This window comes from Myotis yumanensis, unplaced genomic scaffold, assembly GCF_028538775.1.
Source record: "Myotis yumanensis isolate MYYU_CA2020_CCGP unplaced genomic scaffold, mMyoYum1.0.hap1 SCAF_8, whole genome shotgun sequence".
NCBI lineage: Eukaryota > Metazoa > Chordata > Mammalia > Chiroptera > Vespertilionidae > Myotis > Myotis yumanensis.
In genome coordinates this window covers 22,748,575-22,892,753 of record NW_027223759.1, presented here as the reverse complement: position 1 = coordinate 22,892,753, position 144,179 = coordinate 22,748,575, and positions in this window count along the sequence as shown.

Below are 144,179 nucleotides of genomic sequence, written 5' to 3'. Positions count from 1 at the left end.
ACAACCCAAACACATACATCATGCACATACAACACACACCATGCACACACATACCACATATCCTATACACACAATAAACACTAAATTAGTACAACACACACACACACACACACACACACACACACACACACCACAGAGGCACACTCATGTGCCTTCATTTCCATGTGCATTTCACATAGGTATCAATTGACGTAAGAGTCTTTTGTCAGGGAGCCTGCTTAGCCGGGGAGCCGGGATACCTCTCTCTTTTGCCCTCAGGGCGAAGCTTGCTCTCCAAGCAGAGCATGCCATGAGCCAAATGGGAGCCCTAAACCAGTCCCCATCTGCAGAATCTTGAGAGCAATTCCTGGATGTGCCAACAGACAGACAAGTGGTGAGAAACCTGATGGAGACCTCCTGGACAGCCACATCCTTTGTTTGGGAAAGCGCAGGCCTTGTCCATGCCATATAGAAACTCCCTCTCGTTTCTCTGGCACAGACCTGGCTCCCGCAGCTTTATTTGCTCCAAGGTGTGCTGATACATGTGAAGCCTGCTCATAACGGTCCTTCTCATTTACGATGCTGGTATCAGCCTCACTGGGTCTTCCAGCATTCAACATTAGGCACGGTACATCGCATGGATATAAATCAAATTAACATACACTGCCACTGCCTGGGTGAGCAGCTGTATTCTCTGTGTTAATTTCATAGCTAAAATGAAATACTTTTCCATCACTAAACTGCAGCTCCAACGGGCGACTGTGATGGTTACCTGCCAGAATTAAGCCAGATGACACCAGCCCTGTCTCAAAATGGCAAATGCAAGCTGGATTGACAGAGTGACTGAGCAGCGGCTAATTGACACCAAAATATAAAACACTGGTGTTGATTCACATCTTTGAATTAAAAGTTCCTATAAACTCAGCATCGTCAGTAAGTCTCTGCCTGGCCCAATGATCAGAGCAGGGTGCGCTAACAACGTGTGGCCTGGCTGATTTGCTCGCTCACGGCCAAGGAGTCTCCACTGTCTCATATGTGCCGACCACACTGACACGCGTGGAGTACCCACTGCACACAGTACACTTCACAGACCTTCTACATGTCCCTTTTCCAAAACAGTCATCATCAGCATTATGAGCCCCCCATCCAGACTCAGGAAGACTGTGACCTAGTGACACAATTAACAAGTGACATGGCCAGGACTGAAACCAGGACCCGACTTACTCCCACATCTCTGCCCCTGCCTCTCTGCCCAGCTGGTGCTGGACGGCACAGGGCAGACCCACAACTGCTGGAAACAGCAAAGCCACCGAGAGCACTGGCCTTGCTGCTGATGGATTAATAGTGGCATCTCCCCGCAGAACATGCATCATGGTTATTCTTAGCACACTGAGTGCCTGCCCTTAGGACCCCAGACGTCCTTTTCCCTGTCACGTGTGGTATAGATGGTCCATGTACAAGACCCAAGGTTACGAAGTAGCAAAGCTTCCACTCCACTGCCCTGTCAGCCCAGACGTCAGCAGCATCCATTGCCTTCCACGAGCCTTAACACTTCACAGGCTGGTCCCACTTGTATGTACCCCCCTCAATTCTTGGTGGGCTTTAGGGGGGCTCCCAGACCTGTGTAAGCAGCTTCCACCCCAGTGCCAGTCAGAATTGGCTTTAATCTGTGTTCCATAGCTGGTGTGCTTTCTGTCTCCTCACTGGGCCTGCCTGCTATACCCATCACATTTCACAGCTCCTTGAATCTGCCTAATACCTGGGCTTTATCTCATGTGGCAATAGCACATAGAATCCTGTGCTGCTAACGAGTGTTGACACAGCGAAAGCAAGGAAAGGCAATCAAATATACACTGAGCCTGAAGACTATTCTTACGAGGGCAGCACACATTTCAGTTTCCTGGGCCAAGGACTGTAAATCTCTCTATATGCACGCAGAGCCTATGCAGCCACAGAAAAACCACTGTGGGTTGGGACGCCTCCGATTGGATGGCCCTCGCTAGAGTGATTATCCAAATATTTTGGTAGACCACAGAATAAAAGAATTATGAGTTTAGGACCGGAGATTCTTTTCTCTGCCAAACTGCCATCTCACCGCAGGGTGGTAGCACATACTTTCCACTCCAGATAGATCAATGTTGCAATTAGGATGCTTAGCAGAGCGGGCCATTTCAAGTGCGGCCTCAATGGGTGTCTGCACCTTTGGGGGAGGGTGGGTGTTGTTCGGGCTCCGGGTCTGACCCTCAGCAGGATGAGTTCCTAGGGCGCTCAGGCCCTGAACTTTGACTCGATGTGTCTGTATGCCAGCTATTTGTGAAACTGGATTAATAAACTTGATGTTGAGTTTTATCTCAGCAGAAAAAGCACAAGCTTAGGGAACAGAGCGATCTGGGATGAACCACGTGATAGATGTGCCACGATGGGCAAGTCACTTCCTTCAAGCAGTTAACATTTATGAATGGTGTCAGTGTCGAGTGGTGGCAAAGACCAGATACCAGAAGTCCAAGTGTGTCCTAGTCCCAAACCTGCCATTACTCTCTGTCTGACCACCTGAGTTTCTCTATATGCAAAATGGATTTAAAAGCAGTACCCATGTTTCCTTTCGGGGTGTTGAAAATGCCTTGGAATTAGATAGAGGTGGTGGTTGGACAACATTGCAAACGCACTAAATGCCACTGAATTGTTCACTTTAAAATGGTTAATTTCATGCCATGTCCATTTCACCACAATTAAAAGAAATTAAGTACCACCCACATCATAAGGTTGTGGTAAGGATTTAAAGTTAACATATGGCCGAAACCGGTTTGGCTCAGTAGATAGAGCGTAGGCCTGCGGACTGAAGGGTCCCAGGTTCGATTCAGGTCAAGGGCATGTACCTTGGTTGCGGGCATATCCCCAGTGGGAGATGTGCAGGAGGCAGCTGGTCAATGTTTCTCTCTCATCGATGTTTCTAACTCTCTATCTCTCTCCCTTCCTCTCTGTGAAAAATCAACAAAATATATTTAAAAAATAATAATAATAAAATAAAGTCAACATATGTAAGTTCTGAGGACCATGCTGGCCCCCAGTAAGTGCCTTGTAAGCTTTCGTTATTATGCCCCAGGAAGTGTGCTGAGCAATTCACAGCCACCCATGAGATAGGCACTGCTATTATTCCCATTTTGTAGATAAGAAAACTGACATTTGCAGGGTTACAGTGCTTTTCCAATTACTCTGGCTCTATAGGAAATTCCCCCAGATGTGCAATGGAAAGAAGCCTGTAGATTCTTTGCTCAAGATGCAGACAGAGCACAGCAGGGACCATCCATCTCTGCTCCACAATGGCTGGGTCTCCCCTGGATGACTCAAAGGCTGCGGGCTGGGATCATCTGAAACCTTGTTCATGCCCACGTCTGGCATTTGGTGCTGGCAGTCAACTGGGAGCCTCTGTCCCCCTCCACGGGGCCTCTCCATGTGGTTGCTCTGTGAAGGCTTCTACATAGCATGGTGGCTGGGTTCCCTGGGGGAAGATCCCAGGAAGGGAGGACCTGGTGAGAGTTGTAACATCTTCACAGCCTACCCTCAGAAGTCACGCAGCCTCACTTCTGGCACATGGGATCCCGAGAGTCAGACCTAAAGTCTTTCCCAGGTTTGAGAGGAGGGAACGGCGGGATTCTACCAGAGCACGTGGGACCAGAAATGCTGCTGTGGCTATTTTGGAACAATACAATCTGCCACCAGGACCTTCTTGCAGCCACCTCAGCAGACGGCGAAGGAGCTTGGGATTCAAGACTGTGAGGCCAGAGCCCAGTTCTTATCTACCGTGTGCTGAACTGCGGTGTTTTCATCTATGGAACAGAAACAATAAAGTCTTCCGCTCCAGAAGGCTGTAAAGATAAGTTAACATACCGGGGCCTTCATTTCCTAAACTTCAAAATGGGGTTAATAAAAGTCCCTATCTCTTTGGGTTGTTAGGAGGATTAACATATTGTTAATAATTAAAAGCAATACGCAGACTGAAACATTCATCTCAGCTGGTCAATACAGCTTCTCCCCAATATAACAGTCGACTGGAAACCCAAATTAAGATCAGAAGTTTCTTTGCATAGGATAATCTGTAAGGACTGCGCCTGCTCACTCAGATGTAGACCTACCAAGAGGAACAGAACTTTTATCTTTGCCACTGCGCTGTAGGCAGGACATTGACAAATGACTACTCTCTCACTCTTTATCTTTTCCCTCCTTTTTTTTTCAACTTTGTTGTTGCAATTCACCTCGTGTGGTAATTAAGTAGATTACTGTTTATCTTATATTAATTATTGTACTATGGTGTCTCCCCAGTGAGATTTTCAGAAAAACCCTAGCCGGCAGCAAATTTTAAAACCTCTCTTAGGGAAGATGAATTTCTAGGAAGATTTTCACATAAGAGCTCATCTCTCCCATTTTAGGTTAACGCTTGTCAGTTTCCCTTCCAACCAGGAATGCTTCCGGTCTTGATTCTCAATTCCGGGGTCGTACTTCGTTTGGGTCCTGCAGCTCGTGTGCAGGCGACATTCCGCTTGAGTCAAATCATTAAATGAAGCAATTGAGTCACTGCCACCCGCAGTAATAACACATTCTGACACAAACTTGAAAGATAGTGTATCTCCGCCTTAACTCATGCGAGGATCAGTAGAGGGGAAGAGAGTAAATTCTTTTAAAATACAGAGAGAATCTTTTATCAATGAAAACCTGTCATCCGGTCTCTCTTATCTCTGTGTGCAGTGACAGCGGGATTTATCTTTCTTAGAAGCAAGGCTCCCAATGAATATCATGCTTGTTTTGCCAAGGTGAGCAGTTTGTCATTGTTGGGCAAGCAGACATGTTGTACATGGATGTTGTGGGGCACGCACGCCATCTGTCACCGATCCCCATGCCCTCTAAGGTGTCCAGAAGCCCTTAGCGTAGCCTGGTGCACTCACAAACAGGAGAGCCCTGTGTGCTCACAGCCTGTTCGGCAGAACCCAGGGGAGCAAAATTCTCAGGACACAATCTCTGCGTGCAGCATATCAGCTCTAGTGTGGCTGTCTCCCTGACAGTGAGGGAAAGCTTGACTAGAAACTTCTCCAATGGTGGACGGAACAGCCCGGGTTGGAGTCAACATTATGAAGAAATCTTTCCTCCAGCAAAGAGCACTCTGCCGTGAGCACATCTCCCTAGGCACCTGCACGTAGCAGTTTCTTCTTTTCATTCTTTGGTTTTTAAAAATGTTTTTGTGTTTCTGTAAGCCCAGCTTTGGGTTTTCTCCTCTGGGTTTGTTTCCTCAGTAGTAACGGAGGAGTGATCAATATCAGGATAATAACAATAATAGCTAACATTTACTGAGCACATACTTTGTGCCAAGCACCACTTGAACATGCGTCTTCACTCGTCCATCTTTATAACAGCCTGTGACATAGGACTGTGATTATCCCCATTTTACAAAGAAATGAAGACACTGTGGCCTGAGACCAAGAGGTCACACAGGTTGTAAGTCACAGAGCATGGGAAGCCAGGTCAACTGGTTCCGGAACCTGCAATCTCAACCGTGTCTGTCCTGCAGGTTCGGAAGCTGCAACATGGCTGAGCTGCACAGTGGTTATTTGCTCAACATCCCAGAAACGTTATAAGCTGATACCAAGGACTTCTCGAGAGGCCCCCACTAGGTATCATCTCCTTTGCTCAAGGTGGAAGATATCATTCCTATTAACACTTGGGTTGCGGGAAACGAGTTAAGTCGGCTCGTGTGAATTGCGCGTACTCGGCGGGAGCCGTCTTAACTCGGTTCATATAGATTTGCGGTGGAGTGCGGGAAACGTGTAAATTCGGGCCGATTGTAACTGCGTATTACCAAATATTTGTTTCAAAGATACCTACCTGCGTATGCGAACCGTTTCATACCCATTTCAATCGAACCCATACTTCAAAAGATATAGGCATTTTAAACTAACTCTGATTTTGCGCGGGAAACCTAAATAATTGCCCGCGCCAGTTTATATTTTGGCGGGAAATTCACCCGACACCAGAGTGTTTAAGACCAAACTGAGACCAAACCCGGGGTCACAGGAAAAACTTCCCCCACGCAGGCTAAGTCACAAGGGTAAAATCTTTCTAGCTGAGAAAGCTTGGAAGTTCCCTCAGTCAAGATTTGGGGCTCACTTATACTAAAAAGGAAATTCATTTAAATAATACTGAGAGACTTACAGAAAGAGAGGAAGATGGAACCCCAGGCCTCAGGAAGAACAGGAGCTCAGAGACAGTCTCTACGGGTGACCGAGCTCTCCTGCAATCTGCCCGCACATGGCTCATGAACCAGTGTAAATCCCCAGGACAGAGCATCTTCTTGTCTTACTATGGGCCATGTGCCCAAGCCTGAGTGTCCATGAAAGGAGCCTCGTGGTGAATTCTGATTCAGGGGATCAGCGGCACAAGCTTTGAAAGATACTACTACTCACCTTGTTACTTTTATGTGCATTTTGTAAACTATGAAGCAATTCCGTACAAAGGTGAGCTGCCATTGAAAACTTCCAACTCTGGAAAAGATGTAGGACAAGCATCACTTTATATTCTGCAGGTCAAGACTCTGAGAGATAGGAAGGTTAGTAATTTCTAGGGGACACTCCAGTTAGAGCTGAATCTCAGGTCTTCAGACTCCTGGATACTGCCCTTCTGCCCTAGTGCCCCCTGCAGAGCTGAGTGCCAAACCAGGGTAGTTTTGTTTATTTGTTTGTTTGCTTTCAAACATGTTTTTGTTGATTTTAGAGAGAGAGAAAGGAAGAGGGAGAGAGAAAAACATCAATGTTGAGGGAGAATCATCTATCATCTACCTCCTGCACGCCTCCTACTGGGGATGGAGCCCTCAACTTGGGCATGTTCTCTGAGGGGAATCAAACCAGTAACCTCTTAGTGTATGGGATGATGCTCAACCAACTGAGCCACACTGGCCAAGGGCCAAACCAGGATAGTTTTTATCTCTCTGTGGCTTAGCATCTTATGGCTTTGTTTCTCCTTCTTCCTCTCTCCACTCAACATACAGTCATGCTGGCACACTGGTTCCCTAGCCCACACCCTGTCAGGAAAAAGGCTGAGCTACACAGTGCAAGGACCCCCTCTGTGGAAAAAGAAGAGGACTGAACCACCGAGTATGCATGCTGGAGCTTGGTCAATGGTGACAGACCCAGGCTGCAGGCTTGGTTCTCCCTCTCAGTGGAAATACCAGAGGCACATTCGCCAGCATCTTCTGCACACCCGGAGCCACAGTCAGGCTCTCCTAGTCACTGTTGTGTCTGTTTTCCTAGAGCAGGCTAGGGGAAGGGGGGAGGTTTTATTAGATGCAGCAGGGTGCATGGCTCAAGGAACACTTGAGCAGTTCCCAGTCAGGCATGAACGTGTGCAGCTGAAGGCTCTGGGCTGGGGGCTGGGAGGGAGGGAGGCAGGACTTTCTCCCATTCACATCTGGGAGAACACCTGGCCGCATCCTCCAAAAGGCAGTGCCAAAGGGAGAATCAGCACTGATTTGGACCCCATTGGAGTTAACAAGGTAACATTCGCTTATGCTAATGGACGTCAAGGGTTATTTCATCATCACTCGTAGAGTGGATTGGCCTGAGACAAGCTGAGGTCATAAAACACCCTTAAAATCTCTCTGTCTTGAAATAGGCAAGGGAAGAGAATTTATTATTATTGTTCCTCAGTCACAAGAAAGAGAGAGAGAGAGAGAATAAAAATGAATGAAGGTCACCGTTCCCTTTACAGCTGATCGACTTCCCTTGCTCTCTGTTCCTGGGCCTACATAGTAAATTGAAGGTGGAGACAGAGCAGCATACTAGATGATTCTCTTGGTTACTTTTGTTTTCCCCAGGAAGAGAAGGGGCAGTCCATTGAAAACAATGGAGCTGTTATATCACCGGGCTTCTTGTTCACAATTCAAATGTCACTGAATGATACTCCAGCAGCACTAAACATAACAGGGACTATGAGCACCACATTATTTCAACAATTATAATCCAAATACACATGTAGTTCAGTGCTTTAGAGTTTCTCAAAGTGTATACATATAAGATTTACCATATAATATGTAACTATTCACATAGATATAAAGTAATATGTAATACATATAATATGCATTTATACTATAGATTTGCATGTAAAATAGATTTGCAAAATACTTGACTTTCACACACAGATGGATGAAACTGAGATTTAGTTCAAGTGACTTGCCAGCCAGAATGGCAGAGCCACTCATCTTAGTTTTGTGATTTCAAGACCAGCGCTCATTCCCATGATTCTGTAATTTTCATGCACTAGCCCGAGACATATTAAGAGGCATCAAAACAATTACTCTGTGACTCCTCCAAATAAGGCATGTGTGCCTAAGTGCATGGGTGGTGCTTGTCCCATGGTGTCAATGGGGCAAATGTCTATAATAAAATAGCATGGAAGCAAACCCTGAATTGGTATAGATCCCTCAGGAGCAGGAAGTTCAGGGTCAATTGCCCTGGAAACATGGATAAATATTTAAAACAACAGAGGAATTTTCCCTATGGGAAGGTGCTTAGCATCAAGAGTGGTTAGAAGTGTGAAGGAGTATATGAGAGGAGGTATGTGTGTTTGACGGGCATATTTTTGGGCCCCTCATACAGGCCCAGTCTTCCCACTTACTACACCCAGAACTGTTTTTTTATTTTAAAGAAGTCGAGTCCCTGTGGTCCTCTCTCTAAGGGGAGTGTGAATACAAATGTTGTCTACGTTAGCATTAATGTGCAATGAGTGTGGCTCTGAGACCACATCTGCTCTCATAGCACTGCAGCCTCCCCTCAAAACCTCCGTCAGTATGTCAGGGAGACCCCTGGAGTGTCCCCCATGCTCCAGAATAAGTCTGCAGAGTTTCTTCTTTCCCAGCCCCCCAGGCAGGATCCAGACCACAGCCTGTGGCCCAGCACCCCCAGTGAGGTTCTGCTTGGCTCATCAACCTCTCCAGGGACCCACATGGGGACCCTCAGTGCCAAAGCTCCATGGAGACCTGTGAGGAGTTGGGAGAAAGGAGTCCCTCTCCCCAATTCTGTGTTCCTTTGTCACCTGGGCCCTAAATTGACCCTGTGTGTGCCCTGAATCTTACAAAGTCTTCATGACCCCAGCTCTTTCAGCCCTAAACTCAGAGAGATAGTCAGTGTTCTCACCTCTCAGAGAACTACCTCTCTATGAGAAAATTCCTCCCTCCCCTTTCAGACTAATGTCTGCATGTCCTAATCTATCTATATACTAGTAAAACCCTAATATGCAAGTAGACTAAATGGCAGAACAACCGAACAACCAGTTACTATGACGTGCACTGACCACCAGGGGGCACACAAGGAACATGTCGGGCATCGGCCATGGTAGGATGGTGGAGTAGGTGAGCGGGGGGTGCCAGACCAAGGCAGGGTGCCTGTCACTGTCATGAGGGTGAGCCTCTGGTGGTTACTGAAAATTATTTGCTCCCACGCACCGTGGCCCCACCCAGTGCTTGCACCTGCTTATACCTGCTGCCAGCACCAGAGCCACCACTTGCACCAGCTGCCAGTGCCCGGCGCCAGCCTGGATCACTCAGTACTGTTAGCGGGTGCCAGTGGCAGCTGCCTGCCCCAATAGCCCCTCAGGACTTCTCCACCTCCCCCTGCTCCTGAGGGGCAATCAGGGCAGCAGCCACGACTCACACCCCCTGACAGCACAGGCCCTGCTCACATCCACTGCAGGTGCCAGTCCCAATCGCTCCACACCATCAGCGGGTGCGAGCAGGGCCGGCGCTGTCAGTGCATGGGAGCAGTGGTGGCAGGAGTGGGGCTGCCAGCAGACAGGGGACTGGGTGCCGCGGAGGGAGGGGCTGGGTAGGGGCATGGAGGATGGGCCGAGACCCGCCCCTCCCTGTACCCACCACAGCCTTGCGGCCCACAGTTCCTTTCAAGGTGCACGAATTCGTACACTGGGCCCCTAGTAATAACATCAGTGGACACATGCAAGGGTCACTGGCCCACTAGATCTATAGCCAGAAGTGGGTCAGGTGAAGCTACTCCTCATCATGATTCTCTGGGAGAAAGACAAGACAGGGAAGCCTGGAGCATTCCTAGAGGGCTTCCTGGAAGAGGTAGTACTTTTGATTCTTAAAAAAATGTAAGACTCAGACAAAAAGATAAAATAGAACATTTCAGACCCAAGAATCACTTGATCCTGATCTGTTCACAGGAGATCAATTCAACTCATACCCTAAGGCCATCTCACATGTGAGCAGGCGGAACCAAGACATCTAATTCAGAAGAACTGGACCCTCCCCAGACTGACCAGCTTACCTCATCCATGGCAATTTTTTCTAAGTACAATTCCATTTCCCCTCATAGTTGTTGAATCCAAGACCACCCCCTCTAAGAAAACACCAAATTAAATACTAATTCTGATATCAGATATTCTCATCTCTCCTGTGTACCCAGTTCCCTGCTTTTGATACCAAGCTTGAATGGTAGAGTTAGGGTGGAGGAAAGGTGCCTCAGAACATAAAACTCTAGAAAGCCCACTCTTTTGTGTGTGTGTGTTTGTTTTAATTTCTTGATTTGAGAGAGAGGAAAAAACATCAATTTGTTGTTCAACTTATTTATGCATTCAGTGGTTGATACCTGTGTGTGCCCTGACGGGGGACCGAACCCACACGCTTGGCATATCAGGATGACACTCTAACCAACTGAGTGACCTGACCAAAGCTAGAAAGCTCACTTTTTAAATGGATGCAGATTCCACCCTAAAAACTGGCCTTATCAGCCAATTGAGTACAGGTCCTGTGACTATAAGCAAAAGAATGCATCACAAAACCAATTCTACCATGTGCTAATGAATATAAATAAGACTTAAGTGCCTCAGGCATCTCATCCATGTTATAACAAAACGATGTTATTCAAGGACCTGCTGTATTAACCATCTAGTGCGATAGGAGATTCTGCAGAATCCGGGCATTTTTACTGCAGTGTGGATTGGCACTCCAGAGCCTGAGGTCTCAAAATAGGCCCTTCCTCTGGGCCCCAAACCCACATTCTTACATGTTAAAGCTTCCAATGACTTTAATGTGAGTTCCATGCATGTAAGGCCTGCAGGATTGGACCCTGTGGGAGTGTAAAGTGACAACATAATAGAGAAAAATCACTTTAGCAGGCAACAGTGACAGCTGGGAAGGCATTAGAAAAAAGGGAAAAGGCCTCGCTTTAGACAAATTACTGAATGAAATGATCACATGAAAAGCCCTTTTTACAGCTGCCACTAAGAAATCCAGAAAATATAAAACATGTGAAAAAGTAAATAAAGGAATTTTTGAACCTTTTTCCCCCCATTAAAGGTGTGGTAAATGGTTGAAATGCTCTAAAAAGATCTTCGGTGTTCTGAGTCATAGGCCCAAATGGAAAAATGTGGCTATTTGGGTTTTTCACATCAATTACCTTATAACCAATAAAATATAAACAATGAAAGGGAAACCTGGAAAATTCCAAAGCCTATTTCAGAGTTTCTACAATTGTACTCAGATCCTCTCATCTCAATGACTTTTGACATCTCATTACCCTGCATTATACTCTTACAGATTCATTTTCCAGCTTACATAAAAATGACTTAATGCATCCTCAGAACCATCTCAATGACCTAATTGGTGAGTTCCATCAGCCACTTAAAAATAAAGCAGATATTTCCTTAATAAAATCCTTGGGGTGAGGGGGGCATGGAAGGAAGCTTGTGTTGGCAAAAAGAAATTTAAATAGAATAGGCAGAATGGTGTAGCAGGGTGGGGATACCCAACTGGGAGTTAACAGATCTGGTTTCTGGTATTAATTCTGCCACTAATTTGCTCTGTGATTTGGGACTAATATTAACCCTCCATGGGCCTTGGTTGCCCTGAAATGAAGGAATTTGAAAGGATGTTTTCAAGGCCCCTTCGTGCGCTGACAGGTTATGATTTTAAAAGCTTCCTCAGGGGAACACCTCTTTAGAATATGTACTTATGATCTAGTCATTTTCAAATTTAGAAACAAAAACCATTTTAAATTTTCCGTTTCTTTGTATATGCCGTTACAGAATTGTGAGGGATCAAAAAGACAGCCACCTAACATGCTCTTGAGCAGAACCCCATTTTATAAAGTAATTCCCAAGACCATCTCAGATGAAGTCCAAAGATATTTTTTCAGAAAACTTCCCAGCTGTCTTGGAGAGGATTTTAGGAATTCCTTACTTTGCAGGATGGAGGCACCTGATCCAGGGCCCCCTGTGAGGGGCTCAGCTGCTAAGAGCCAGGCCAACGCTGGCTGAGAAAGGCCCCAGCCAGACTGTGTCTACCAGCAGGGAACACACTTCCAGAAAAGAAGAAATTATGACACGTGATTAACATATGCTTATTCAGGCTGTGATAAAACAGATACATAAGAAATACATTATTCAACAGTGGGGCATTTTTAAAGTTCTTTAAGTAGTCCTTGAGTTTGGCGAGATGGGAGAGGAAGAGGGAAGGACATGCTCAGGTGTAGACACTTTCAGCTTATTAACGTGCCTTTTCCCTCAGGCCTAGACCAGTGATTCTCAACCTTGCTGCACACTGGAATCATGTACAAAGCTGTAAAGAAATACTGATGCCTCGATCCCAACTTCAGAGATTTTGATCTAATAGTTCTGGGTATTTAGATTCCTAAACATGAGAATCACTGCTCTAGTCCCTCAGCCGTGGGTTCTCAAACGTGACCTTGCATCAGGACCACCTGGAGGAGACCATGATTGCTAGATCTCACCCCAGAGTTTCTAACCAAGTAGCTATGGAGTGAGGCTCCAAACTGAATTTCTGCCAGTGAGAGTATCACTCATTGAATGAGTCACCATTAAGAGAGGCTGGACTGGGAAGGGAATTAATTCTAGGCACAAGTTGGCAGGATGGATCTGGGTTTGGAGCAGAGGATGGGAGGTCAGAACTGGAGTTCTTCTCTGAGCTAATGAGATTAACCATTCCTGGATGCTTATCTATCAGGTGGGGAATTGGCAGAGGGGAGAAGGGGTTGGGGAGGAGGGACTGTGAAAGGTGCCAGACTAGTATATATAGGAGTTAGACTTCTTCTGAGACATGTCCACAAATATTGCATCTTAGCTCTAGCATATGTGGATCCATATTCCTTTTCACTTTCTGCTTGGAACTGTCTGGGGAATTTTTCTTAAACAGAGATATTCAACTGGCAGCCAGGAACCAAGAATGGAAAAGTGAGAAGCAAACAGATATTTTGGAGAGTAGTAGAGGGCATAAAGATCTTTGTATCTGTCTTATCTCTACCACTAGAGGCTCGAGGTGGTGGGGAGTAGAGGATTCTCGGGACAGAGGAGCAAGAAGGGAGTGATAGACCATAAAAAAATGGGTGCTAATGATGTGTTGGAAAGGGGCCTGGGGGACGTAACAGGTATCACAACTAATGATATGAGGTCAGGCATGGACTTTCTCAGAGGGTCAGTGATACCCATGAAATTCTTATTAGTCACAATAGAAAAAACAGACTCAATGCAGGGGGACAGGTCACCCATCCTGAGGTGGGTCATTACAGGTTCTGATGCAAGCTTTAGTTCAATGCTCCTCATTCCTGACTTGCCCAGTGAGCCAGCAATCACAGATTCACCCCAGTGGAGCTCTAAAGCAGTCCAACCAAGTACATGGGCCACTGATAAAATATTTCAAAGCATGTCAAACATTTCACAGATTCAATATTGAATATAGCCTGATAGCCAGGACAAGCTTTGTGGGGTCTTGTCTTCCATTCCACCTGACACTTCTACACTTTCCTACCAGCTCGTACCCAGTCTATTCCAGTTATTCTTAGATCGGTCTCTCTGGCTGTACTCTCTCCACATCAGCCCAACCACAACAGGCCAATTAGTGTTCCAAAGCACCTTTTGGACGGTGGCATTTCCAAGTGCCTTTTGAATTATGTAATTTCCAAGTTCTAATAACATTCCCTATTGCAGAGAGAGTAGTAAAAGTGCTAATCTGGCATTTAAAACCTTAGCCTGATTTTCCAGGCTTTTTTATCTTAACTCCCCTTACACAAACCCTATGGTTCACCCTGTAAGAATTAATAAACATATGCCTGACCAGTCAGAGCCCAGCCCATCCGGAGCCATCACCATACTCTTTATCCCAGAGCTCACCTCACGTCTTTATTCCTGAGATGAGTATGGGGAACCCTATTGCCAGGCCTAATTTCCTACCTCAGCCTCATGGTTATAAACTATTTTATCTATAAATAGTTGGGGACCACTTTGTTGTGCCACATCATAGAGATACAAATAAATAAGACAGAGTCCCTGACCACAAGGAGCTGGGCATCCAGTGAGAGAAACATGTAAATAAATAATTATAAAACAATGTAATATCACATTACAGAAGAGGGACGGATGGCTCTCAGGAGTGGGAAGAGGGCAATCAGAGAGGAGAGAACTCTTGATCTAAATCCTGAAAAATGGGGAAGGAATTTTCCAAGTAGACAAGGAGGGAAGGGCATTCCAAGCAGAGAAACAACATAGAATAGAAGGAACCGCATACATTCAAGTAAGCAAACGAGCAAGAAGCCACCAAAAGACAATTATAATCAGCCATTGATTAAGATACAGGAAAAAAAGAACAGGAGAAATTAAAGGGACCTGCTACTAGAGCCACAGTGGGTTATTATCTTTATTGATATGGATATACATGTTTAGTATATAAATAAATATCCATATCAATGAACTGTTTAGTAAATTGTTTATTCCCTGATGGGGATTCAGTTTTTCTTCACTGACCTTTAGGTGGTTGTGCTAAAGCTCCCCCTTCAGGTCCTATAAAGGAGAGGGAGATGAAAACAGTTGGACTAGTTGGACTTTGAAATCAAGACCCTGCTGCCCAGGGAGAACAGTCCAGGGAACGAACTGCATCTCTCCTGTGTGGTTACACACAGTTTCCTCCCTTGGTTCTGAGCTTTTAGGAGCTTCCACACACCTCCTTTCCTTTACTTATCAAATCATCTCACCTGCTAGTTTATATGACTCCCAAAGCTAGCAATTTAGGAGCATAATACCAAAGTGGTGCCCCAAACTCCTGTGACACACACCAGAAGCAGAGGACAGCCAACAATTAGCCAGGGTGGACAAGTCAGACACAAGTCCCCATTAACCACAGCTGGCTGCGTGGTATAGACACAAGTAACCCCCGAGACTCCAAGAACCTTAGAGCCAGGTGAAACTTCTAGCAATGCAGGCAGACCCTCCTCCCTCCTGGGCTGTACAGTCCTGGAGAGGCTTGTATCACACAGAGTAAATGGCAGAGCCGGGGTCAGACTCTGTTCTCCATTTATCCTGACTCCCTTTCCAGTGCTCATGCCTGGGGCTTGAGGATGTGATTGTGTTTTCACACAGTCTACCTACTGATGTGGGCGATGAGGACCAGCTCCTCAAGAGGTAAAACAAGAGACTTGGAGGTGTGTGATATACCTTTGAAATACATTCATTTTGGGTTTTGGGTTTGTTTGTTTGTTTTTTACTTGAAACCCTCTGGTCTTATCAGCTAGTCTCAAAAGTTCTGAACATCCAATACTTTTACTGATAGATACTGGTTATGTGCAATGACTTTCAAAACATATTTCTTGGTTCTACTCTTTTATTCTGACAGTATTGACAACTGGTCAATAAGTATACACACATAAGTAAATGTATAAACCTTCAAGTTTCCACATTTATAAACAGTGCAATCAGGACTGCTTTTTACAGTAATCATTGCCCCATGCTCCCCACCATCCTTATTACTTCTGATGCGGAAAGGGGGAGGGGGGCTTTAAAACGGAAACTCTCTGCTCTTAAGATAACTTACTGGTGACCCCTGCTAAATGACAGCCAAGCAGAACTTCAAGGAACTTGTTACTTAAAGCTTGAATTTCAAGCAAACATCTTCCTGCATTTCTAATGAAAAACGGATCCTTCCCCCTGCTTTTGAAGTGCTCTTTGGGAATTTGAGTGTTCTTTGCAATCTTTTATACCCAGCCTAAGGACTCTGACAAACTCTCTCTTTCCCTTCAAAGGCTTGTTAACTATGTGATGAATACACCTGTCACTTCCAATTCTAACCTGACTTGCTGTTGTGATGGCTGTAGAATTTGGTATCTATGGCAACTTTTCAGTGGCTCAACATCGATTAAAAAATGACTGGCTTATCAGGGTTGCTTGGTTGATTGATGGAAACGATCAGTTGCTCAAAATAATCATGACAGTCTCTTAATTAGCTAGTAGTTGCAAGATTCAGAAATTTTAGATTTCATTACTTTTTTATTATTATTATTTCCATGCAAAAGTAACTGCAATTTAATTCTAATGAGCAGTTTGTTGCAAGTTACTGTGGACTGTCTTAATGATGAAAGCTTGATTCAATTCACACATCTTATTTAGAAGCCAAATAGGACATTTTGTTCTAGAAAATGCACTTCTTGACTTTTTTAATATCCCAAGGTCAGAGCCAAATTCCTGTTTTTTAAAAAAAATCAAGCTTGATACTAAGAAACTTTTTAGTCAGGTTTAGAGCATTTTCAAATCAATTACACAGCTTTTTATTCTAATACTTCCTCAAGTATATAAAGCAAGGAGCAAAAACATTGTGGGGAGAAACATTACCCAGAGCCTGAACTTCCCAGTAAATCTAAGTGCCTTATTTTGGAAAAGAACATTTTACCCTAATGACTTCAAAAGTGTAGCAATTTACCAAGGATAGTATACAAGATAATTTTAGGTAGTTCACACTTCTTGCAATAGCCAGGTATTCATTTTAATGTGAAATTGCTGTTATTTGACCATTTTGAATCTTAAAGATACAAAGGTGATCATTTTATATGGTTTAAGCTAGAATTTTTTTTTTTAAATAACAGTATTCGTTTCCCAGCCATAGCAAAATACCACAAACAGGTTAGCTTCAAACAACGAAAATGTATTGTCTCACAGTTCTGGATGCTAGAAGTTTGACATTAAGGTTTCAGCAGGGCCAGGCTCCCTCTGAAACCTGCAGGAGAAGACTACTTCCTCCTAAATCCTGCCATTTGCTGGCAATCTCTGGCATTCCTTGTCATAACATGCTATTCCTCCACAGTCTGTCTTCACATGGTCACCTTCTTATAAAGACAGCAGTCATAACGGATTAGAGGCCCACCCTACTCCAGCATGGCCTCATCTTAACTAATTACATCCACAAAACATCTATTTCCAAATAAGCCCTGAGATACTGAGGGCTGGAAATGTAATATGTGGATGTTGGAGGGACACCATTAAATCCACAACAATAACTGTGACTTCAAAGATAAGATTGCTTATTAGGAAGCTAAAATAGGTCTGTGTGATATATATTTTATTGATTTCAGAGAGGAAGGGAGAGGGAGAGATAGAAACATCAATGATGAAAGAGAATCATTATCAGTGCCTCCTGCACGCCTCCAACTGTGGATCAAGACCACAACCCGGGCATGGCGTCTTTGACCAGAATCAAACCCTTTAGTCCATAGGCCAATGCTCTAGCCACTGAGCCAAACCAGCTAGGGCTGTTTTTTTTTTAAGTTGAAGTTGAATTTTTTTAAAGGTAATAAGGAAGGTATGTGACTATGGCAAACGTTGTAAGCATTACACAGAGAATGACTAAAATTAGAGGAAGAGGTTACTATAAAACTGGCCACAAATTCTTCTCCTCCCTTTTCCACACCCCTTTACAGCATGTTCTTACAGTAATTCCCATAGGTGTAGAGTCTATTTCTGACCCCTTGATTCTGGCTTGCCATGGGGTTTGCTTTGGCCAATGGGCCATTCACCAGTAAGCCATAAGCAGAGACTTGAGAAGTGCATGCTCTCTGGGCTTGCCCTCTGGCCTGGGCTACCCTGCTGAAATATGAGAGACCACATAAAGTAGAACCAAGGCAACCAGCTGGCCAGCCAGGCCCTAAGCCAGTGACGGCGAACCTTTTGAGCTCGATGTGTCAGCATTTTGAAAAACCCTAACTTAACTCTGGTGCCGTGTCACATATAGAAATTTTTTGATATTTGCAACCATAGTAAAACAAAGACTTATATTTTTGATATTTATTTTATATATTTAAATGCCATTTAACAGAGAAAAATCAACCAAAAAAATGAGTTCGCGTGTCACCTCTGACACGCGTGTCATAGGTTCGCCATCACTGCCCTAAGCTGACCCAGCTGCTGACTGCAAATACATTTGAACCTCAGGCCAAGCTAGCCAATCCCCATGTGTAGATCAACAGAACCACCCAACTGAGCCCAGTCCAAATTGCCAACACACAGAATTGCAAGCTTAAAAAAAAAGGTTGGTGTTTAAAACTATTAATTAAAGGTTCTCATCAGTTGTCTATTTATTATGCCTAGTGATTATAACAGTTTCCCAAACTTTCTAGGGATTTTCTTCTTCGAAATTGCTCTTAGGGTCCCAGTAATATTGTTTCAGGGCTGAAACAAACACATAATTTGGAAGAGGTTAGGAGGTCTGGACAAGGAAGGTATCTTGCAGCATTTCACTTTGAAGTCCATTTATTCATCCCCGCCCCCTTCTTTCATTCATCTGTGATTTCAACCAAAAATACCCTTAGAGTAGAAAGAACAAGGCCACGCCAAACAAGAACACAGTAAATGAGCCACATGCCTACCAAGGTCTGTTGTCTTCCTGCAGGACACTTTCAGGTCAGGAAGAATTGGTTTTTCTCATCAGTTTATCCCAAGCCTACTGCTTAGAATTAAGTAGATACTAAATAAAAGTTTACAGAATGAATGAAGTCTAGCAAAGGCCTTAAGATTCATGGTAACCACACCAGTTACGTGACTTGCAGTTATGGACGTGATTCCTATCTATTCATGTACATAAATGTTTATTCATGCAATAAACACTTATTCAGCACCTAGTGTGTGCTAGATCCTGAGAACACAAAGATAAATAAGATAGGTAGGTGTCATACCAATTTGTCTGCAGGTTGAGTTCTCTTACTGAATCATAGTTTCTGTTCCCCTTATATTCAATCTACATTCCATTTTGGCCTGGGTATAAACAACCTCTGAGATTTTACAAACCATGTGGTATTTATTTAGCATTGTTATTTATATTCATTACACATATATGATTTGATCATCTTAATGTTAGAAATAAAAATCCTTCTATATCATTAAAAGTTGAAAAGGCAATTGTCATACTTTTAGAAATATATTCTGATTATGGTCCCAGGAAAACATCTCTCACTAAATCTTTTATGGTTTCATGGGTAGCTAAAGAGAGAAAAGACAGGTAAGGATTTTAGAATATATAAATAATTGAAAGATACATACTAATTTTAAAAATCATTCCCAGGACTAATGTGACTATTAAATGAGTCACACATATTTTCAGAACATTGTAATATAAACTAAATTAAGAGGAAGTAGAAATAAAGTATATTTATCATATTACACACCAATGCTTCTAAAAGTCCTGCAACACCTAATACATTTTAAAAAGGTGGAGGTTAAGACATTTACTGGCTCCAAAACTTGACTTTGTAAATTCCTTTAAATCTGAAAATTGTAGCTACCATGTGATGTTTGCCTGACATCTGCCAGGCTCGCTGATAGGTGCTTGACAGATATTATTCTAATCCTCCCAATTTTCATGGAGTAGGTATCATCACTCCCATTTTACAAAAGGGAGCATTTCAGCTTAAAAAGCTTAAATAATTAAAAAGTAGCAAAGCCGAGGTTCACACTCCCACCCGTTGGCTCTCACAGCCCATGCTCTTTGCATTATCCCATGCTGCCTCAAAGCCGTCAAGAAATGGGTTCTGGCTGACTCCCTTTGTGGAAACTCTGGGATATAAAGAGGTAAGTTAAATGAATTAAAGTAGGTTTTGCCTCTATTTTGAGACTGGAAATGTGATTCTTAAATGCCTTCCGGAGCTCAGGAGAGAGAAAACAGAAATCTTAAGGTCTTCCATCCGTCTCCATGAAGCAATTTCCCCGGTAAGCATGTTCAGTTCAGACAAGGAGTGATACAAATAGAGCTGCTTGCAAGGCGAAACTTCACCTAAGAGAGCTGGGGACTGAACCATCTCTGATGCGTGTCCAGAAGGGTAAGGTCTTTCCCAGCCTGCAACAGACCCTGGAATCCCCACCACAGGAGAGCTCTTCAATTTGGTTACGTTGCTACCCTAGGAATCCTCGTTTAAAATGCATAGGAACCTGGTAGAATAATTAGACGATTAATACCTTGGCTCATTTGGTTTGTTTGAGAGCAGTTAACTGATCACCTACCAGTCCTTAAGGAAGTAGACCAGAGCAAGAAAGTTCAGGGTGTGAAAACTCTTCCAAGAGAAGGGAGAAGTGTAACTGGCCTTCCCTTCCTTGCAAGGTCGTCAGGGGCCAACCTTAGCTACAGTATAGTAGATCGTCCTCATTTTACTCCTATGAAGACTATGTTTTGATGTTTCCATCTGTAAAATGGGGGTAAAAATAACAACTCCATCATAGGGTTGCTTTAAGATAAAATGACTTGAACAGCACCAGACATTATTCTGAGCAGAAGGCAGAGGCCTGAACCCCTGCCTGACATACAGGAATCATTCATTATGTGTGAGTCTGAACCTCTCTAGACCTTAATTTTCTTATTTGTAAATTTATAAATTGTTAATGCTCTACATTGTAAGTACCTTAATTCATCCAACAAATATTTATTGAGTGCCTCCTCTGTGACAGCCACAAGGATACACTGCTGACTATAATATACAGGTTTCCAACATTCATTGATCTTAAGCTAGAGGGAGAGACAGACTTTATCAACTCTCAGTGACAATATCACACAAACATTTAACTACAAATGTTACAAGTGCATTGAAGGACAAGTACTGGACCAGTGAGACCTCCAGGGGGTTCTTTCTGAGGAAGTGACATTCAAATTGACTTAAAGGTGAACAGGTTGGACAGATGAGTTGGAGAAAGAGCACTCCAGGCAGAGGGAGCGCTGGGTGAAGCAGCTTCAAGATAAGCCTCAGGACAGCTAAAAGCATTAATGCTTCTGAAACAAAGAATTTGCTGGCCTCTGCTGTGGATAGAGGTAACTATAGCCAACTCGTGGTGGGTAGACAGCCTTGGGTCACTCAGCAGAAGGCCACATGGCTTGTGAATGCAGCAGAAGTGAGCCAGCCAAGTGTCTTTGGGAGCATCTGTTCTTGGTGGACTGAATCCAGCCCCTGCACATTCCAGAACAATTCCTCTCACCTTCCCTCCCCTGTTCCCCTGTGACCCTCTGCTCTCTCCTATTACCATAGTAGATAAGTGTGAATAGCAAATTTTAAGATGTTTTTGGCAGAAGTTTAAAAGATGAATAATATCAAATGCTGGAATAGATGCCAAAATGTAACATCATCATTCATGTGGGGAATGTGTAACTTAGTGATGCCTTTTTTGAAAAGAATCAAAATTGTTTTCAAAATTTTCAGTCGACATGCATTTTGACTGAGCAATTCCACTTTTAGGAATTATGCTTTTTAAAAAAACCCTTGCTGCCCTAGCTGGTTTGGCTCAGTTGACAGAGGTGGCCTGCAGACTGAAGGATCCCGGGTTCAATTCCAGTCGAGGGCATATGCCCAGGTTGTGGGCTCGATCCCCGGTAGGGAACATGCCGGAGGCAGCTGATCAATGATTCTTTCTCATTATTGATGTTTCTATCTCCCTCTCCCTTCCTCTCTGAATTCAATAAAAATATATTTAAAAATAAATAAATAAAAATTTAAAAATCCTTGCTCATAAGCACAGAAGGAGGATGTTAAAAGATCTCTATCACAACTTCTCATGGATGAGAGTGAAAAACCTGAAACAACTTAAATGCCCACCAGTTGGGGAGCAGGTTGTATAAATAATAACATATACACTTTATGGTACACTATGAAGTCAATTTAAAAAAAAAAAAAAGAATTAAACCACAAATGATTTCCAAGACATGTTGGTACATGAAAAGGAGCAAATTGCAGGACAGTTAGAACACTGTGTATTCCTTGACATTTTTTAAAAGAAACATGTCTATAAAAGGCATGTAAACATGTGAATACATAGAAAGGAAACTGGGAGGATCATCACACTAAGGACAATGGACAGAAGTGGTGATCATGTGGGGGTGAGAGGAAAGCATTCATGGTCTCCTGACTATATGAGGTCCCTAGAATAGTCAAATTCATAGAGGCCAGATAGTGATCACCAGGGCTGCAGGGAGGAGCAAATGGGGAGTTAATGTTTAATGGGTACAGAGGTTTTGTTTGGGAAGATGAAAATGTTCTAGAGACAGAAGATGGTGATGGTCACCAAACAATGAGAATGTACTTAATGCCACAGATTGTGTACTTAAAAAATGGTTAAAATAGTGAGTTTTATATTATGTAAATGAAAGCACAACTTTTAGATGTGTTAATACAAACAATCCCATCAGATTTGTTTCCATTGTGGTTCATCTGAAGACAAGGGAAGACTCTTTTCTGGAGTAACTGCTCCTAATGCCAGGCCGTCACTGAGGGAGTAACCTATCAACCTCCCACCCATCAGAGTCCATAATGAGAATGTTTACAGGGTATTTACAGGATGTGCTTCAGTCCAAGCTCCCAACTCCAAGACCCTGTGAAATGATCTCCTTAAATGACCCAACCTTCTAAACTCTCAACGTTCAATGGTGTGAATGAGGGACAGACTCATAACTGTCACTTAATGAAAATAAAAAACAAATAAAGGGCAGAAAGGCCACAATTTAGCTCAGTTCTTAAATGCTCCTCCTTGGAACCGATAGCTAAGCCTTTTTATTTTCTTTTTTTTATTGTTGAAAGTATTACAAATAGCAGTCCATATGTCTCCTTTTCCCCTCATTGACCTCCCCCACCCCACCCCCACCCCCCCACACATGCCCTCATCCCCCTAGTGTCTGTGTTCATTGGTTAGAGTGTACATTCACGTGGGCAGTAGGCTGAGCAGGGGCTGGTTTTCTCTGTGAGCTGGCTTCTTGGAGAGAAGGCCCTACTAACAGCAAGTCAGCGGTGCAAATAAGACTAGAATTAAACTACCTTGTGCCCACACACGTCATGTTTTGGCATCTGCACATCATTGCTCGAAGCCCATTGAACAAAGCAGCATTGACTACATCCAGCCAGACCACTTTGCAGAGAAACCAAACAAACACAAACAAACCCCACATCTCGTAATGTTTCATTGCTCTTCTACAGGCATTTGTCAGAAAGAAAGAGAGGAGACGTTTATGCTGGGACAGGAAATCAGGTCAAAGGTGGAGGGAAGAAAGGCTCCAGTACTTATGAAGAACCCAGGGCAGGAAGGCAAATGTCATTGATAGAAAGTCCATCATTGCCATGGGTAACCAAATATGCTCAGTCTTTGATTTTTACAGTCAGGTGATTTATGAATCATGACAAAACAGAAGGAACGTACCTTGAGCAAATGCCCATTTAGATGGAGGGATAAAACCCTGGTGTTTGCTCTCGGTGCTGTTAATATCTCAAATGAACACTAATCAGAGATGTTGATTGAAAACGAGAATGATGCCATTTTTCCGCTGTATCGCGTGTCATCTGAATGACCTTGCACTTGAAAACAGCAAGGCAGGAATTTATTCAGTCTCCAGGAAATTGTGGAAGTTGAAATTAGCAAAGTCAAACTACGCAAGCACCCTTGAAAAATATAAAATAAAATAAAAACCCTGAGGAAGAAGCAAAAACTAACATTTGGCAGGAAAAGCGGGCACAGGCTTAATTTCTTTAAAAGCTTGATATTGCTTTCACACCACGACACAGCAGCAGGAAAATCACATTTTCTGGTGACTGTGACTGCAGGGCTAACTTCCCCCCAGAGCCCAGTCTGGCTGAATCATAGTACTTGGAGTTTGGAGGGCCTTGGTGTGTCCCCTCCCTACCTCCTGCTCACTGCAAGAATGCCCTCAGCCCTGCCAGAGCCTCGGAGCTCAACATACTCTTTCACATGCCGCATCCCTCCCCCGAGAACCCAGGAGCTGAGATGAGATTCTCTCTGACCCCTGGCCCTGCACAGGCCCTGAACCAGCACCGGTCTCTCTGTCGCTGCAACTGCTTTCCAGGACAGCTCTCACTTCCTTCTCAAACTCTCTTCCAGGTGAAACATCTGGTCCTTTGGTGAAGTGACTTTTCCAAACACTTAGACCCTGCCCAATATCCTGGTCAACATTTCCATCCTCTTTAGACCAAGAGTTTCTTTGAAGCAAAAACTTGAAATAGCAAATGCCTCCTACAACCCCACTAATACCACTTTAAGCTGTTAATGATCAATTACCCTGGGTATGTAGGAAAGCAGAGAGACTACAGCAGACTTTGAAGAGAAAGGTTAAAGCGGAAAGGGAGAGAAATAGAGTATTGGACCAGGAGGGATAAACAGTGAGAATAAACACCAAAAAAGCAGAAGGAGGAATGACAGGAAATACTATCTTAGTTTTCATAACAATTCTACCCAAGTGGATGTGGTGCATGCGTGTGCACCAACACACCCATGCATGCACACATGCAGACCCCACACTTATTAAGTAGCTCAGACAAGCAGCCAACTAGCTCAGTGTACCCCCTGATGCCTTCCTTCTGACCATTAATGGGTCCTGTATTTTCTCCATTAAGTTTAATCACTTACCCATCATCTTTTTTTCTAAATGGACTTAGAGACAGTGTTTGGGTAAAGACCTTCAATCTCTTTACAAGCAGCCCAATAAAGATAAGTGGAAATATCAAAATTCTCTGTGAACTAAAACCTCAGACTGCACAGGATCCTCACATAAAATACTTTCTAATGCTGACCAGGAGCCAGATGGAATAACCTAATAAAAGTTAAAACCAGCTCAGGCAGAGCTATAATGCATATGGCAAAGTGAGCTATTCTGATATGGAAATTTCCTTTGTAGAAGTGAATAGGTTCTGTAGGCATTTTCCAGACTTTAATTTCTCTGCTTGATTTTTCAACTCAAAGTCTCCACCATCAACCCCCTCCCTAACCACAAATCTGTCCTTTCACCCATGAAATCAGCTAATTTTTCAAGTCTTTTGTTTTAAGGTTATTAAGAAGAAGCAAAGCCTTCTTCTGACTGCAAATGTCAAACTCAATTCAATCATTTATTTACCTTTTGTCTAATGTAATTAAAACAGGAACCATTTGCCCCTTGCATGCTGATGAGTCCTAAATATTACATCATTTCAACTGGTTCTCTTATATCAAACTAAGGAGCACAATACCCCTTCTCAAGCAGTGGAGATAAGGAGAATGGGAGAGGGAATATTGGAAAGGGTAGTAGAAGAAAGTGAGATATGCATTACTCAGTCATCTCCTTTAGTTAAGAAAATTATGGAAGTTTTAATTGCATATCAACTTTACAAAGCACTTTTATGCAAATGATATTGAGTCTCAGGACACACCACAGAGTAAGCAGGGAAGTAAGTAGTCATTGTCTCCATTTTACACACAGAAAATTGAGGATCAGAGAAGTCAAGGAATTTGTCCCATGTCATGATGACTGACAGACACAAACACATAGTCCAACCTGTATTTGAGTCCCAACTGTCACTCTTTTGAAAGACTAGTCTGCCTGGCTCTGGCTTTCTTGCAAAATTGGAGGTTCTAGGAACTCTGGTTAAGCCAAATCTCCTGGCTGTGTCCCTCTCCTGTCTTTGGATCCCTTGCCTGCCCAATGCCAAAACCAATACTATCGATATCTACCTGATTATGCTTCTCCACTCACCTCTTCAGCCAGCCCACATATGGGCAAGTAACCTGATAAATCAACTCCTAATTAAGCTCAAAGAGCATAACCTGTGGACAAGGTCCACAATAGTTAGTGGTAGCACTAGGATTTGAACCCAAAACAGGGTTTAATCCCAGGTCTTACTAGGCATAGTGAAGTAGACATTCCCAGAAATGCCTCATGACACCACTTGGGAAATTACCTTCTCTTCATGCATCATATGAGATGGGAGTCAGGAAACACACCTTTAAAGATTCCCCAGACAGAAGTCATTTTGCACTTGGAGTGTTCCTATCACAGGTGAAAAGGGCACCCTTTCCAATCATAGCAGATTCCATGTAGACCTCTAGGTTCTGGATTTACCCAGAACCTATCTTAGAGCCTCAACGTGAACCGAGTAACTGACGCGTCTCTTCCCATACCTACTACCCTGCCTCTCAGATCCATAGCCAGCAGGTACAGCCCTGGCATGCCCCTAACTCTGTTTCTGCTCAAATCTTCAAAAATACGCATATAAGGGAAATTAAACTTCACCCAATACTTAGAGCTATACCCTCAACAAAATGGAGAGAAGATTCTAAATTATTCTATGAAAACCTCTGATCTGGTTAACATTTTGTTAAGCACAGATACATGTCAAGCCCTGGTGCCTGGTTACAACTCAGTGATGATAATGATGGTGCCAATCACCCCTTCCTGAGCTTTGTCTCCATGTCACACCCTATGGTTGTCCCTTTAGTAATATTGTTTTCTTCAGTTCTCATTAACCCTGGGAGGTATATGTTATTATTCCCATTGCAGGTGAGAAAACTGGGGCCTACACTGAATAAGAAATGTGCCCATGGTTAAGTACGGGTCCAGCCAGGATTCAATTAAAAGTCCTGAGCTCCTAACTGGGCATGATCATTAACACGGGTCTGGGCACTGAGAAAAACTCAAATGCTTCAGAGTGGCTGGAACAAAGCACAAATATGCAAGTGCTTATTTCCAACACCCACCCAACACCATGATGCTGGATCCTGGCAAACAAACAGACACTGAAAACAAGCCCCTTTTCAGAGTAGTTTCTGTTCTGGGGCCAATTCTAAATACCATATCACCAGACTTTCTCTGTGTATTTTTGGAACTTTCTCAGGCATAACAGGAATGAAAACACATCCACTGTAAGGGGAAATGGAGATGAAGTGTGGAAGAAATGCTTAGCAAGCAGTGCTGGTGTGCAGGTGGGGGGTGGGGGAGGGGAAGCTGGGCTCCTCCTTCCCTGGTTTAGGTAGAGTGGAACCCACCCATCTGACTTGGCCATTTCCCTGAGCTCCTTCTCTAGCTTTTGTGTCTAAACCTTTCTAAATTCATCTCTTTCTGTGTCAATTCATTCTGTGTTCTTTCATCTGTGCTCTTTTCCCCTTGACCAATATAGTCAATGAATTGGAAGGACACACAGATAGGAGGGTACCCAGAAGAAGAAGAGTAGAATGCACAAAGTCAAGTTATGGTACTTTTCCGTTTCTTTCTTCCTCAAATAAGGCAATAGGAGGAGACAATCCACTGGCCTAGGAGTTAGTAGCTCTGGATTCTAATCCTGACCAGCTAAGTGTGTGACCTTGAGCCTCTATATGTTTGACTATAAAATGCGAAGAAACAGAACTCTCAATTGTTCTGTTTCTCAGAAGTTCCTTCTCAATTTTAAACCCTAGAATTTCTGTATCTGGAAACAGCACCACAAAATAATGGTATTACAAAATAATAGTATTACAAAATAATGACAATAATAATAGTATTGCAAAATAATTTATCTACTCGCTGATGAAGTGACTGCTAGGTGAGACTCAAAGCCTCTTAGTTGCCCTCCAAGTGAATTTCTGATTGGTTACTTGTTTGCTGCTCATTGTAAAATCGGGCCGGATAATCGAGACCTTCCAAAGTAGATATTTTTCTCTAAATAACTCACTTAATCAAATGAATCCAATAGTTGCCCAACTTCTGCTTTAAGTGGCAGCGACACACCTAAAGCTGAGGCTCCTTTCTAATCTGAGAAGAGTTTCCAGGCAACAGTGCAAATGATCTTTTCCACTCGGTGTGCTTTGGCTGTACATTAATGTTGACAAAATCACACTAATGTTGATTTTGTCAGACTTCTCAGGCAAAGAGACACCTAAAGACAAATAAGAGTAAATTTTAAATGCTAGACATTTATCTTCTTTTCAATCCATCTTCCAGGTGAATGCTTCTCATTATAGGAAGGACAGGTCTTGTCATTTTAAGAGCTTATCACCAGTCCGGGGCAAAGTTACAATCTGTTAACAAAGAACTATTGTAATCAAAGGAATCTAACAGACGGGTTTCTATTGCTGCTTGCCTGGGAAAGAAAGTTTTTCTTTCCCTAACTAGTTATTAAAGTACTTATGTTTAAATCGTGGATATTTCAGTGACATCAGACTATAGACCAACCCCCCCAGGCCTTTGTGAAAACTTAAATTACTACTTGAAAATGTTCTGTCAACTTTCAATTTTTGTGTTTTCTAGTTTCTTATATACCTTGCAATGTTCTCTTAGTGGCTTGTCTTGATTCAGTTAGCCAAAGGAGCTTTTATTTTCTTTCTCTTTTTTTTTCTTTCTTTTTTTTTTTGTTTGTTTGTTAAAGAAGGAACATAAGAACAATGCTATTCTTTGAACTTAGTTGAAGGTAGCTATTTAAAATTTGCTAAATTAGATAGACTGGCCATTTCAGTTCTATTGAGCACACTCATCTGATAAGTCTTTGATGCATATCTCTACTGGCTTGTGGTAAGAGCAAAAATTAAAGGCAGGTGGGGAAAGCAAGCCGAGCGCCTACGAGGCAAATCTAGAACATGTTATAACATTGTTATTATTGGCTGGGGTCAGGGCTCCGCATCCTTCCCCCGCATCAGGAGTCCAGGTTTGTTTGGCTACACAGAAGGAGGCTCTTATTGGACTCATATTGGGCGACCGTGGGAGAGAAAGTGGCTGGAGCTGCTACGAGGCAAGCAAAGAGTGTATCCTGGTGGCCGGGAAAGAATGTAGCAGAGGGAGGTGTGGCTCACGGCTTTGTAAGGTGATGACTTTCCATACATTTTAACAACATAAAAGCCATCATTATTGGTGTTTAACATCCCACTTAGGAAGTCAGAATAATTGTTTCCCTACTATTTGGGAGATCCATACAGACGGATTCCAAGACTAAAAGGTGACTTTAGAAATACCAAATGTGATGCAGATCAGAGGTTTATGTATTTGTTCCCTTCTTTCCTGGTACTGAGTAGTTGGGGGGGGAAAGAAAAATAAAAAGGATGCAGAAAGAGGGAGGGGTAAGTTTGAACAGCCAGCTTTCTTCCCCCTCTCGGTCACCCAAGAGTTGGCAGCATCTATACTGGCTGACTTGAAATTTCTGTTCTCTGTATATGAACACCCCCCCCCCCTCATTTTCCTCTTTAGATTTAGCCATATTTCATAGTCAGCAGACTTTACCACTCAAACAAGACATTGTAAGAACTCAAGCAGGCTCAATTCACACTTTAAAACTCGGGCACACCCTGGGGAGGAAAGTTTGGCTTCTCTGTCAAAGTCAAGGTACAGTACTTTTGCACTCGGCAAAGGGATAAGGAAAATCTGTTTCACTTACTGCATGCCTGAACTATTTGTGCATAACTGGCAGGCATCTGAAAAACAACAAAAAAGTATGTGTCAGAACCCTGTGCAATGTGCTGACAAAGCCCTGCCGGCTTTCTGGAAGCAACTACCCCTTGTTTGTTGAGTCATCCCAGTTCTAGGAGGCATTAGCCAACACCCCAGTGCTGGAGGCTGCCCAGGGGATGCTGTGTTGAGAACAGCCCGAGACACTTGTAGCTGGGCATTTGGCTGTGAGCTCCATGATGTCACCAAGTACTCTCTATGCCCAAAAACTTGACACTGAGTGATCTCTCTGGTGTGAATGCCAAGCTGAGACCCACTGTGTGGATTTCTGGAGACAGCATGGCTCTCTCTCCTGCTTTGGACTTCATCCCCACGTTATAGTTGACTTTTGCTGCCACTCAGCACACTCAGAAGCCACAGAAGTTCGCATGGGACAGGATGAGACGTTCACATGCGTGTATGTCCCTAATTAGAAGGAACTCCACCTTTCTCTCTGGTCACACGCAACCCTTAGGATCCAAGCCCCACTTTCACAACACCTTCCATATCCTTCCCTTCTGATCCATTTTCTTTTATTTTCTCCCAATTCCTACCATATGAATAACAGCTAACCTTCACTGAATGCTCACCTCATACGGGGGCTTTATGTGGGTTAACTCAATTAATCCTGTCATGATCCCCATTTTAATGATGAGGAAATTGAGACTAGGGGGTTAACAGCCAGCCCAAGCTCACAAATGTAAAAAAAAATAAAAAAAATAAAGAAGATTTAAAGGCAAACTTTTGAACTACCCAACTTACACCCACAAACCATTACCTTATCTTTCCCCATTGTTGAGATACTGATCAGATCAGGGGTGCCCTTAATATTCATTTAAAGCCTGAGTAAAAATAAAGGGGAGAGTACAGAGTGGCACTAATTTTGGGAGGAGGTTAGGAAAAGATTGAAGAGGAACTTTTCCAGGTTGGTCCAACGAAGCACAGATGTAGTGGCAACAGTCACATTTGAAAAAGGCTTCATCTGTTCCCCCCAAAACATTTGAAAGTGGGGGAAATTCAGTTGGTAGCTATAAGACTACTTAGTTTATTCTGGTTTCCGTTTGCTTTGTGTTTTGTTTGTTCATTCTGTTTTGGGTTTTTCCCCTTGAAAGATTTTGATGTTTTAGCCTGCAGGACTCATAGTCCTTAAAATGTTTTTGCCCTGAAATTTCCTACCTGAAGACTGGTGGGTTTGTCCAGGGAGCCGCCCACAAGCCCACAGCATCCAATGGGAGATAGGCTGGTGCCATGACCCCTGGCGAGTAAACAGGTATAATTAGTCTCCTGGGGAAGGGACTATATTTTCAAAATATGGAAATATAGAATTTCAGACCTGGAAAAAATGTAAAGATTATTCAGTGGAAACCACAACTGTTATAGACTGGAGACATGGGGAGACCTGCCAGGACTGAGAACCCTGACTCCTAGTCCAGGTTCTGGAAAGAACCCACCAGTGTTTCCTAAAGGTCATTTATTTGTCTACTCCTTCAAAATAGTATTTCCTTTCTGCCTCACCTTTCTCTCTGTGCTATTACTATATTAACATTTCTCTTTAAATCAACTCATGTTTTTACTCAAATTTATTCAAGAAGCAAATTTGAGTCAGTACTGTAAGTGAAAGATCAATTGCTAGAAAAAGATCTCAAACCTCCCTGTCTGAATTTCATGAAACTTAGAGACCCTGTGGTTTTAGATCAGGAGAGACACTGCTAAACCATCCACTGCCTGGGGCTCTCAGCCTGGGGCCTGCTCTCTGCTTGTGGAAAGGTGAGACTGGCAAGTGTCAGGGAGATGTTGGAGCCATACCACTGGTCAACTGAGACTTGTCCTGATTCATCTGAGGATTTAAGGGAAAATTGAAAAGAAAGTATAATTTAAAATGTAATTTAAAGGCCATCCCACCTGCTGCTGTCTCCCGCCCACCAGTGGGGCCCATTCTTTGGTTACGGATACCTACACTGTGGTTGAGCAGATTCCACTGCCCTCCTGCCCCAGGCCACAATTTCATGTCTCCCCCTTGGTTACTCCTGTTTGTGCAGTGCAGAGGCACATTAAACCCTGTCACACAATGGAAATGCCAGTGGTCACCCCTTTCCAGCCAGAAGCATGAATATAGAGGTAGGTTATCCTTGTCCTTTCTTTCCCTGGTGATGGTTATCATGCTCCAAAGCAATGAAATGTACACGGCCAGAGGTCTTAAATCATTCCTCTGCTCAGACACCTTACATGTCTCCTGCCACCTATAAAACACAGTACAAATCCCTTAGTCCAGCACTTAAGGCCTCTTCCACCTGATCATAACATACTTTTACAGAATCAAAGTCCCTCAGAGGTAGGAAAGAGAGACCCTGTGGTTTTAGATAAGGAGAAGCACTGTTCTCTCACTCCAATGGAGTCTCTAGCCAGCCCTCCATTATGTCAGAATCCACCAGAGGCTGTGGCTCTCTTGGCTACACATTAAAATCACCTGGGGAGCCTTGAAAACTCCCAATGCCTATCTACACCCAAAACGAACTGAATCAGAATCTCTAGAGATGGGAACCAAGGCATCGCCAGTTTTAAAAGCTCCCCAGTGAATCCAATACACAGCCAAGAGAACCACTATGCTTGGGCCACACCTCATACCTATGGAAACGTGATCTCCAGGGGTGGGATCCAGGAATCTGTATTTTAAATACAGTGGGGCCTTGACTTACGAGTTTAATTCGTTCCGTGACGGAGCTCGTAACTCAAATTACTCGTATGTCAAATCAAAAATGAACGAGTGAGACACGTGATGCTGGGCTGATGTTGTGGCGTTCACTGTGACGTTCGCTGCGCCAACTAGCAGTGGGGTATCTGAAGCTGGCTCGTAACCCGAATTTTAGCTCGCAACTCAAAGCAAAAAATTGGCCGAGGGACGGGTTCGTATCTCGAAAAACTCGTTAGTCGGGACACTCGTAAGTCAAGGCCCCACTGTATACACTCAAGGGATAGTAATGTGAAGCCAGGACTAGTCTAACTTTAACCATCACTATTAAGAAACAGAAGCCCTGAGTATCTAGATCACAGAGCATACATGAAAATCTAGTCCATGGCAGAACTAAATACAGACTCCATATGACCAGATACCCAATGTTCTTCCCATGATGCTCTGCTGCTTTCTAACCTTTTTTCACTCCAACTTTCATAGATACCTTTTTCTCCAGCTGGATCCCTCTGCCCAATGATACCGAAATATTCTGGCTTTTGTCATGTTAGTGCTGCCACTTGGAATAGCTATGCCATTCATTTCATTTAAGTCCTTGGCTTTAAGGCCATTGCCAATTCCTGCATATGCTTTCTTAGCTGCCACTCCACCTTTCCCACTCTCCACCCCTGTAGCACTTACGGTCACGGTTTAGCATTGAGTTATTCCCTAATAATGCAGGAGAGAAACTCCCAGAGATCACAGACTATCGCTTATGTTCTTCTCATGCCTGCCCAGTGCCCACAGAGTGCACTCTGAAAGCTCATCCATGCCCAGACAGCCAAGCCTCAAGGCTCATTCAAGTAGACCTGTTGAAAATCACCTTTTGGGCCCATTTTAAAATCCTGTTGCAAGGAGAAAAAAGAAATTGCCATGTTTCTTTTTCTTTTTTATTTCATTTTTTAATGGCCTTGAGGTTTACATCACTTGCAATCAAGGGGTAATGAATGTGATGCCTGGAATACTTAACTTTTTGAGAGACCAGCATGGCATATGCATAGATATTGTGCATGTCTCCTTTGCTGTACTGTCTTTCAGCAAATGGCAGTGGCTTTTCAGAATAATAGATGATCCTGGGCTATAGCAAGACCTGCACGGGTACTACTAGAAACCACTCAGTCTTAGAAATAAACAGAAAATCCCCTAATGCCCCAGGGAATAAAGGGAAATACAAATGTGGCAGTGCTCATCATTTGCCTCTTCCACTCAAGTGACGGCCTTAACTCTAAAAAAGCCAACACTTTCAAACTCAAAGTTCAGCTTAAGATTTCTCATTAAGGAAATTCTCAGTTGCTAATTGGTTTACTAAGTTGCACACATATTTTTAGTGCAAACAAGTGGCCAAGGTATAAATTATCTTGTTAGTGATTAGCACTCATGGAAATGCAAAATAGTGCAGTAGCTTCGGAAAACAGTCTAGCAGTTCCTCAAAAGGTTAACCAGAGAGTTACCATGTGACCCAGCAATTCCTTTCCCAGGTCTACACCCAAGAGAAATGAAAACATGTGCCCACACAAAAATGTATACTTAAGTATTCACAGCAGCATTATTCATAACAGCAAAAAAGTAGAAACAACGCAAATGTCCATCAACTGATGAATCAATAAATAAAATGTGGTATATCCTTACAATAGAACATTTTCTATATATATAAAAGGCTAATATGCTAAGTGTCCATCCGACTGGTAGCTATGACGTGCACTGACCATCAAGGGGCAGATGCTCAATGCAGGAGCTGCCGAGCTGCAGTGACTTGGCAGCAGTGGTTCTCGGGTGACACACCCCGAAACCATAGAGGAGGGAGCCAGATTCCTCGTGAGGCCATGCGATTCCACCTTCGGCCATGGGTTATGTTGTTGCTGGGGCACTGTCAGTCCTGAATCTGGTTTACTGCACACTTGCATTTGCATTCCACACCCTGTGTGACAACAACTTTGAAGAGTACCCTCTTGCTCTCTGGGACCCTGCTCACTCCGCAGACACCCTTTGAGCCACGGTGCCACCCCAGGTGCAGTCAGTCAGGGAGGGGCCATGGGAGGTTGGCTTCAGGGTGTGACCAGCCCCTCTCACCCAGTCCCGCCCCACTGGCCACCTTTTAAATAATTTCCTTTCAATGTGCACAAATCCGTACACTGGGTCACTAGTTCAGCCATAAACATGAATGAAGTACTGATACATGCTACAACAGAGATGAACCTTGAATACATTATGCTGAGTGAAAGAAGCCAGTCACAAAAGATTACATGTTGTATGATTCAGTTAATCTGAAATAGACAAGGCAGAAAGTAGATTAGTGGTTGCCTAGTGCTAAAGGGCAGAGAGGCATTGGGGAGAAGTAGGAAGTGACTGCTAATGAATATGGGACTTCTTTTTCAAGAGATGAAAATGTTTTCAAATTGATTGTAGTGATGGTTACACATCTGAATAAAAACCACTGAACTGTACCCTTTAAATGAATGAATTAAAAGGTATATAATTTATCTTAATAAAGCTCTTACACAAAAATAGTTTTACAAAAAGAGATCCAGGGTTCCAGGTCATCTGTATGCCACTTACTAATGGTGTAATCTTGAACAATTTGTTTAAGTCCCTAAGCCTCAGTTTCCTCATCTGTGAAATGGACATGCATTATTGTAAGGATTCAATAAGATAATACATATGGAGGGATTACACCAACACTTTCAAACTCAGACTTCAGTTTTTTCATTAAGAAAATAGTTTCTAGATGGTTTTACCAGTTTTGCTCAGTTGCATGGATATTCTTAGTGCCAACAAGTGACCAAAATAAGCCCTCAATACATGCTAGCTGTGGTAACTATTATTTCCAAATCCCTAAAGGAAAAGTGTCCATCTGGGAGCCTCCTCCATGAACCCAACTGAATTCTATGTAAGTGGAAGAAATCACATCAGAAAAGTGACTCAGATATAAGAGGAATCTTCCCTAGAATCATCCTTTCCCTTTGCCTTCAGTCAGACCCCACACTCCCCTTGCCTCCAACCCCCAACCAATGTGAAAAAGGGCTTAGAATATATTTTCCCCTCTCTGCATAATTTCCATTCTGTAAACTGCCATTTGCTGCGGCAATGTTCCAGAACTTCTGGAGACTTGGAAGAACTAACCAAGAGAAGAAAAGTGTATTTAATTAAGGCAATGGGTAGAAGGCAAATGGAAGAACGCTTACCTGCTGGGCACACCTCACACATCTTCCCAGGCTCAGAAAAATTCCATTCTGAAGGGCACCGAAGCTATTACTACCTAGAGCAGCCAGCCAATGAGAAATTATGCTCTGGGTTTCAGCCCAGCCAGCTTTCATTACTGCTGAGAAATATCACCATATAACTCAACCCAGCTCAAGTCTCACCTCCTCTCTCAAGACGTCTGACCATCCAGTCCCCAGAAATTACTCCCACCATTGAATTCCTGTAGGATTAATGCGATAACATATGAAATCACCTAGGACTGAGGCCAGCACGTTAGTGACTGCTCAAAAACCATCACCTAGCCATCCTGTAACACTTATTATTGGCATTGGTCCTTTGGCTCCCAGCAGTCTCCACCCTGTGTTGTCATTTATCTTTTTTTATAGCCATGTTCCATCTCCCTAACCCAGCTGTAAGCCCAAGGAGGACAGGGACCCTGTGGTATACTTCCTCATTTCCTGGCATCATGAGATCGTCTGTAATAAGGTACTCAATAAGCATTTGTTTATGGTGATAATCCCCATCTCTTCTCTTTTTGCAGAATAATGTCTGTGACTATGTGGGAGAAAGTAGTACTATAATATTCTTCAATGTAAAGGCCTGTTTTGCCATTGAGATTTCTAATCAAAACTGCATAAATAGATGGGATGATTAAATTTTAAAACAGCAGGAGTAGAACAAAGTTGTGCTTAATAAAGGACAGAATCTACTCAAGGAAAGTTATAGCTAACTTACTTGACCCAAACCTCTCCCAGCTTCCATCCAGTTGCCATTATGAACACAGAGTTGAATCTCTAAGGGGTTGGGGTAGGAAGCATTGTAGAGGTACAGCCAGAGGTAGGTATGGAGTCTGAAAGAAAGGAATTTGTATCCAAGTCCTACCTCGTTGCAGTTGGACGTGTTACAGAACAACCCTGAGCTTCAATTCCCCTGCCAGGCACTTGAAGGATAATAAAAACTATGTCTTAGTATCATTGTGAAATGAAAGGCACAATAAATGTCAATTTAATTACCGTAATACTTTAATCAGAATTTGTTTTCTCAGTCATTTACTAGCTGAGTTATCTGGGATGAGTTGTAGCTTCCTTACCTGTAAAATGGGAATAATAATTTCTAGTTTTGTGCCTGCGACAGTCTACTAGCTATTCATCAAACATTTCATTTCCTTTTCTTTCTGAATCCTCTACTAAGCTACATTTGCCAGCCATCCTTGAAGTCAAGGGTGTCCATGAGACTCAGTTCTAGTCAATGAAGTGGGTAGAGAAATGATCATGTGTACCTTTTAAACCAGAATCATAAAACCTCCCACACTGATTTCTTCATGTCTTTCTCACTCCCTCCTTCTAGAAGCTGGCATTAAAGGCAAACTGGGGGGTTTGGGGTTAAACTGGAAAGCCACATGTTGTAGAAGGCAGAGCTTCCACCAGCCTGGATCCCTGAATCTCTGCATGGAGCAGAGGTCCATCCCTTCCGTTCACCCCCAGCCTTGACACTACTGTCCTGAAACCAAACTAGGCTGTTTTTGTAAAGGAAAAAATAATCTCCTGCACTAAGTCACTTAAATTTGTGGGTTTGTTATAGTTGTTTAACACTAATCCTGACTAACACTTGTCCATATATGCAGACTGTCTCTGACTCAACAATGGTTGACTCACAATTTTCCGACTTTATGATGATGTGAAAATATACACATTCAGTAAAAACCATACATGAATTTTGACCTTTTCCCAGGATAGCAATATGCAACATGATACTCCCTCAAGCTTCTGAGCAGTAGCAATGAGATTATTATGGCCATCGTAGACTAATGCAATAGTTCTGAGCACATTTAAGGTAGGCTAGGCTAAGCCATGATCTTTGGTTGATTAGGTGTATTAAATGCATTTTCAACTTAAGATATTCTCAAAACTTATGATAGACTTATTAGGATGTAACCCCATCTTAAGTCAAGGAGCACCTGTATAGGCTTTTGATAAAGATGAAGTAATCCTCCTATAAAATTTAAGGCCAATATGCAAATTGACTGAACCATTGAATGATCGGTCCTATGATGTGCACTGACCACCAGGGGGCTGACGCTCAATGCAGAAGCTGCCCCTGGGTGGTCAGTGCGCTCCCACAGGCGGAGTGTCACTCAGCCTGAAGTCGGGCTCATGGCTGGCGAGCGCAGCAGCAGTGGCAGGGGCCTCTCCTGCCTCCACAGCAGCACTAAGGACCCCTTGGGGGGTCCCCCTGCCGGCTTAGTGCACCAGGCCTCTAGTATACATATAAAACTCCTGATTCACAATAGCTCAAAAATGGTTCATGCCTTTCCATTCATGGGTCTGCTACACACCTGCAAGGAATAGTTAAATGTACAGCTGGGACTAACTCCGCAAGCTTATCTGGCAACATTATGGAGGGAGATCAGACCATTTACAACTTTAAATCACTCTGATCTCGGATATGATGCTTGCTTTGAAAACTAACTTGAAGCTGAGAGAGGTAGAGATCCTGGAACAGAGACACCTCCCCACTCAGTGGACAGCAGGCCCTTTCAAGTTTCCAGAGCAGGTCACACTTCCCTGTAATTTACTATGGGTTTCATTATCATATAAATACATCTTTTTTTTTTTTCTTCCTAGGACCAATTTGGGACTATTTCTTTTTTAAGTATCATTTATGAAATATTTGTCTGCACTTTATATAAAATCCCATAGAGTTCAACAGCACTAGAGACAAAATTTTACAACTACCACTTTTATTTTAGCAGTAGGAAGTCTGGGTCCAGAATGGGAGGTTGAGTTAATAGAGATGAATGGAGAGAAGCTAGGGGTAAGGCCAGCATCATGAACACAGAACATGATGGGTAAAGCAGGAAATTATGGTCAGTTTTACCAGGCAGTAACAATGAACCGATTTGAAGAAAATAATGATATTAGCCATTGCTAATTAATGGGAAAATAATTTAAAATAGATTGGACTGGCATTTCGGGGAAGTGGGGGGAGGGCCAGAAGCTCAATATGGACACAATTGAGAAGTGCTTCCCTGCCACGTCTCCTGCCCTGGGCACACTTGGGCTGCCGTGGCCTGTGACAGGAAGTGATCAGAGAAGCACGTGAACATACTGAGTGGCCCTGGTCAAGGTGGCATCTAGACATGTGGGCATACCAGGCAGCCCAAGAGTCTGACATCCCTGCAGACTGATATTCTAGAAGAGGCATTGGAAAGATAGGTTTTATTTTCAAAGTTCCACTTGGGGCTGCTAGATACTTCTCTGGTTACTTGTAATAACCTGAATCAACTGGCATGCTATTTCCAACTTTTCCAGTGATGTCTTAACGCCTCTGAGCTATTGCCCAGCAGGCCTGCCCCTTAATTGGGCTCTTCTGAGTGATGTCCTCTTTTGAGGTAATGCCAGGGAGCAAACTAGCAAGCCAGAAACTCCCTCTCATTTAAATCCATCCGTCCCTCCTCTCTCCTACCTGGAATCACATTCCATGTTTCTAATGACTCGCTTTGGGAAAGGAAGAATGATAAGGCAGAAAGAAAGAAACTCTGCATGATTGGGCAACAAATATTTCCAACAGAAGTGTCTATTAAATTAATACACAATCTCATGAGAACACTAAAGCAATTCAATATTGAACTGAGAAAATGACAAGTGTTTTACAGATGAGGCAACCTGCCTCGGGAGCTTTCTTCAGTATGTCTGTTGTTTTTATTCTATTTCTACTCTTCAGCCTTCCTGCTGGACTTTCTTTTTCTCAGATAGCATATATATGCCATGTGTATATGCATGTGTACATGTGTTCATCTGTGCATCTGAATTGTAGCTTGCAAACTGATCTTCAACTAGGATATTTCAATTTCCATTTTCCTGGACTGTGCAAACCATGAATTCTTATGTCAGGGGTTCTATATTAAGGCTAAATCATGTTGATAGAATGAAAAATAATAATATATTTTTTCAGGTATTTACATGTGATTGGGAATTCTCAAATTGTATAGAATCATCATAGAAAAAACATCTTTATCACAAAACACAAAGACCCCAGAGGTGGAGAGAAACACCTTTAATTTAGAAAACTCACAATGTCTAAACTTCTTCTGTAATTTATAATAATTTGGGTCATACTATGCAGTCCTTCAGTATTACAAAACTAAATGGAACTGAAAATATACATGTAATTAATAAAATTTAATTCTTTAGCCTTCCTTTCCCTCAAAAAATAAATTACCTGACCTTCAAAACATGCCTGCGTCTAACTTCGTTAAGGGTTGCTTTTGTGTTTTCCTTTGGAAGAAGACTGATGGTTTAGTCCAAGCTGTCACTCAAAGCCTCCAGGTTAAAAGGTCTCCATTTATTTATCTTGGGTGCTCATATTAACCAGTTAAATGGTTGACTAGCAGTCAATGACTGAGAAAAACAGACATCTGAGAACTAAAACATTTGGTACTTGAAAAATTACAGAAGTTCTTTGGTGGAGTTTGTTATTCAGTAATTATTGACTAAGCATAAGAAGTTGTATATTTTCCTAGCTTTGAAAATAATAAATCATTCCAAAGCTCCACACCTCATTCTAAATAGTTGGTAGAAATTGCTCTGCAGACTTAACAAAACCAGAGGCTTCGAGGAGCTTTTATTTTCCAACTGCTGACATCCTAGAGACGTGAGACTCTGGCACATGACCCGGCCTCCCTTCAAACACACAACTGAGGTAATAGCAAAGCCAGAATGGAAGATTGGTCTTGATGGTGGTAAGTCATGGTGACTCTATGGATAAGGGAAGGGCTTTCTACACTTTAATGAGGCCAGAATCCACCTTTATAAGCAAAGCAAATTCACCAGCTGTCTTCCCAGCAGGGTCACCTTCCTAGTTTCCTCACATCTGTCAATAACACCACTGGTGTCTCAAGCAAGAAATCCGTCATCATCAGCCCCTCTCTGGCCGCCAGCCCCTATTTGCAACCTGTGACCAAGCCTGTCATCTCCACTCACAGCCTCTCAATTCGCCCCTCTCTTCCACAGGGAAAGGTTTTGTAAGCCTCGTTAAGTACAAGGTAACGCTGTGGTTGGAATATCTTGTCCTGTATTGCCACCCTAGCTCCAGCCTTCACTTAACTCCCAGCACACTTCTGTCTGTCCTTGAGGACATAGGCCATTTCAACAGGATTTGCTCAGGAGGTGGGGGGCAGCGGGGTGGAAGGGAGCCAGTCCCTGCCAAAACATTGGACTTCTAGCCTCCAGAACTGTGAGAGAATAAATTTCTGTTGTTTTAAGCTACCTAGTTTGATGTACTTTGCTACAGCAGCTACAGAAAAGAAAGAAAGAAGAAAGAAAGAAAGAAAGAAAGAAAGAAAGAAAGAAAGAAAGAAAGAAAGAAAGAAAGAAAGAAAGAAAGAGAAAGAGGGAGGGAGGGAGGGAGGGAGAGAGGGAGAGAGAGAGAGAGAGAGAGAGAGAGAAAGGAGGGAAGGAAGGAAAGAAGGAAAGAAGGATAGAAAGAAGGAAAGAAGGAAGGAAGGAAGAAAGGAAAGAAGGAAGGAAGGAAGGAAGGAAGGAAGAAAAGAAAGAAAGAAAGAAAGAAAGAAAGAAAGAAAGAAAGAAAGAAAGAAAGAAAGAAAGAAATTGACAAGGGCAGAGGGAATTATTCAAATAATTAAAAGCTTTTCTAAAATATGTAACTGAGGCCACAATTAGCTTGAAGCCCTAAATCATCTCCTTATTTACCTTAACTTAGGGTATACATACAGGGATATGGAATGGAATAGCCTCCGTGCAATTAATGATAATGATGATCATTATTTTTATAATTATACCCACCATTTATCAGGTGCCAAGTTCGGTTAATCCCATAGGTTATGTCCTTCTGTTTTCTACCAGGCAAGTATCATTTTCAACCCCCTCCCTGAGGATCTTAGCCCATCACAAAGTAACCTGAAAATAAATTCAGTTTATTCCTCTAGACATTTACACAGCCTTTTCCACTGGAAGCATCTAACCTATACAAATTCTCCTTTGCTGCCACTGACAAGTGGGGGCTCCCAGTAGGTCTCTTGACCAGCATTTTTCTGCTAATGGGGTTTCTGTTCCTGCCTCTGGTGCCCACTGAGGAAACATAGGCCTCTCCTCCAAGAACAGCCCAGCTCCAGGACCACTTGCTATTTGGGGTCTTCATTCCCAATAGAATCCCCGTGTTCAGCACCAACCAACCACCTCTGTTCCAGGATCCCTCTCCAAAACTCTTCCCAAGGAGACTCCTCGCCTGATGAAGGAAACTCGCACCATCCCGCTTTGCTCCCTGGCCGTCTCTGCAAATGGCACTGTTGCGACAGGAAATTTCAAACAGATGCCCCTCGACCCTCTGTGCCCCTAAGGTGACTGATCATAAGGTCAGCACGTGGCCTCTTCATTTGAGCAGAGCCAGGGCCGGGGCATTTTAATTGGTGGTGTCGTCTGTTGCAGCTGCAAACAATTAGGGACAAATTCTTTTCAAAGAAAGCTTTTCTTCTGCTGTTGCTGCTGTTGCTTTTATTATGCCTGGAGACATACAGAGGGCGAAATGCAAGCTTATTAAAAGTGTCAGGTAGGCAGACAAAGTATGTTTTACAATTAAATGACAATAGGAGATTGCATTTAGATCTAGGAAGTGTGAGACATCCAGGGAACTTCCAGGAGGAAGCCGGGGTAGAAATCTATGCTAATCACAAACGTGGTCTTGAATGCCAGACTTCACATGGAGTTTCTCCCCCACTTACCCCTCCCAAATTTTACTAAAAGAACTACCGGGCAGGTAGCCCCTTTTTCCCACTTCAGTTTCCGCTTGGGTGAGGGAGACACCGTGGTGGGGAACAAGACACACACGCCTGCAATGAACTGAGCCTGGTTTATAACAAGCATGCTAGAACCGGTACCACTACATACGTCTGCTGCCTCCCAGGGATCTCTGTTGGGAGATAAACACTCATCCCAACAGTGTCAGGACTTTCTTCAAGAAATCTTGGCACTTCTTTTTGGAGAAGGATAATGCCCTCAGAGTCAGCTTCTGAACCAGGCACATGCAAAGAAGCATACAGGGCTTCATGCTCAACCACAATTTGGGGGCCCAAAAATAGCATTGTCACCTTGGTCATTATTGGATTCACTAGGCCAGTGGTTCTCAACCAGGTGTCATTTTGTCCCTGGGGAACCTTAGCCAAGGTCTGAAGACATAATTGATTGTCACAACTGGGGGTAAGGGGGTAGAGTTCCACTGGAATCTTGTGGGTAGAGGCCAGGGATGCTAGGCACCCTACTATGCATGTGGCAATTCCCCACAACAAACAATTATGCAGCCAAAAATGTCAATAGTGCCGTGATTGAGAAACCCTGCACCTAATCACACTGCAAGTGACTTCAGAAGGCCGAAGCTTCCCTTAGAAGACTGAAGAGTTATTAGGAAGACTATCCTAAGCCTTTTGGTTTTAATTGTAACAGTTAACAGCATTTTGAACAAATGCAACATCATTAAAAAATATATTTGGTTTCCCCAAAGGAGAATTTTGAAGAGAAACCACCCATTTCATCTCTCTTGGTTCCCAGAAAAGTCTCATGTGCTCAGATATGGCCTCCTGAGATGCTTCAATTACAGGCTCCCAGAATGGAGGTTTTCAGCTTCCTTTCTCTTTGAAACTGCTAAGTCTTTTCTCAAAATGAAACTATAATCATAGGGCATCCAATATGTTAAAAATTGTAGTTGTACTCTGCTTGCAGAAAGGGTAGGAGCACTGGAACCTCCCTTGGGCAGAGCCAGCCTTAACCATCACAATCTCTCTCTACCCGAGCCTCCACCTAGGACTCTTACAAATGTTACCTTAAAACCACCATCCAGGATTTGAGCTGAGAAAAGAGAACTACATGAACCAGAAGACCTCTCCTGCTCATATGCTGATCTGCCTTATGACAATGTATTCTGACCCTCTGACCCCAAAATATATTCTCTTGGAAATGTTTCTGTCATGTTGATTAATCACTAGGTTCTGAGGAGCAACAGCATTGACTGTCTTTCCTTGATGAATTCTAACTAATTAGAGAGTCACTATGTGAATAATACACAAGTGTCATTTAAGCAGTGGCAGTAACCACAAAGCAGGTGATTTTTTTTTCTAAATCTATCATTTCTGCATCCTTAAGCACCTCTCTGCCCTCCTGGCACCCACCTATTAGTGTGCTGAAAGTCAGGCCATGCCTATAAGGCAAGAATTAGCAACTTTGATTCTAATTTGCCATTTGGAGTCTAGGAGAGATGATGGCACAAAGCCAAGAGTGCATTCGATACTTCTAATTGTATGGAATGCTCATCTTTCTTCCAAATAGTCAAGAGCTGCATCCGCTGAAATGATGTATGTAAAATTGTAAAAAGTGTTTGGATTTAAATTCCATAACATCAATAAAGAAATACATAGAGAAAATAATCCTCAAATACACCAGAGGCCATATGAACTGAGCAACACCCATCTGGGAAGTTCTCAAAAATGCTATTTTCCACTGAGACAAAATGCTCCAATTCTGCCTGTGGCAGCAAGCCTTGGAGATGGTTCCCAATGCCCCCCACCCCCTGGTATTCACACCCTTGTGTAGTCCCCTCCCCACCGTACCAGGGCTGGGTCTGTATAGCCAACAGCATATGGCAGAAGTGATAATGTGTCACTTCTGAGGGAGCTAGCTGCCGCGTGGTGAGCTGCCCTGTGGAGAGCCCCAGTTGGCGAGTGCTGAGGAAGGTCTCCAGCAAACAGCCAGTGAGGAAAGGAGGACCGACAACTGCGTGAGCAAGTTTGAAGAGGACCCTTCAGCTGAGACCGCATCCCCAGCCAACAGCCTGACAGCTCATGAGACACCTGAGCCAAAACCACATAACAAATGCACTTCCGAATTCATCCCCCTTAGAAACTGTATGAGATAATAAATGGTTGTTATTTTAGGCTGCTAAGCTTTGGATTAATTCGCTAGGCCGCAAAAAATTGCCTTAACCATTATCCTCAAATCCAAGAGGAACCAATTATAAAGAATGGGATTCATAGGATATCTAAAGGTTGAGGACAAAGGAATGAAAAAGATTGGGGAGCTCCAACTCTGAGTGTAAACCAGAGGGCAAAAGTCTGGTTGAGATTCCAGTTTCACAGAAAAGGATGGAGAAGGTGATGGGAGAAGGTCACTGTGAGACCTCTGTAAGCTTCTACCACCAGCATTTTTTTTTCTTCTTCTTCTATTTCTATGAAGTGATCACAACATAAAACAAAAAGGGCCTGTAGACTCTTTGCTGAGACAACAAAAAGACTGAACTGAGGGAAAGAGAGTTCTACTCCAGAGCCAACTTTTGATCAATGGAAGAATCCTAAGACAAGAAAGCAGGCTGAGGCTCTGGGACCTCATGCAAGAAAGAAAAGGAGAAAGTATAGAAGCAAAATGAGCCTGAAATGGGGGCTGAGAGCTTAACTCTGAATCAATCACTAAGTACACATTAAATGAGCATCTACTATATTCTATCTAGATAGTGTGCTAGGGATGGTAATAACTCCAAAATAGCATGATAAACAGTCAGGGAGAGGTATGCACTTAAAGCCGTGGGAACCTAGTAAAGAGACATTTAAATCATAATGGAGAAGGGAGACCAGAAAGGCTTTCCAGAGTAATTGGGATTTGATGTGAGTTTTGATGAACTAGTTAACGAGATGAACACTAGGAGAAAAGCTTATCGGTGGCAAATGTAACATGGAAAAAGCCACAGAAATGTTCATCATTAAGGGGTCCTGGGAAAAATGCAGATAATACAGTCTACTTGGAAGGAAAACTATATCCAGAAGGGTTGTATAAAATAAAGAGGTAACTGCGGCAAAACTATTAAGTAATTCATAGATGAAAGTATTAACCTTTTTAAAATCTTTACTGTTGAAAGTATTACGTGTCCCTTTTTTTCTCCCATTGATCCCTTATAGCCCACCTCCCCCTTCTAGCCCAGGCCTTCACCACCCTATTGTCTGTCTCCATGGGTCATATACATATGCATACAAGTTCTTGGGTTGATCACTTTCTACCCACCCACCCCCACCTTCCCTCTGAGATTCGACAGTCTGTTCCATGCTTCCATGTCTCTGAATCTATTTTGTTCAACAGTTTATTTTATTCATTAGATTCCACATGAGTGAGATCATGTGATACTTGTCTTTCTCTGACTGGCTTATTTCACTTAGCGTAATACTCTCCAGGTCCCTCCATGCTGTCTCAAAGGGTAAGAGATCCTTCTTTTTTACTGCTGCATAGTATTCCATGGTGTAAATGTACCACAGCTTTTTTTATCCACTCATCTACTGCTAGGCACTTCTTAGAAACTGAAATCTATGATTAAAAATTGAAAAATCTTAAGCATATATACATATATTCAATCATTCCATGATATTAATGGAGCATCTATGCTGGACAGTGTTGTGCTGGAATGGAGCTAGAAATATATCCCTGCCCTTGCTCTGCTTATGGTTCAGTAGAAAAGAGTGCATTAATGAATTGGTGTTTTAGGTAGATCCCTTTAACAATTGTGTGGGGAATGGATAGGCATGGGAGGGGGGAAGGAAGATGAAGAGTTTCCCTAACACATTTCCAAAGACATCCTCATATTCTATCCCCAGCCCCATCGATCTCACCTTGCCTTCATATTTGCCAAACACACATTTAAAAATTTCATTTCTGGGATAACAGTTGGGCATGTCCCAAGCAAGCATTTTCTAAATCTACCCTCTAACTCCTTTTCTCCCTTTTCTGTGGCAAAAAAAGGACTTACTAAATGTCAGAATTGAGCAAGACCCAAGAGATCATCCTCTGCAACCCATTCATGTTACAAACATGGAAACTGCGGCCCAGAGAGGGGGTGGAGCTCTTCAAGGTCTCAAGGCTGGTGGCGGCAGAACCAGCTGGACCTTGAGTCTCCGGGTTCAATGCCAGTACTTTTTCCACTGCATCTCACTGATGCCATCGTCCTCCAAGTGCTATTCTTCAGCAGCCTGCAAGAGCAGCATGCAGAAAAAAAGGCAGAACGTGGCAGAGATTTTAGCCTCACTGAAATGGCGATGGCTTCATTCAGCAGCTGTCCAGGTCCCTGCTAAGGCTGTTTTCCTCCATTCAATTAGACAGAGCACTGGGGAAGATCAAGCTGAGAAATTCTCTGGGGTTCCATCTGTTAATTAAAGCCACTGTCAGATTTTCCACACTATGACAAATGATCAAAGATTTCTACTCCCTTTCTTTACCACCCTCTTATTTCAAGACAACATTAGGCCAAATTACAAGTGAAAAATACTACCATCTATTTTACAATGGAAATAAAGCAAAGGGGACCAGATAGGCCTAATCACTTAGATCGTTTCACATTTTGATGCCAAGGAGCATACTTTTTTTAAGGGGTGGAGTATCACATTTTGGACAATTCTATCAATTTGTGAGCCTAGCCTCTCCCAGACATGTTCCAATCACTTGCTGCCTGGTGTCTGGGGTCCTCCAGGCACTGGATGCATCAGTGACTGGCAAAATAACAGCCTGAATCTATATTGACATTCGTGTTCTCAACGTAATGGTTAATTTATTTAATGAACAGCTTCAGTCCTCACTAATAGGACAGGATGTCAAAAGTGACTTGGACTGGGCAACATGATAAACAAGTGGAGGGGTTTCTTCCTCATTCCCAGAGTTAATTTTTTGCATTTCATTCATTCCATAAACATTTTTTTTAGTACCCACTATGCGAGTGCCTGGGCTCAGGCTTGGTCTGGGGCCTCTTTCTGAAAGGCTCTCCCTCTACCCAAAAAGAGCTCAAGCTCAGGGGCTAAGTCATATAAGCCAGTTCACCGGGTACCCAACAATGAGATGAGTGCCCTGTATCTCTCTGAGTCAAATGAAGCTAGTTGCATAAAGTAGTAGCCATTAGGTTGAAAATGTCAACCTAAGCACAAATCTATGAATTTGCTGATTATTGATTAACATTGGCCCCCAAAAATACAGGCACACACACACAAAAAAAAGATAGAACCAAGAATTGCCCATCCTAAATAATAGGGACAGGAAAAGTTCTACTTAACACAGAACCAACAATTATCTTCGGTAAGATTTTTCAGGCACTAAAATCAGGACAAAATCTCTCTTGTTTCATCCTTTGTTTTGACCGAGCATTGTCTCAGCTTCTCACAGCACTGGCTACTTTCTGTCTCTCAACATAGCTCTCTGCAGATGTCCGTGTCCCTTGCTCCATAGTAATCCATGAGAATTCTGAGTTTGGTGCCTAAACCACTGCCTGGCTGTGCTGATTTCTCAATTGTTATTTGAATTGAAGTAAAATTCCAAAATGGAGGATATTTCTTGTCATGGATCCCCATCCCCCTTCTCTCATTTAAGACCGTAAATGTATAGAGAAGTGGTTAAAGGGCAGATCCTGGAGCCCCGCTGTCTAAGTTTGGATCCTGGCTGGCACTTACTGGCTGTGTAACCTTGAGACAAGCTACTAATCCACGCTGTGCACCAGTTTTCTCATCTATGAAACGAGGAGAGAAATACTCGTTAGCATTGTTGTGAGATCTAAATGTATTAATATATGGGTAAAATCAGGGTTGGGGGCTGAGAATGAGGAAATTCTGTCAAATTTGTCTTGCCCAGGTCAAAAATGTCCCAGGAAAATTGCTTCCTAAAAAAAGTGGATTTGCCATCTCCAGAAAGTTGCCCATTTGAGGGTCTGAGCCACATTGTAGGCGAGTCTTAGTCCCATGTTTTAAAAGTTTTCCCGTTACCTTTTGTATGTTAAAGAGAAAGTCTAACAAAGACGAGGCTGGCGTTACATAGCTCAGTGATTCATACCTTTCAAAAATCAGAATTACAGGGAAAACTGACAGCCTCCATAATATTTTGAGTCTCTCATTAGGCTTTTTTCTATACTTTTAAATAGGTATTGCAGGAGGACACTGTGAGGCCTGTGGAAGTAGAAACCATATCTTGATATTTTTAAATCCTCACCCTATCTGTGCCCTGACTGGGAATTGTACCCATAACCTTTTTAAGTTTATGGGATGAGCCACATCGGCCAAGGCAGAAACTATATCTCCTTTACCTTTGATGACACATCACCTGATACAGCATCAGACACATCGTAGGTTCCCAGTTGAATGTTTCATGAATTGAATAGCTCATCTTATTTTTGGTCACATCATTTATATATTTCCTTGACATAAATAAAATCATGAATAACATTAATTCATATATACACATGTGTGCATGCATGTGTGTGTAATTCCTCTCCATTTTAGTGAAGTCTGTATAGAAAGGGAAAAAAAGGCTCAAAAGGAACCATAATGAAGGCTATAGACAGAGCAGTGGGCCCAAATCCACCTATAACTGGAGGCAGCTTTCCAGGGACATTTTTGTCCCTGGGTAGGACAAAGCTGCACACTTTATTTTCTAACTAGAAGGCCCACGCACAAAAATTTGTGCACTGGCAGGGGAGAAGGGCCCCTCAGCCCAACCTGTGCCCTCTCACAGATCACACTGCCGCTCGCCCCGCCCGCCCCACCCACCCCGCCCAAGACACAGCAGGCCCGGATCCAGTGCTGGGGCGAGCGGCCACTCAGATCATGCTGCCACCCGCCCCACCCGCCCCGCCTGCCCCTCCCCACACACAGCAGGCCAGGATCTTGCGCTGGGGTGGCGCAGCGGGATCTGCCTGCAGTATAGCTGCCATCTTTGTTGGCGGTTAATTTGCATATCTTGCTGATTAGCCAATGGAAGGCGTAGCGAAGGTACGGTCAATTTCAATCTTTGTCTATTATTGGATAGGATTTCCTGCAAGATATCAGAACCCAAACTTAAAAATTGTGCAACTTGCCGAAACCGGTTTGGCTCAGTGGATAGAGCGTCGGCCTGTGGACTGAAAGGTCCCAGGTTCGATTCCGGTTAAGGGCATGTACCTGGGTCGCGGACACATCCCCAGTGGGGTGTGTGCAGGAGGCAGCTGATCGATGTTTCTCTCTCATCGATGTTTCTAACTATCTCTCTCCCTTCCTCTCTGTAAAAAATCAATAAAATATAAAAAAAAAAAAATTGTGCAACTAGCATTTACAACTATTTCTAGTCCAATTAACACTGGTAATCCTATATAATAAAAGCCTAATGTGCTAAATGTACGGTCGTCCAGTTGGCCATTCAACCAATCAAAGCATAGTATGCTAATGATATGCTAAGGATGCTCAACTGCTCGCTATGACATGCACTGACCACCAAGGGGCAGGCGCTCTGACCAGGAGGTTAGCTTGCTGCTGGGGTCTGGCCGATTGGGGACTGAGAGAGATGGGCCAGACATGCCCTGGAGCCCTCCCGCGGTACCTCCCCAGCTGGCCAACCTCCCACATCCCTCCCTTGCCCTAAAAGTGCATCGGTGGGGTCACAGCTGGTGAGCGCAGCGGTGGTGGCGGGAACCTCTCCCACCTCTGCAGTTGGACATCCCCTGAGGGCTCATGGACTGTGGGAGTGTGCAGGCCAGGCTGAGGGACCCTCTCTCCCACCGAGTGCACAAATTTCATGCACTGGGCCTCTAGTCCTGTATAATAAAGAACTAATATGCTAATTAGACAAAACAGTTGAACTACCTTCTGGAGGTCCTTCTGGATCATCTTCTGGATGAAGCCGGGGCTGCAAGGGCTGAGCACCTTGCACAAATTTCGTGCATCAGGACTCTAGTTTCAAATAAAATGCATCAGGGAGCAAATGTCCCTAATCCCATCTACAATGACCTAATGTCCACAAGCAGAAATCAAGAAACATCAAGACACATGGCATCCTCCCTTCACAACCAATACACTCCTGGCTTCTTCATATCTTTGCCTGGAAACATAAACTAATTCAAATCTTGCTCACTTTGGTTCAATTTTCTGTCTTTCTTCTGGGTGCTATCCTTGATAACCCAGGTACTAAACAAGACTTAATTAGGTTTTAAAACTACTTTGTGCAGATTAGGTCAAGTATGTTCCCATGCTGTATTAACTTGGAAGGGGAAAATTTGGAAAAAAATTCTAAGTGGCAAAATACCATATGTAGTTTAATCCATTATAAACACAAGATTTTAATAGGCATAAAGAGCTACCACTTACAACTTCTTCTTCCTAAATATTTAAGAATAAGAGGAATTTTAGCAAGAAGTTAAAAAGAAAAGTTTCATTTTAGGTTATTTTAGTTGATCAGAAAGGCGACTCTCTTGTCTAGATTATGAGAGGGAGAGAACTCTGTTAGTTGAAGAAAGCAATTAAGAGGAAGGGGTGTTAGTAAGAATGGTCCTGTGAGAAATAGAAAGTGGGAAATAAGTCTTTTGTAGGTTCAATATCAAGACTATGTTTTTAGCTTGGTTATGCTAAAGAACACATGAAAAATGTATGTGAGATTTCTGTTTGTATTTCCTATAAAGTTAATTTTCTTCATTTTGCATAGCTTTTATGGTTGTTTAAGTAAACAGATCAATATTTTTGTCTAACGTTTTAGCTCAGGTACTCATGCAGTCATCATCAGTGAAAGCCTGTTACTCCAGGCTGCTCAGAACTTATAGAAATAACTCTACTGCCACCTGATGCCAATATCTGGAAATTGCAGGCACAGATCTTTCAACCCAAAATTTTTTGAAGCAGAGACTTTAAATTTGCATAACAAAGAAAGCTTTGTACTTTCACAAAGAATGCAGCTTTGATTGACATTGATGCAAAGGAGAATATGTAATAACTTAAAAGAAAAAAACTAAATAAAAGCACAAAGGAGACAAAGTTTTTCAGTCTTGATGAAATAACCAATAAAATATTTCTGCACAAGTTCACCTCATTGCTATACTGTTACAGTGTAAGATTTTGTGCCTTTTTTCTCCTTTGGCAGAGATATTTCCAGAGATTTGAACAATTCCTTAAATAGTAGTGATGAGACAATTGCATTGGTCAGGTTACTGGTACAGCTGCTGTAAGAAAGAAATCCAAAATAATAATGATTCATATAAGTTAGAAATTTTTTTCTCAAGTAAAACACCACGGTAGAAATATTTGATAATATTAAGTAATTATTGTTAATTTTCTTAGGTATAATAATAGTATGTGGGTATTTTTACATCCTTCAATTTCTTAGAGGACTGAGGGGAGTGGGAGTGATCAGGTAGCTAGCCAAGGGCTGGTATGGCTGCTTCACAATTATCAGAGATATCTTATTGATCAGTCTCATGGTCTATGAGAGCACTTCTGCTATCACTGTCATATCTTTGTCCCACATTGCAAAAAAAGGGGAGGAGGGAGAAAAACACATTCTTTCCCTATAAGGGTTTGATCGAGAAATTGTACACATTACTTCCATTCACCTCCCATTGCCCATGATTGCAGTCACATGGTTACATTTAAAGGTCATCTGGGAAATGCAGTCTTTCTATTACTATATAATTATATTACAAAGATTAAAGGGAATTTGGCGCTCTCCACAATATTTAGATTCTCGCCTTTAATCTACTCTAGATGCTCTTAAATATGGATCACTTTAAAGAAAAACTAGAAAACTATTCCAGAGTAAAGGAGGCTAAGAAGACATGGCAACTGAGTGCAATGCATGATTTGGAATTTTATTTTGCTATAAAGGACATTATTAAGGCAATTGGTGAAATCTGAGTAAGGTTTATAGATCAAATACATAACAGTATTATGTTAATTTTCTGATTTTGATAACTCTACTTTGGTTACATAAGGGAATATCCTTATTCTTAGGCAACACTGAAGAATTCACAGGATGAGACATATGTCTGCAATTTTTTCTTAAACAGTCAGATAGACAGATAGAGAATATGAGAGAGGGAGGGAAAGAGAGAGAGCAGAAGAGATAAAACAAAAGTAGTAAAATATTAATATTTGTGAAATCTAGATAATAGGTGTCTGAGAAGACTTTGAACTATTCTTACAACTTTGCAATGTGTTAAATTATGTCAAAATAAAAAGTTAAAATCAGTACTACTTTAGTTCTGACTCAAATTAATTCATTAGATTTTTTTTAATGTGATTTGTTTACAGTTTAGCCATTATATAACACCTGGGTTGACGTGAAATTTCAAAAAAATTTAGTAGATTTAGTTACTCTATTTGCTTAAGACTCCCCCACCCCCACATTGAAATCAGAAGAGCTAAATTGGAGAAACTATTTGCAACATTACAAATGGTGAGAAGAGGCCACATCCATGTACAGATGTGAGTTTTTGTACTACACAGGCAGGGATCCAGAGGAGGCAGCAAGGAGGCTGCCTGGCCCAGGACCAGATGCAGAGACTCTGTCTCAGTTTCTCCCTCTGCCAGACTCATTCAAGCTTCCATCACCAAGACACTCACAATCCATGAGCTTCCATTTGGGGAATGCCTAGAAACCTCAAGTGCTCCCAGGTTACACCAAACACAGCATCAGCCAAGGCCTTATGCTTTATCCTTGTCAAAGCAGACAAAGCCATTTCAGTGCCCATCCCTCCATGTACACTCTCCAAATTGTAATCGCCCTAAGACACTTGGTTCCACAGTCCTCCTGGGAAAATGTACCTTGTGTTGGATCTATCATGTGACAAGCAGTCTAGCCTGCTCTTTCCCTCCCCCTGATGGTGACATCCACCTTGAGCATGGGCAGAGAACTTCATTCAAACAAACATATTCAAGTCTGCAGTCCCAACTGTCACAACTATTGGTCCTTGTCCAGGATCAGTTATGTTTCCCTTTCATTTTAAGCACGGAGCTGCCACATAGTTCCTAAAATGTCACATCCCTCCCCATGCCCCTCATCTCACCTCAGTGGTTGTAAGAGCTCTTATTAGCACTTCCCAAAGGGGGCACATCAAAGGAAGAGCCAGGAGTGTGTGGAGACCCTGCCCCAAGTGTGAGCCACCTCCAGCTGTGTCGGGCTGACTTGAAAGCAGCAAGCAACCCCCCTCCCCAGCAGCCCATTAGGCATTGGCAGCCAGGAGCACCTCCTTTGCTGAAATCACTCATAAACAGGGCCCTGGGGGAGGGGGCCTCCTTGTCCTTTACACCTTGCTGTACTCAAAGGGGGAAGTAAACCTATTAAATGTTTTTAATATTCGCAGCTAATAATGCCCTGGATTTTTCAGATAACATTCACACCTTCTCCTCCTTTGAGATTTAAAAAACACCTAGTTCCAAACACATGCTCCCTACAATTTGGGATTTTACTGATAGAGATGCTCAGATTCTTTAAATGTTGGATTACTGCGTTGTTTGGTTTGGTTGGTTTTTAATCAGGAAATGCTTTATGGGATTGAATAAGAATATTTCGTCTTCGGTTGCCCCCCCTACAGAACCAGGCAGCTAGATAGGTTCAAACAGTAGTCAGCATCATCAGAGATTTGTAATCTGCAAAGTGGCAAATAATCTTGGGACAACAAAGGAAATCCTACATGTTCTAAGTGGATGATTTTGGCTTGATTTTAATTCTATCGCTCTGCTTTAATTGAATTCATGATCCCTATAATGGTTTATAACAGCTGCAGTAAAAGCAATGACATAGATTCTACTTGACCTTCCTCCAGCCAGGCACTCAGAAGCCAACACTTCAAGGCAGGCCCCTGTTTTAATGAAACGGGCTATTTCAAGCTGCTCTGGTCATAAGCTACAACACATTTGATGCTATGGCTATTTCCTCACCATTGAACTCGCATCTGGGCCTGTCGATGGCCCTTTTCCCTGCATGACCGCTGATCTGATGAGGGGAAAAAAATTGCTTTGGTGAAAGGCACGTGTTCCAATTCCTGACCTTGGCAGCTCTAAGCTTTGCAGGACTCTCTTGAAGTCACCACAGAGCAAATCCCTTTCCCTCACTGTAAATTTCTTGAAAAGGAGAAGGAAAGTTGCAGAAACACTTGCAAGTAAGCAGCCTCTGAAATCAATGAAGACAGAGAATTATTCTTCTTCCTAATCCCTTTTTCCTCCCTCACAGAACTGCCAATAACCTTGGCCTGATTCTAACACCGCTCAAGACTAATTCTCTCTCTGCCTTTGAAAGAACATAATACAGTACATCCCCAGAACACAGTTGAAAGGAGAATTGGAAATGCCACACCCACACTCTTCAGAACACTTATATTGAAACTGGCATATTCTAAGTCACACAGAGAACCACTTGCACAGCCTTCAGCTGAGTGGTTTTCATAGCTGCCTGGGAAACTGATACACTGGGTGTGGAATGGCCAGTCTGCTATTCATACAGGGCTGATTTTGCACTTGGGCACACAGTTTGCATCGTGAGCAGGCTAGAAAGCTACGATATCATTACAAGGGCCAAGTAATCAATCCGTTCTTGTATCATTCAATACTTACTGGACATTTATCTGTGTAGCCTGGTGATTAATCCAAGAACTCTGGTTTGAATCCCAACTCTGCCACTTAACTAGCTGTGTGACCTTGAGCAAGATACTTCACTTTTTTACACATTAATTTTCTCATCCGTAAAAGCAAACTACTTCATAGAGATGTGAGAATTCAGTAAGTTAATACCTGTAGAGTATTTAGAACAACAATTGGCACTTATTAAAGTCTCAATAAATATTCGCTTTGTCATTAAAAGCTAATTTTAATAACTATCATCTCTTTTTACTAATTTGGTCATGTCTACCAGGACCAGGAAGAACCTGAATAAGGGTTCACTCATTTTGGCTACTTGCCTGGGCCATCCTAAATGGAGCAAGAACATCCTATCTAATAAAAGAGCAATATGCAAATTAACCATTACACCCTAACTCCATCACAAAGATGGCGGCGGCCACGGAGCTGGCGTGAGCAGGAGGCTTAGCTTGCCCCCAACGATGGACGGTGATGGAAGAAGCCAAGCTTCCCACCTGCCCTGGCCGGCCCTGAGCTCTGCTCAAGGCTACAAAGTTTCAATTATAGAAGATAAATAAATCCCAGATACCTGCTTCCAGCTGGCCTGGCCTCTGCTCAAGGAGGGGCTGGGAACATGGGTTGCCAGGGGCAACCCAGGCTTCAAGCAAGCGGGACCAAGGCTACAAAGTTTCAATTATAGAAGTTAAATAAATCCCAGATACCTGCTTCCAGCCCGTGGCCTTGGCCAGCCTGAAAACAGCCCTCAGCCCCTCACCCAGGCTGGCCACACTCCCAAGGGGTGAGGGTCCCCTCTGTGGGGCTTGATCAGCCTGCAAACAGCCATCAGCCCCTCACCCAGACTGGCCAGGCACCCCAGTGGGGACCCCCAACCTGAAGGGGGTGTGACTAGCCTGCAAACAGCCATTAGCCCCTCATCCAGGCTGGCCAGGCACCCCAGTGGGAACCCCCACCCTGAAGGGGCTGTGGCCAGCCTGAAAACAGCCCTCAGCCCCTCACCCAGGCTGGCCAGGCACCCCAGTGGGACCCCCACCCTGATTCGGGACACCCTTCAGGGCAAACCAGCCAGTCCCGACCCGTGCACCAGGCCTCTATCCTATATAATAAAAGGGTAATATGCAAATTGACCCTAACAGCAGAACGACTGGGAATGATTGGTCACTATGATACACACTGACCACCAGGGGGCAGACGCTCAATGCAGGAGCTGCCCCCTGGTGGTCAGTGCGCTCCCACAGGGGGAACTCTGCTCAGCCACAAGCCAGGCTGACGGCTGCCAGCACAGTGGTGCTTGTGGGAGCCTCTCCCGCCTCCTTAGCAGCACTAAGGGTTTCTGACTGCAGCTTAGGCCTGCTCCCCGCTGGCAAGTGGACATCCCCCAAGGGCTCCCGGGCTGCCAGAGGGATGTCTGTCAGCTTAGGCCTGATCTCGCGGCGAGTGGGCCTAAGCCAGCAGGTGGACATCCCCCGAGGGGTCCCAGACTGCGAGAGGGCACAGGCCAGGCTGAGAGACGCCCCCCCCCCCCCCAGTGCACAAATTTTTGTGCACCAGGCCTCTAGTAGGTCAATAAAGAGCTAGGGAAAGGGGTAATTCTAAAATGCCAACTTTAAGCCTCTGGCACCAGCACTGGTTACTTCCCACCCACCCTGAGTCCTAAGGTAATGTCTAGTGTCACAACACCTATCCCCACCTTAAGTCCTCTACTTTTACCTCTGTCTCCTAAGTCACTTTCCCCATTCTGATTCTCTAAGTTCTTAGCGTTTTTGAACTCTTCTTTTAATACCTGTATAGGGTGTAGGGCTTAGGGCTTAGAGCTTCATTAGTGGCACTGCTTAGCATCACAAGGCTGAGATTTCTGATCCCTAAACAGTGCGTGAAATGAGTCTTACAGAGGCGTGTTGTTCACAGCTCAAGTATTAGTCTGCTTCTCCTGGCTGCCATAGAGTTTGTAAGGGTCAGTGCAAAATATGCCAAAAGGAAATTCTTCAGCTGTGATGGATTGATATTCTAAAAAAAATATTTACAAGGTAAATTTAAAGTTGCTTTTGAGTTTTTTAAATAAATCACTATTATCTCATCCCATATTTCCCATATTCATAGAGCAATGCAAGAGCAGTTAGCCAAAACTGGAAAGACTGGCTTCTCATAAATTTCTATCACTTGCTAATCATGTAACCTTGGACAAATGAATTTCAGGATTTGCATTTAGCTAAAGTATAGACAAAAATGCCTAAGTCTATTTTATTGGGTGTTATAGGGTCCAGTGAGACAATATATATGAAAGGGTTTTGATGATTGCAGAATGTTTACTAATATAAAATCATGCATTATTTATGACATATGACAAGTCCTAGGAAGCATAAAGCAGAGAAAGCATCCAGCAAGGAGTCAGATTGGAATTCTAGTTTCAGATCTGCTACAAATCAACTCTGTATATTTGGACAAATGACTTCCCCTTTCTGGGCCTCAGTTTTCTCATCTGTAAAACAAGAGGATTGGAATAGATGAGCTCTAGACTCTCTTCCAGCTCAAGAGTCTATGAATCTAAGCCAAACAACATCAACAAAAAACTAATAAAAGTAAAATGGAAATGTAAAAAAAAAAAAAAGACCAAATTTAATAATAATAAAGAAAATGAAAAAAGTCAGTGACTGTAAAGGATTGATCAAGGCAGACATGGCTTATTGATCATGACACTCCTTCCCCCAAGTCAGACATGCCCTCATCGTCTGATTTGCCATTAACAACAAATGCTTCTTTCAATGCATTGACAGTTTCATGTCTGCGTGTGTCTATGTGCAAATACACACATGCACATTCATTGACACTTGGAAAGACCAACCCTAGTGAAGGTTGCCTTGGTTGCTTCGATGTGTGGGAGTCAATACCCTATAAATCTTCATTTCCATAGAATTTTAAAGCCTGAGGAAATTGAAATACTAAAAGGCTAAAATGAATTGCCAAAAGTCAATTCATATTTAGTGAGCAAGAAAGCAAGTCACCTGATTGGTTGTTGCTTTTTTTCTATGTTGATACTTTCTTGAGCTTGACATTTGATTCAATTATAATGTCCCAATATCTTACCCATTGGTGTCCCTTCAAACTGGGGTGTTTTTCTTGCAGTCTTGCTTTTTTTAAAAGATGCCTCAGATTACTCTGCTCAAGGTCTCTTTGTGTTAGTCTTTACTGCACCACATTTACTCATGAGGTTGATAGCTGTTAACTTTTACATGTATAAACACATTCTTTGTTTCCTATATACCAGACATTTGCTCACAATTCTATGTTTAAATTTCTTTTTAATTGAACTATATAAATTGAACCTTCAACTCTTTATTTTAATAGTAATTCTAACAATTAACCTATAACTGTTTTCATCGCTAACATAATTATTAAATAATAACTTGTATGCTCATTAACATGAGAAATTGCATTAATGGCATGCCTCACAATGAAATTAACCTTATGAAGATTAGGCACAAAACCTATAAGGTAAGCAGAATCAGAGAATCTCTTTGGAGCAGGCTATACAAATTTTCAAAAAAATTAGGCTTCAGAAGGTAGAGACAGGGTGTTGGGTCAGGGTAACTGCAATGCCAAAATAGTAACAACAATTAGAGCAATCTATATGTAAAAGCCTAAGCAACTGTTACAATTGGATGACCAGCCGAAAGCTATCACACGTGCTGACCAGGATGGGGAGTTGCTCAACGCGGGAGTGCGCTCCCACAGCCAACCTCCCATGGTCAGCCAACCTCCCATGGCCCCTCCCCCTGGCCGGCTGGCCCCCATCTGCCCCAATTGGGACTGGGCGAGATGGCCCCAATCGGCCCTGATTGCCAGCCAGGCCAAGGGGCCCCACCCGTGCATGAATTCGTGCACGGGGCCTCTAGTTAAGGTATAAAAGCAGTTCATGAGGAACAAAATGACAAAATGCTAGAGAAATAATACTAACAAAGGAATTTAGGAATGATCATAAAATCAAGGCTTTGATAGTCAGAAGGAAGAGAGTAAATGAGAGAAAATTCCCTCTCCCAGTCACGTATGTGCTGGGATATGGTTTATTGGTAACTCCCTGGTGCTGATATTAAGTGTCTTGAAGTCCAATCAGCAATCACTTACCTTTCTTCTTTTTTTTTTTTTTTTTAAATTTTTCGCTTAAAGTATTACAAAGGGTATTACATAAGTGTCCTTCCCCCCCCCCCCCGCCCTTGACAAGCCCCTGCCCTCCCTTACCCCCCAGTGTCTTATGTCCATTAGTTATGGTTATATGGGTGCATACAAGTCCTTCGGTTGATCTCTTAATCCCCTCTCTCCTCCCTGGCCTTCCCACTGCAGTTTGACAATCAGTTTGAGGCAGCTCTGCCTCTGTATCTATTATTGTTCAAAAGTTTGTAATGGTCTTTATTATCCATGAATGAGTGAGATCATGTGGTATTTTTCCTTCATTGACTGGCTTGTTTCACTTAGCATAATGCTCTCCAGTTCCATCCATGCTGTTGCAAATGGTAGGAGTTCCTTCTTTCTAACAGCAGCATAGTATTCCATCGTGTAGATGTACCACAGTTTTCTAATCCATTCATCTACTGATGGGCACTTAGGCTGTTTCCAGATCTTAGCTATGGTGAATTGTGCTGCTATGAACATCTGGGTACATATATCCTTTCTGATTGGTGTTTCTGGTTTCTTGGGATATATTCCTAGAAGTGGGATCACAGGGTCAAATGGGAGTTCCATTTCCAATTTTTTGAGGAACCTCCATACTGCCTTCCATAGTGGCTGCACCAGTCTGCATTCCCACCAGCAGTGCACAAGAATCACTTACCTTTCTATGTGTTCACTCCTATTTTCCCTCCCACCTTCACCTTCATCCATTATTAACTTACCTCCCTATTCACTCTGCCACAATCCCCATTTGCCTACAAAACTTCTCTACTATCTTAGCCCATCCATAGTGTCTCTTGGGTTTTTGCTTTTTCTTTTCCTGCCTCTCAGTGGCCATGCTTGCACCAATAATATATACATTAATTTGTTTCTTTGTCATTTTGGTGATAAAACTGTACTTGCCACTTGTCCCACATTGCCCCTTATTTTCACCCTGGAACTTAGTTGTGATATTTAAGGTTCTTGAGTCCTTTCAGAAGGTACAAAGCTGTGTGCTGTGAAGGATAATAGATTTGGAGTTAAATATGATTGGATTCTGAATTCCCCAATGACCATTCCTTCTCAAAAGATATCAATGGTTCCTTATGGCACACAGAATGTTCTAAACTCTTCATCCTATCTTTCAGAGCTCCCTATAGCTCATTCCAAAATATATCTCTACCTACACCACCCATCTAGGGTGGTCAATTGTACTCCTATAAGGTCAGACAATGGATTTAATTGACATTATATATTATTTTTATTATTGTTTTGTATCTAGAAGTTCTATCCTTCTCCCTATCTGTCATTTGAACAGTTGCTTGTTTGTTTTACTCTTCTATTTCTTTAAACTGATAAAACCTGGCTACATTAGATTCTGTTTCGAGTAGTTCCTTTATCTGAAGTCTTTGTGGGAGTGCTTCTGGTGTTCATTGTTTATTCTGATTCTCACTCATGGTACTTTAGCTCCTCGTATGTTTGTTACTTGTATATCAATACAGTGGGGCCTTGACTTACGAGTGTCCCGACTAACAAGTTTTTTGAGATACCAGCTGTCTCTCGGCTAATTTTTTGCATTGAATTGACAGAGTAATTTGAGTTAACGAGCTCCTTAACAAGCTCGGTCTCCGAACGAATTAAACTCGTAAGTCAAGGCCCCACTGTAATTGTGCGAGTGCATGTCCATTGGAACTTTATATGTGGGAATTATATGAAGCATGTGTTGAATAGTTTATTCCTCCAGAGAGGATATAGATTTTCGGCTGCCAGGTATCTGGGGTCACCACCAACTTGAAACTGCTTGAAACTAAATTCTCAGCATCTTTACACCTTGCACATTGTGTGAGTCCAGGCCCCAGATCCACATGAGAGCTAGATTTGTGTTATGAATTCTCAGGGAGAACTTTGTCCTTACCCTGAAACAAAGACTGAGACATCAAGTTTCTTTTTCCCTTTGTGTGCCTTTTGTTTCCTAGGTAAGTTTCTTGTACTCTAAGAGTCCCAGTGTTTGGGGAGGGAGCTCAGGAGAAGGTACAATTCAATTCCATACTTTAGCCACTTTCCCCAAGTAGTCACCAGAGATCAGAAGATTGCTGAGGGCATCTGCCAGTTTCAGCACACTCTTAGCTCTCTGGGTTTGTTTTCCTACCTTGTTTGATGCCTTTGAAAGTTACCTTCCCTTTCTTTCTAGTTCAACCATGCATTTAAAGAGTGGTTTATTTCTACTTCCGGCAGCATTTTGGCCTTGTTGCAGCAGGATTTCAGGAGGTCAGATTTATTGCAAGAAATGGGAGATCTGCCAGTTATAATCTCTTTTGCACTGTTTCTTCCCCTAAGGACCTTGATATAACTATAGTAATTTTGTTTCTGTGATGAACAATTAAACATTCTGGGACAGCATTTCTGTCATATCCTAGTACCAAGTATCTCTAATTCTTATTTCAGTACTCTAGGTCAGGGGTCACAAACTTTCCCTGTAACCTGCCAGATGATAAATATTTTTGGCTTTGTAGGCCACACAGTATCTGTCACAACTATTCAACTCTGCCACTGCAGCAGGAAAACAGCCATAGACAATACATAAATGCATGAGCACAGGTGGATTCCAATAATCCTTGAATACTGTAATTTGAATTTTGTATTATTTTCACATGCCACAAAACATTATTAAAAATATTTTTTAACGATTTAAAATGTAAAAACTATTCTTAGCTCATAATCCATACAAAAATCGGTGGTCCACTGGATTTGGTGTGTGACCTCCAATTTGCTGACCCCCTGCTCTAGGCCATGGTTCTCCACTGGGAGTGCACATCGGAATCACCTGTGCAGCTTTTTAAAAACAGAAAAACAGGTGCTCAGCTCCCACCTCAGACCTACAAAGTGAAAATATCTGGTGGTGGAGCCAAGGTAGTATCCACTTTTAAGTTCCATAGGTTTTTCCGATAAGCACCCCTAGTTCTTACAGGTGCTCTAGCTCTTTCTGGACCTTCACAATGCTTCCAACCTAACACAGTCTATTGTGTACATTTACCTCATTTCTTTGACTCCAAAGCAAGTCACATAACGTCTAATCAAAATAAACTGCAACAATGCAAAAGTAAATACATAAAGGAGAATGGCTCAACGGTTTTTGATGTATTTCCTGTGAAAAATTACCTAAAAATCTGCAATAAAAAAATTTGATATGATAAGACATCGCAAATAAAAATAAAAAGAGAGGAATTCAGTCAACCAAATAGGTCACAATTTGGAAACAAGAAAAATGTATATCCATGTCTCACACCATACACCGATACACCAAAATAAATACCAAATGCATAAAGAGTAAAATATAAAGGAATAAGCCACACAAAGAAACTGAAAGGCAACTGAATTGAATATTTGTCAATCCTCTGGAGCAAAGAGAAATTTCAAAGCTTAAATGCTTAGAAAAAGCCAGAAAGAGAAGCAACACAAATTTCACTGCCTAAAAATTATAAGCCTCTGTACATAGTAAGATAAAATAACTGAATTAAGAGATAAACTGAAAAATAAATTTGCACAATTAAGGAAGTACAACTAGTTAGCAAAATATGGAAAAAAGAGTCTGAGTAGTAATCAAAAGATATGTAAGATTAATGCAAAATATTATTCTGATCTATAAAAATTAGCCAAGGGTTTTCAAATATAGAACAAGACCCGGTCAGGCTAGAGCATATAAAACACTTTCATATACTGCATATGTATAGTCTGGAATTGCAGAGAAACACAAATTTGATAAGAGTTTCAAACCAAATTTCTCCTCTTGCTAGCTGTATAATTAACCTCTCCAAAAAACTGCAAACAACCTCTAGGTCTAAAAGACGGAACTGGTTAAGCAAACTATAACATATTCACTTAATAACAGATTATGAGGCCATTAAACATTATGTTTACAAATACCATAAAATAACATGGATAGAGGTTACGATACATTAGGTGAAAAGGGCAGGATATAAAATTGTGTAAATACGGTGGTTACAATTCCATAAATCTTAAATACACCGATTCATAAGGGGGGAAAGGTGAAAAGAAATACAAGAAGACATTAACCATGTTTGTGTGGGTAGTATATGTCGGTGATTTTTGTCAGATACCATTCTCCAAAACTGCAATACATTTACAGTGAGAAATAATCTTTTGAAAGAGAAAACGTTTGGCAGAGCAGTCGGCAGGAAATGGTGAAGAACCATATTCTGAAATTTTACTATGAAAATCCTGATTAAGGCAAGTAATTCATGTGGCAAAATTGGTAGAGGAACAAACCTGAGAATTAAGTTTTAATTCTGCCCCGGGTTTTCTTTACACTTGTTATATCAGTAAGACCATAAAGTAAATAGCTACTGTTCTTACTGACAACTAAGTGAAGCCTAATTGTGTAGTGCTAATCTCAATTAAAATTACTGAAAATGTGAAGGCCTTCCTAACACTCTCACAGATAAATAACACTTTAAACACACAGCCTTTGAACTCTTTAAGATTTCCTTACCTTACCTTTCTGGTTATTGCTGCACATAGATCTTCAGAGCTGTGCATACTTTCATGACACTTAAATTTACCCTTCTGCTTTGTCTGAACTTGATACAATCTCCCTTTTTGTTAAAGGACATGTGACTTTCAAGACAATAAGCAATTCTTTAAATTTAAGCATCCGAACTTGCAACTGCCACAAGCCTTTTGTATTCAATCAAGTTCCAAAGAATGTGTTCCAATTCACAGTGATTTCTATGAGGAACTGGCAAATCAAAAACAAGATCTCTCCTCCCCCTCTCCACAATGCTTCACAGACCCCGTCTTGTTTCTTTCAGTGCTTTCTAACCTGTAGGCTAAAATGTCGGAGGAACATCTGCCCGTAGGTGGAAAGCTTTTTTAATAGGAACATGAACTGTCTGGCTTCCTTGTTCCTGCTGCTAATGTGAGAACAAACCCTTCTAGTAATGTCTGCCTTCAAGATTTCTTTTTTGCAGGTGGCCAAGATGAAAACTGCCTTGCATGCAGGCTGATGAACACGATGTGACAAATCTCATCTTGAGTCACAGCCAGATCTTCCTGGAGACCCTGTTTTAGGGCTTTGCAAAGTGAAGGACCGTTCTTTACAGCCAGGCATGTATGCCTTCAAAATGCTCATTTCTTCTTATGAGACAATAAAATGCTTCCTGCAGCAACAGCAGGTGAGCACAGAAAGTGTCTTAAATATCTGACCTGAAGTGCTAAAGATGCTTAATAATCTTTAACGTTACCAACAATATTGTTTCCTTCGTTACCAGGATGTTGTAAAATGTCCTAATTAGTCTTTATGATAATGCTGACACCTCCACAGCACATAAAACGGACTTTTAATTTTTAAAAGGACAACTCTGGTCGGTTTGATTTTTATCTCTAATTGGCCTATAATGTCTATTCCTCTGGCACTCCAGACAGGCCAACATTAATTTAACAAGCAACTCATACACCATGGGGGACCAGAGAATTGAGTGTGAAAAAGAAGGTTCCAGTATTCTGGACAAGTAATTGGCTCCATTCTCTTTTACCTCCTGGAAGGTGCTAAACAAGTTTGTCCACTGCTCAAAGGGAGGTCCTTCGAAGGCAGCTGCTTCCTGAGGGCCCCCTGCACTCCGTCAGTCCCTGTTGGGGCACAACCAGGACTCCCCATGTCCTGGGGAGTGGTCCCAGTCAGCACTCCTAGAGAAGCCCACAGGAGACCAGAAGGAGTGGAGCCATGGACCAGGCCAAGAGACTGAGGCCAGGAGAGCAGATGCCAGTCCCTTATGTACCAAGGGCTCTGTGGTCTTAGACCTGTCACTCTTCTCCCTGGGACTGCTTCCCTGACTATAAAATGACAAGAATGATCTAATCTCCAAAGTCCTCTCGAGCTTTTGCATCCCAAGATTTACTAGTGAGCTCTGCTAATAGCACGGATGATGACGATGATGCAGCTTCCCCACCAGCTGGTGATCCAGAGACTGGCTCACGTCACTGGGAGCATAAGCTCTTCCTGCAACACCTAATCCGATGCTAAACACCCGCCCAGCCCAGCTCCCCACCACACTGCCCAGACACTTCAGGCACAGGTGGAGAGCAAGCCAAGTGCTCGTTGAGTGCACTACACTGCAGTGGTTCTCAACCTTGGCTGCACGTTAGAATCACCTGGGAATCTTTTTAAAATCCTGATTTCTGGGCCTCACCCTCCGGAAATTCTGTTTCTTTGTTATGGGTTGAGGCCACAACATTAGTAACAAAGAAACAGAATTTCTGGAGGGTGAGGCCCAGAAATCAGGATTTTAAAAAGATTCCCAGGTGATTCTAATGTGCAGCCAAGGTTGAGAACCACTGCACTACAGGATCGGGGATTGATCCTCCCAGCCTCTGCCTCATGAAATATATTTTAGATTTCAGGAGATTGAGCTGAATGATTCTGATCATCTCACTTCCAAAATGGGAAGCTATAGCTGTGACTCCTCCTGAACCAAAGGAACATTACCTTCTGTGGGGGTCCTGACCAGAGTCCACCGGAGGTTCAAGGCCCACTCGCCATACACATGGTGCAGGCAAGGACACAGTAGTATTACTAAGGTAAAGGCCCCTTTGCCCTAGCATGCGCCTGGGCAATGACTCAGCAGTAGCACTATACTTACTGCGCAAGCGCACTCTTATGTAACCTGTTTATGTTAATGTAGCACGAGCGGCACTAATTGGCACAAGGCCTCTTTAGTTTGAGCGTATATATAAGGTGCCATTGGCCAGCCAGTTTCAGCTGCTTTGTTCATAATAAAGTATGTCCTACTGTGGGAAACCGTTTATTGTCTTCACTAGCTGATAAGCATAGACAGAGAAACCGCCCCCGCCCCCCACCCGCCCCAAGGCTGGGTGCCTTTGAAGCCCTAGCAAAGGTCAGAGCTAGGCGCCACCTCTGTTTGTCCAGACAGTGGTAGCTGAAGCAACTTCCCCATTTATTATTATGTAAATCCTTGCTGATGGACTAGTCTGCCTGTTGCCGGGGTCACCTGCCTAAGGGCTATGCTATGGGTGTATCCCAGATCAATAAAAGCTTGGTGAGGCCTGAGCACCGGAGGAAGTCCTTCCTCCTGAGTTGGACTTACTCGCCTGGTCCCCCAATATTTCCAAATTATCTCGTGTATTTTCTCTTTCATTTGTGTGCGGCTCCGCTTCCAGGTCCTGAACCCTGATCCACGCGGGACGTGGAGGGAAACATTTACCAACATCCTACCTACCAACTGTCACTCGCGAGTTCTTCCAATTTCCTGTACCCAAAGGGGTCAAGTCCCTGGCTGAGGAACTTGCCCCCAACACCTTCCCAATAACTTAGAAGAGAAGAGGCTTTTTCTGTGCTTTGAATATTGACTCTACTTCTAGATATAGCTGAAGGTTTGGTATGTGTTTGGGGGACTCAAGTATTTCTGTTGCAATGGAGATGTGGTACAGGGACCTCACATATTGACCCCAGATGACTCAAGTTGCTGACTAATGAGACTTCATTGTCTGCCCACTTCCACCCCTCCCCCTTTTCAAGTTCCAGTCTCCTCAAGGAGCTGCTGGCAAAGAAAGCAGGAGCTGAATTGAATAACATTGCTGTTGAAAAGCTTTTTTCTTCCAAAACCCAGAAAGCCATGACAGTCTTTTATTTATATTTCCAATACTTCAGTTTAGAGTGATACGTGTAATGGCACTGCTGTTTCCCTAGCCACCTCTCTTGTAAGTAATGGCGCCATCACCAGGCATCAGGCACAGCTCATCAGCAAAACCAGGGCTCGGGCAGGGACAGGGCCTCAGAACTTGTCTTACACTGCTGGAAATAAAAGGAGCTTCTCAAGTGTGACGTTGCGCTATTGAGAGTGTGGTCCTCTGGTCGGTCTCACTGAGTGTCTGTTAAATCAATCATGCTGTTAAACACATTAACACCACACACATACATATTTTTAACACAGGACCATGAAGTCTGAAACAAAATACAAATGATGTAGAGAATCATGGGGCCAAATTTTCACTCAAACCTCAACGAGGCCTCCACTCAACTTTTCATCCATTCTACTCTCTGGATATTTCCCTCCTTGTTCTCTTAGCCCAAACCCTAATTAATTACAGGGTAGGAGGAAGAGAGAAATCTACATGAGAGCAGTGGTCAAGACTAAAATTTTGGTTTGTACAACTTGGAATGATACTCAAGTTTAACTTTCTCCTGCTGAAAGTTACTTTTTTTTTTTTTTCAGGCCATATGGTACCCATCAATCCTAATTCTAAATTCACTTCCTTTTGTTCTGTATGGGGTCGAATCTAATCACTACTTTAAAATAGAATTTAGGATATGTTGATTGACTTCCCCTCAGCCACAAGGCATGGAGAGAAACAATATTTCCCATGCAGAAATGCTTATGTCTTAAAGTGGTAGAAACATTATAGTCTTCTATGAAAATATATCAAATTATGAGCCATTTGTGGGGTTATGTGAGAATCCTTAAATTGTGTGAGACCAATTTATGTAACCATCATCCACTATCCTTGAAATCACCATAGAATGAGGTTGTAAAGAATCATGTGCTTGCTCATTTTACCTCCTGGCTCAGGAAGAGTGGCATGGTGCCTGGATTGCTTAATGCTTTGGAGAATCACAGATCTGGGTTCATTCCCCACCTCCACCACTCACTGTGTGATTTTTTTTTTTTTATTGGCATAGCTTGAAGACTCAGAAGCTGAAAAAGTCTTAAGAGATAAACCAAGAAGCTACAGTAATAATTCCAAGGGAAGTAGACCATGGAATCAAAGTATATTTTATTTAAAGCTAGGAATAACTACAGAAAAATTATAGAATGTGTGTCAGGGGGAGGGGAGAATGTCATTTTCTTGGGATGTAGGACTCATGGAAAAATACTCAGTGGAACTAGGAATTGGATTCAATAACAGCAATGTTCCTTAGAGCTATATATATTCTTGTTTGTGACTCATATCTGACCCTTTTTGAAAGCCACCTGAATCCTAGTAAGCTCTGGATTCACCTCCCATTCCCATTAATAATAAACATTTGTGTAGAATTTATGGTTTTCAAAACACTTTAACTTTTATTATCTCTCTTGATTCTCCCATATCCCTATGAGGTAAAATTTATTATTCTCATTTTATTGATGAGAAAACTGAGGGAAAGAGAAGTTAAATAAGTTACCCAAGGTCACCCAGGTAGTAAATGAAAGAGTTGAGAACTAAGGTCTTCCAATTTCAAGTTCAAAGTTCCCATTTTACACTGGACCTCCCTTCACCCCATTCCTGTAACACATTGAGATTCTGCTATAGATCAGCAGCAATTGGTTTGAAATAAGAAATCTTCATATTCGAATATAAGCATGAATATGAATATTTGAAAATTGCTAATTTGGGCCAAATGTTGGGTTCAAAATGATTGCCAACCTCTTTTGTGTGCTCAAACTCCTTTAAATCATTTGTTCTCATATAACATTTAGCTTAAGATGTAGTACACAATACACATAAAGTGGTTCCCAAGTCCAACATCTTCCAGCTTCTAATTCATTTCAGGCCATCAAAAAAGGGCATAAAATAACTCCAGAGCTCTAGGTTTTTGCAATTACCTTGTGGAGAGGGAAAAGGAAGAGTGGAAAGAGTTTTTACAGCTGAGAAAAATCCATATTTCTTATTAGTAATGGTCTAAAAATGACAGCCCCTGCCTATCTAACAAGCCTCCCTTCCACCCCACCCCTAACCACAAGCTGCAGCTGGCAGAGCCTGCTGATCACATTTTTCTGCCCAGCAATCCATCTACAGACCTGAGCAAAGAACCCATTTTTGCACAAGACAGACTGGTCCCAATGGCCTTAGGGGCAGAGTATCGCCCAGGAGGGCTGGAAGGAAGCACATAAGAGTACCCAGCAACAGCCCTGGGCCATGGCATCTGGCCACCAATAGCCTGCCAAGAAGTGGAGCCAGTGGAAGGCCCCTCCACACCCACAAGTCCCCTTCCCCTACCAAGAGCTCAGAAGTGAGCTTAATAAGGTTTCCCTGAGCTCCCCATACTTCCCATCCCCAGAGGTCTTTGTTTATCCTACTTGACCGCAGTCAGGAGAGTCTGGTGAATGAGGTGAGAAAGGTTGCCCTCCCATCAGAACTGGCAGAAAGTGGAGCAGCCACACCTTATAGCTCAGAAGGAAAGGAATATGATTTCTCAGATTCAGAAAGCCTCCTTGCCCCCAGTTGTATTTTGGCAACGACAGTTCAGCTACCTCCATAATAGGGTGAAATTCTTGTTCAAGATAAGACCTAAAATAGAGGCAGTCTATTTATCATTTTCAAAGATATCTTTGACAGAGCTACCCTTCTTCTTCTTTCTCCCTCTCTTTTATTCTGAGTTCTTTACACCATGTCCCACATGTTACAAATTGTACTTTCCATACAAGAAGGCACAGTCTAAGTTCTCTTCACATCCCCCACAACTCTACCTCCCTTAGGCATATAATAATGATTGATCACAAATTTAAACCCCCAACAGAGGCCTGTGATCCAGATGCAAAGAGCTCAGAGCAAAATGGTTAAAATGGTCCAGGAGGACAGATGCATTCCATCCAATTAATGTTATAAGCCTTGGCTACATAAACTGGTACAAGCACCAAAGAACTGGTTTGAGTGTATGTTTTTGCTTCTATGTGTCTTAAATTGAGATTCTTGGAAACATATTCTAAAATGGGAAGTTGCCTGCTGAAGGTTTATTGGGGCAAGTAGGATTGGGCAGACACACTAAGTGGTTGCAAGGAGACTCCAGGCAATCTGAAGGGGCTAGAATGGCCTATACTAGTAAGATTTGCCCCAAATTGAGACAAGAGGCCAGGACTTTTAATCCATTCATTTATCAGGCAGTTATTGGCCTTAGGTTGTCCTCTAGGAGGGGGTGCATGCCTTGAGTGAGGCAGTTCTCTGTGGCTGAGAGCAATATCCGTTGAGGGAAAGAGGTGTGAGCCATTAGCAACTAATATTCCCAGGAGCTAGAGATGGTTGCATCGGTTTGGAAGAGATATCTAGTTGCAGCACAGCAATATACATTAGACACTTGTTTTTTATAATAATTCTGCCCCATCAAAGGAACAGCTCTCCCATGATTCTGGTTAACGTTGTTTCCAGGAGAAACTTACAAGACAAAGACTTGTACAAAGAATAATTCTTGCTGCTACAGTTGATCTCAAGGCTGAAGCTGATAATAACCCTTCTACCACATTTATTCTAAGTTTTCATTGTTAGGAGAAAACATAGAATGTTGGGGACTAGCTATAATTATAAGAAATACTAGTGGCATGGTGCACGAAACTCGTGCACATTAAAAGGGAATTAATTAGAGGAAATATTTTAGGGTCTGGGGTGCCGGGGAATGGGATTCCTGGTTGGCAGGCCGCTGACAGCAAGCTGACCAATGGCCGATTCTGTGAGGAATGGGGCTCCCTCCTCCCTCCTGTCAGGGTCCAGTTTGAAGGCCGGCCATGCCTCTGATCGCTCGCGAGACCCAGAGTTCTGCCACGCCCCGGCGGGGGCCCAGAGCTCCCTCCCGCCACTGCACCCCAGCTGGGGCACCAAGCTCCCTCCCACCACGCCGAAACCCATAAAATTTATCCTAACTGCCCCCCCTGCCAGCCTGGTCGTCCCCAATTTTCCCTCCCCCCCGCCAGCCTGGTTGCCCCTCACTGCACCCCCTGCCGGCCTGGTTGCCCCATGCAGCCTGCTGTTTGGTCATCTGTCTGGTCGTTTAGGTCGTGAGGGCCCCTGGCTTTTCATATATTAGGATGGCATTTTATTTAGAAACTAGAGGCCTGATGCATGAAATGCATGCAAGGGGCTCGGCCCCCGCCACTGCGGAGGCTGCCTTGCCCCCATCCACCACGGCTTCATCCGGAAGGTCATCCAGAAGGATGTCCAGTCTAATTAGTATATTACACTTTTATTATTATAGATTAACTAGAGGCCCGGTGCACAAAAATTTGTGCACTTGGGGGGGTCCTTCAGCCCTACCTGTGCCCTCTCGCAGTCTGGGACCCCTCAGGGGATGACCACCTGCTGGCTTAGGCCCACTCCCCGGGGGATTGGGCCTAAGATGGCAATCAGACATCCCTCTGGCAGCCTGGCAGCCCTCGGGGGATATCCACTTGCCAGCAGGGAGCAGGCCTAAACTGCAGTTGGACATCCTTAGCGCTGCTGAGGAGGCAGGAGAGGCTCCCACCACCACCGCTGTACTGGCAGCCATCAACCTGGCTTGTGGCTGAGCAGAGCTCCTCCCATGTGAGAGCGCCCTGAGCACCAGAGGGCAGCTCCTGCATTGAGCGTCTGCCCCCTGGTGGTCAGTGTGTGTCATAGTGACCAGTCATTCCCTGTTGTTCTGTTGTTAGGGTCAGTTTGCATATTACCCTTTTACCATATAGGATAGAGGCCTGGTGCACGGGTGGGGGCTGGCTGGTTTGCCCTGAAGGGTGTCCCAGATCAGGGTAGGGGTCCCGCTTGGGTGCCTGGCCAGCCTGGGTGAGGGGCTGATGGCTGTTTGCAGCTGGTCGTACCCCCGTCAGGGTGGGGGTCCCCACTGGGGTGCCTGGCCAGTCTGGGTGAGGGGCTGAGGGCCGTTTTTAGGCTGGCTGGTGACTGAAGCTCCCAACCTCTCCTTTTTTTCTTTTTTTTTATTCTGGGATTTATTTACCTTCTATTGCTGTCACTGGAACTGAGAGCCAGCTTTAGCTCTGAGGCCAGCTCCAGCTTGAGGCCTCGGCTGCTGAAAGCAGGTATCTGGGTTTGCTTGGCTTCTATAATTGAAACACTGTTGCAGCTCCAGCTCTGAGGTCCAGCTGGCTGAAAGCAGGTTTCTGGGGTTTGTTTAGCTTCTATAATTGCAACATTGTTTCTTAGAGTGCAGCTCAGAGGCCAGCAGCAGCAGGCGGGGAACCTTGGCTTCCTCCATCACTGGAGCAAGCAAGCCTCCTGTTCGCTTCAGCTGCCTGGCTGCCGGCCGCCATCTTGGTTGGCAGTTAATTTGCATATCGCCCTGATTAGCCAATGAGAAGCGTGTCGGAGGTACGGTTGATTACCATGTTTGTCTATTATTAGATAGGATCATGCTCTATTAACCATGATTGTTTTGTTCTGATTAATGAAAGCACATTACAACTGGCTGGGAGTTGCATGCAGGACCTGGGAGCTCACTTGGAAATTCGGTCCATCCTCCATATCGAGGAGCTGCCTAATCACAGAAAGATTAACAACCTTGTTGCAGAAACCAGAGACCCCAGCTGTTTATGTACCCCCAGGACTTTGCATACCCCAGCCCACATTGCCTGTAAATTGCCCATTTTGCATATCCATTCTTATCCTTTTTGCCTACTTCCCCATGTAATCTTTGTCCTTCTACCCTATATAAGCAGCAGGTTTATGGTGGGGTGCAGAGCAGATTTTCCTGGATGACCTGCTGTTCTCCCATAATCCCAACATTATTGGAATAAACACTCATATATGATTCATCCTGTCTGCTTAATTAGCTTGCCCTAGCTGGTTTGGCTCAGTGGGCAGAGCATCAGCCTGTGGACTGAAGGGTCCCGTGTTTGATTCCAGTCAAGGGCACATGCCAGGGTTGCTGGCTTGATCCCCAGTAGGGGGCATGCAGGAGGCAGCCAATCAATGATTCTCACTCATCATTGATGTTTCTATTCTCTCTCCTCTCTCCTTTTCTCTCTGAAATTAATAAAAATATATTTTTAAAAATTGGCTCAAGTAGTGATAGGCAGCCTGGACTCATTGATTGTCCAGTTACACCATCACTCTTGTCTAGAACATCTGCTGGTCTAAATGGCACATCTAATAGGATAACCCAGACCATCTCTGAGGGCTCTGAGCTCTTGAGACTATAACAGTTTCAGGCAGGGGCTGTTGCACTTTCCTATTTTCCATTAAAACTAGGTAAGTTGTCCCAGTAATCACCTAGGAGTCTTTGTGTAGCAGTAGCCTTAGTAGTACATCTTCCTAATAATGAAGGTCAATTACTCATAGCAATATGTAACTCCTTTCCTTGGCTGTTGGTCTTGGAACAAGAAACACAAAGTGTGACTAGGTGGCAGCCCTAATTCAATGGGACACTTACTGTGCCCCCTTGCAGATGCATTCTTCCTATGGGAACAAGGACCTTTAGACTGTTCCCACAGAACCCAGAGTTGTAGGGAAGGGAAGTAACAATTCACCAAGTGAGTTATTGAAAAAGATGGTCAGGGGCCACTCCTACTTCTAGCTCTACAAATCCATGTGTTCTACCTATTAAAGAAGAGCCAAGAATACTATTGACTTAAGGCATACGCCTTAAATGGAGGATGTTGTCCCATCTTTGTAGTATATCATCTTTAAGCTGACATCTAAGTGATTTCTATAATAGACCATTCCACTACTATATTATTTTTGTATCTTCTGGCTCATACAGTAGATCATAAGATCAATGGCCATGAGCCCACTGCCACATCTCCTTTTGCTGTAAAGTGGGTCCCTTTGTCCACGATGCTATATAAGGTCACTTGTCAGTAGATTAAACGTTCCATAAATGATCAGGTATTGATGCTTGCTGCAGGCCTGCAAGCAGGAAAGACAAACTCATAACTGGAGTAGGTGTCAACTTTAGACAAGATGATTTATTGCCTCATTCAGGTGAAAGTGTCCAGTGTAGTCAACTTGTCACAAAGGGAATGGTTGGTCACCTCAATAGTTAGTACCATATTAAGGTCTCAGCAGTGGTCTCTGTTGCTAGCCTCTTGGACATTTGGCAGTGGAAGTAGTCAGATCAGCCTTGATGATTGGGAGCCCATGCTGTTGGGTCCATGAATCACTTTGATCCTGACATTGTGGTTACTCTGTTATTCACCCATTTTGCCAGCACTAATATGATCCATGACAGAGATGAGCTGATGTTATTTGGCTGAGTCATTTTACTTTGTTTTTTTGTCACTCTTCTGTGGTAGATACTCTTATAATCATTTACATGTAATCAAAATTCATGCTCATTCCTATATATCCATCTAGAACTCCTGGTCCCTGATCTTTCTATCTTCCTCCTTCCAAGCCTCTGACCAAGCCTTGTTCTACAAAAGCGTTTTCTACCATCATTCTACCTACAAGAGCCAGTACCCACTGGGATTCTTATCAATGCTGCTGCCCCTCTGGGATCTCCTATGGAACCTAGTTAGCTGATGAGTTTTCCAGTCTTATATAGAATTTCCACTATAACGTGTCCACTTCTCTGACCCTTTTTATTTCTTCTTCCATCATCATATTGAAATGTTGGAGTTCGGGGTACAGACATCTTCTCGTAGATTCTTGTCCAATGGAGATGAAGAATAAATTCACAGACTAACATATTTCTTTAATAAAAATGTTTATTGGAAGCATATACAAACTCCACCTGGGCAGAGGCATCCCCAAAGGGGACCCCCTGAGGAGAGGCCCCCAAATGGGAAAAGCCTGCGCTCGCTCGCTCTTGCTCTCTCTCTCTCTCTCTCTCTCTCTCTAATGGGAAATATTTTTTAAAAAATCCTTCCTCGTGTCCCTTTGTCTCCGGTTTATATATGCTGCAGTTCTTTGTTTGAACCTGACCCTTTCTAATTGGACCTTTCATTATTTTAGGGCCCCCATGCTCCCCTCATTGGTTATTTTGTTACATAGCATCCATTTCAAAGGCCAAAGCCCACATGGTGCCCCCTCTTTCTCCTTATCTTAAAACATTTCTCTATTCTCTGTGAAAATATGTTTCCTTCTTTCCATTATCCTGTGACTTTCCTTTTTCCTCTGTGAATGTATGTCTTCCTTCCTCCTTATCCTGTGGCCTTTTTCTGTCCTTTGTATAAGATAAGCATTTTGGCATCTCCAAGCTGCTCAAGTCAGGGCTGCTTTTGATCTACCTTATAATTGCTTGAATTGCTCAGACCAGAGATTCCTTGTTCTTCATATATGCATCCCTCCCCCCATGGACTCTCTTTATTCCTTAAACCTGCCTATTTTGTCCCTAGAATTCCTTTCAATATCATCTACTTCACTTAGCAGATGGAACTTTACTTTTGCAAAGCTTCAGAGAGTTGAGCTACATATTAGTACCATTGCCTGGAATCCTTGCCAGTATGTTAAATTATGTATCACTGAGTTGCATATTGGTAAGATCACATTCCACCCATCCCTCAGGATCCAGTTCCATGCACCCTCTCCCAGCTCCTGCTGGTACATGTTGACTAGGTCCTGCAGCCTTTTGGTGTATAGTTCCTCTCTCCCCTTAGCCAGCAGACAAGCATCAAGAGGCCTGCTGGTCACCATCAGCTACTAACTAGCCATTTCACCTTCTTAGTAAGTCACTTAACCTATTCCAGGTTTAGCCTCTTCCTGTGTAAAATGAGTGTAAACGTGGATGTGGTAGAGTCTTAGACTGGGGCTGGGCATGACCCTGACCCTGCCAAATTCCTGTGTGATCTTACACAAGTACCTCACCACTCTGGACCTCAATTTATGATCTTTAAATGAAAGACTAGAAATTATGTCCTCTAAGGTTCCCTGTAATACAAATAGTCAAAATTCTTCGCTGGTAAGTTCCTAACCCTTCCTAAAAATGGAGTTGATTTTCATGCCAACTTGTGGAAAGTTTCAGGTGTAAAGAGAATCAGCTTGTAAAACAGATGACTGAGCATTTCTCAAAATAAACACTTGCCATTGTAAGTTAGACAAGGAATCGCCTGGAGTTATGAGCTTCAAATGCAGCATTAAAACTTTTAATGGACTTAGCAATTCATTTAGAGATTTAGTACTTATTAATTTCCCCACTGATTCTATTTTCCACTCCAAATTCAATGCAAATGCTATTTTTACCAGCATCTTTATTATATTCATTGAATGGCATAAAGCATCTTATAGAATCACACAGAAATGTCCTGAAGTTGCTTTTAGAAATTGCTATTTTTAGAGTTAATTGAACCTGCTGCCATATTTCTAATTTATGTAAAGTTCAAAGACAGCAAGTTGTTAAACAAAAGTGTATTTAGTGCATAATATAAGGAATCACTCCTCTTAATGTTATAGAATATAGGCTATTAAAATGATCTTTCTCTCCTAAATGTAATAGTTGGATTTTGTTTATAGTTGTATAATATATATATTAAGATCTGTCTAAGCCAATAAATATGGTGGAATATAACAATGTATTCACAAGTATTGGCAGATAAAGTTACATAATTCAATATTTTGGTAATTTAAACATTGATAATCAGCTCTTGAATATATTAATGATGATCCATTTCACTGTACATCATGGTCTGGATCAATTAGTGTATCCTCTCTTTACATAGAACTAACTGGCTCAACCTCCATTCACAGATGTACTGTCAGTACACATTACATTTTAGTACCGCTTCCCTCAAATATTGATTTTTAATTTTTATGTCAAAGAAAACATGTGCTCTCATATTATGCTACCAAAACACACACACACACACACACACACACACACACACACACGTGCACGTGCACGCACACACATCTGAAAGCCAGCACACTATATGCAATTTCCCTAATATCTAGAACAGGGGTGGGCAAACTTTTTGACTGGAGGGCCACAATGGGTTCTTAAACTGGACCGGAGGGCCAGAACAAAAGCATGGATGGAGTGTTTGTGTGAACTAATATAAATTCAAAGTAAACATCATTACATAAAAGGGTACGGTCTTTTTTTTTTTTTAGTTTCATTCATTTCAAACGGGCCGGATCCGGCCCACAGACCGTAGTTTGCCCACGGCTGATCTAGAAGCTGTTATGCATAATGTGAATATTTTTTAAATTATTTTTGTTCCAAGAAATAGAAGCTGAATTTGACTTAAGTAAAGGAGGGTAGAATCCTCATTGAAAGGATCTCAGGTTATGACCAGAATCAACTTGAATGACCAGGACTCAGAGAGCAAAGGAGCCCGGGTACATCCTGACCCTCAGGAGGAGATAAATAACAGATATATATTAAATATTTATTTGTGCCTGGCACTGATCTATGCATTTTAAGGTTGTTTTCTTATTTATTCCTCCAAACAATGTCATGAGGCTATCAATGTACTATCTGCATTTCTTAAACATGTTTTTATTATTGATTTCAGAAAGAAAGGGAGAGAGATAGAAACATCAATGATGAGAGAGAATCATTGATCAGCTGCCTCCTGCAGGCCCCACACTGGGGATGGAGCCTGCAACCCAGGCATGTGCTCTGACCGGAATCAAACCATGACTTCCTGGTTCATAAGTCAATGCTTAACCACTGAGCTACACTGACTGAGCTATCTCCATTTTAAAGATGAGGAAACTGGGGAAAGAGAAATTAAGTAATTTGCCTAAAGTTACAGAACTAGTAAGTGTTAGAGCCAAGACTCCACACTACTCTACTGTGCTGGATTTTTTCTAGAGCAAGGTCTCAAGGTGACTTAGCTCTGTGAACTGCCATTCTCCATGTGTCACTCTTTCAGATTTCACATTCATGGGAGAGAGACTGTTCCCAACACTCATGGTCAGGGAGGCAGGGCCATGCTGTACAATCATAGCCCATAGGAGGACAATGCCCATGAATCCCAAGCTGGCTGGAGAGAAAGGCAAATCTTTGTAAGCCCAGAAGCCCAACTAAGGAGCATCTACTGTGTTATTTTAGTGAGAAAACCACTGAGCCTGGCCTTAAAAGACCTGGGTTCTAGTCCCTGCTCTGATGCTATTTATATAACTTGGTAAAGCTTAATCAATTGGGGCTTCAGTTACTTCATTTAAAAAAATTAAGCAACTAGATTATATTTCCCTATTCTTTACACCCTAAAGATTACTGTATATTTAAAGAAGTATAGTTTCATCCTCCCAGTGATGGCAAACTATGACACGCGTGTCAGAGGTGACACGCGAACTCATTTTTTTGGTTGATTTTTCTTTGTTAAATGGCATTTAAATATATAAAATAAATATCAAAAATATAAGTCTTTGTTTTACTATGGTTGCAAATATAAAAAAAAATTTCTATATGTGACACGGCACCAGAGTTAAGTTAGGGTTTTTCAAAATGCTGACACACCGAGCTCAAAAGGTTCGCCATCACACAGCACTCCTTCAGCTGCCATGAACCACAATCTCTAAGCTACACAATTTCCTCTCCTCCAAAGCAGTACTCTAAAATCTTTATGAAATCAGTCACAAAAGCCTATTTCCTTTGGGGACATCCCCATGCCTTCTTCATGTAGCATTGAGGCCAGAAGAGAGGTGCCTGGACTCTAGCTCTAGGGTCTCCTCTTAGAAAACCACCAGTGTGTTTACCATGCCCAGTGTGTCAGTCAGTCTCCTCCTCCCAGATAGAGATGCCCTAGGAGGATTCTGGCCTGAACACCAATACAATACAGATTATATTGCCTCTCTGTCTATACCTGGTAGCCCCGAGAAACTATTTTAAAATCGGTCTCTTGTTACCCTTTTTCTATATCTTTTCAGAAAGGGAATGTCAAAGGTAAAGGGAGCAGGGACTTAAATGCAACTGGGGGGGTGTCTGTTAGTGAGACTGTCCAGGTACAATGGACGGAATGTCCCCCCCCCCCCAAATTCATGTAAAGCCCTTATTCCCAATGTGATAGCATTTAGAGGTGGGGGTCTTTGGGAGGTAATTCAATTTAGATGAGGTCATGAGTGAGGAATTCCCATTTTAGAATTAGTGCCTTTATAAATAAAGAGACCAGAGTGCACTTTCTCACCAAGAACCAAATTGGCCGGCATCTTGATCTTGGACTTGCCAGCCTCCAAAATTGTGAGAAATTAATTTCTGTTGTTTAAGGCACCCAGTCTATGGTATTTTGTTATAGCAGCCTGAGCTGACTAAAACAGCAGATTTTAGACTTAGGAACTAAATAAAAGTGTTAACCCTAATTCCCCATCTTTCTAGTCCTACATAACCAATTAAATTACCAAATATAAAGTCACTCTAAATATATAACAATTCACTCTTTCCCAATAAAAGATGTCTTTAAATTTTGGTCAACATGAATATATACATTTTTAGGAATTGTGGTTATAATACGCAGAATCATGGCCACCAATGATATCAGTTTCAAATACCTAAAAACTATAAATATTACTTTATTCTGTGAAGATTTTACAGCTGTGGTTAAATTAAGAATCTTGAAAAAGGGGTGATTATCTGAATTTCTGGGTTAACCTTAAATGCCCTCAAAAGTGTCTTATAAGAGAGAGTCTGAGGGAGATTTGACACACACGCAGAGGAGAAGGACCCGTGATGAAGGAGCCCAGAAAGATTTGAAGATGCCGGCCTTGAAGATTGGAGTGATGTAGCCATAAGCCAAGGAATGCCAGCAGCTGGAAGAATGGATTTTCCTTAGAGCCCCTGGATAGAGTACAGCCCTAGCAGCTCCTATCAGTGGTACTGATTTTGAGCTTCTGGCCTCCATAACTATGAGAGTATAAATTCCTGTTGTTTTAAGCCACCAAGGTTATGGCCATTTATTACAGCAGGCACAGGAAACTAATTCAATACATATTCACCTCTTCCCCTTCACTTCAATGAGATGGGAATATGGCACTGCTCATTGATGCAGGGCTTGGCCATGAGACTTGCTGGCACCTCAAGGTGAATGGAAAGTGCATTTCTGCCCCTTGACTTTGAGTTCAGCCATGTGACTTGTTTTGGCCAATGGCACATAAGTGGATATGATGTAATCAGAGACTTGAGAAATGCTTGCATAGTTGGCCTTGTCTTCTTTTGCTTTTGTTTCTTCCATTATTAGTGAAGAACATGCTCTGGGCAGTCTGCTAGTCTGCTTGTCTCAGAAAAATTAGAGCCCTGGGTGCTAACCTGAACAAAGGTCAAACCCTGAAGCTCAGCTCACAGAGCCTGGACTAGTTCAGCCCAGCCTCAGGTGGCCTGCACATGTGCAGTGATAAATACCTGCTCACTGTGTATTCCACTGAGATTTTTACATCAGGTCTAGTTATAATATTTAACATATTATTCAGTTATGCACATATACTTTAAGACTTATATTACATAAAATAATACAGAAACACGGTGCCTCTTCCATTTTCAGACTCCTTGAAACATGTGTTAAATGTTTACAAACAACATTCACAAATGACTCACACAGCAATATCATTGTGTGCACAGTTTTCCAGAGCACACCACCTTCATTTCCATCCTAAGCTGTGTAAGAAATTAAACTGTTCAATTTTGCACTAAAAATGTACACAAGTACCCAGGCTCATATTAGTAGAATGTGTTTTGTTTTGTTTTGTTTTCACTCATTGCAATTATCTTAATATAAATTCTCTATTGCTTTTTCAAATTGTCTTTACAAGTCTGGCCTATAGTGACATTCAATGCTTGTAATTATGAGACCATAACCTCAGGATTAATTATTATACTGTGTTAAAATTTTTGCCTCCTTTTTTTTAACCTATTGAATTAGGTAATTAGCTAGCACTAATCAGAGTCATTTTAAGATAATGTATCATTCTCAAGCTGTTCTCTACCAATCAGTGATATAAGCTTTTCCTAATTATCTGGTGAGGTTACCACAAAGCTCAGTTGAGGATTCTTACCAACGGTTCATAAGAGCAAACATTTTTGCAAAATCTGTAAAGTAAGATATTTTAACTGTTCTAACTTATTCTCCATGAGCCTTTTCCATATTCCAGGTGTTTCTGGAGTGGCCATAGTCATTTTAGAGATCTAGCTAAGGAAGAGCTGAGTTGGGGCACATTGAGTATGAGTTCAGTGGGATACATTTTGGTGGCTCACAATCACTTCTGTGCATAGTAATATTGTTAGCTGTCCCAATGTAGAAACAGCTTTTAGGAACATCCCTACCACCCACTGTGCCAACTCACCTGGCACCAGGACCAGGGCCAGAGGTCATACAGAAATGTTCACACCCTAGCCGGTTTGCTCAGTGGATAGAGCATCAGCCTGCAGACTGAACGGTCTGACATTCATACCGGAGTTGTGGGCTCAATCCCCAGTAGAGGGCGTGCAGGAGGCAGCCAATCAATGATTCTCTCTCATCACTGAGGTTTCTATCTCTCCCTCTCTGAAATCAATAAAAAATATATATTTTTAAAAAAGAAAGAAAGAAATGTTCACAGGTCTTATGGCAGGCACCCAGAGTGGAAGTATGTGGATACTGGAGGAGAAACACAATTTGAGCTGTGTTGAACCAGAAGCCAGTCTGTGGAAAATTCTTTCAATCAACAGAGATTTAAAATTGTAAGTAAAAGATTTGGTTCACATTAAGGCTTAATAAGAACAGAAGTTCTTTCTTATTGAGGAAATATACTCAATAATGCAGGATATACCATTAATAAATGCACTATTGGGGGTTATTTTTTTATGAGAAACATGTGATATAAATTTATCAGAATTCCTGGATCTACTGGGAAAAACCCATGGCACTACCACAAACTGAGTATATCATCTGTAACAGCTCAATTATAAGTGAAACTCACTAGTGGTTTTCTCAGATCTGTCAGCCACCCTGAATGTAAATGACATTACCGAGAACAAATTATGAAGTTCAAAAGAACTTTCCTAAACTATTTATAATTTATTTAAATGCCAACAAACTGAATTATCTTTATAGTCGCATTATGGAAAATGATATTATAAAACCATTTTCATATGAAGACATTTTTTCCTGGATTTTGTAGTGCTTGTGAAATTTATCAGCTTTTGAAAGATGATGTCTTCTCTTATTCTAAATAACTATTCAGCTTTGAGCAAGTTTTGTTAGTGAGTCCCTGAAAATTGATTTTTAAAGGTTTATTAAATTCAAAGTGATCATCATAACGGAGTTTGAGTCTGATATAAGTGAATGTAGCTTCCCGCACCCTCCAACCCTAGGTGCTCTTCACAATGTGCTCCACCCACCAGCTCTCTTTCCTTTGTTACTTATATGCATCACAGACCCAGTATTTACAATGGGCGTGTCTAAAGCTGAGAGGCAGAAGAAAAGGAGGAAGGGAGAATTTATTAAGCTGCTACTGCCAAGGTTCAAATCCTGACTTCTTCTGGCTGTGTAATCTTGGGTACATTACTGAACTTCTGGGAATAATTATAGCACCTCTCTGATGAAGCCATTGTATTTAGTTAATTCATATACAGCAGTGGTTCTCAACCTTCTGGCCCTTTAAATACAGTTCTTCATGTTGTGACCCAACCATAAAATTATTTTTGTTGCTACTTCATAACTGTAATGTTGCTACTGTTATGAATCGTAATGTAAATATCTGATTTGCAGGATAGTCTTAGGCGACCCCTGTGAAAGGGTCGTTCAACTGCCAAAGAGGTCGCGACCCATACGTTGAGAACCTCTGATATACAGTGTGTTTAGATCAATACACACTAGTACATGGTGATAATCTCTCGATAAAGGTTAGCTCTTATTATATGATTGTTATGCCCATCTGCCAGGCCCTATTTGGAGTGCTAGTACCTCATTTAGTTGTCATAACAAGCCTGATCATTCACTTGCTGCAAAAGGACAAAATAAGTTTCATAGAGCTTCAAATTTGCTCAAAATCTTATCACACAGCTGTTATGAATGATAGAGGGAAAAATCAAATCCATGAATCTGATTCCAGCCTGCTTCTTTCAATTTTACCATGAACCTCAGAAATTGATTTTGTTCTCAATCCACACAAATGAAAAAGATGGATTATGTTAGGGAAAGAAAGAAAGAAAGAAAGAGAGAAAGAAAGAGAGAAAGAAAGAGAGAAAGAAAGAGAGAAAGAAAGAGAGAAAGAAAGAGAGAAAGAAAGAGAGAAAGAAAGAAAGAAAATAAGTTGCCATGAGTAAAATAATAATTGATTATTGGGTGTGAAAGGGCTTGTTTTCTGTTTGTTTTGTATGTTTGTTTGTTTGTTTTAAATAAACAGAAAATTTTAAATGTTTAAGAAAATTATACATGTAATAGTTGTTATTCAGACTTTTTACAAATCTAGAACCATTTGATTTAGAGACATAAAAGCACACTTTTCGTAAATTAGCTTGCCCTTAAAATTAGTCTGTTATATCAAATTAAAGGCATTTTTATTTGTACAATCCTGGCAAGTTTTTCAATTGGAGTTGTTTTTCAAATGGAGCTACAAACTGCTACACGTTAAGAAATTCATCATTGCTTTTCTTGTTGTTACTTTATAAAGAGGCAAACCATTAAGAATGGAAGAACTCAACTACACTATAAAAAAAAGAGCTATTATGTTCTCTGAAGTTAGTTTTCTTTACAGTAAGGGGTAGAGACAAAAGCACTCCCTTTCAGAAAAGGAATTAAAACCCCTAGCTGGTTTGGCTCAGTGGATAGAGCATCAGCCTGCAGACTGAAGGGTCCCAGGTCCAATTTGCGGGCTCAATCCCCAATAGAGGGCATGCAGGAGGCAGCCGATCAATGATTCTCTCACATCATTGATGTTTCTTTCTATCTTTCTCCCTTTCTCTCTAAAATCAATAAAAATACTTTTTAAAAAAGTAAAATAATTAAAAAAAAAAAAAAAAGAAAAGGAATTAAGAGGAAGAAAAAAACAACAACTCTCAGTTCTTTTTCCAGGTCCCCCAATGGATTGAGTGCAATGTCACATGCAGCACACAATAATTTTCTAGAGTAATTTTCTCAGTTGTTGTGCTGTTTTCTCAAATTAAATCTTACCAGGACCTGCAATATACATACAAAACAAATAAAAGCCAAATATTGTTAGTACTGCATTTTATCAATTCAAATTTATATAACATTTATTTATTGGAAATTCACTCAGTAAGATTTTTGAAAGTTAGTTTTGAGTGACATAAAATTTTAAAATAAGAAGTTTTTAGAGCTTTGCTGCAGCCTCATACCAGCACTAGTGTACAAGTTATACTTCTATTTATCTTTTTTCCAGGATATCTTCAACTGGTCCAGAAGCTTGAAGAGTAACATTTGGAAGCATTTGCTGTCCAACTAAAATCTCCAACAATATCACCATTTCTACTCATAGTTACAAAATTCAGACACACAGACATGGAACAATCAATAAATATGTATTAAAGGAAGAGATGAAAAATTATCACACCAGGATAGTTGCACTTTCATTTATATTACCTCATCTAATCCTCATAACCACCTCATAATTCACCATCTTATAAATGAGAAAACTGAAACTCAGGTCACTAATAAATTGCGGGGCCAGAATTCAAAGCACATCTTTTTTTCTTTTTTTTTAATCATATAACTTGGGTTTTTCATTACAGTATATGTGTGGCCACCAGGGCTTTAGCATGAACAGACTCAAGTTAGATAAGAGAAGCAGTGTGGAAAGTTACACACACCTCAGACTGAACTAATTTAAACAAATCACTTGGAAAAACTAATCCAATCATACCTAGTTCAGCTCTGGCTGGCCAGTAAAGTAGGTCAACTTATCCCTCCTTGCCCTAAAGGCAGGAGGGGTGGGGGAGAAGAGAGAAAGAGGATAAAGGGAAAGCTTTGTTCTTGCATTTGCCCAGAAGGAAGAACCAGCAAGTGTAATCATGGTAATATTTTCAGATTTTTAGTGAGCTTTTCTCCCTTTCTGAGTATACTACATTTGCTCTGGTCCACATTTATAACCATCTGCAAGGAGGGAGATTAGCATTTATCCATGAAGGAATACAAAGATATATGCAAAATAATTTACAACTCCTGCCACTGAGAAATAATATTATGTAGCATGCTAATATCTTGAATGATACCCATCTTTAGATCTGCCTCTCACGTGACCAGGGTTAATTCAGGAGGACCCAATTCACTGAGATATGTCACAATGTAGTTGTCATTCTTGGTTGTGTATGTTGTGCACTGCACACAGGTGACACTTCTGGTTGGGTGACCTCATTGCAGTCCTTGTAGCTTCATTTATCTAGTATAACTATGTCTGATGTTATCAACCAGGTGTCTGGTTATAACAATCATTATATGGCAATTTTCTGACAAGTGGAGAATAAAGTATCTTGAGAAAGGCATTGTATGGGTTAGCAGCATCCCAATGTAAAGAAAATTTCCTTTCCTTCTATGCTTCTTGGGCTTTGTATTAGCCATACCTAAAGATGCTATGTAACCAACAACTCAAAAAATTTTAGTGACTGGACAACAATAGAGCTGCTATTGTAGATCACAGAGAAAAAGAAAAGAAAAGAATTTATTTATTTTTTCATGGCTCTACAAGGTTTGCTGTGCTCTGCTGGACTCAGCTGTATTTGGACCAGTTTACTATCAAGGCTGCAGGTCAGGTTTAGTTCTGATCTATGTGTCATTCATTCTGAGACTCAGGCAAAATCAGCTACAGCTACCTAGCGCATGCTTTTTCTCGTGGCAGACAGCATGTACTCAAGAGTTAAGCCAAACCAAAGAAGTGAATTTAAAACCTCTGATCTTGTCACATTCACTCACCCTCCGTTGACCAAAGCAAGCTTCATAGCCAAGTACATCAGAGGGGTAGGAAGTATACACTCCTCCCATGGAGCAGGGGAGGGGAGAGTGAAATTTTGCTAACCATAACATAACCTGCCACAGACAGACCTACTAATGGCACTTCACAGTAGTAGAAAGATGTGTTGTAGAAAAAGCCCATCACTATTACAGCTCAGGGAATATTAGAAACTATTTCCTTACTGAGACAAGCCATTTCCCAAATACCACGAGTGTCAGCCATTTCCCATACACCACTGGTTTCTGCACATTGTTTTAAAAGAGGTCAGTCTGCTTAACTTTCACCTTTTTGTAGATTAGTGTAACAGATCATGGGCCAGCAAACCAAGCACTGTCTATAAAGGATCTAAAAGTAAATATTTTTGGCTTTGCAGGCTCTATGGTCTCTGATGCAACTATTCAACTCTGCCACTAATAGTGCAAAATCAACCATGGGCAATAAATACTTAGACAAAAGGACATGGCTCTATTCCAATAAAAAAATGTATTTACAAAAATAGGCCGTGGGCCAGATTTGCTCAATGAGTTATAATCTTCTGATTTCTGTAATAAATAAAACTGTAAAGAATATGTCTCTTATTTTGGTTAACTATGGCTGCACAACAAACACCCGAATCTTAGTGGCTTAAAACAGCAATTATTTTATTAGCTTTCATGATTCTGTGCATTGATTGGGTTCAGATGGGTGTTTCTTCTGCTTCATGTGATGTTGGCTGCATCTGTAGGCATATGAGGTATCAACTGTGCTGGAACATTCAAGGCAGTTCACTCACCTGTCAGGCACCTTGGCAGGGTTGACCAGAAGGATTCACCTGGAACATGCAGAGATCTAAGTCCCAGTTGCTGTGCTTTTCCTCTCTGTTATTACATGGCAACTCAGGACTCCCCAAGCTTCACCTTTTTAAAGCTTGGGCCCAGCACTGTCATTTCTGCCACATTCTACTTGTAAAGCACCTCATCCTTCATCTATCATTTATGACCATGTCATCTGTGCCCCATAGTGACCTATGTCAGAATGTAAGTTTTTTTTTTACTTCTGAACCTTCAGATGAGATGGAGTTATTTTTCATGCTTTACATTTAAACTACTGAGCAGATTTCTCATCCTATAAGACAACAGCAAGACATCTGCTCCAAGGACTTCTCTCCCAGAAAGCTGTACCTCAGTCCAACTGCAGGGGGGATTAATTAAGGTCATTTAGTTTGAAAGACGGGTTTCCCAAGCCCGGACATCTCTGACATGGCTTGAGACAGTTTGAATATCCTCTAATATAGACTGAGTATAAGAGGGTCTCTTCTTCCAAAAGACCCAACTCTATCTCAAACATCTGGCTGCATGTGCCATGTGTGGAGCCTGACACAACAGAGCTTGGTGGTGGCAAGGGGAGGGAGGAGTGAGCAAAAGCACACAGCTCTCTGAAGCCCAAAGAAAATGTTGAATCCAATACAATTCTCACCAAAATAGCACCTCCTAGGAATAAGTTTCCTCACTCTCCATCCTGAAAACTTGAAAAATCTTTTTAGATTTTATAATGCAACTCCCAAAATGTGATTCTGATCATAGTGGGTGAACTCATCAAAATGATAAACTTCTTGTACACTGGCCTCTATCTGCTTCCATCAATGCACTCATTCTCTACATCTCGAAGTCTTTGCCATCTGCCCCTCCCCAGAACGCACAGACATTCCTTAGACTCATCATAAGTCACATAAAATGACCATGCTGACTTTTGCTCCAAGCTCCACCATCTATGCACATGCACCTTGTCTACCACCACTCCCTGCTGTCCTGACCTGCATCCAGCTGTGCTCTCTCCCACACCTCCTTATCCCAGACTCTAACCAAAGACAGGTAGCCAAAAAGGGCTATAAAAGAAATACCAGATTATGACAGACACCTTTTCCAGCTCCAAAACCTGAAACCATGCAAAGGAGGTGATCGAGAAGAATAAGTCACAGTAATATCCCAAAATATACCTCTGTTCTTTCATTGAGGAAATTAGGGCTGCTCTGTTCCAGCCCATATTGCATAGAAGGCCTGAGGGATGGGGGATGGGAGACAGACCCATCCAGATCCTGTACCTTTAACCCAGCCAGAAACATCCACACACTATGGACCTTTGGGACCATAAGTCTGAGCAATGGACACCCCAATAGAGCTCACAGTTGTCATCCTGGAACCAACTCACTCTAATTCCTTCCTAATCTGCTCTTTGTCTGGTTATTGACTCTCGGTTCTTTCTCCTGTTTCTAGTCCTGGTAGCTTGACAGACCAAAGACAGGTATTTGGTCTTCTCCTGGTCTCTCAGCTCTCGACCAAAGGCACTGGCTTGGTCTTGCTCACCAGCTCTCATGTTTTCTACTTTCAGTATAATATCCCCCAAAGTGCCTGTGAGGATATGACCCAGTTCATTCACTGGGGGCTATATGGGGGAAGGGGGCAGGAATTCACAAAGGTCAGGCCTTCTATCCTCAGTACAAGGCCCATAGCAGGGACTCATCAATGATTGTTGAATAACTGAGTGATGCATGCAGACCTTGACTTCATAAGCAATTGTTCCTTCAAACCCAGACAACTGTCCCACAATGAGCTATTTCTAAATGAATTTGTGTAAAGTGCTGGCAAAAAGTAATACCCAATGGAAGACTGACCAGATTAGGAAACAACACATCTTTGAGAAATGAGATTAATTAACTGTTTCCAAATGAAGCAGAAAGTGGAAGGTTGGGGGTAATGGGAAATTTTATATAAATTTCCAAAGGACAGGGACTTGAATGTAAACTTAGGGACCTTTTAAGCTCTACTTTTTTTTTTTTAATATATTTTATTGATTTTTTACAGAGAGGAAGGGAGAGAGATAGAGAGTTAGAAACATCGATGAGAGAGAAACATCGATCAGCTGCCTCCTGCACATCCCCGACTGGGGATGCGCCCACAACCCAGGTACATGCCCCTGACTGGAATCGAACCCGGGACCCCTCAGTCCGCAGGCCGACGCTCTATCCACTGAGCCAAACCGGTTTTGGCAAGCTCTACATTTTTTACATGCTTTCCAACATCATGGCTTAGCGATGTGCAATAAGCACTCAAAATTGGGACTTAGTTATGTACAAAAGAAAGCTCTGAAAGAGAAAAACAATAAATTAAATGCATATATTGAGAGGATTGGATATTTTTAGAAGTTACTGGACAATATCCTCTGAAAGTGATTTTAGATCAGATCTTGACAGGGTGAGATTGTGAATATAAAACTGAGCTCTTGTCAATCAAAGGGCACTTTTGCAGAAATAAGTTTCTCAAAAATAACCAAAGGGAATTTCAAAGATCTAGTTTACATTCTCTGTGTCTGTGGGACCATTTCTTTGGGATTTAAGAAACCATAAGGATTTTGAAATCTTAAAACAGCTGTATAAAACACTGCTTGGTATAAGTCTCACAGTGCTTGGTACCCCCAGTCACATTTTATTTCAGTCTGTTCTTCTACCAAACTCTGTTGTCCACCAGCTGCCATGCCTCCAGTCCTGGCAAGGTTAGCCAGCTTCCTAAGGAGGAGAGAATGATAGTTATGTCTTGTCTGTCCAGCCTGAATCTCAGGAGCACAACAGAAAGAGGTGAAGAGATGTCATTGGGTGAGGAGGTTCTGGAACCAGGATACTCCCACCCCTGGGAGGAAAAAAATCTGAGAAGTCACATACAAGTGTCCTCCCAACCAGGAAAAGAGTTTCTTCTGCAAGTATCTGGGTTATTTCTGTTCAAATTAATCACTTCTATTTATCAAGCACTCTGTAAAAAATTATATAGATATAGATATAGATATAGATATAGATAGATCTTAATTCTGCCATTTTGATCATGAAAAATAGCCCAATCCTATTGTTTTACCCCAACAATGTTTTGATCCTGCTGCATCCAAAAATTTTGACCATCAATTCACTGAAACAGCTATAGTCTACTTGGTTATGGTGTGTGTGCGTGTGTGTGTGCACATACACTGATTCTCTTGCTCTGTGATAGCCTGTATGTGCACATATACAAACGCATGTGCATATACCTGAATGCCTTCGCTATGTTTCTTGCTCCGTGGTTCTCTGTCTCTCTTTCTATGGATGACTGCCTCTGTACATCCTTCAATTCCTTTCCATCTGTGTCTTTGTCTTAGAGGAATTGGGATACTTACAGAGGTGGTCATACATAGTATGACTTTTCTGTCATTGTACTTTTCTGCCTTTGTATTTTTGTATTTTTATATATTCCTCTCTGTTTCACTGCTCGTTCTCTCTGCCTTGTACTGTCTCCTTTTCTTAATCTTTTCCCTTTTCCTCCTTTCTGTCTCTCTTTGAATCTGATCCAAATGAAAATAATTTGATTAAAAATGGAAAAAATATAAAATGTACTTACTGTGCTAGCTAGAGTATTAATCAAGAAAGTAAACTGAATTAATGGAATTTCTTAAGAAAAATACATTTTCAACAGAAAACAATTAATATTGGTATGATTCTATTAAAATGCTTGTATTCACAATGTCCTTAAAGTGAAATGTCAAGCTAAAAATAATCTGGACCCCAAAACTATGAGGCTCTGGGCACCTGCAGCCTGCTTGGTCCATTCCAGCAGCTCCCTGGACTATGACTGACACTATGCACAGTGAAAGAGGACTTCCCAGGGACAAAAGGTCATTGTGGCATACCGAGCATCAGGAGACACTTGCCATGCCCCTTTCTGACGAGCCTCAGGAGACTGCAAGTCCTAACACCTACAGCTCTGCTACAAGCAAAGCACTCAGCACAGAGCTCTAGACGGCACTGCCAGGCAGGGACCGCAACCCAGAAAAATGTTGGTCTCTTCTTGTTTTCTTTCTTGTGTTGAAAGCCAACAGAGAATCAGTCCTGGGGATACTTGGATCTCACTCCGCCCTTTTTAGAAAACTCACCACCTGCTTCTTCCTTTGCTCCCTGTTTGCCCAGGGTCCCTTCTCCCAGCAACTCAATTGCATACTCACTCTTGTGCACACAGATACCCACACACAGACACTCACATGCAGACGCACAGTTGATTCATTTCTTCCACTTTTCTGTCCTTCTTGTGGCGAATAATTTTTTAAATATTTATTAAAAGCTAACCATGTGCCAAGCACTATTTTGAATACCCTTCATGGTTTATTTCATTTGCCTCTCACAGTATCTTATAAGAGGGCTATTATTATCTCTAATGCCACAGAGGGAGGAACTGAGGCACAGACAGCTCAGGTAACTTACCAAAACTCACACAATTAGCAAGGGAAATACCAAACTCAGACTCCAGAGCCTGTGCCATAAACCATTTGACCATACTGTCTGGAGCTGAGTGGTGAGATTAACAGACATTAGCAGAGAAAACTGTGTGCCTTCTTTATTCTCTAGTGAGCTCCTAGGACCCAAAAGATAACAAGTTTCTCTTAAGATCAAACAGTTTTCATATGCGGAGCAGCACGGAAAATTTGGGGTCATTTAGAAGGGGGACTAACTTCTCCAAATTCAGGGCGGGAGAAAGGGGGGGGAAATCACATTGCCTGACTTTTTATTTAGAGAATAAGCAAGAAAATGTTTCCCCTTTCTCTCTCACTGAATACAATTTATCTTTATCAAACCAGAAAGGAACGCAGCTCCAGCTGGAAGTTTCTCACAAAGCACTGGGAGATGAAAGTGCAGTAATATAGAGACACAAAGCGCTTGCTTTTCATCTGGGAAGAGCTGGTTTCACATGATCCTTTCAGAAAAGTAAAAAATAAGACATTGTGTGTATGTGGAGCACACATTTGTCTGTGTCACAAAAAAGAAGAGTCTGACTGTCCACTGGGACAGCCTGAATCCTTCACTGTTTGCACTTGGTCTGGCCCAGGTTCTCCATGACAGTGGCAAACCTGCTTTTGAAGCACCCGAAGTATAGACCAAGTGGCCAATTTAGGCTCCAAGCCGCTGCATTTGTTATCTGTCCGAAACAGGAGCCCAACCCATACTTTTTCCTCAGCTAAAGAAAGGGAACACTGAAAATTTAGTAAACAGGACAATTGATGGTCCCTGGCTTTGTGTCAAGCAAAAGCCAGCTTCTGCATTGAAAAGTCCTGACCTTGAAAAGCTGGTTAAAATGGATGCTGCGTGGGCTGTTGGCTGGAGAGCCAGCCGGGAAGTAGGTCAGCGAAGTTATAGGCTGGCTTCTGTCACTCCCAGCCAGAACCATGCAACCCAGAGGGGAGGAAAATGTTCTGAGACAGAAAAAGACACTGCGTGTGGTTCCAGGCAGCATGTCGTATTGACAAAAACATCAGCACCGCATGAAACCATGGAGAGGAAGCTGGCGGCCCCTGTCCCATCCAGAAGGCTATTTTTTTTCTCGTTTAATTAATTAGGGGTTGTCTTGTTTTGGTTTTGGTTTTTCAATCACAGAAACAAATTTTGTTGTCCACCGTTCCCTGGACCTCACTATACTGTCACCTCCTATAGGCTGCCTGCTGGGCACTTACTGGCCCTGGCTGGGCTGATAGACAACAGAGGCTAATGAGGAAGGCAGATCTCAAAGGCACTTTGGGGAGAGAGCAAGAAGCTTTCTCCGATGGAAGTCAATCTCTGGATCATTCGCTCCACCCCTGACCCACCTCCCTTGCATAGAATCACTTTTTTTTCCTGATTTTTAACGCTTTGGGCTCATATCCTCGCCTTTCTTTTTCTCAGTTTCCTCATCTTCAAGATAGGAATAATTGTACATACCTCATGGGATTATTGTGCCAGGCTTCCATTAGAATGTCAGGAGGACACAGTGCACTCAAATTTGGAAACCCAAGGATTTAATAAAAGAACCATTTAGAATGGAGTGTAGTAGATATACCAAAGCCACAAGTGAGGGTGCAGTGCCCTGAAGCTGGCAACAGTCATTGTCACATCTAGGTCATTATCACACAAGAAATGTAGGCATCTATACCCCAAGAAAGTGGGGGCTCTGTGAAGATGGATGCCTGATGTGAGTATGACCTTCAGTGCAGGGACACAGCCAGCTGGTAGCAACTCACAGCCAAGTTGCTGCATGAATGAATACATGGACCTCTCCCTCAAGGTCTCCATTCTTCCCATTGGCTGAAACCAAAAGAAATCAGAGGGCAAGGGAGCTCCTTAATACATTCACATGGGCACCAAGTAGGGTAGAAAGAGTGGAGAGTGAAAGGGACACTCCAGAGCACCAAGAAGGCGATGAGGCAATGTAGCACAGCACTAGAACACACATTCAATACATTTGAACAGCTTACTACAGATTACTAATTATTTGACATAAATTGTATGACTTGGGCTACATGGTGCTAATTGCAGGTGCTCTGTCAATAGGTAAAGATGTCAGTGAAGCTATTGCTTCTTTCACATCCTGTCCCAATGATTCTTCCAGGATCCTACTGGTCACACAGCTACACAACTACTTGGTCCTAAGAGGAAGCAAAATCCCAAAGTGGGGAGAAGTTGGCCTGAGCTCCTTCAATGCTCTACAAGCCTCTGGTGACCCCATCTATTCTCAGCACCCACCTAACCAGTTTCAAAATTTGGTGGGGGAGAGACAACACATATTTTTAGTAACACTTTACACATACATGGAGCATATACATACTGTAGTTCTAGATAAAGTAGAGTCAAACCTACTGGGCTGAGCTCTCAGCTTGACATAACAGCAAAAGCCCCTCAGTGGAAGCCAAGGGCTCCAGAGATCACTTAATTAAGTATTAATAGCACTGGCTGGGCTGATAGACAGGAGGGGCTAATGAGGGGCAGATCTCAAAGCATCCCTCAAATATTCCTCCTGATGTTCTCAGTCCCCATCCTGTGTGCTGAACCAGGGGGCCTCAACTAGTCAACTAGTATCTACGAGGAAATTTTAAAACCTTACCTTTGTAGAGTGCTTAACTGATTATGAAGTCCTCTCATACATACTATATTATTCTATACCCAGAACAAGCTTGTGCTCCCCAAGTTCATATCAAAGTGAACCACACAGTCAGATCTGAAATTCCTTTTGTTTTTTACTCCAAAACCACTAACCCCACACCAATAGCTACCCAGAGACCATAAACTAGAGACCAACAGATTGGGATGGGGTGTCCAAAATGATTCTATTTATTCATTTATTTATTATTTCCAACAGTCTTCCTTCTAGCACTATCTAAAACCAGTGTCTCTATTTGCTTGTACAAAGCCTGCCTCCTCCTCTAGAAATGCCAGGCCAGCCCCCCAAGAGGAAGGCATGTGTCTGTCTTCTTCATGACAGTATCCCCGATGCCTAGTCCAGTGTCTGACACTCAAAATGCACAAAATACTTATTTGATGAATAAAAGAATGAATCTCCTGGTCCCTTTCTTTTAGGTTGTGTACCCTACCTAGGTTTCAAGGCTCCCAAAGCTAAAAAAATACCCATGCTTTGAATCAGCAGCTGGCAAATGTCCAAGTTACTTTTATCTTCTAAGGTTAGGGAGTAAAAGTGGGCCAGACCTAAATGGAACAAACGGCCAAGCAGTGCCTCCTTGCTTAGCAAATGCTAAGGACCCACATGTAACAAATATTGACAAAGGCTGGCTCTACTTTTCCATTTTCCCAGAGGTCCCAAGCCTGAACAGCCAACAATTTCAAGTTTATGGTTCTTTCCTAGGAGACTGTGAGCTCTTAAGGAACAAGAATTCTGTCTTACTCATCTTTGTTTCCCTAGGATTTAAAAGGACATCTCGATTAGGCAAGGCCCTGAGGAATGGTTGGAGGAATGGTTGTGATTGGTTAGTAATGCAAGCCTGAGCACCAGAGTATGGAAGTGGAGAACTAGAAGGCATTTCAGCAACCTCTAAAACTGCTCTGTCCAATATGGCAGCCCCTAGCTATGTGAGGCAATTTAAGTTAATGGAAATGAAAGAAAATTAAAGTATGCCTTCCTCAGACAAGCTTGCACCTTTACTAGGACTCGATAGCACATGGGGCTACTGTAATGACAGTGCAGACACAGAACATTTCCATCATCGCAGCAAGTCCTCTTGGACAGCACTGAGGAGGGTCTTGTTTGATGGCAAGAGAACCGAGTCTCAGAGAAAGTAATTTCCCCAGAGTCACTCAATGAGTGAGAAAGAGAAACAGGACCTAGAAACTGGTTTCTGCTGTTTTCCAACCATTACACTGGATTCACACACTGTGGGGGCCTCGCATACAAAAGCCACTAACCGTCCTTCTCTTTCAACTGAGCATGGCTTTGAGGGGCTGGTAAGAAATCCTGGGTGCACATCGTAGAGAAGAAATGCTAGACCCAGCACACAAGGGTTGGGGAGCCGTAGCTACCCACAGAAAGCTGGAGGCCAGGGGATCTGAAGCAGGCCCAAATGTGGGTTGCCTTCTTTTTAAAGACTTTCAAATTTGTTTTCATTTCAATGTTGGAGGTTAATACCCAAGATGGGCACTCTTTTTGAAGAGTTCCTTTTGATTTTAATTTCTTAGAGTCCTCATTTGAACTCAGCTTTTTGTTTATATTATACCCATCCCACAATTTTTCTTTCTCTCCAGGTAACTTGATCCTTGAAAATGTACAGAATCCATCCCTTCCCACTGCTTTTAATTAAACATCAACTCGTCATTAGGGTTTTACATTGCCTTTTCTAAACGTATGCTTAGAAATTATACCAAATTAAGTTTCAAAAATACATTTGCCTAATCTTTAAATAGCTAGAAATGAATTTTGGCAAAATCAAAATCTATAAAAGGGAAGTCAGTTCTACCCATTTCTCTCCCAACTAGAAGCAGGGCACATGCCACACGCCAGGGCCTGCATACACAGACAGACCTCAGGGCACTTAGCACGCATCTGAGGCCCTAAAACCCAAGGGTGGATGCAGACTCCACATCTGAAAGAAGTCTACACATCTTGTCACACAAACAATGCATCACACCTTTGTTTTTATTAAAACAACACTGTGAGGAGCGCGATGCAAAGGAACAAGTATTTATTCGGCCTACGCTCTTGGTGGAAACATAATGACAACTCAGACTTCAGGAGCCAGAGAGGCAATGATGAGCCTGGATGTTAGTGGGGGCTTTGGGGGGTGTTCAAGCTCCCAAAGATCTAATTAGGGTTCCAAGGACTTCAAAATCTATACAGGAGCCAATCCTGATGGGCTAATGGAGTAGGGAGAGAGAGTATTTAGGAAAATTCCACTGATGAATCATATTTTTTTCCTGGTATGTCCCCTAGGGTTTCTAAAGATTTCATTATCCTCATAAGTGAAATTCTTAAAATTACTGAAAGAAGGTGCTTATTGAAACCTATAGCTCTCATCCCTTGGCAGGCTTTGATTCGAAACATTCAAAGCACATCCAACAGCCTCTTCTTCCCTGAAGACAGGGGCTTTAATGTTTAAAAAAAAAAAAAAGAAAGAAAAGAAAAGAAAAAAACCAGATCCCCTTATAGCCAGCTCCCTCCTCTTACAGAAAAATGTTACCTAAAAATTAAAGTATTGGAGCAAAAATATAGTAGTAACCTTTAAAATCAGAGTCAAGCTCTTTGTTCCTAATGAACAAAGAAACACAATTCCCATAACCTGGAGCCATGTGTGCACAGTTTCAGAACAAGGGCTGGCAATGTAATCTAGACAAACCTCTTTATACTACAAATGAGGAAACTGAGGCCCAGAGAGGTTAAAGAATTTTAACAGCTAGCAGGTGGGCTGAGCCGACACTTGGGCCAGGTGTCCAGAGTCCTGATCTTTTTGCACAAACGGAAAAAAAATTCTGTTACTTAGCCTAAGGAGAGGATTGTTTAAAGGCTGGAATTAACACAGGCAGCTTAACCTCCCAGCTCAGCTGTAGGTACGTACAAAATACAAACTAATTGGAGAAGCAGCACAAAGACATGTACTGGAAAGAGCATCAACTAATGAAAATAAAAGTCCCCACCTACCTCCCAGGGTATGAAAATATAGTCATGCATGTGAAAGAGCTCTGAAATATACAGTACTATGAAAACGGAAGTGATCATGATTCAAATGGATTTTGCACAAGGGTTAGCAGCACGCAGCCTCCCCTGAGCACATCTCTTTGTGCCTTTGTAATAGCTGCATCTATAGACAGTGTCCCTGCTCCTTCTCCCTTTGTCCATGTATTAGGGACAACTATAGTGGGGGGTCAGGTTGACATTGACCATGAGGAACTCAATCACCTTCCTCCCAATTCACTCCTCCCCAGAAGAAGGCAGGATCAAAGACCATGCTGCTAAGCACAAAGTCTTTTGTTGTTGTTGTTGTTGGTTTTGTCTTTGAATCACCTTTAGTGGGAGTGTTTGTGTTTTACTATTTCTGTGTGCCCAGTGTGGATGCACCTTTATTTTCCACACCCACACTTGAGATTCATCGTTGGAGGACTGAACTTGGGCCACTGGAGCACTCCCCCAACACAAACAGCCAGGAGTACCTGGGAATTTACCTCTCTTGGAGGACCCTTAACAAATGGTGGACAAGTACAAAGGTGTACAAGCCTAGCTCCCTTGGATAACTCCTAGAGTAACTTATACTCCAGAAGGTCCTTATCAATCAGAGTAAAGCCACCTCTGGAGGACTTGTGCCTGAGATGGCCCCCTTGCTTGCCTTCATCCCCTATAGGCAGCCCTAATATGAGAGAAAGATAAGGACTGCAATAAGCAGACCTTTACCAGGGACCCATAAGGGAACTGATGGCCTCAGGACTCCAACATGTCACTGACTCAGCAGCCACTCTCTTCCCCAGAGTCTCTCCCAGAAGGAAGAACTTCCAGATGTTTCTCCAGATCAAATGCTAGCCAAGCACTCATCTCACCCAGCAGAGCTAAGGGAGCCAAGACACCAACTGAGCTTGGAGAAGGGAGGCTGTGAAGATGGACTGAAACAGAAAACAATGCCCAGAGCATACAGTATGCAGATCTATGTAAATTATATATAAAAGCCAGAATGCAAACCTTCAAGTGATAATGCTCTCCAGCTGTCATGTATGATGATCTCCATTCTGGAGACCGCTGGGACTCCTGGGAGCCAGCAGGCAGCATAGTTCAGAAAGAAGGGTATGGTTTTCCTCTTTCCTTTAATCTGGGAGCATGAGTTCACTGCATCCCTAGAGATCCATAAAATATGGAAGCCTGTTGTTTTTTTAACTGGTTGTCCACTTTTATTCAAGTAAATGAGGCACAGCTTCTTCCGGTGGGTCTTTAGCTTCAGAGAGTCAGGTAGCAGGAGGATGTCACTGTCCGTGGCATCTGCTGCAGACACTGGAAGGGAGGTGGTGACTGAAGCATGTATTTGAATCAGAATCAGTAACCTGACTTGAGGCCCCAGTTGCCACTTATCTTATGACCTTGAGCAACTAACTTCCTCTCTGTGAGCCTCAATTTTCCCATCTACAGCATGAGCAGATTGGACTAGGCTCACCTCTAAGGTCTCTTTCAAGGTCTAGAGTTATCTGATTCTAGGTAAGGCCCCTTCTATCTAAATGTCAGTCAGAGTGAACGCCTCTGCCAAAACCAAATAAATCCATTCCCACGTAGAGCAATTAGTGAGGCCATTCCTACCACATGTCCACGATGATAGAAAACCCGGCCCAGATTCTGTGCTGTATAATTGAGCATTAAGACACAAGGGCTCAGTTGCGGCATAATAATGCATGCCTGGCTGATTTATTAAGCATCCGACTCAGAAGTGCATTGTTCCGTAATGCCTTGTAGTTTAGGCAGCGCTCCATGAAAAACACTTGTGGTGCATGCAGTTGTGTTCAGATCCTGTTACATCCCACTACTTCCAACTTCCCCATCCCTCCACCGAAATCTTTACATCCCTTTCCATCCTGTTCACAAGCTTGGCTGCCTGGGTCTTGATCAAACCTCTTTTCACAGCCAGTTCTGCACAGTCTGTGGCGCCCCCTATTGGTACTTGGATTTTGTCAAATACACCAGCTCTGCAACATCTAAGCCGAGGGAGTTAATGTCACGGTTGCTATAACTGGGAAAACCTTAGCAATGACTCCAGGCAGAAGACAAATGCTGTGAGAGAAACAAAAGGATGAGTCTCCCACAACCTGTCCCCCTGCCCAGCCTAATTTCCTCCAGAGCACTTATCTCCACCTGCCACACTTAGATTTATTTTTACTACTTTGATTGTCTGTCTTCCTTAGTTAGACTTTAAGTCCAAGATAGTAAGGCCTTTGTCCATTTTGTTTTTTATGGAATTCCAGCACCTCGAGTATTGCCTGGCATTAAGGAGGTACTCACTAATATTTGCTGAAGAAATCATGTATTCATTCAATAAATAAATATGCCTGGTGGTGGCAAGGGCTAGTGAAGAAAACAAAGCAGAGTAAAGAGAGTGGGAGTGCCAAGAAAATGAGAAGGGCTGCTATTTCAGATAGTGTGGTCAGGCAGGGCTCCCATGATGACATTTAAGCAGGAACCTTTAGGAAATGAGAAAATGAGCCACTCACATATATAGGGAAAGAATGTTCTGGATAGCACAGCCAATGCAAGGGCCCACGCCAAAGTCTGTGAAGATCAGTAGGGCTGAAGCAGAGGACAGAGCAGAAGTAATAATGCCCAAGAGGTCCACAGGCCTAATCAGCTGGAACAGAGGTCAGGAAACTGCAGCCCTGGGCCAAATCCAACCAATTACCTGTTTTTGTAAATAACACAACCATGCCCAGTCGTTTACGTACTGACCGTGGTTGCTTTCATGCTACAGCAAAGTTGAGTAATTGCCAGAGACCACTGGCCAACAAAGACAAAAAATATTTACTATCTGGCCCTTTACAGAGAAAAGTGTGCCAGGCCCTGCCCTCAGTCACAAGCCACTATAAGGATTTTGGCTTTTCTCTGAGGAGCAGGAGAAGCCATTGGAGGACTCGGAGCAGAGAAATGACACAACGAGATTCACAATTTAGAAGGATCAGGGTGACTGCTGCATAAGGAATAAATTGTAGAGGTGGAAGCAGGGAAACCAATTAGGAGGTGAGAAATGAAGGTGATTTGGACTGGAAATGTAATCAGATTAGAAGATGCACAACGTTTAGCAGTTCTCGCAGCACAGAATGAGCTGGGTATGTTTTGTCCTGATCAACTTTGGTTTTATGTGTGGGAGTTGAGAAGTAGACAGAAAAAAATAGGTAGTTTTTTCCAAGGCAGGAGAGAAACCACAGTAATGATGCTAAAGGTTGCAATGAGCTAATACCCTTTCCCAGCAATCTCCTTTGGCTGCATATTCTGGGCTTGGGCTGGGGTCCAGGCAAGATCCTGCTTCATTTCCTGGTGGAGGAAGCTGCTTTTGCTGGGGCTCTTTTCTCATTGGGTGTGTCTAGCTTACCTTGCTAAGGCAGGCCTCAAATGGTTTGGGGGGATGGGGATTATAAGTCATAAGGGCCAAGACAGAAAGGAGCCAATCCTTAGAGCAATGGTGTTAACCAAAGTCTCAGAAAGTCAAAGGCTAGAAAAGGAAGTGGTGCCCACAGGATATGCTCAAAAAGAAGGTGTGAGGGTCTTCCCATGAGCCCACCAATCGCCAAGCCTTGGGATGGGGTTTCTCTTCCCACCATCTCCCTCCCCACACCACCCACAAAGGCTGCCCTTTAAATGAGAAATGTGCCGAAACCGGTTTGGCTCAGTGGATGGAGCGTCGGCCTGCGGACTGAAAGGTCCCAGGTTCGATTCCGGTCAAGGGCATGTACCTGGGTTGCGGGCACATCCCCTGTGGGAGATGTGCAGGAGGCAGCTGATCGATGTTTCTCTCTCATCGATGTTTCTAACTCTCTATCTCTCTCCCTTCCTCTCTGTAAAAAAATCAATAAAATATATTTAAAAAAAAGAAAAAAAAAAGAAAAAAAAATGAGAAATGTTTTCCCCATTTACTTCTATTCTTGATGCTCTTTTTAATTAGTCTTTGGTCACATATGGGTGTCTGAGAGGGACTTAGTGAGATCATGGCAAGTCTGAGAGAACTTCTCAGCAAGAAAAGGGAAAAAAGAGGAGTTTGGGAGTCTGATAGCCCCATAAATATAACTTATTAGCTGTGTGACCCAGGGCCAGCTACTTAACCTCTCTGTGCCTCAATTCCATCACCTCAGAAATAAAGGGGATATGAAGGCAGAGTTGTTTTGAGGATTGCAAATAAGAAACCTCTGACCCATATCAGCAGCTATTACTGACAAGACAAAATTATGGCAAGAGTAAGCTTTGTTTACCAGGTGTATAATCCTGAAAAAGATAAATAACCTTGCTGAACTTCACTATTTTTCTTGTCTGTAAAGTGAAAAGAACGTCACCTATATCACGGGAGTAGGGATTAAATTCATTTCAACAAATAACAGATAGAATGTACTTAGTAGACTTTTGGTATAGAGTACACACTTCAGAAAGGGTATACTCTATACCAAAAAAATATACACATGTATTTTATTATATTTTTATTGATTTCAGAAAGGAAGTGAGGGAAGAGAAAGAGATAGAAACATTAATGATGAGAGAGAATCATCGATCGGCTGCCTCCTGGGGATCAAGCCCACAACCCAGGTATATGCCCTGACCTGGAATCCAACCATGATCTCCTGGTTCATAGGTCAAAGCCCAACCACTGAGCCACACCGACTTGGCCCAGACACCTTTATTATTTGTGAAAAGTCCTGAAGCTCTGAAGTTAAGACTTTCAACAAGAAGGTAGGAAGGAGACCAACAAACCATTTAAGATACAGCAGGCCAAGACCAAAGATGACAAAAGGCCAAAGGGCCAGGACTCATGGAAAGGTAAGGGTGCCCACCCAGCACAGAGCAGCCATACTCTGTTGAATCAAGATCAACCCAGGATATGACTGACTTCAATGGTCTTAGGCCCTGGTTTGGCTCTTCCATGATGTAAGAGGGTGGTAAGGATTCCCTGAGAGGGAGAAGGGGAGATACTTATTCCTTCTTTGCCTCTCATACCTCAAGGCTCCTCACAATGCCACTAAAAGGTTAGAACTGGCAAGCTTGGGACACTGCAAAGAATAACCCAGTGTTTGTGAACTGAAAAGTGTTATGGAGTCTGAAGACTAGAAAGGATCTGTGAGGTCATCTGGAATTCTAGAGAACAGTGAACAAGTCTCTTATCCTCTCTGAGACTGTTTCTTCATCTGTAAAATAGGAATAAATGGTCTCTATTAATCTCATGGGCTTAAATTGTTGTGAGATTAGCTAAAGTTTCAGAAGAAAGAATTAATTAGTCCAGACCATATAATGTATTTATCACAAGTTCCATCTCAGAGAAGGAAAATAAAAAGGGAGTGGGAAGGAGTGTAGTGAGATAGCCTCTCAAGCTCCCAATTGGCCACAGAGTTGATACAGCCACTTTCAGACTCCTGACCCTCAATTCTATGCATTGGACCTACTATCCATCATCGAAGGGTACTTATTAGAGTGACAGGCTATGTGTGCTTCCAACTAAATCAGTGTGTAGAGTCCTGGGGAACAGAAGATGTCTCTGAGACGCCCCCCCCCCACCCCCCGGGGCACCCTGAGGTGTTCTGATACAACCTGAAAGGTGTGGGTTGGACTAGTGGGTGCTCTAAGGAGATGTGGGAGGATACTGCATTTGACAGTGATGAGTGATACAAGAGTGTTGAGTTCAGACTTCCTGACTCTTGCCCTCGCCACCAACTCCCTGCCAATCTCTGATCCAGAAGTGTCAGGAATTACCACCATCCACTGCTTAGACTCACAGTGCGTATGGAGCATATAACAGGGGTGCATAAACTTCTGTTTGTTAAATGAGTGAGAGAATGAATGAATGAACAAATGAAGAAGTAATGTTAAAGTTTCAAATCCTTGTGGTTGATTCCTACAAACCTCAACTATGAGTGTCACCTTGGATTAACCCAATCTGTTATCTTTTCCATAAAATGATAGTGGCAATGGCTTCTCAGTTTACTTCATAGGATAATACAGAAGGTCAAAGTGATAACAAGCATGAACATGCTTTAAATGTAATAGGATGTACAAAAGTAATCAAACATCACATTGACCCGAAGTTTTCAGAAGTTTCCATAGCCCATTTGATGTCAAAGCGGGGAGCATTGCAAGCTGGAGAGGAAGAGATGAAGTTTTGATCTCATACCAGCAAGGTCTTGCACAGTGAACAGCCTGTTCAATGCACTCCTCTCTGGACCCCATCTCTCCATGTGGAGAATAGGAGTATATTATAGCAGACATAACAGCAACAACAGCAGCAGCAGAAAGAGTAGCTAATATTTAATGAGTACTACTATGTGCATGGCTCCATGCTAAATGCCTCTCGTCATGATCTCATTAAGTCTTCAAAACATCTGTTTAAGCTGGGAATGGTATTTAGAGCATTGTTCAGTAAATATTCACTTCCCACCTCCCTCCACAGAAGGAATATTATTTCCCACTCTATAAGCATGAGCTTGACCATGTAACTTCCTTTGGCCAATGGAATAACAGCAAAAGTAATAGTGCATGAGATGCAAGCTTAAGGAGGATTAAAGGCTCCTGCTCACCGATCTGCAAGCTTCAGAACTCCACCCTGTGAAGAACATTCTCCAGATAGCCACTGTCCTCCATCCAGGGTCCCAGAATAACCCACATGGAGCAGACTCACAACCTGGCTCCAAGGCTCACTCTTCAGCAATCTGAAGATGCACTGCCCCCGTTGACCAGCAGTACATGAGTGAGAAATGAATGCTGTTATTGGATGCCACTGAGATTTTGGGGTCATTTACTATGCAGCAAGAATAGACACAGTGAATAATTAATTTTATAGATGGGAAAGCCAAAGCTCAGAGAGGCTAAGTAATTTACCTGAGGTCAGCCAGCATATAAACAGCAGAACTAGGGCAGAACCCAGAATTTTCAGACCAATCAAAACTATGTTCTGGGTCATGACACTGTCCCTGCTTCCTACTTGCTCTCCAAGGAGGTACATTTTGTGTCTAGCTGTGTGAATAGACTAGTCAGAGGTACAAGAAATAAACAAGAAGTCTCTGGAGACTTGTGACAGCAAATCCAGAGAGGTGTGCCCTGCTCTCCTTCATGAGGAGGCTTGGCCCTCTGCACCCCGGGAGTCCCACCCTTCCCAGCTATCTTTCCTTACACCTGGGCCCAAGGCCATGAGAAGACTTCACAGAGGCTCCCAAAGCCAGGGGCAAGCTCAGAGGTCCCACCATGTAGTTGTACAACTAGCCCCCACCCAAGTGACAGTCTGACCACCCCCATAGAGGCAGGACTGTATCAAGGAACTTCAGTAGACTCCCAATCTTCAGATGGCAGTGGTAAATAATGACTTGAACATTCTGAAAAGGTAATTTTTAAGTATGTCAGGAAAAGAAATGATCTAGTCCAGCCACATTTCTGTTTTTTTGTGAGTCTGTTTGTCCTGACTCAGAATGACTTCTCATGTACAAAATGGCATTTTCAATCCACAAAAATGTATCCTACCCCCTCCCAATTTACTTAGAGGTGCACTGTTCTCTTCTAATGGGTACTAGGACATAATTATCTCAGGCAAAGTTTCCTTTTTCTCTCGAGAAATGGAAAATTAGTAAGGAAATGAACAAAGCAGTTGTTCATTAAATGCAATTCCCCCCAAACACAGGAAACCCAGGGAATCTCTTTGACAAGTTAATCTAGAACATCAATAAAGCCCTAAGCCATAGAGAGAACTGAGAATATGAGAAGAGGCCCAGTCTAATGCACACACGGTGAACACCAGGGCTCTCAGCTCTGCTGTGCCCTTCCTGCTCAGGATCATATTTCTTTCCAGCTCCAGACAACTCTTTAACCTGAGATAGAGCAGCACACTGACTCTTAGAAATCCCACTGTATCACCCATGGGTCAAATTTGGCTGCACATAACAAAAAGCCCACTTAACAGTGATCCAGGTAAAATAGGGATTATTTTTCTTCATGAAAGAAGAAGCCCAGAGGTAGAAGGTTCCTGGCATTGGTTCAGTAGCTAAGTGCATCAGGGCAAAGTCTCTGCAAATGACCTTTCCCACAAGGTCATGAGATGGCTGTTCCAGCTCAAGACATTTCATAAGTATTCCAAGTAGGAAGGAAGAGAATGGATCCAAAAAGAGGAAGGAACAATGCCTATATTAAGTAAGAAAATTTTCCCAGAAATCCATAACAGATTTCTGCTTACATGTTATTGGCCAGAACTGTGTCACATGGCCACCACGCCGCAGGGAAGCTGGGAAAAAATGATTTTGTAGATGAGCACATTGGTGGCTTCAACAAATTAGCACTTGAGACAAAAGAGGTTAAAGGTTGTTCTTAGGCAGCTGGGAGTAAATGACAAACACACCAAACAAATTTTCAGAGTTGGCATCAGGCTTGGTTGTGCCATTTAGATCCAGGCCAAGGGACAGCTTCAGATTCCTCCAGTTCCCAGCGTTAATTATGACCTCTTTTTTTCCTTCACTCTGAGGCATTATTTCCTAAATACTAAAGAGGTACAAGTGGATAGAAGACAATTAATGCAAAGCAGCACCTTGGATTTGAACATCCGGACTCTGTTGACAGGGAGATCAGAAGGAAAGACAGCCTTGGAATTTTCCTTTTGAGATGACATTTGTTTTTAATAGCAAATGACTTTCATGTTCGGAGTAAGCCAGTAATAGAATTTACCAAATGAAAGCAACAAAAATAAAAGTCTAAGGCTATGACCCTTGCATCTGAAAGGGAATCAGACAAACTGGGGTCCCCATAGTGGCAGATTTTTCTGGATTATCTAGAGTGATTTTTCAGAAGCCAAGCAAATTGCCTTGGTGCAGCCTGCACCCAGGCAATACTTTGATGTAGCAGGATAAAGATTTCAAAATGCAAATGACTGTAAATGGATGATGACTAACACAACCAAGAAAAGGAAGTGTTGCTCTGACTGCTGAAAGAGCAGAGGTAGTAATATGATGGCCCTTTTGCCTCCTTTTTCTTGATAGAAAGAAACCCAAGACCAGGCTGCACTTCTACCATCTATACATGCTCAGCTCTTGGTTAGCCATGCAGGTTATTTGCAATAAGGACAAGCCTGTAGCACGTATAGTCAACCTGAGACATAATGTGCCATCTACCTACCTTAATGAAGAATCTAAGCCCAGTAGAGCATGTGTGTATGTATTCATATTTTTCCCAGATGTGTTTCTGAAACCTCATGGACAAACCATATTTGTAAATTGTCATCCTATATAATAAAAGGTTAACATGCAAATTGTCCCCTCAGGAGTTCCACCAGGAGACCAGGAGTTCGATTGCTCGCTATGATGTGCGCTGACCACCAGGTGGCGGCATGAAACATGGCGGGCGACCAGTAGCAGCGAGGAGCAAGGGAAGGAGGAGGCAGGGAGACTGGGAACCTGATTGACCCTGATCGTAGGCCAGGCCTAGGGGCCCTACCAGTGCACAAATTTCATGCACTGGGCCTCTAGTATTTTAAATATTCTGGAAGAGATCACCCTAAGTGAATCCTATCATAATGAAAACTACTCATCCCCTAGTTCATCTGTTTGTAAATTTAGAGGGTTATAAATATTGGATTTTCTTAAAGCAAGCCAAGCCAATACTAGTACAACCCTGTCATATCTAATAGGCTGTGGTGAATTATAAAAAGCAAATCTTTCAAGCGTGTCTGATTTGACCATACCCATATAAACATTTATTGACCAAATAGAACCCATCCCAATTTTAAAACTACATCTGTTTTCTTCTTTAAAACTTTCCCTTAACAATTTTTATATGCCTCAATTCCGGCGTCAAGACAGATGTTGCTGCTTTGGATGGATGATCTTATTTGTTGAGATTCAAAGCTGAGTTACTAAAGCAATCTCCCTACATACAGTCCTTCTAATATTCCACACAGGCACAAATTAGCAGGGTTGTAGTGAAAGACCTCCAGAATTTGTATTCTTTTTATTTTTTATTAAATCTTTATTGTTCAGATTACATTTGTTCCTCTTCCCCCCCCCCCCATAACTCCCCTCCTCCCAGTTCCCCCCCGACCCTCCGCCTTCACTCCCCACCCACTGTCCTCATCCATAGGTGCACGATTTTTGTCCAGTCTCTTCCCACATCTCCCATTCCCCTTTCCCCCCCAAGAATAGTCAGTCCATTCCCTTTCTATGTCCCTGATTCATTATAATCACCAGTTCATTCTGTACATCAGATTATTTATTCACTTGATTCTTAGATTCACTTGTTGATAAATGCATGTTTGTGTTCACAATTTGTATCTTTACCTTTTTCTTCTTCCTCTTCTTAAAGGATACCTTTCAGCATTTCGTATAATACTAGTTTAGTGGTGATGAACTCCTTTAGCTTTTCCTTATCTGTGAAGCTCTTTATCTGACCTTCAATTCTGAATGATAGCTTTGCTGGATAAAGTAATCTTGGTTGTAGGTTCTTGGTATTCATCACTTTGAATATTTCTTGCCATTCCCTTCTGGCCTGCAAAGTTTCTGTTGAGAAATCAGCTGACAGTTGTATGGGTATTCCCTTGTAGGTAATTGAGTCTCTTTCTCTTGCTGCTTTTAAGATTCTCTCTTTGTCTTTTGCTCTTGGCATTTTAATTATGATGTGTCTTGGTGTGGTCCTCTTTGGATCCCTTTTGTTTGGGGTTCTCTGCGCTTCTTGGACCTGTAAGATGGCGGCATAGGTAAACACCGGAGATTGCTGCCGCAAACAACCACTTCAAAAATACAACTAAAAGACGGAACGGACATCACCCAGAACCACAGGAAGGCTGGCTGAGGAGAGACTCTTCAACTAGAAGGAAAGACAACAGCATACCAAGGCTCAGAGGAGGTGCGGTGATGCGAGTGCAAAGCGGGCTGGTGGCTGAGGGAGCGGTTGTCATTTCAATCAGGAGGGAGTCTCAGACTCTGAGCTCCAGATCCAGGCGAGTCTCTAGGGACTCAGACTCAAACGGGAGAAGCGGGATTGTCTGGCATCAGTTGGAACGTGAGGGCAGCTTTCTCTCCGAGGTTTGCAGCCGTTGCTGGGGTTCTGAGAAGCAGAGCCTCTGGGAACGTGACTGAGAGCAGCCATAACTGCTCCCTCTGCCCGCCCTGTTGATCCCGCCCCGCCCAAAAGCCCTGCGCAGAGGCATTTGCCGGATAGCCTCAGGCAAAGGCTAGATTAGCACCTCTCCAGAGGACAGAAGTTTTCCTGTGGCAGACACAGCTGATTCTCACAGCCAGTCGGCCTGGTGGTCAAATCCCTCTAGTATTAACTACAACAATCAAGGCTCAACTAGAACAAGACTGCGCACAAAGACCACAAGGGGGTGCACCAAGAAAGCATAAAAAATGCGGAGACAAAAAAACATGACAGAAATGGAGGATATAGAGCTAAAAAACGCAATTTTGAGGGCTTGCAATAATGTGCTAGAAGCTGCCAATAAACTTGATGAGAGCCTCACGAAAACTAATGAGACCCTCGATGCTATGATAAAGAACCAACTAGAAATTAAGCATACACAGACTGAAATAAAGAATATTATACAGACACCCAATAGCAGACCAGAGGAGCGCAAGAATCAAGTCAAAGATTTGAAATGTGAAGAAGCAAAAAACACCCAACCGGAAAAGCAAAATGAAAAAGAATCCGAAAATACGAAGATAGTGTAAGGAGCCTCTGGGACAGCTTCAAGCGTACAAATATCAGAATTATAGGGGTGCCAGAAGATGAGAGACAGCAAGATATTGAAAACTTATTTGAAGAAATAATGGCAGAAAACTTCCCCCACCTGGTGAAAGAAATGGACTTACAGAATTTGTATTCTTTTCTAGTCTCTTTTCTTATATATTCTTGACCAAGATTTCCTCCTTTTGGTCTTCCTTCTTCCACCAAAAATAAGTTGTTCCCTCATTAATAGGAATTTGGAAATTCTACTGCTATGATCAGAACAATGTGACAAACCTCTAGGACTTTCCAGGAAGCAAAACGTATGCTCTCCCCTTTACTAAATTATATTCCATAAATGTATGAACCACAGTCAGCAGCAGTAAAGTCAGGTCAAAGTGACATAAAATATTTCTCTTCCATACAAGAAGAACAAAACAGTAATAATAAGAAACAGAATTCGTAGTACCTGCTAATGCTTCTTAATGGTCCTTAGGAATCCACAGAATAGGGCTAAGAACACAGAAAGTACAAAATAAATTTTGTTGAAGAACACACCCTATCTATATATAATACCAAGTTTTACATCGGTATAGTACTTTCTGATTTATAAAATATTTCACATGCCCACTTTCATTAGATGCTCACCATATCCCAATGCAGGAGGGTTGGTGAAATACTTGGGTGAAACATAAGTAAAAAAATTGATTTTTTTTCATGGTACCTAAAATGACCCTTATTCCTTTGTTTTTTCATCTGGCTCCATACTTGGGCACTGGAAGGTGGCAGGCATATTTTGTTACCACCTACATCTGGAGATAAAACCAAAATGACCAATACATAGTTTACCGTCCTCTCTACAGTAAGCATACAGATTGCCATTCAATTGACTAATACCAAAGAAGACAGAAGAAATGAGTCAAAATTATAGGCACACCCCTGCTTTAAAGAACTCAAGACACGTTGGCTAACACGAATCTGCCCCATAGCTTATTGTCTTACCCAGAAGAGTTTTAGAGCCACCTGGACCACAATTTTGCTTCCATTTTTAATCCAATATTTCATCTAATTTATTGGCCCTTATGACATTTTGATAACAAAAATCTGGAGGGCTGTCCCAAACTCTACTCAAGCCTGAAAACTATTAATTCCATAAAGAGGTCTTGATTTTGAGCTGGTTGTTGAGAGCAGAGGTCACAATAGCTTCCAGCTTATGGGAGAAGATCAGAGAAATGGGGGCAGGACCAGGCGACTTGGGGAACTCCAAGTGATATTATAGAAAGATATAGGGTTTAGGCATTGAACAGAATTTTTAACAGACTATGGCAAATTTATTTAGCATCTGTGAGCCTCAGTTTTGTCATCTGAAAAAAAACTGATCTAGAAATATTTACCTCGGGTGACTCAAGAGTATTAATAGTGATTGAAGGCATTTGCTATAAATAGGCTTTGTTGTTGTTGTTGTTGTTTTGGTGTGTAGTCTCTGAGGGAACACATCATATCTTACTCATCTTTGTATCTCCAGTATTAATCATAGTGTATAGAACATGGTAAGCTCTTAACATGGCAAGCGGGCCTCATAGAGAAGGTAGCATTTGAATCGAAGAAGCATTAAGTGATATGTAGGATTTGATCACATGAACATAGTGGGAAGTGTGAGATGAGGGTAAACTCAGTCCCATGAAAGACACAGAGAAGCACTAGGCCCTCAAGATCAAAGCTGATGTCCTGACTCTAGCACATGGATCAGCAAATCTTTTCAAAATGTTTACATTGAATATCATGTTTACATGTCACAAAATATCCTTCTTTAATTTTAGAAGAATAATAGAACAAAGAATATTCCACTTAAGAATATATAAAATATTAAATATTCCATTCTTAGCTCATGGGTTGTATAAAAGCAGGTAGCAATCGTGTGATGGCTATAGTTTGATAACTCCCGTGCTAGTGAACTGATCCAAGGACTCTATGTCTGCACACTCACCCTCCCTAGTTGAATCCTCAAAAAGCCCCATCCTTGTTCTCTATAAGAGTTTCCTATAGCTGCTATAACAAATTACCACAAGCTTAGTGGCTTAAAACAACACAAATGTGTCCCTTCTAGTTCTGGCAGTCAGAAGTCAAACATGAATCTCACCAGGATAACTAACGCAAGGTATCAGTACATATGGTTCCTTCTGGATCATCCAGAGGAAAATCTTTTCCTCGATTCTTTCACTGTTCAAACACTGCTGATACTGGTGGCCACGTAACTCCAATTTCTGCTTCTATTGTCACATATCCTCCTCCCTCTGACTCGCCTGCCTCCCTCTTATGAAGACCCTTGCGATTACATCGGGACCACTGGATAATCCAAGATAACCTCTCCAGCTCAAAATCCACAACTTAATCACATTGCTATTCAAAGTAACTTATTCACAGATTCTGGGGTTAGGATAGAGACTTCTTGGAGGGCTCATGTTCAGCCCACCATACCCTCATTCAGGCTTTCACAGTGTTAGTGCACAAAAGAGAAGGTGCCACCATTTACAGGTAGACCTTGTGTTCACACAAAGAGTATACTTTCCCTTCCCTCTCCTCCCCCACAGAGCAAGGAGAAAGCCGAGGTCAATATGTTCCCAACTTCACTCCTCTCAATTCATCCTTTGAGTCATTACCATTACATTAGACACTGATCCCAATAAGTAATGTAAATGAAAATAACTCCTATGTCTTAGAAAATCCTCTCCATATTGGCCCTGTTTTCCCTCCGAGTTATTTTTAAAGTTATACAAATTCTTCTCAAAGGCATACCAGAAATTTTCTTTCAGCTTCTTATCTATGCACAGCACAGACAATTGCATTATACCTAAGAAAATTAATGTGATTTAATTATATAATATGTGGTGGTGGCTTAATATCAAACTTCTTTTGTATAAGAAATTATTTCTTGGTGAAGTTAAGCTCGCTTATTATGTTCATTCTTTATTCATTAAACTCATTAAGATCTGTGGGAATTGCTTATAAATAACTATACCACTGATTCGAAACATAGCAGAAAAGTGAGATGTTCTGAGCGTATGAGAGCATAATGCTTCTTTAGTTATTTTCTTGGGAATTCATATATTGGGATTCTATGTGTAGCATACTTTCCCACGAATTGTTGATATACCATTTAAAACTCCTCTCCTCTAGTGAAGAGAAGTTGGGCAATAAGTGGACTATTATCTTTCTCAGGAATCCATTAAAAGGAACTAAAGCCAGGGCCACCACATATGCTTATACAAGTTGTTCACTCACTGCACAAGAGTATTTACCAAACCATTCAACCTGGCCAAACCCATGCAGCCCCACTTGAGAGGGATGTCTCCCACTTTGCAAAGGGACCTAATGGACCAGGAGAGACCTTGGCTGAAATCCATTTGGGCTAGATTATGCGAGAAAAATTATTGCAAGGTCATAGGTCTATTTCTTGGCACCCAAGAGCAAGAGGTACAGTAGATGTTATATGTGATGCGAATGAAAAATAGAAAGCTGTCGTGAGAGGGAGGCAGTAACTAAATAAATCAATATTTTTCTGCACATATAGTCCTCACAACAACCTTACGAGATCAGAAAAATAAATGCTATTCTATAGATGAAGTCTCTTGCCAAAGGTGACCCAGCTGCTAAGTGACAGAATTTTCAAATCTAGGTGCATCTGTCTGCAATGTCCTTGTGCCATCCACTACTTCACACACTTTTCTCACCCTCAGCATGTGGTTGGTGTTCTTAGAGCTACTCACTGACATCTCCTGTTCTCTTCCTGCCAGGCACATCGGAGAAATGCACTTCCCTTTGAAGTTAAGCATGCACTGATTTGCTTTGGCCAATGAAACGTAAGAATTGACATGTGTCACTTCCAGTGGGAAGCCTGTAAGAACAAGTGTGTGATTTGCCCTTTCTTCTCCCCACCACAGTGACCTGAGACATTCTAGGTAGTGGTGGCTCTGTCGGCCTGCATCCCTGAAAAAAGACAATTTGGTACAGCATCCTCAGCCACTCTGCAATGTGCTTGTAACTCTAGTAAAAGGGAAGATTTGGCTAATTTAAGCCAGTAAGGTTTGGGCTTGTTTGTTACGGCGGCACAGTCTGCAGCTGTGGCTGACACAGCTCTCAAGGGCCCTTCCTTTACTTTTAGTACCTTGTAAATCTCCTTGCCCAGTGAGCCACACAAGTTCTTCCCTTTTCCTACTTGCCCCAAACTGTGCCATTTTTCACAGGCCAGGTTTCCCACCTGCCCCAAAAGCCTTCTTTAACTCCCCCAGCTCTCATTAATCCTTACTCTTTGTAATCATAATTGTACTATCAACATTATATAAATTAAACCCAACCATATAGCACATAACACATTATAGCTCATGGTATGCTGTTTTAACTTGCTTCTTTAGGATGTGTCTTAACTCCTCAACTAAATAGCCAGCCTTTTTCAGGCAGAAATCATGTTATACATTTCTGCAGACCTCCCAGCACATTGGGAGGTAGAGCATAGAGACCCAATAAATAGATATGACATCAAATTATTCCAAAATAAGTACCTTGAAGAGGGGAAGGGAGGACAAGACAAAGGGAACAGCAAGTCTAACTTTTCCTTCCCCTGTGCACCTAGACAAATTTGAACAATGCGTCATTCACATGAAGGAAGGAAAGGGTTAAATTTTAGTAGATTGTATCCTGAGACAGCTAACATCTTTGGAGGTTATATTTCTCATTAATGTAAAAGAATGAATTATACATCTTGGAAATTCTACTCATGCCAAATCTTTGTTTAGGGTTAAGTCATGCTTGATCCATTCCTATTCAGGCCTTAGCCCTGACAGTGTCTTGTTCTGTAAGGCCATCTTACTATCTGTCCTAAGGACCCACGGGAGCTTCAGGAAACTGTTCTCACAGTGAAAGATTTTGCTGAGAAGATGACCTACACTGCAAAATACTTTATGTAACCAAAGGCAAGGCATAAATATTTTATAGCATAGAGTCCGTAAAAACACATCTTCATTTCTGTAATGTGCTATCTCAGAGCATAGCACTAGGGGAACAGGACTCGCCTGGAAGACTGAACAGCACAAATTTGCCATAGCTCATTAGGATGCCCTAGAGAACCAGCATGACAAATAATTCTAGATCCCTGCTGCTCGGGAGCTAGTTAATGTGGACTGACCACACAACAGTAAACCTTTCCACCTCGTGGAAAAACCACCTTGTGTGTGCAAAGTGCATTTAACAAGGAATCAGACAATGTCGACTGGAAAGAGCCTTTGAGACATCCTTTTTCCACAGGAAAAAAGGCCCAGAGGGATGACAGGAGTTGGGGTTAGACTCAAACGTAATCCTTCACTGTTCTGTCATAACCACAAAATAAAACCCGTGGGTAAAGTAAAAACAGAAGCACGTGCACTGATTAGAACTGCAGTATCATGTCACCATTCAGGCTTTTCAGTAAGTGGTGCTGTGTGTACATATCTGTGAATAACTGCAAACTTCTCATTAATAATATATCGTTCCATAAATACTAAGCCTCACTGGACTCCCTGGCATTTGAATGTTAACATCTCCCACCATTAATTCTTTGATAAGAAAAGTGTTTCCTAGTAAGTACTCTATAGTGATGAAATAAAGGCTGCAGCTTAAATTCTGCTTACACATCATTGTTTTTCCTTTGCTGATCTCCCACTATGTTCAAAATTGGTTATACCCACCCAGATCTCTTGAGCCAAGACATCACTATACTGTGTAATTAAATTCTAAAGTAAATAGCAAGGCCTTGATACAAAACTGACCTTTTGATTCAGAAAGTCCTTCAAAATTTCAACAGGACAAATAGAAAATTCTTAGTTTTGAGTTGCCCATTGGATCAACAATAGCTCTGTAATCCCTTTGTCAAGCCAAAGCAGACAAGGAAAGAAGGGTTCACTTTTTTACCTCCTATCAGAGGTTTCTTTTATGCTTCCTCACCAAGGACCGTAGATTTGAGGAAATCACTGTATAACCCTGTTTTCAAGTGTTCCTTTCAAATGTGGTTTAAATTGTTCAGAGAGGAGAGAAGGGGTGGCCCCTTTAGAGGCAAATCTTGCAGAAGCCCGTTAAAAGGAAAGCTGAAATCCTGGAGCGTCTCAGCAATAGCACTGCTGACCTTGGAAGGAGGAGTGATCAAGTGATAAACAAGTAGCTGCCTGAGAATCCGAACTTCAAATAAGCCAAGCATTCAGCAGGAAATATTATTGAGCTAGTAATCATCCGCAGGTGCAGCTTCTCCTAACTTACACACACACACAAGACTATGGGCACTGGGGGGAAAAAAAAACAAAATTCCCAACAGCAAAAACCAGCTTAGAGGTCTACCTAATCTCAAAATCCAGAAGAAGCTCCACTATATATTAAACTAGACTAAACTATACACTCAAATCTCACTCTTGCCACACACAGGATCCACTCTATGAAACAAGGGACTGAAGGGAGAGACTTCGGGAAAAGTTTAGGACTATACTATGTACCCCTCACCCTCCCCCATCCAGAAATCAGGGGGTGTGTATCAACCAGAAAACTGTGTAGACACTATTCTTTCCGGGAATCTATATCCCCTTCAAAAATAGCGCCTTCTTATATCTTCCTCAAAACAACGTAGAAGTTACCTGGGGAGCATTCCCTCCTGGGAAGTGTAATCTCTACAGGTAAACGGTGCTTTGTGGGAGGGAAGAGCAGAGACCAGAGGAACCCTGGTGGAGCATTCTGGGAATTGTCGTTTCTTTGTGCCCTCCATTCATTAGAGGTACCAATGAAATAAGCAGTGAACTCAGAGAATCTCTGGACCTGAGTTACCTGCTGGTAATGGGGATTTGTGCTACCGTTGTGCCCTTTGGCATGCTTTAACCATCTACTAGATGGACAGAGAAATGGGGGGCTTTAACCATCTACTAGATGGACAGAGAACTGAGGGGCTTTAACCATCTACTAGATGGACAGAGAAAATGGCCAACAACTAACACTGTCACCTAGCAGATTCTGAGTCTGCATAGATATTACCTCATTCAAAGAGGAAAGACAATAAATATCATAGGGTCTATGAGACAATGCAACCAGACAATAGAAAGAGGGTGGAATCTTGAAGACTGGGAGGTAAAAGGTACTTCTAAACATATTTTGCCAAGGGAATTGAAGAAAAGATGAAACTCAAAAGGATACAAGGCAAGGCCTCCATTAGAAAGAAAACATGCGAAGGAGACAGCAGAATAATGCAAAGAGAAAGACCAGTAAGATAAGGAAAGATTGCAGGAAACCAAAACAATAACATATTCATAGTGACCGTGATAAAGAGCAGGAATAATAAAATATAAAAGCTCAAGCCATGAATCACAGGAGTAACTTGAGATGTTTTCTCAGAATTCAGTGGGGCAGAGATGAAAAAATGGAAGAGGAAAAATAAAGAATGAAAAGTAAAGATAGGAATAGTATTTCTGAAGAAAATACTAGAATAAGTAAAACAAAAACAATGATAAAAGATAAAGGGAAACTATCTCAGGCTGAAGAAATATAGACATGCTGGATTCCATTTGAAAAGATTCATCATGAACCAAAATAAATAAACAAATAAATGAAAAGGGACCTTTCACCTAGATTAATTTCTGCAATTTTAAAAAAGCATATGAATGAAGAAAACATCTTTAAACATGCAAATAGGAAACACTAGGTTACCTATGAAAGAAAAAACAATTGAGTCAGTCTGCAATTGCCAAAAATAATTAAGTAGGATATATAAAATTCTAAGGGGAAAGACCCATTTGCCTTTTATATGTAAATTCAACATACAATTATTCATAGATACACAATCTAAATAGATAAGTACATATATATATAACTCATCTATCTTTCCTTTTTATAAGTTACATCATATAATTCAATCAACCAAGATGAAAACAATTAAAATTTTAAAAATTTAGAAGTTAGGATACAAAAGAACTGGTGATACACACAAAATAAGTTAAGCATAAAAAGAAATCTAAATAATTATAAATCTGGTTATAAGCCAAGTACAAATGTTAAAATTTATTCTTGAATGCAAAATTATATCATGTAAAAAACAATGGATTAAAACCCAGATCATACCAACAAAGTTAGAGAAGACAGAGAAGAGAATACAAAATTGTGCTCAATTTCTATATTTAGAAGTGATTCAAAGATACTGGTGTGCCAATCAGAAAGAATATATGCGCCCCTATGTTCATAGCAGCACAATTTACAATAGCTAAGATTTGGAAAGAGCCCAAGTGCCCATCAGCAGATGAGTGGATAAAAAAGCTGTGGTACATTTACACAATGGAATTCTATGCAACTATAAAAAAGAAAGAACTCTTACCATTTGCAACAGCATGAATGGACTTGGAGAGTATTATGCTAAGCGAAATAAGCCAGTCAGAGAAAGATAAGTATCACATGATCTCACCCATATCTGGAATCTAATGAACAAAATAAACTGTTGAACAAAATAGATCCAGAGACATAGAAGCATGAAACAGACTGTCGAACTGCAGAGGGAAGATGGGGGACGGTGGGTGGGTAGGAAGAGAGTAACCAGAGAACTTGCATACATATAAGCATAATCCATGGACACAGACAATAAGGTGGTGAAGGCCTGGGGCTTGGGGGATGGAGGACAGCTAGAAGAGTCACACATGGGTCAATGGGGGAAAATGGGAGACATATGTAATACTTTCACAATACAGACTTTTTAAAAAAGGAATTTGAAAAAGTATATTCTGGAAGGCAAAAAAAGAGACACTGGTCTGGCTGGATTTTTACAATTAGAGAAATAAGATTAAAATATTTTTAAAGATCTTAAAATTACTCACTAATAGAATGTGAAAGATAGATACCTGAGAAAGACAAAACAATGAAAACTTAGTATTCAGAAATTACTGAAAGTAATTAGAATAACTTTTCAGAGGATATTGATTAAATAATTATTATAGAACCATATAAGAGAATACAATACAACCATTGAAAATCACCTCATAGTCTGGCCGAAGTGGCTCAGTGGTTGAGTGTTGACTTATAAACCAGGAGGTCCGTAGTTCAATTCCTGGTCAGGGCACATGTCCTGGTTGAGGGTTCAGTCCCCAGTAGGGGGCATGCAGGAGTCAGTCAATTGCCATTCTCATCATTGATGTTTCTATCTCTCTCTCTCTCTCCCTTCCTCTTCTGAAATCAATACAAACATATAAAATTTTCTTTTTAAAAAGTTTACGTCTGCCGTGGCTGGTTTGGCTCAGTGGATAGAGCATCGGTCTGTGGATCGAAGGATCCCAGGTTTGATTCCAGTCAAGGGCACATGCCTGAGTTTTGGGCTCGGTCCAATGTGCAAGGAGTCAGCCAACCAATGATTCCATCTCATCATTAATGTTTCTATCTCTCTCTTCCTCTCCCTTCCTCTCTGAAATCAATAAAAATACATTTAAAATAAAAAAGTTTGTGTTCGCCGAAACCAGTTTGGCTCAGTGGATAGAGCGTCGGCCTGCAGACTGAAAGGTCCCAGGTTCGATTCCGGTCAAGGGCATGTACCTGGGTTGCGGGCACATCTCCCGTGGGAGATGTGCAGGAGGCAGCTGGTCGATGTTTCTCTCTCATCGATGTTTCTAACTCTCTATCTCTCTCCCTTCCTCTCTGTAAAAAATCAATAAAATATAAAAAAAAAAAAAAAAAAAGTTTGTGTTCTGTGTTCTCAATTTTGAAAAAAACACATTTTTCACATTATGTATTTTAGAGCATAAAAAATACAATAATAGAAAAAAGAACCAAACCATAATACACCATTTGGTTAAAAGTGATTAGTGATTATCTCTGAGTATAAAATAAGATTTTTATTTTCCTCCATTTTCTTTTCAATATATAAGTAGAATTTATGTCAAAAGACACTTAACACTAATATCCTATCTAATAAAAGAGTAATATGCAAATTGACCATCACTCCAACACACAAGATGGCTGCCCCCATGTGGTCAAAGATGGCCTCCACAAGATGGCTGGCAGGGGAGGGCAGTTGTGGGCAATCAGGCTGGCAGGGGAGGGCAGTTATGGGTGACCAGGCTGGCAGGAGAGGGCAGTTAGGGGCAATCAGGCCGGCAGGGGAGCAGTTAGGCATCAATCAGGCTGGCAGGGGAGTGGTTAGGGGATGATCAAGCTGGAAAGCAGAAGTGGTTAGGGGTAATCAGGCAGGCAGGCAGGCGAGAGGTTGGGAGCCAGCAGTCCTAGATTGTGAGAGGGATGTCCGACTGCCCGTTTAGGCCCGATCCCACTGGACATCTCTGGAGGGGTTCCAGATTGGAGAGAGTGCAGGCTGGGCTGAGGGACACCCCCTCCCCCCACATGAATTTCGTGCACTGAGCCTCTAGTAAACACATAAATATAAATCACACTATATATTAGGAAACAGCAAGTATTTTCTGTAAAGAACTAAATAGTAAATATTTTAGGCTTTGAAGATTATACCATCTGTCACAGCAACTCAACTCCAATATTGTATTGTGAAATAAGCCAGATAATATGAGCATGGCTGTGTTCCAATAAAACTTTATTTACGAAAACATGCTGGATTGGCGACCATAATTTTCCAATCCCTGTTATATATCACTATTTGACATCGAAGATTTAGAAATTATTTACGCATACCATTTTTTGCTTGTTTGTTTTCTGTAATTGTGTAGGTCAAATGGCATGTGTCTAAATCAGTACTGTCCAATAGAAGTTTCTGTGATAATGGAAATGTTCTCATACAATAGCCACTAGCCATATGTGGTGTTGAGAACTTGAAATGTGGCTAGTACAACTGAGGAACTAGATTTTTAAATTTTTATTACTTAAATTTTATTTTATTTTAAGTAACTCAAACTTAAATAGCCATGTGTGAAGCATACTGGATGGCACAGTTATATAGCATATGCTATTATCTACATTTTCCATCATTCATGCCTAGGAAGCGCACAACTATTTGTTTTGTCACTCTAATTTCCTGCCAGACAATACAATCTCAGATTCATTGCTTCTCAATTCTTAGCAAAAATCCCTTGTAAGGACTGAGCATCATGAGTATTGTCTGAAGGACACTTATTTATCTACGGACTTATATATTCAAGAGTATTCACTCAGCTCCTAATATGTACAGATACTATGCCAGTCTCTGGCCATACAATAGTGAATGAAACAGACAAGGTTTCTATCCTTACATTTTATTCTACAAATGATTTAAAGATTATATATATATATATGAAATTGAGTAAGGGGATCCAAATATATATTAGTTATGGGGGAAACCACTTAAAGATAAGAATAGTAAGAGGTTGAAAATAAAAGAATGAAAAAGGAGCCCAATTAAGACCACAGGGAAAGATGGGATTCTGTGAAATTAGAGAGTGTTCCCTGGCAAGGGCTGGTCAAAGTCAAATATATGTTTTTAACACTCTGTTGGCCAAGAAAAACCTATCTGCAGGCAAGAGCCAGCCCACCAGTGGCCATGGAGTAGCCACCTAACTGTCACCTTATTTGGAACCCAGAGGAGAAATTTCTATCTTTCAACTGATTGACAGATATATATATATTTATTTTATGGAATCTGTGAATCTTTTCTTAAATGTAAAATTAAGTAAAAAATAAATAGAAAGATTGAAAGAGTTTTACAATTGGCTATACCCAGGTAACCACCACCCTAATTGCGATTTAGAACAGGAGTTGGTTCAGAGGGAAGGTAGGGGAGGGTGGGGGTAAGGGGAAGAGATCAATCAAAGGACTTATATGCATGCATATAAGCTTAACCAATGGACACAGACATCGGGGGGGGGGGGGGGGTGAGGGCATGCGTGGGGTGGGGGCAATGGGGGGATAAGGACACATATGTAATACCTTAATCAATAAAGAAAAAAAAGAAAAAAAGAACAGGAGTTGGCCAGTGTACCACATCTAGCCTGCTGTCTGTTTTTGTATGGCCAACAAGGCTAAGAATGGTTTTTATATTTTCATATGGTTGAAAAAATGTATTAAAGAATAGTATTTCTTGACATGTGAAATAGATATGAAATTCAAATTTCAGTGTCCACAAATAAAATTTCATTGGAATGCAGCCATGTTCATTCATTTACATAATGTCTATGGCTGCTTTAGTGCTACAATGGCAGAGCTGAATAGTTGTAACCCAGACCATATGATGGGAAAGCCTAAAATAGGTACTGTCTGATTCTGAGCAGAAGTTTGCTGACCCCATATTTAGAATGTTACCAGCACACCAGAAAATTCTCTCATGCCCCTTTTCAGTAATTCTCCACACCCTACACTCATTCCGGGCAACTACTGATCTGATTTATATCATGATGGATTAAATTAACCTGTTCTGGAGAACTTCGTATAAATGAAGTCATATAATAAATATATCCATTTTGTCTTGCTTCTATCTCTCAATATAAGTCTGTGACATTGTTGTGGAATCTGCAATTTGTTCATTTTTATTGCTGAGTAGTATTTTATTGTGTGAAATACCTCAATTTGTTTATCCATTCATCCACTGACAGACAATTGTTTCCAGTTCTTAGCTCTTATGAATAAAGCTCCTGCTATCATTTGTATAGAAGTCTTTTCTGTGCAGATTAGAGACAAGTCTCTTAGCAGAATTACTGGGTCATATAATAGATGCATGCTTAGCTTCATAAGAATCTGCTAAACTTTTCGACTCTCTTAGTAGTAATATATCAGAGATCCTGTTTCATTACATCCCCACTAGCACTTGGTATTGTCAGTCTTTTCCATTTAAACCAATCTAGTGGTATCTTACTGTGGTTTTTATTTGCATTTCCCTGATGACTAATGATGTTCACTTCTTTCAATGTGCTTATTAGCCTTTCATATATTTTCTTTTGTGAAATGTCTAAACCTGTGAACATTAATAACTATTCTTATTTTTTATTTGCTTTGACTACTTGGAAGCTTAGCTCTCAATGAGAGGCCAAAATATAACAACTTTACAGGACCTCCTGTCATTTTCGGCTCCAATCTGAATCTCAGTTTTATCGTCTTTATTTCCCTATTTTCACAGTTTCTTCATCTATTGAATTTTTATCCTGTGTTTCTCGATTTTTTAGCATAACTCAAATCCTATTTTAAAATGAGACAAGTGACAACCAAAGGGGAAAAGGATGACTGCGTTTGGCTTGCCTCTTATGTGCCAAGAATTGTGCTGACACCAGAAATACAGAGAGGCTATGTCCCTATCCTCCAGGAACTCATGGTGGGGAAAGCCAGTAATTCAGCAGTTCTCAACCTGTGGGTCGCCACCCCTTTGGGGGTCGAACGACCCTTTCACAGGGGTCGCCTAAGACCATCGGAAAACACATATTGAATATATAATTACATATTGTTTTTGTGATTAACCACAATGCTTTAATTATGTTCAATTTGTAACAATGAAAATACATCCTGCATATCAGATATTTACATTATGATTCATAACAGTAGCAAAATTACAGTTATGAAGTAGCAACGAAAGTAATTTTATGGTTGGGGGTCACCACAACATGAGGAACTGTATTAAAGGGTCGCGGCATTAGGAAGGTTGAGAACCACTGTAGTAATTAGAATACAAGGTAACAAGTGCATCAGGATGAATTGCCCTGAAAGACAGTGGGGAAGATGGGAGGTGAGGGGCCAGGAAACTTATTGGAGAAAATAATTTTTGACTGATGATTGACCAAAGAATGAGTCAGTGTTGCTGAGAAAGAAAAGGAGCCCCGATGATGGGGTATATGCAAGAGAAAATATTTTAAAACTAGGGAATAGTTAATGCAAGAGTGTGTGATGCAATCTGGGAACTCACGGATTTTAGCAGCACAAGATGGGGAAGGTCAGGAAACGAAGGGCAGTCACTTGACACCTTCTAAGTCACATGGCCAAACCCAAAGTCAAGAACAGGGAAACATCACTCCTCTTTAGTATCAGGACCTGAGAAGTCACATTGTAAAGGATGTGGCCATTGGGAGGGTGAAGAATGGGGGCCATTCATGCAATCTACCCCAGCAGCATTCCATGGAAGTAGTAATAAGTGCCAAAAGCAAAAATCCAGGCAACAGATGGATCAGATGAACCGGATTACTGAACGCCATTTGAGTATGAACAGCAGCATGCATGCTGTGGTTTTATACCTCTAATGCAGTTCAGGAAAATATGAGAGCAGCACAGAAGATTGGGACTGCCCAGAAATTGATCTCTAAATAACTACAACTCAGATACTACCTACCACGGAGTGACAGTTAGTGAACTGAAGCCACATCTAACAAACTGAAGTCTACCTACCAAATATGGCAGATATCACACTGTTCTCTAGATTGGATTTCTGTGTTTAGAACTAAAACAGAGAGGCTGCCTCAAAACTCCAAGTCAGCAGTCATTCCATTGCCCAATTATCATTAAGCGTGTGATTATACCATCGGATAATTAAACTATAACCAGCACTAATGCAATTGCATTGTAAAAAAATATTTCTGTGCATCACACTTATCCCAGTAGTAGTTAACAACTATGTTAATGTCTCGCACACGTGACTAATAATGAAATGAGTTATAACTGTGTGTTTGGATAACATTACATTGCTTCGAGTGTATCATAATATTTTATAGCTTAATGGAGAATCTGGCTTATAGCAATACAGGAAAAATAAATCTCAGCCAATCATCATCCATTAAAAAAAAAATCTACATTCAGCAGCCGACAAGATTTTAACCATCAATAACAATTACCCCGAAACCTTTCTGACACAATAGGTAGATATTTAATATCAATAACATAAAATATACCCTCCTTAATGGAGATATATTAAGATATTGATTAGTTATGCAAGAAAGTTTATGCTTATTTCATTCCCACTAGTAATTATGAGCAGGCTATTGACTACTCCTTGAACCACATCTTTTAGTCCATTTCCCTTTCTCTACCCAAGAGTACACTTGGCTGGCAGATAATCAGAACAAACAGACATTCCTAGAAAATGTAAACCATATGTGCAACCCCCGCAAGCGTTTGCTGGATGTCTACTAGGTGCACTTGACTGTGTGAGGGTGCCAAAGCTACATCGCTGGGAGGCACAGCCCCTTGGCTCAAGATGCATGTGGGGAGACAGATAGGACGACAGAACACAGGGTAGGGAAAGATAGGATTGGGGGCATGTCGAGAGGCAGCTGAGCCAGCCGGGTGGGGAATTGGACCTGCAACTAATGACTGTAACATAAGGCAGAGGAAGCAGAAGCAAGGCTGGGAGGAAGCAGGGGAGCTGGAGCACTGCTTCCAAAAGTGGTGCCTTTTCAACATTTTTCTTAAGTTAATATGTATACATGACAGTTGCTAGGACTCTACGGGGGAAATGTTAAAGAAAGTAATGTGAAAGCAAAACCTGGAGATGTGTGCAGGCAGGGGAAGACTAGAGGCTGCCCACCAGATTCAGTAACACAACCACCCGGCTGTCCTCTACCCAGCCCAGCTCCCCACAATTACCCCAGGCCTGACTACTCCGCCCAAGGTGAAGGTCGGTCGCTCAAAGGAAGAGCAAGAGCTGTAGGGCTTGGAAGGAGGAAGTTCTTTCAAGAGAGTGGGGAAGAATGAGCAGTGAATAGTCAGAAGAGACTGTGGAGGCGTGGCATTGGGAACTAAATAACTCAAAAACGATTCAAGAAACAAATATATTTCTTTGCTGTTTCAATTGCTATAGGTGATTTCAAATGGTTTTATTTCTCTCTTTCTCTCTAGTGACATTTGCTTGCCTTTTGGTTTCTATGCCTACACCTCCAAAGGGTGGTCCCTGTCCCACAGCTAGTCCTGGATCCTGTTCCTGGCATGTCTGAGCACAGTGAGTGGTTTTGTGGTGCATCAGGACTGACCAGAGAGCCCCAGCCACCACTTTCTGCACCCAAGCATCCTGTGTAGCAGCCATTCTGGACTCAGTGACCTGCCATGTTGGTTTGGGCAGCAGGAAACTACCTGGTAAAGGTGCCACCCCAGCTCTGCTTCAGCTCTTCCATGAGCGAAGCTCATTTGCAGTGCAAAGCAACACAAAGAGCACACTCTTTTAGCATTGCAGGCATGTGCCAATCCCCCCGGCAATGGGAAATGACAAAGACTGACGCTTTGATGTTATTGTTTTAAAAGCAGTACCAAAAATAGAAGATTTCCATTTTTTCACATTCCCTCGCATGGCACAGAGGTAAATGAAGTGAGAGAAAGAAGCCCCTTTTTAAATATGATCTGTTTCCTTGTGTGCAAGCTGTTTAGAATGCCAATGCCTGCAGGCTACAGGGGAATTCTTGTGAGAGAATTTCCTTGTTCCAAATTAAAAAAAACACAAGAGAAGTAGACCTCAATGCCATTTCTGCCTTGAAACTCTTCCTTGAACATGGTGTTTCACAATTACAATACACCGATGAACAAAGAATGATTTCCTTTCAACTAGGAGTAGAAATGTAACACAGACACCTGAGGGTTACTCTTGGTGTCAAAGTTGGTACAAAGCAAATAACAAAGCACTGGGGGGCGACTATGGTTTTCTTGTCAGAGCTAGCCAACAATAAGTTTATATGGAACAGTGTGGACAGAATCTTATTTTCCCCCTTGATGCCAAGAGAGAAGGGGGCCTCTGCCTCACTGTAGGGGTTGGGAGAGCATCCCCTACACACAAAGGTGATGTCAATTATAAAAAGGTAACCAAACCTAAAACTCATCAGAGCCCCATAACCGTGTCTACCTAAAACTGTCATAACTCAGGAAATGGTAATGGAACTTCTAACCGCTGGTCCCTGATGCTCCCACTAACAGTTCATGGAGCCCTTCTAACTCATCTCCACAACCTGGGGTATCTATTTTCCTCAACTAGCTGGCCAGCTCCTAAGAACTGGGCATATCACATTCATCTTTCTATTCTCACTTCCTACTTTAAGACCTGCCTATTGGTAAGCAACTAAGGTGTGTTTATTAAATAAATGATGTAGAATTTGACACCAAGGGGGCTTGTCACTTGCCCAAGATCACACAGCTAATTAGTTGCAGAATTAATTCAAATCTCTCAGCACCCACGCCCCTGTGTTTCCTTCTCAATGCCTCAAAAAGGGCTAAAGATGATAATAATGGCTTCCATCTATTAAGGACTTTTTATGGATCATGTCTCCACCCCTCCTGATCCCCCGTATAGTGCATACATTGTTAATTTAATCTTTGTTACAACCGTAGAAGATAAATAGTGCCCATTTTACAAATGTCAACCCAAAGGCCCCATCTGTCCCAAGTCATAGAGCGAGAAAATAGTAGAGTTGGTCAATGGACCTAGACCAGACTGGTCCCACATCTCATGCTTTTCCTGTCCCAGGATCGCTTCCTCCCTAATGAACAGAAACCAAATACATTTGCCTGCATGAATCCTAAATGGTATGGGCCTCCCATGACAAAGGAAAATTGTTGATGCATTTTTTTTTTGAAGTTTTGAAAATCTGTTTCCTTTTTGGTGAGAATTTTATGGAAAAAAACAGAATCAAGTTAAAAGTAGGAAGGGAGATGCCCTAGCTGGGTAACCATTTTGTTGGAGCATAATCCTGTACACCAAAAGGTTGCGGGCTCAATTCCCAGTCAGAGCACATACCCGGGTTGCTGGAGTTCAAACCCTGGTCCATGGTGCCTACAAGAGGCAACTGATCAATGTTTCTCATCTCTCTCTCTCTCTCTCTCTCAAAAAAAAAAAATTCAATAAACATTTCCTGAGGTGAGGATTTTTTTTAAAAAGTAGGAAGGGAGAGAAAAAGAGGAGTTTGGAGGTGCTGTACACCTGTTCAAATAGAACTAAGGCACAAACTGAAGTCCTTTAGGGACACAAACTGGGAGAAGTAAACACTGCCCATGAGTTGGCAGGACCCAAAGGATTCAGGGTGCAGCTGTCTGTGATGTGCCTACTCCTCCAAGATTATTAGTCATTTAAGAAGCTCATAAAAATAAGTAAACACATTTTCAAAAGGCCGGACCTACATCTCTCTCTCAAAAGCCAACAAGGAGCTCCTGCTAAGAGACTGTCACAAACATAGAAAGAATCATGTTACTACCACAGGAGTCTTTTACCTACAGCTTGGAAATGTGATCTTTTCTGTTCAAATGTGGTTGAATTTTGTTGGGACTGGAAAATAGATTATTCTTTCCTTTAAAAGGCACACTGCTTTGTGCCTAGCACAAACAGGTTTTATCTCGGCTGACTGAGACTCTACTTGTGTCCGATTGGAACAAACAACATGTCTGCTCTGATTTTCCCACCATCTCTAGACAGCCAGATTGTGTGGACTTTCGTGATTTGGGCACCAAAATGCCAAATGCTGGCCTTGAGGTTCAAGATCCACAAGCAAGCAAAAGAGCCAAAATCAAATTGGAATCATACTGACTCTAACATCGTGGACTGTATGAGCAAAACAGAACCTGGGATGTTTCAGCCCAATCTCCTCACTTTAGAGACAAGGAAACTGAGGACCAGAGAGAAGTGACTTGTAGCCTTCTGAGCCATTCCAAAGAAATGGTGTTGCCTTACACCATTGTCTTGAGTCCACAAGGCACCAATCCAGCAGAAGTGCTATGTTGTTTGTTGTTGTTGTTTTAAATTGGAATTAGCTGCAAACATTAAAAATTAAGAGGTTCAGCCCTAGCCAGTTTGGCTCAGGAGATAGAGGGTCAGCCTGTGGAATGGAGAGTCCCAGGTCTGATTCCAGTCAAGGGCACATGCCCGGGTTGAAAGCTCGATCCCCAGTGGGGGGCATGTAGGAGGCAGCCAATCAATGATCCTCTCTCATCATTGATGTTTCTTTCTCTTCTCTCTCTCTCTCTCTCTCTCTCTCTCCCTTCCTCTCTGAAATCAATAAAAATGTATTTTTTAAAAATTTAAGAGATTCAGTATGGCAGCTCCTAAGCAAACAATTACCATGTGACCCAGCAATTTCACTTCTGGGTATATAGCTATGAATTAGAAAATATGCACATTGGTTTCTGTCCCTGTTTCCTGACACAGAGCTCCTAAAACTCATAATTTCCTAAGTTATCAGAGCACAAGGCACATTTTCTTGTTGTTCTAATATTTGTCCTTCGGTCCAGGTTCCGATACAAAGCTCCTAAATCCCTTGGAGCATCTTTTGTTCAAATGAGATGACTCTTGATAGTTTCAGGATGGGGCTGGTCACCACAAAGACAAAATATGATTAGAAACTGGGAAATTTCAGCCCCACTCCACTCCCATTCTCTGGGAAGGGGAGAAGAGCTGGAGATTGAGTTAATGCTCATTCACGAATGCATAATGAAACCTCCAAAAATCCAAGAAGTGTGAGATTTAGAGAGCTTCTGGGTTGGTGAACACATCTATGTGCCAAAAGTATGGTGTAATGGAGACAGAAGCTCCTGTGCTCAGGACCCTTCTGGACCTTGCCCTATGTACCTCTTTATTTGGCTGTTCCTCTGCATCCTTACCCATATCCTTTATCATATAACAAACTAGTAAACACCAGTCTTTTCCTGAGTTCTGTGAGCTCTTCTATCTAGTAAATGATTGAACCCAAGGAGGAGTTCATGGGCACCCTAAAAGGAGGGGTTCATGAGTACCCCTAAGATATAGTTGGTCGATCAGAAGTATAGGTAACAATATGAGTCCTGTGACTGCTTCTGAGGTGAGGGGGACAGGCCTGTAGGACTGAGTCCTTAACCTTTTGGGATCTGTGCTAACTCCAATTAGTGTCGGAGTTGAATTGAATTGTAGGACACCTAGCTGGTTAGAGACACCCAGAGAGTTAACTTGGCATGGGGGGAAAAAACCACACGACTGATGTCAGAAATCAGGTGAAGTATTATGCATGTGGTAGTGGAAATAAAGGAAAGTAATAGCACCTTTTTCCTAAATGTTACCTAAAATGATTGAAAACAGGGCACTCAGAAATTTGTACACATATCTTCATAGAACCATTGTTCACATTAGCCAAAATGTGGAAGCAATTCAAATGTCCCTCAACAGATGAATGGGTAAACACAAATGTCCTCTATACAGTCACCTTTTGGTATCCTCAGGGGGGTTGGCTCCAGGGCCCTTACAGATATCAAAATCTGTGGTTGTTCAGTCCCTTATATAAAATGGCGTAGTATTTGCATATAACCTACACACACCCTCACATATACTTTAAATCATCTTTAGATTACTTATAATACCTAACACAATGTAAATGCTATGTAAATTTTTGTTATTATGTACTATGTAAATTGTTGTTATTATGTATTATTATTATGTAATGATAAGGGAAAAAAGTCTGTACATGTTCAGTACAGATGCAATCATCATAATCCTAACTACAAAATACACATCAGCAACAATGTAATATTTTTGATTTGCAGTTGGTTGAATCTGCAGGTGCAGAACCCATGGATACAGAGGGCCAATAGTACATGCAGTGAAATATTATTCAGCCTTAAAAAGGAAGAAAATTCTGACACATGCTACAACAGGGACAAACCTTGAAGACATTATGCTAAGTCAAATAAGCCAGTCACAAGAGAACAAATATTGTGATTTCACTTATAAGAGGTAGTTAGAGTCAGAATGGTGGTTGCCAGGGGGAGGGAAGAGAGAAATGGGAAGTTATTGTTTAATTGGTATAGAGTTTCAGTTTGGGAAGATTTAAAAAGTTCTGTGGATGGGTGGTGGTGATGGCTGCACAACAATGTGAATGTACTTAATGCCACTAAACCATATACATAAACATGGTTAAAATAATAAATTTTGTCATGTATATTTTCCCAATTTTTAAAAAATTTAATTTCCACATAAACATCCAGACTCCAGTGTCTTTTAAACATAGGAGATTTGGTAACACTAGGAATCCACACAGCAGCTGCCCCTGTCAGACAGAGAACACACTCTCCAGGTTTGAGTGGCCACCTCCTCTCCCCCTTCACCCATCTACCTGACAGCTGGGCTCCTGAGGCTACTGGTTCCCAAACCTGGCTGCACACTGGAATCAACTACAGAGCTTACAAAAAATACTCCATGTCCAGGCTCCACCCCAGGTAACTGAGTCAGGATCTCTGAAGGGTAGGACCTGGGCATTAGTCATTTGTAAGAGCTGCCTGGGTGAATCTAATGTGCATCCAGAACTGAGGACCCCCTGTCCAGATTCCGGTTTGCAGGCTTGGCCTGAGTGGGGGGCTTCAAAAACAACTGATAGCTCTCCCTGTAGGTTCTGACTTAATTGTTAGGGAATGTGGCTGAATATCAGGATTTTTAAAATATTCACTAGGTGATTGGATATAGAGCAAAAATTAAGAATCACTGCTGTAGGCATTTGAGTTTATATCCCCAGGTATAGAAACACAGTACTTGCTTACCTTTACCCCTCTACCTTCACAGGTTAATACATAAATACTCTACATATTATTCTTTTATATTATATACTAGAGGCCCAGTGCATGGATTCATGCACCAGTGGGGTCCCTTGGCCTGGCCTGTGGAGATTGGGCTGAAACCAGCTCTCCAACATCCCCTGAGGGGTCCCCGATTGCAAGAGGGTGCAGGCCAGGCCAAGGGACCCCACCAGTGCATGAATCCATGCACCAGGTCTCTAGTATGCATATAAGATCTTTGGTTAATCTCTTCCCGGCCTGCCCCCTACTTCCTTCCCTCTGAGATTCATCAGTCTGTTCCATGTTTCCATGCCTGTGGTTTCCGCTCCTGCATTGAGTATTTGCCCCCTGGTGGTCAGTGTGCGTCATAGTTACTGGCCAGACGGCTTTTATATGTATAGATTATATGTATATCTTTATATATATATTTACATACATATACATATATACATATATATACATATATATGTATCTACACACACCTATAATGAGGTCTGGAAGATTGATAATTTAAGGGGCTCACAAAAATAAGTAAAAAGTTGTGGTGCACACAGACACACTCCACCAGCCATTTTACTATCCATGGTAGACACCAAATTCACCCTATAAACCAAAGATAAACCATCACTGAGGCCTAGAGAACAGTTGTCACATTGGAGTTTAGTAATGAATCAGTTGGGTGATTCCTCATTGGAGTTAGATACAAAGCTATTTCTTGAGCACTTACTACAACACTCATGCACATTTCTGAGTTATCTCATTTCATCCTCCCAGCAACACTGCGAGGGAGATACTGCCATCCCCACTTCAGATGAAGTAAGTGTAAGGACCTACTCAGTGACTACTTTGAAGGAAACACCACTCCTTTGAATTTCTAAGTTCTGGAATTTTTCTTAAAATCAGCCATAATCTTTTACAATCACACCTTGTATGTTCCCAAAATGTTCTGTTAAATAGGATTTTTGTAATGTGATTCTCATTTTAGAGGCACTGAGGGAATCGGGTATTTTTAGGGAATGCTTCAGAGACCCCTTTTGTAAAACAAATAACCCTTTGGTACTATGAACACTGAGCTCTTAATGTAGCTGTTTTGTGAGCTAGGTGTTGCCATTGCAGCGCTGGTTTTCTTACAGTATACTGAATCTGTTTCCAATGCATATTCCAAAGAGCGTGGGTGTAAATCAGAGAAGGTTTAAGAAAATATGTCCTGAGTAGAAGTAATAAGCTTCCAAACTCTGCCCTCTAACATAATAATAATAATGATAAAGAAGTTTTAAGTTTCTTTCTTCTCCCAATTTTCCAATCGCAAAATTTGAGTCATTTTTCCCCTCGAAGGAATGTCTGAATCTAATAGAACTTAAGCCCACATCTCTCCATCCTTCCTAAATGGCCTTTCTGTAATCAATTTTCTGTCATTGTGGCAGATGGACTGACTGTCTGCTGAGAGGCTGAGGGAATTTGTCAGCTAAAATAACAGCATGGACCATCCTGAACTCAACTGACTGTTCTGTGTTCCACTGTTAATAACACAAGAAAAACCTGACTGAGTTGAAAATGGTCTAGTTGGTGGTACCATAGGCAGAGAAATAGAGAGAGACACAGAACTTTGGGACAGAATGTCCCTTTTATAAAGAGAACTGAAAAGTATTTTTTTCCCTACAAGTTAAAAACCTACTACAGTTGTTAATGCCTCAGGTCTTAACAGAGATAACCTCTCAGGACCTACTGGTAAAAGAAGCGGATGGAATACAGAATAAATCACTACCACTGGGATAAAACTTATGAGGAGTTGCATTCTAAATTATGGGCAGTTTTAGGATTTTTTTAAAATTGACTTTTAGAGAGAGAGAAAGGAAAGAGAGAGAGGGAGAGAGAGAGAAAGAGAGGGAGAGAGAGAGAGAGAGAGAGAGAGAGGGAGAGAGAGAGAGAGAAACATTGATGTGATGTCAGTTGCCTCCTGCACCATGCCCCAACAAGCAGGGATTTAGTCCAAAACCTGGGCATGTGCCCTGCCTGAGAATCAAACTGTCAACATTTCAGTGTAAGGGATTCTCACCCAACCAGCTGAGTCATCCTGGCCAGGGCTGGGCAGTTTTCATTAAGAGTCTGACTTCTAAATGTTCAGAACCCAGATGGTTACATTCCCTTGACAGCCTACAAGTGTTCATTTAATCCTTCATGTCTTTGAAGAGGAGTACAGATAGTAGCTTTGCTAAGGTCTGGGACCCAGAATGATGAAGGTGGTATGTGATCCTGGGGCAAGAGAAGGAGGAAGTGAAGAGGGTAGACACAGAGAAGGAGTAGGAGGTAGAGGTGAAGAGAGAGACGTGGTGTTGCCTAAAACAAAATTCTGAAATAATAAACATTTATGTTTGACATTTCTCTACCTCACTTGCTGAACTGTATTCTCAATACCTCCCCAAGTTAATACTCAGGAGTACTCAAACATTTTCTCCCTGGGCACAGCCACTTGTTAATCCAGAGCTCTGCAGATTCTGAAATGATTGTCTCAAGATAAGACCACACCTAGAAAAGACACACACCTTAAAAAGATACACACTTTAGAAAAAAACTTTCAAAACTAAAGTTAAATAGTTAAAGGCCAGATTAATTATCTTTCTTTTCTTCCTTAGAGAGATGTGGAAATGACACAGCAGTTCCTTCTCTAATAGACACCCCCACACAGTGTATCACTCACTCTCAGATGGCCATATAAGATCTGCAGACTTCAAAACGCTAAATCTGCCTCTAAAAGAACCAAATGTTAAACTATGCCACACATGCCGTTAGTCTCTCACAGCATTCAATTTTCTCTTCATCTTATTATTTTTAGGGATTCCAAACAGCCACCAGGGATATATTTGTTATGAGAGAGAACGTTGTTTTGGTAGAAAATGTGTTTGTCATTTGTCAAGATTGGTATTTTTTTGTTCATATGAGATGTAGCTTTTCATTTACTTAAAATACAGTAAGTTACTCATATTCAGGACATCTAAAAATGTCAACCCTTTAGTTAAGGAAAGAATAAAATCAGTCTACACAATTATCTTCTCCATCATTAACCATCCTGAAAAAAGTCTTAGGGAACTTCTCTCTTTAACTCTTCCAAATATTCTGCTAGAAACTGATGTAAACCCTAAGAGTCTCTCCTCCCACTTTCCCATCTTCATTTTTTGGTCTACTGAGACATCTTCTCTCCAGCCTTTACGTTGGAGAATCAAGCTCAATAAATTGAATTTTTTTTTCAAAAGCAAAAGTCTCTATAGAAGTAATTTAAATAATAACCTTATTTTTTCATCAGAAAAGAACAAAAGTAAAAAAAACATGAGGCAAAAACTTATTTACAGTTGAGATCCATTAATTTGTATCATCCTTCTGTAACCTTAATTATGTGGTTGGGATTAGGAATTTCTTTATTCAGCCCACATTTTGACTGCGGGTATAGATGTATGATCATGTTGAAATGAATGAGTCTTTCTTTTAGGGACACTGGATGGATCTCTGGGTGATGCTAATTACATCTGCATCAAAGTAGATTTTAGTTTCCATCTTTAGGATAAGTAGAATATTTAATTTTCATAGATATCCAATACTTGACTTATTTCTTTGACAAGCATATTTTTCAATGTAAAATATGCCACTTGAAATCCAAATATAAATGTAAATGCCTGATATTCAGCCAAGAAACAGACTAGGTATCAAAAAAGCATATTGTGATACTAACTTATGTGTTAATTACTCAAAGTGGAATTGATTCCCCCAAAGACACTTTGCCTGACATCTATCAGTTAGCTCTTTTGTGCAAATCAAAGTCATATAATCAGTTGCAAAACTCAGAAAGAGTGATAAACACATTATGACTTGTTCCCTCCTCTATTTTTGCATGGAAGTCATTTGCCATAATCTATTTTTACATCCAGCCCCAAGATTCTTTAAGTGGCCCAAATACCACCCTCAATATACTCCAAGATCCCAGCCCTGACTCTATTTATGAGCCAACATTTTCTCCCTTTATCTCTCTAGTCAGGGAAGGAAGAGAAACACAGTCCATTCCATTTCTGTAGGTATGCTCTGTTGTGACTAAAAGGTGTGGTCTGTTGAAGGCAAATCACACTGCAATGAGCAGCAGAGGGAATGAGGGATCTGAAAATCATGTTCATCCAGTTCATAGCATCTTCTTAATAAGCAGAAACACTGATTTTGCCTTTTTTTTAAAATTCACCATACCTGGTAATTATTTACACCATGTCATTAATGATGTTTTTGCAATATTATTATTTGTTTTAAAAAATATGTCCAAAGGTTATTCCCTTCAACAGGAAGTCCACCTATGGGTATAAAATGGTGGGGAGCAGTGCCCCTCCACCCCTTCTCCATGCACTGAGGCTCACGCCACCATGGAGGGAGGCAGATGCAGAAGTCAAGAAGGGCCACAGCCCGGGACCCTCTGAGAGTGAGCCAGAGTCTTAGATTCTCCAGCCCACAGATGCCAGTGGCTACCTTCCTCCTCACCTCCTCCCCCAATCACTAGAGCAGGGCTGCGACCCTACCACATTAGAACAGCTCTTTCATCAAGTTGCTTCCAATGAGCACTCGCTCATGTGCCCATTGATTGAACCAGCAAAGCCCTCCAGGCCTGGAGGCTTACAAAGCTCAGGCCATCTCCTGCTTGGCCAGACTTAGCTCACCTCAGAGCCCAGGGGAAATTTCTGGGGTCACCCAGCTCCACTCTCTCTGACTGCCAAGTACAACTATAAAGTAAAAATAATTTAAAGGAGAGAAAGAAAAACAGTTCAGAATATGACATTTCCAGTAAGGCTGCTTCATTGCAGTTCTTTGCAGCATTCACTATTGCACAAAATTCATCTTTCCCTCCACCTGGGCTTTTTCTAAGTACACATGGTTCCCATAAGCTTAGAAATGAAGTGAGAAAGTAGAAGGTTAGGGTATGTGTAACCACGAGTCACAGATTCTGAGAGTGGAGTGACCTAAAAGGTCCTCTAATATAACCATTTTGTCTTACAGATGAAGACACTACAGTCAAGAGAGAGTAGGTGTAGCTTACCTAAGGTTATAATTTAGTGATCTAAAATTGATTTAATGCACCTTCCTCCCTTTACCTTCCAAAATAGTTATCAATTACCAAACTAGAGATGATTATGATGATGATCCTATATAATAAAAGCCTAATATGCAAATCAACCGAACAGTGGAACAAACCGGTCACTATGACACACGCTGACCACCAGGGGGCAGACGCTCAATGCAGGAGCTGCCCCCAGCCCACAGGCCTCAGGCTGCCAGTAGCCCCACAGAGGGAGGCGACCAGTGGTGGTGGCAGGGGGTGGGGCCAGCAAGCAGGCAGCGCCAGGCTGGCCAAGGTGGGTACCCCTCTCCACCCATCACCCCGCTGGTCATCCCTGATCACTAGCCATGCCTAGGGGTCCTACCCGTGTATGAATTTCATGCACTGGGCCTCTAGTAATGATAATAATAATGTAATATTTGTTGTGTGCTTACTGTTGCCAAGTACTGTGCTGGCTGCCCTTCATAGATTTCATTTAAATCTCACAACAATCCTATGAAGTATGTACCCTTATTATTCCCATATTAGAGATAAAGAAACTGACCACTGGCTGGAGGTCTCATAGCAAGTGGATGGAAGAGCCCATGTCTTTGGTCATGGACTCCATATTCACTGACATTTGATACTTCTGTTGAGAATCCAGGCACTTCCTGAATCATCATTACTTTCAGGAACCTTGTAGATCTTACATGGTCACAGAGAACCAGGATAACCGGTTTCTCCAAAAGATCAGAAGATCAGCTAAAAGACTGTGTCTGTCTTCCCATGAGTAGGATCTGATTGACTAAGTGTTTCAGTCTTCTCCATACTCCAAGCAAGCTGGGTTGTTTACAGAAAGGCCAAGTCTGCTTGACATAACCTTGAAAAAACAACCCTTGTTTGATATTTAAATGACTTCTCAATATTTTCTGTATACTTTTACATTGTCTCTAAAACACTTTTTACCCTACCATCTTCTAGCAATCATGGACATCCAACTCTGCCTTTGAAATTCTAACACTAACAAATTCACCCAGCTGTCAGCATCCCAGAGCCTGGAGTGCACACGCACACACACACACACACACACACACACCAGGGGACTCAGAGCAGACTTACCACTCACTCGTACATCAATCCTACCCCACATACCTAGAAAAAAGTCCATAAAGGCTTTCTGTTGAAGAAGTCTCTTCTGAGCTGTTCTGATATGTATAAAGAAGTGGCAGAAGCATTTAACATGAGTTCTTCATATCGGCAATATTCCCCATCTGGGAGCATACACATGGCTGGATAGGAAGGCATTCTTATAGAGGCCTTTTAGGACATTGGTTAGAGATAGTGAGTTCTATAGTCAGACCTCAGTTTGAATCTAGGATCTTGCATTTCCAAGCTTGTAGATCATGGACAAGTTGTTAACCTCTCTGAGCCTCAGTTTCCCTATTTGTAAAAGGGAAAGAACAATAGCAAGTGCCTCTTGGAACTAGTGTGAAGATTAAATTAAATAATATGTTGTAAGTGGTTAGCGCATCATAATAAAATTGTCACTTTTTATGTTTTTGTTATTATTAACACCACCTCTTTTCAGAGAAGAGGGAATTCCTTCACATCTTTATTCCAAGATAGGAAAGAATGATGAGATGAACAGTAGTGGGTGGGAAAGGGGGAGATAAAAATTTAGGCAGCAAATTCTAATGCCAGTGGAACCCAAATCCAGGAAAATCTAAGGAATGACTCTGAGTATGGGCACAAAAAAAGAAGGCAGCCAATTATACCTACTTTCCAGTACTTTCCAAGCACATATTTATAGCGTATGTTTAGGTGTTTATGCTGTATATATAATTAGCCATTTTTCTTCGGCGTATCCAGTAATTATTTTATAAAATGCACATCTGTTTTAATTAGGCATGTACACACTTTACTATACTGTAAAATGTCAAACACACTGTAAAACAGCTCAGAGTACATTAACACATAAAAACAAAAATTCGTTTGACATATCACAAACAGCTGCAGGAAGCTCATAGACTCACCAGCTGCTCCTCGACAACTTCCAGCCAACGGTGGTTCCATCAGGTCCTTCAGAGACTGCTCCCAGCTGGAGCTGCAGGCTCTGTTTTCGGTTCACTTGCCTCAACTTGATTATCCGCTGTGGTACTGGGGAAGCATGTGTGGCTTGGCTGCCATACATGCCAACTTGTCTTCAGCCTTCCAAGTTGGAGAATCTTAGTGCAGATGATAATACCAAATTCGCTACCTCAAACCCAAAAGGGGCTTCCGCAAGCTGCCACCTGGTAGACTCCCTCATTGTACAGATGGGGGGACACAGACCCAGAGGGAGAAGCTGAGTGAGTGAATGAGCTGAGATCATTCCTGAGTCAATGGAATTCTTTTCAGAAATAAAAAGGAACTACTGATACATGCAAAACCATGGCTGAATTTCACTGACACCATGCTGAGTGAAAGAAGTTGGGCACGGAGTTCACCCTGTAGGATTCCATTCATACAAAGTTGTAGAAGGGCTAAAACTAATCACTGGAGATGGAAGTCGGAACAAAAACTGCCTCTGAAGGGCGGTGGCACTAACTGGGAGGGGTTTTCTGGGGGATAGAAATGTTCTACATCTCAATAGGGGTACAGATTACATGGATGTATACATTTTGAAAAATTCATCAAACTGTACATTTAAGACAGATACTTTTTATAGTACATACTAGACGCCCACCATGCGAAAATGCGCGAGACCCAGACCCGGCGCCCCCTGGGATCCAGTGTCAAGTCCCCACCCACCCGTGCCCCGCCCACAGCCCCGCCCACCTTGAAGACAGTTGCCGGTGGAAATAAGAATAGTTTCCTGCCCTAACCTTTCCTTCTCAGGAGCACTTAAATTGACCTTCGTTGGAAGATGAGAATGGAACAGAGCAACACTTTCTTGTTCCCATGAAGAAATCATATGATGTTCAGCAGGTGCCTTTTGGCGTTTGGTCGTGACAGCGTCACGGCCATGGAGTTTTTATAATAGAGATGGTTTCCATAGTATACATTATACTTCAATTTAAAATGGGGGAAATAAATAAATAAACCAACAAAAAGATAAATAGCAAGTATTACAAGAACCTATTTTTACTAAGTCATTATGGTCTTCCCTTCCATGGTTCATTTATTTACTCCCTCACCGGAATTCCCAACACCTCCCAAACAATCTACATATACTCAAATCCTTGTCTCAGGCTGTGCTTTTGGGAAACACAATCTAAGGCACATTGCTTGTGAGTAATGGATCTGAGATTTGAAAACAGGTCTTTCTAACTTCAAATTATCAGTACATCATTCTGCCTCCAACACAGACTTAGAGTGGAAGATTTTATCACATCATTATCAATCTATGACAGATCAAGTTATCAAAAAACAAAACAGAGAAAAAGGATTTTTGGAATTTATAAGGTTAAATTGTCATACACATATGTGTATGTATATATACTAGTATTCTGCCTTACACAGAACACACCTTCTTTTTAAGCATATACTAAAATACCCTTAATACATTCTAAAAATTATAAATTATTTAGGCCATATTCTCTGAACACAACAGGATCAAACTAGAAGTTAATAACAAATGCTTAAATAAACAAACTAAAAAGAAACCTTTCTAAACCCTTGGGAATTAAAAGGAGAAATGTCTCTTCTAAGTAATGAAAAAGTCAAGTAGAAATTAAAAGTACAATAGCAGCTAATAATATACAGATACATATGTACAGGATGTGGCTAAAGCTGTACTTTTTTGTAATATGTAGCTTCAAATAATTGGTACTATTTTAAAAGAAAGTAAGATAAAGTTTTTAAACTCAAGAAACCAAGAAGAAAATGACAAAAGGTAACTCAGGCAAGGGAAAAAGATAATGAAGATAAATAAATGCATAAATGAATTAAAAAATAGAAAAGCAAAATTGATAGATGATCCCAAGGACTGGTTCTTTGAAAATTCAATAAAACGAACAAATCTCTGGATAAGCTGATCAATAAAAACAGAAAGTAAAATCATAAATAAGTACATTTAGAAATGAAAGATGATAGAGGAATGGATGCAGAGATTTTAAAATTATAAGTGAAAAATTCACCAGGTGTGTAAATAGATTAGCAAATCTCAATGAAATGGATAACTTTGGCAGGGGCAGCAATGGGTGAGGCATAACAAATTGACTCAGGAAGTAGTAAGTTAATTTTTAGTTATCCCCCACAAAAATTCTGGAGCCATGTAATTTTATAGGTAAGTTCTTATAAATTGTCAAAGAGCAGAAAATCTCATTCTGTATAAACTTTTATTATTTAAAAAATAAAATAAAAGAGGACTGTGTCCAACTTATTTCATAAAATCATTCTGTGATACCAAATACTAACAAAATGGAACATGCACACAAACATACAAAAACAGGTGTGCAGAGAAGTGTTCACACACTAGACTGACTGCTGACTCTTAGCAACACCTACTTATAAGATTGGCCCATATCTGGCATCTGAGGACTGAAAATTCAGGAGGGTTCCCAACCACCTAATTTCTGAGTGGCCTACTGTGCCTAACTTGTTTACACAAACAATAAGTTTTGTACTGAACACCAGCTTTCCCTCTGGCAGACTGGCATTTTGGTACATACCTAGCAGAGGCTGCCTACATGAGCAGCTTCCAATAAAAACCCCAGACACTGCTCTGGCCAGTTTGGCTCAGTGGATAGAGCATTGGCCTGTGGACTGAAGGGTCCGGGGTTTGGTTCTGGTCAGGGGCACATGCCCAGGTTTCAGGCTCAATCCCCAGTGAGGGGCGTGTGGAAGGCAGCCAATCAATGATTCTCTCTCATCATTGATGTTTCTCTCTTTTTCCTGCCCTTTCCCTTCCTCTCTGAAATCAATAAAAAAGAAAAAGAAAAAAACCCAGACACTTAGTCTCTAATAAACTTCCCTGGTAGACAGCATTCTACACGTGTTGTAACACACGCTGCCGGGGGGATTAGGTGCATCCCATGTGACTCCACTGGGAGAGAACTCTGGGACTTGTGCCTGGTTTTCCCCACTCTCCCCCTGCACTTTCCCCTTTGTTGATTTTACTCTGCATTATTTCGCTGTAGTAAGTCATAGCATGAGTATGGGCTGAGTCTTCTGAGTTCTTGCAAATTAACAAACCTGAGAATGCTGAGCACAATAAGCAACAGCTCTTACATATACATGTTAAAATTCTAACTAAGATACTAGTCAACATTAAAGTAGTAATTTCCCAAAGCCAAGTTTTAGGTTAGTAATATAAGTATGCAATATCTACTAATAGAAAAAAAAATTGAGTAATATAGCAGCTCACAAATGTTTTTATTCAGAGGCTAAAAGACATTCAATAAAATTATTGAATCCAAAAGATTAAGACTAAAAATAAAAGGATACTTTATTTAGAGCTTTCTTTTCCTAAATATGATGATTATCCTCAAACCTTCATTATCATGCTAAATAGTAAAATGTAGCTCCTAAAACTGGCCCTATTTAAAATTAAGACCAAAATAAGAATTCTCACCATAACCACTACTGGTAATTAACATTGTCTGGAAACTCCTCATGATGCAATACAATCTGAAACAAAAATAAGAGATGATAGCAATTTTAAAATACAAATTTCAAGAGTTTGGAAAACTATCTGAATATCAGGAAAATATTTTAAGAAGTAATTAGCTTTACTTTGCACCATTTATCAGTAATTTAAAATACAGAACAATTAAATAGCCCATGCACAAAAGCTAAATGAACTACACAATATCTAAAAATAACTTTAAAAAGCAACATAAATGAACCATAAGAAGTAAATTCAAAACACTCTTGAGTATATAAATAAGTTGAGTTATTTAATGTTTGAAAATACTGACTACTATAAAGCTACCAATGCTTAAATTTATTTATGGTTTTAATATGAGAGACTGAATATGCAAACAAAGAATAGCCAGACCCTATATAAAAACAGGACTCTGACCCACACCTGCTTAGGAAACCCACCCCTTATCTATAGTAAACAGCCCAGGAAGCCAGCCTACTGTAAGCCACACTTGTAGGAATCAGACTATTATCATTAATGCAGAAAATTAAAAGGTAACTTCTGTAACAATTGGCCCAAAAATGGCCAGGGCTTGATTAATAACTGATAGCTTCCCTAATTTTTGTCCCCACTTACACCTTAGGGCCAACTAGAGAAAGTCATATACGTACCCCTAACCTAATCACATAAGATGCCTCACTTCTAGGTGACCCCCTCCTGCATCCCCAGGCCAGCAGCTTTGGATCTGGGCACCTGAGGCCTTCCCTTGTTTTTTTGTTGGTGTGTGTGTGTGTGTGTGTGTGTGTGTGTGTGTGTGTTCTTTTCCATAATAAAGCTTCCCAGTCCTGCCAGCCTTAGAGCCTCTGCTAACACACAAATGATGGTGGCTGACTCCCTTGCCACGGCAAACTCTGAGTAAATAGCCTTGGCTTGTTCTCGTTTAGTTGGTTTTTTGCTGTTGTTTTTTTGTTTTTTCCACAATTATATCAACAAAAATTCCACCAAGACATTTTATTTTAACCTTATAATTCTAAAGCTTATCTTTAAGGGTAAACTTGTGAGAATAATCAAAGTATTAAAAAAAAAAAAAAAGTATCTCTGGCCAGTGCAGCTCGGTTGGTTGGAGCATCATCCCGTACAGCAAAGGGTGGGAGTTGGATTCCCAGTCAGGGCACACACCCAGATTGTGCGTTCAATCCCCACTTGGGGAGCATACGGGAGGCAACCGATCCAACCAATCAATGTTTCTCTCTCACATCAATGTTTCTCTCCCTCCCTCTCTCTAAAATCAATAAGGATTGGGGGAGGGGGGGCGAGTGATGAAAGTGTCTAGCTCTGCTATGTTTTAAAATAATTAAGAAAATATCACACATATTTAGCCTTAAGCTAAATACTAATATGTGTAAATTTTCAGAATCTAATAAAAGAGTAATCACGAATCAGTAGAGAAACAAAGATTTGTTCAGTGAATAAAGCTGTAATGATCAGCCATTTAAGGGGAAAAGTCCATTTTTAAAACTGCATCTCAGAAATATTTCAAAGTAGTAAATTCTAGGTAGATTAAAAAGTTAAATATAAGAAGTTAAATGATTAAAACAAAACTATAAGAACATATAGGTGAATAGTGTCTAATTTCTATCTAAAAGGAATGAAAAACATAAAAGAAAATAACCAATAAATTTATAATATATGCATTCAAAAATAAACAGGACAATAAGCAAAAATAATTATAGTATATAGTATGTAAAAATTATGAATATCATATATATGGTTTTGATAATAGGTCAATAGACAAGTGGGGAAAGTGCATGGAAAAATCACAGACAAAAATAGAAGGGCAAGCAAGGAAAAAACTTGGCAACAATTTGAGTAATAAGATGCAGCTTTTTAGCTCTAAAATTTGTCATTTTCTTAAAAATAGGATTGATTACCCAATACTGATGAGGTAGAGTGAAGGGAAATTCACTGCTGGTGGACTGTCAGTGGTAAAATCTTCTTGAAAGTGTTTTGGCAATGCCTGTGAAAACCTCAAAAATATTCATATCAGTCAAGCCATCCAAAACAGGGAAAAAAGAATCCCGCACAAAGTTGCTAAATGAAGTATAATTTATAATAACAAATAAGTTGGAAAGAACTGAAATGCTTCAGGATGGGGAATTGGATAAGCAAATTATGGTGCATTCAAAAGAAAATGTTATTCACTTATTTTAAATATTTATGAAGAGTTTTTGGTAATATGGGGAAATGCTTATGTCAAATATTAAGCCAAAAAGCAAAAAGTATTCATCTGAAAAAAAAAGAAAAAATAAGTATTCATCTGTTCAGTTCCACATGATCTTAATTATATAAATAATTTAACAAATATATACACATATATGAATATATAGATAGATATGTGCCTATGCCAAATGTAGCATGATTGTCTCAGAATGGTAGAGTTATAGGATACTTTTTTATTCTTTCTACTTTTCACCACTTTCTTCAATTTTCTATAACAGCGGAGGGGAAAGGGGACGGGCTTTGTTTAAAAAAGAGTAATAGTTTGTCCAGGCTTCTCCTTTTTCAAGGAAAGGGACTAAGAAAAAAATATAATGTATGTTGGTGCCTGGGGTAAAGAGTTCTGATTAAATACGGCTGAAGGGGGTCCTTAGGTACTTGTACCCTTCATTAAGGCAAAGGTGGCATAATTACCTTGGCAGTATCCCCACGATGTTCTAGAATCTCCCACCTCTTACAATGTGCAGCAAATGGTGGGGAGCACTGAAATCTGGAACAGTTGTGAGAAGTTTTCCCCCTGACTTTTTTAAACCAGTTGCATGGGGTTCCATCCAGAATTTGCAACTCTGAAGACTTTTTTAACCCTGTTTTTGCCCACATGCTGTAGAAACCAGCTTGAAAGGGATAGTCTGTGGTATGATTTCACCAGGGGAAAAACGTCCAAGCAATGCCACATAATTCAGAACAATGAATGTTTCCAACCAACCTTAGCCTCTTCCTAAACCTTCTTATGATTGTTCTTTTCTTGCCCTGGAACATGTATTTGGTTCTGCATCCATTATGTTCAATCATAAAAGAACTGATCGGAACTGCTCTACAAATATCAAGTGCAAATTCCAATATTTGTTGTTTTTCTAACCAGTCCCTCAAATCCACACATGCCTTTTTTTAGTAGGAAGTCTAATGTCTCTCTTTTGAGACTCCGCTTATCCTTTGACAATCCAAACTGGCTGACAATGTTCTTCCAAGATGGAGATTCCTATGTAGGTCACCACAACTCTTTCTAGAAACATCAACTGGTCCCTCACTGCAGCTCCTCTGAAGGAGCGTTCATGTTGGGCCACCAATATTTAGCTCTCCATGCTTTGCTTCACTTAATGTGGTCACACCCAGGTACCATTTGGACGCAGAGAGCAGGTGAAGATTGGACCAGGATCTGACAACACAGAGTGCTCAGGCCCCTTTCCTCTCCTAGAATCCATTGCCCAGAGGTCTGGACTTGGCCTTCTGAACCCTGAAAACACAAAGAACCTAACTAGACAAAATCTACCCCCCAACACAGAGGCTGCTCTTTTGTCTTCTAAAGTGGGCTCCAGGGACCTTCCTCCTAAATCTCTGAGACTTTCCCAGTGATTCCAGATGCCCATGTACCACCCACTCTTCTAAAGGCTACTTTCATGGTTTTTTGGCAGAGGAGAAGATAAAATACACAAATGTGCCTCTGCCCCAATGAAAGTCCTTCCATATCCTGTCACACTACGATCTTATCCCCATCCTATAGGAATGTGACTTGCCTGAGATCACATGGCAATGCTTCCTTTAATCATTTTCTCTCTTCCTGTCTAAGCCCTTATCTTCTTATTTCCCTCCATTCCTTCTCTATCCAAATCATCTTCTCCTTCTTTATCTTTTTACTCATCAACAATATTCATTGAGAACAAATATTAATCTAATGTTATACTAGGATAGTAATGATATAAGAATA